This window comes from Xenopus laevis, chromosome 9_10S (genome assembly GCF_017654675.1).
Source record: "Xenopus laevis strain J_2021 chromosome 9_10S, Xenopus_laevis_v10.1, whole genome shotgun sequence".
NCBI lineage: Eukaryota > Metazoa > Chordata > Amphibia > Anura > Pipidae > Xenopus > Xenopus laevis.
This window is the reverse complement of record NC_054388.1, coordinates 52,257,430-52,372,794: the sequence shown is the minus strand read 5'-3', so window position 1 is coordinate 52,372,794 and position 115,365 is coordinate 52,257,430. Positions and strand designations below refer to the sequence as shown.

General features: G+C 41.6%; 5 protein-coding genes and 1 long non-coding RNA gene across 8 annotated transcripts; 3 read left to right on the top strand and 3 right to left on the bottom strand.

The window, feature by feature from the left end:
* Positions 1-19,278: 19,278 nt before the first annotated feature.
* On the bottom strand, positions 19,279-25,108 carry LOC108702912. Its single transcript, XR_001933394.2, has 4 exons — positions 24,909-25,108; positions 22,553-22,757; positions 20,578-20,721; positions 19,279-19,572 (listed from the first exon to the last, which is right to left on the bottom strand). It is a non-coding gene; the product is annotated as an uncharacterized LOC108702912 (long non-coding RNA).
* A 106-nt stretch (positions 25,109-25,214) lies between these two features.
* aamp.S (angio associated migratory cell protein S homeolog) lies at positions 25,215-33,394 on the top strand (the record flags this gene model as incomplete). Its single annotated transcript, NM_001093192.1, is given in 12 exon segments — positions 25,215-25,442; positions 26,375-26,550; positions 27,650-27,805; positions 28,013-28,132; positions 28,718-28,857; positions 29,307-29,451; positions 29,673-29,756; positions 29,864-29,979; positions 30,063-30,166; positions 31,788-31,878; positions 32,065-32,219; positions 32,495-33,394. Coding segments are annotated over 11 exon segments (1,332 nt in total). The 3' UTR covers positions 32,571-33,394.
* Positions 33,395-45,943: 12,549 nt separating this feature from the next.
* Positions 45,944-54,345, top strand: gpbar1.S (G protein-coupled bile acid receptor 1 S homeolog). Its single transcript, NM_001094449.1, has 2 exons — positions 45,944-46,091; positions 52,657-54,345. Exon 2 carries the CDS (start codon positions 52,749-52,751, stop codon positions 53,748-53,750), a length of 1,002 nt encoding a protein of 333 aa, NP_001087918.2. The 5' UTR covers positions 45,944-46,091; positions 52,657-52,748; the 3' UTR covers positions 53,751-54,345.
* Positions 54,346-72,401: 18,056 nt separating this feature from the next.
* Positions 72,402-83,434, bottom strand: krt8.2.S (keratin 8 S homeolog). Of its 3 annotated transcripts, XM_041579233.1 has the most exons (10): positions 83,224-83,434; positions 82,716-82,929; positions 76,662-76,870; positions 76,255-76,315; positions 75,903-75,998; positions 75,481-75,645; positions 74,823-74,948; positions 74,162-74,382; positions 73,936-73,985; positions 72,402-73,579 (listed from the first exon to the last, which is right to left on the bottom strand). In XM_041579233.1, the coding sequence occupies exons 2-10, from the start codon at positions 82,887-82,889 to the stop codon at positions 73,440-73,442; spliced, it is 1,242 nt and encodes a 413-aa protein (XP_041435167.1). In that variant the 5' UTR covers positions 82,890-82,929; positions 83,224-83,434; the 3' UTR covers positions 72,402-73,439. The 3 variants fall into 3 exon arrangements, with proteins under 3 accessions (XP_041435167.1, XP_018094179.1, XP_018094181.1); XM_018238690.2 differs by lacking the exon at positions 83,224-83,434 and having other exon boundaries at positions 82,716-83,193; XM_018238692.2 differs by lacking the exons at positions 74,823-74,948; positions 83,224-83,434 and having other exon boundaries at positions 82,716-83,195.
* A 36-nt stretch (positions 83,435-83,470) lies between these two features.
* krt18.3.S (keratin 18, gene 3 S homeolog) lies at positions 83,471-94,710 on the top strand. The gene is made up of 8 exons (XM_018238693.2): positions 83,471-84,043; positions 88,637-88,719; positions 89,822-89,978; positions 92,004-92,168; positions 92,375-92,500; positions 92,915-93,135; positions 93,670-93,727; positions 94,531-94,710. Exons 1-7 carry the CDS (start codon positions 83,681-83,683, stop codon positions 93,710-93,712), a joined length of 1,158 nt encoding a protein of 385 aa, XP_018094182.1. The 5' UTR covers positions 83,471-83,680; the 3' UTR covers positions 93,713-93,727; positions 94,531-94,710.
* A 2,772-nt stretch (positions 94,711-97,482) lies between these two features.
* arpc2.S (actin related protein 2/3 complex subunit 2 S homeolog) lies at positions 97,483-114,861 on the bottom strand. Its single transcript, NM_001091573.1, is given in 10 exon segments — positions 97,483-97,864; positions 100,349-100,449; positions 100,982-101,082; positions 101,162-101,288; positions 102,031-102,124; positions 102,262-102,448; positions 104,087-104,132; positions 108,415-108,527; positions 110,284-110,318; positions 114,695-114,861. Coding segments are annotated over 10 exon segments (903 nt in total). The 5' UTR covers positions 114,769-114,861; the 3' UTR covers positions 97,483-97,839.
* Between the last annotated feature and the right edge of the window lie 504 nt (positions 114,862-115,365).

Sequence of the window (115,365 nt, the reverse complement as noted above, 5' to 3'; positions counted from 1 at the left end):
AGGGGTCATCTGACAAACTGTCTGCGGCCCTAGACCAAAAAAAGAACAATCTTGCTTTCATCAGTCCACAAAATTTTGCACCATTTCTCTTTAGGCCAGTCAACGTGTTAGTTGACAACTTCAGCACCTTTTTTTTTTTTATCAACAATGGTACTTTTCAGGGGCTTCATGTCAAAAACTTGGCTTTACATAGGTATCGTCTAAATTGACACAAGGAGATAACTTTAGATCTTCTTTGTTGTTTTGATGTTGTAAAGGATAATGTAGGGGGCGCTGTGGAGGCAGCAGGAGGAAAGTGAGTTTTTTAGGCAAGAACTGGCTAACCCACGAGACACAGACAGGAACAGGGTGACGAGGGCGATGAGTCCAACTGGAACAGGTGCAGAGCAGAATAGGACAGAGAGGGTGAAGATCAGGACTGGACTAGACAGGAAGAAGAGGGTGAAGGTCAGGACAGGAACAGACTGGATGGAACAGAACAGTGCGGGCATAGATTGGATCAAACTGGAGATAGAGTGCAGAAGGAGAGGATGGGAGCAGAAAGGCAGGAAAGCGAGAGGACTGGATATGACAGGTTAGGTACAAAGCAGAACAGAAAGCAGGAATCAGGAAAAGGCAAGGTAGGTTCAAGATCAAGGCAGGGAAAGGTACTAGGTAGGGTGAGGTTTGGAGTGAGGAGCAGAGCAAGATTCAGAATAGCAAGGGAAGCTGGGCAGGGCAAGGTCAAGGCAAGGTTAAAGCAAGGAAAGATCAAGGTTTAAAGCAGAACTGGAAGGGGAAGGTAAGGCAGATCAAGGCAAGACAAAGTTCAGAGCCAGGCAGGACAAGACAGGGAAGAGTTAAGAAAAGGAAAGGAGGCTAGAGCAGGAACCCTCAGCTAGGGACAATGCCACACTGCTAGTTTTGGAGGCCAATGCTCAGGCAAGGAGTGTTTTGAGGGCTGGCCTTAAATAGGGCAGGCAGCCCTGATTGGCTGACTGCAATAATATATGAGCATCCCAAATAGTCTGCTGACCTGGCCCAGTGGTTAAGGCATCGAGCCAGAAACCCAAAGATCCCAGCAGTGCCTGACAGTATCCCCCCCCTCACAAGGTGACTTCCAGGCACCACAGGGACCAATATTTTCATACACCTGGGGAGCTGGCAATACTATGGAGTGAACCACCTTTGTGGGTGCCCAGGGTTCTGGCTGTGATACAGGAAAACCACCCTTGCTGGAACCCAAGTGTAAGGAAATGCTATGGTCAAAGCCACCCTGGTGGGTGCCCTGGGTTTCTGCAGTGGTATAGGCAACTCCACCCTCATGGGTGCCCTCCACTCCTGGGGGCACAGGACACAGCAAAAGCCCCACTACTGGGGGCACAGGACACTGCAAAAATCCCCCCTCCTGGGGGAACTGGACTCGGCAGAAGCCCCACTCCTGGGGGCACTGGATTTGGCAAAAGCCCCTTTCCTGAGGGCACTGGACTTGACAGAATCCCCTCTCCTGGGGGCAGCAGGTGCTGGGAAGCCAGCAAAAGAGGCAGCTGCTGGGAAGCCGACACGGGTACAGGGGCAGCTGCTGGGAAGCCCTTCTGGAGCTGTGGTCAGTGGAGGCTGCTGGGGAACCCCCTCTGGAGCTGTGAGCAGCGGATGCTGCAGGGAAAGTCTATTTTGAGCTGTAGGCAGCAAAGGTTGTGGGAAAGGCCCCTCTGAAGATTTAGGCAGCAGCTGCTGCTGAGGAACCAGTTGCTGAGGGGTAACAGGCCTGGGAACTAAGGCAAATAGCTGAGGACCAGCCGGCCCAGGAACTGGAACAAATTCATCTAGAAATGCCAGCATTAACTGAGCAGTATTGTGGATTAAATGGGATCTACTGCACAGTAAGTTCTCTGCCCAGGACTAGAGCACCTGGGCATATTAAGTGACATATTAAAGAATCTTATCAAACTGCAATATATATTTAAGTAAATATTACCCTTTTACACCTTTTGCCTTCACCCACCATTTCGTGATGGTCTGTGTGCTGTCTCAGAGATCACCTGACCAGAAATACTGCAGCTCTAACTGTAACTGTAAAAGGAAGAAGTGTGGAAGCAAAAGACATAACTCTGTTTATTGGCTCATGTGACCTAACATGTACGGTTTGTTTGTGTGCACAGTAAATCCTAGGATTCCAGGGGACGGATGCAGACACATCGTCTGCATCCGACAATCATGTCGCATCAGAATTGAACAATGCAATGTGATCTTTTATTCTGTTTCATCATGGGTGACCAACACCCAGCAAAATATATATATATATATATATATATATATATATATATATATATATATATATATATATATATATATATATATATATATATATATATATATATATATATATATATATATATATATATATATATATAGTGGTGTGAAAAACTATTTGCCCCCTTCCTGATTTCTTATTCTTTTGCATGTTTGTCACACTTAGTTTCTGCTCATCAAAAACCGTTAACTATTAGTCAAAGATAACATAATTGAACACAAAATGCAGTTTTTAAATGAAGGTTTACGTTATTAAGGGAGAAAAAAAACTCCAAATCTACATGGGCCTGTGTGAAAAAGTGATTGCCCCCCTTGTTAAAAAATAACTTAACTGTGGTTTATCACACCTGAGTTCAATTTCAAAGGTTATAAAGCCATTTCTAAAGCTTTGGGACTCCAGCGAACCACAGTGAGAGCCATTATCCACAAATGGCAAAAACATGGAACAGTGGTGAACCTTCCCAGGAGTGGCCGGCCGACCAAAATTACCCCAAGAGACAGCTCATCCGAGAGGCCACAAAAGACCCCAGGACAACATCTAAAGAACTGCAGGCCTCACTTGCCTCAATTAAGGTCAGTGTTCACGACTCCACCATAAGAAAGAGACTGGGCAAAAACGGCCTGCATGGCAGATTTCCAAGGCGCAAACCACTTTTAAGCAAAAAGAACATTAAGGCTCGTCTCAATTTTGCTAAAAAACATCTCAATGATTGCCAAGACTTTTGGGAAAATACCTTGTGGACCGACGAGACAAAAGTTGAACTTTTTGGAAGGTGCGCGTCCCGTTACATCTGGCGTAAAAGTAACACAGCATTTCAGAAAAAGAACATCATACCAACAGTAAAATATGGTGGTGGTAGTGTGATGGTCTGGGGTTGTTTTGCTGCTTCAGGACCTGGAAGACTTGCTGTGATAGATGGAACCATGAATTCTACTGTCTACCAAAAAATCCTGAAGGAGAATGTCCGGCCATCTGTTCGTCAACTCAAGCTGAAGTGATCTTGGGTGCTGCAGCAGGACAATGACCCAAAACACACCAGCAAATCCACCTCTGAATGGCTGAAGAAAAACAAAATGAAGACTTTGGAGTGGCCTAGTCAAAGTCCTGACCTGAATCCTATTGAGATGTTGTGGCATGACCTTAAAAAGGCGGTTCATGCTAGAAAACCCTCAAATAAAGCTGAATTACAACAATTCTGCAAAGATGAGTGGGCCAAAATTCCTCCAGAGCGCTGTAAAAGACTCGTTGCAAGTTATCGCAAACGCTTGATTGCAGTTATTGCTGCTAAGAGTGGCCCAACCAGTTATTAGGTTCAGGGGGCAATTACTTTTTCACACAGGTTTGGATTTCTTTTCTCCCTTTTCTCCCTAAATAATAAAAACCCTCATTTAAAAACTGCATTTTGTGTTTACTTGTGTTATCTTTGACTAATAGTAAAATGTGTTTGATGATCAGAAACATTTTGTGTGACAAACATGCAAAAGAATAAGAAATCAGGAATATATATATATATATTCATATCTAATTTAATTTTCAGTTCGGATCAATGAGAGATACTCCTAAAGGCTTATTACTAAGTAAGAAAGAAAGGGAGAGAAGGAAGCAAGGCAGAGAACCCTGAGGATTCTATTCAATGCTCTGGAGAAAAAGGTGAACACTAAGGATTTTGATGGCCTTAGTAGGCCTAACAATTGCCCCTTGATCCTTGTATGACTGGTACAAGATCTGATCTCTAGACTTAAGAATATTACATTTAGGAAATGATACAGTGCAACTCATGAGACCTCCTATGTTATGCCACATTCAGATAAAATAATCATGTATCTAAACCCCCAGTTTTGGCAAAAAACTATGATGTTAGAGTGCAGGTCCCGTCCTAGAACTCTCATTCTGGAATTTCAAAGTCCTGGGGTATAAACATTATGCAGAGCAACCCATAGATAGGGTAGTGGAAAACAAAGCTCTACCCATGGCCCCACTTTCAGCTGATAAAATCTGCTCCGCATTTGAAATCTGTATGAGCCACAAAGGATTTTACAGAAGGTAAGACAAGCTTCATATACAGTATTGCTTCCCTGCAACACAATATAAATCATTGCACCACTGGTATAGGGAAATCAAAGCAAATTGTAAATTAAAAGTGAAAGATCAAAGAGAAATATAGAATTGCACTAGTTTTTTTGCACTTTGCTGCTGTAATAAAAAAGTCCTAAAGCAGTAGTTCCAAAACCATGGAGCTGGCCACTAAGGCTGTAAAACAGAAACCCAGCTTGGATCTTGGTTGCTGGAGAGCAGATTTGGCTGAATACTGAACAGAATCTGAACCATTGGTGGCACCATAAATTTCCAACGTGAGGCCAGAAAATGATGTGCATGTGCTGCCTGCTAGATCTAAGAACAGCACTGTGACACATTCAGTTACATTGAGTGGGAGAAACAACAGCCTCCATCTCTTGCTCCATTTTTTTTAGCCTTCTACTAAATCCGTTCCGCAGTTTCACAGGTTTCACATAAAGGTTTAACTTGAGAGACGTGGTTTTTTTTTTTTCAACTTCATCTACAATGTTAATAAGGGCATATGCAGAGTGCGATTTTTGTATTTGAGGAGGATAATTAAAGGCATTTTCTTTATAGAAAGACAGTCCTTTATAGTATATCTGCATCAGTTTACTGTATAATACCTCAGAACACATGGCAGGATACATGTAGCTACAATTTCATGTCATACATAATATCTCCTACATGCATGAGACGATAAATGAATATACCATCCACAAGTAATATACAGGTATATAGGTTTTTTATATAAATACCTGTGTATTTTTTTTTTTTTCAGCAAAACAAACATGACTGGGTTAGGGGCAACGTATAGGCTAAAAAGTTGCTGTAATGTTGTTCCTTGACCTTATTATTTTTCAAGAGGAAATATCTTTTTATTCCAATGACAGTACATTATTGAGACATAAATGAAGCCTGATTTTGCTAGCCTTTGAAGAACAAAAATGTGTCCCCTGATCTCCCTGCGCTTGGTACAGGAGCATAACTACAGAGGTAGCAACGTTTGTGGCTACACGGGGGCCCAGGAAGCACTAGTTCACCTTCAAACACTTTTTTCAGTTCAGTTGGTTCACCAGAAATAAAGACTTTTTCCAACTACTTTCTATTTTCTGTGTGTGTCTGTTTTTCAAATATTGTGTAAAGTGTAAGTGTAAAGTTTCATTTTTCACCTTCTAAAGCACCTCTGCAACTAGGGTTGCCACCTTTATTAACTGGTGGAGACCGGGCAGGGGGCGGGCCGTGACATGGAGGGGTGGGGATGTGACAGGGGTGGGGCTATGATGCAGCTGTCGGCGATTGGCAGATTGCTGTGTCAATCATAAGGAATCCTGCGCGGTTTTCCTTATTTGGAAAACCAGGCAGGAAGTTTTGACCCGGCAGCCCTTCAAAATACCGGGCTGCCCAGGTCAAAACCAGACAGTTGGCAACCCTAACTGGAACTCTCATTCTGGAATTGTCACAATCTGTGTGTTTTTTTTTTTAAATGTATTAAACCCCTGGCCACCAATGTATTATTTTAATATTCTTATGCCCATGCCACCAATGTTTATTTAAAATATTCTATGGGGCCCCTGACCACCTTTTTTAAACTTGTGGGGGGGGGAACAGGCCACCAGTGACATTTTTTTAACTTGTAGGGGGGACCCTGGCCATCAATGTGTTTTTAGCACCCATGTTTGTGTGGCTTTTTACTGTGTTGTGGTTGACACACAGGGGCTCATTTATAAACGTGCAGAGCCGAATGATTTGACAGTGAAAACATTTGCCCTGCGATTGGTTATATTTATAAAGCTAGATACGAGTGGTGTACTTAACGTGCAAACAGAATTGCGTTTTTTTTCCCCGCAAATGTCAATGACAGCTTTTTAAATATGGCAAAAAATGCAAATTGCGAATACTCTGCGTTGGGTTACGTCACAACTTTGTTGGCAGAGAAAATATTCGCGAAACAGTTTTGCAAATTGTGAATTTAAGTTGCTGTCAACGCTATTTTGGCTCATAAAAACCTGCAAACACCCGTCTCATTTGCGAAAATCTATTCACAATGCGATTTTGTAAAAATCGGAAAGACGGGCACAGCAGTTTAGTTTAGCGTTCAGGAAAAAGCATGGGCAATACAGCCATTTGCGAATAAATATGTGCTGCGTGAACTTTTTAAATGACCCCCACAGAATCTCTGTGTACTTATATATATTTGCTCAGAAGACAAGCATTGCAAATCATTTTTTTTGCACACAAAAAAAGCAAAAATGTGTTTCTTGTATATTATATTGTATTGTGAAAAATATATTACATTGTATTATTTTATTTTTAAAGTATTTCGAGTCCTAGTTCTAGTTATATCAGTGGAACTGCTCAAGTCCCCCAGGAATTCCCCCTAAACTGAAAGCAGAAAATGTTCAAAAAATGTTCAAAAAATGTTGCTATTAATTAATGCAAAAATTGTATGACACTGAAAGACTAATTATAAAAGCAAACACGCAAAATAGGAAACACAAGTCAAGTTGCAAAATCATTTCGTACATTCAGGGTATTTCCTTTGCCATCTGACGCAAATAATTTGGGTCAAGTAATTTTCAGCTGGTTTTCACTTTCATTTTTTGATTTCCTGCAGAGGTGAGTGTAGTACATTTAATGCTGTGCAGAGAGACGGGCGCAGAGCTTTGCTGTGGGGCCCTTTGCAGCCTCCAATACAATGAATTATCTAGAAGACACATCTCCTTGTCCAATAAGTGGAGAAGAGAACTGACTGGCCTATGGAGCAAAGCAGAGAGCCTTGGATATTCTAATTGATGCTCTTAGGAAAAGGGACAGTGTTTTGGTGGAGACTGCAGGGGAATATGCTAGTTCTGTGGGCCCATCTCTCACCCCTCACCTGGTTCACACACCCATAATATATATATTCACTGTACCTTTCCCTGTGCATAATCTTGCTTTTATACTCCCTTAAATCAGCACAATAATATACTGTATATATATATATATATATATATAATTCAAAGCAACAGTAAGCAGTGCCTTTCTGTTCTCTGCCCTGGTGGTTCTGACCTGATTGACAGACTTGAGAAGAAGAAGCATATAAGTCATTGTGGGAAGTGGAGTCTTGGCTGGAGCTGACATCTGCTACATTCTTGACAGAGACCTAACCATCAGTGCAAAAAGTGGCAGACACATATTGGTTTCAGTTGCAATTACATTTACACATTACAAACCAGTCCAACCTCCTGCACACTATTGTCTTTTATAACAGAGGCAGCCTAGGTATACAGTACAGTGATCATCAACCAGTAGCTCATGGGCAACATGTCACCAACCCCTTGGATGTTGCTCTCAATGGCCACAAAGTAGGAACTTATTTTTTTAATTCCTGGTTTAAAGAGACACATTTTGGAGGCATAAAGACCATGTCTACTGCAAAATAGAGCCTCTTGTAGGCTGCCAGTCCACATAGGGGCTACCAAATAGCCAATCACGGCCCTCATTTGGCATACCTGAGGACTTTTTTCATGCTTGTGTTGCTCCCCAACTCTTTTTACATTTGGCTCACGGGTAAAAAAGGTTGGGGACCCCTGATACAGTACAATACAGTATTAATAACCTTCCAAAGGAACTTCCTTTATATTTGGCTCTGACAAAGGTACACTAACAGGGTACCCTTATTGGCTCAGACAAAGAGTCCTGACATGGGCCGCAAACTGCCCTGTATACTCAATGTGAGGCCTTTCCAGTGACCAGGGACAAACTGATGTTTCCACCCATTTAAATAATGCTCTTTTTTTATGCAAGACTGAATTTTATAATACAACTGCCTAGTGTTACACAGCTTGTTATCCATACAAATAGTTAATTAAGGATACCCACAACATACTACCAGTGTGTGTTTGACTTGCATTTAGCTTAATCATAACCTTGCACTTATCAAGAGTGAAACTCATTTGCCAGTTTCTCACACAAGATTTATTACACTTAAAATCATGCTGGCACAAAATCACAATATTGTAATGTGCAATGTATTCATGTATCATATCCCTTATTACCCCTCCAAAAGCTTTCCTACCACTGATGTCAGACTAACAGGCTACACATTATCTCTCTTTCATAATCTCTCAGAACCATATCAGACCAAGAAGAATCCTGGTCAAGAAAGAAATGGTTTTCTTCTTCAGAGGAAAACAGAAGCTAAATATTTGTTTCTCCCCTACTCAGGATTAACTACAGATGTATAACCCAAAAGAGGTGCCTTTATTCAAACGCAAAAAAGATCTTTCACAACTATTAGTTGAGGTCTGACGAAGTCAGAGCAACAAACAAAATTTTAAGGAAAAGAAAAAAGAAACCCCACCAATAGTTATGATTCTAAAGTTGACAGAAAAATTCTAATAGGTGGTGCATCCTACTTTTTTTTTAATTATTGTTCTTACAATTTTTTAGTAAAGTTAAATAAGTAGGTTGCAGCACCTATTAGAATTTTTCTGTCAACTTTAGAATCATAACTATTGGCGGGGTTTCTTTTTTTCTTTTCCTAATAACTACAGATGTATACCATGTATTCATTTAGGATGGGAGATTTTTTTCGCCTTGTTTCACCGCGGAAATGACGCCCATAAACTTGTATGGTGTCTTGCTTCAAAAAAAAAGACACGCGTCAAAAAATGTTTGACACCCATCGCCGGTGACAAATTTTTGGAGCGACTAAACGGGTCAAATTTGACCATCCCTATTGTTTCTTTTTAAAGACATATTCACGTCATATAAGATATCATATTCACCTCATGTAATTGTCAGTTTTAGGTCATTGTTACTGACTAAGGAAGAGAGAAAAGTAGCAGAGGAAGCAAAGCAGAGAACCCTGAGAATTCTGTTTGATGCTCTAGAGAAAAAACGACAGCTAGTCGTTATTAGCTATTAGTGGAGACACCTGAGGATTTTGTTGGCCTTCAAAGACTGAAAATGTGTCCTCTGATCCCCCTAAAATTGGTGCAAGATCTGATCATTAATCTTCTCAGCGTCACATTTAGGAAGAGATACAATTTAAATCATGAGACCTTCTACGTTCTGCCACATTCAGATGAAATCATCATGTATCTGAAGCCTGAATTTTGGCAACAAAATGAGATGTTGGAGTGCGGGTGCCGTCCTGGAACCCTCATTCTGGAACTGTCACAATTTCTGGGGTATAAACGATACTTGAAGGAACCCGCAAATGAGGGACAAGAAAACGAAACTCAACAACAGCCACATAAATTCCCACTTACAGCTTTTAACATCTGCTGGGTGTTTGAAACATGGATGAGCCACAGAGGATCCTACTTGGGATCTTATCCCTGCTGCGGGGAGGAATCGATGGATTCTGTGTGTGCACTTTCTCACCTGGCCATCTTTTTGAATGGTTTAATTGTACAACCGCTAACAACTGATAGGACATAAGAATAACCTTGTTAATAGTCTAGTTGCAGTAGTTAAAGCTGAACTTCATGAGCTGATTATGTAAATAAAAACCTGTTTCAGATATTCCATTTTTTCATACTGATTCCTAAAAACTCATATAGTCTGGTACTCAAACACCTTCTGCATACTTAGTAGCATACTTCCCAACATTTGGAAATAAAAAGTAAGACAAAAAAAGTTGTGGCCACACCCCCAAATGACCATGTTAATTTTACAAAATTTGGCAGGTTATGAAAGTTTGAACGTATTTCTGTGTTTTTTTTTTTCAGTTACTACAGTTTTGCTAATAAAGGTGAATTGCCCTTTAAGCTGTGAGTCTAACTTTTCCCAAGGGACCTGTTATCTTATATTATTACAATTAATGATTTGCTTATCTTGAAATTGTTACCAAAGTATCTTATCTGCTGATGTGGTTGTTCTGGGCTTTCTGCCAAAAGCCAATTAATTTAGAAACATTGTTTCTATTTCTGGCTGTTCAGTGCAGAGAAAAACAGGACTTTCCAGTACAAACAAGGGACTGCGGGTTGAGCTGTCAAAAGAGGGACTGTCCCTCTAAAAACGGGACAGTTGGGAGGTATAAAGTAGTCTTACATACTAATAAAGATTTACTCACAAACAACCATAGTAAGATACAGAAGTAGAACAGGGAGGCTGGGATAGAAAGCAGGTCAGCGCTATAGAAGCAGGAAGCCCAGTTACAATAAATAAGGCTAGGACTGTTTAAATGGACACACCCTGAAGTCTTGCAGGCAGAGGCAAGTTTATAACTAAATAGGCAAGAAAAATAGCTAATTTATACTTGGCTCAATAAACCATGGATATTACAGAAGTTATTGGCTCCATTCCCTCTATGAAAACTTGCACTACATCGCAATCATGCAGTCTATACACTCTGAGCCTAAACTGGTGCACTGTACATCCACATTAACAATGCTTTGAGAAAAATGCAGCCTTGTGGATAAAGCAACACACACTCAAAAGAAAACACAAGTCATGTTCAAAATTATTTGACAAATTCTCAATGATCACAACTGTCTGCAAAATTAGTTAATTTTCAGGTGACTTCCCCTTTAATGCATTTTAACGTAAAGTGGTTTCCATTTCATGCAAAGGTTAGTCCAGTGAGAAGCACTGTGCAGGAACGGGTACAAAGCTTTGCTGTGGGGCCCTCTACAGTCTCCAATACAGAGTAAAATGAACTATCTTGAAGACACATCTCTGTGCCCTCTAAGTGAGGTGGAGATCAGACTGGCCTATGGAGCGAAGCAGAGAGCATTGGATATTCTAAATAAAGCTCTGAAGAAAAAGGACAGTGTTTTGGTGGAAACTGCAGGAGAATTTGCTAATTTTTGTGGGACCATAGGCGGATTTTCATTAAGGCTTGTGGGAGGCGAAGCCTTCCCAAACCTGTTTGCCTAAAGAAAAATTAAAAGACAAAAAATAAAAATCCTCTGACTGATGTGTCTATTTGAGCTTGTCTGATCTGTTTTTTATGAGAGGTTTGTTTTTGTAAGTAATTGTTAGTTGAAGTTCCTAAACCTGACTGTTTTCCAACCTGACCGTCCCATCTCAGCCTGTCAGTTAAAGGGATACTGCCATGGGAAAACATGTTTTTTTCAAAATGCATTAATAGTGCTGCTTCAACAGACTTCTGCATTGATATCGGTTTTTCAAAAGAGCAAACAGATTTTTTATATTTAATTTTAAAATCTGATATGGGGCTAGACATACTGTCCGTTTCCCAAGTGCCCCCAGTCATGTGACTTGTGCTGTGAGACACTCTTTACTGCTGCACTGGAAGTTGGAATGATATCACCCCTCCCTGCCCTCTCCATCAACCCATCAGCAGAACAATGGGAAGGTAACTAAATAACAGCTCCCTGTTAGATCTAAGAACAGCACTCAATAGTAAAAACCCATGGCCCACTGAGACATCTTCAGTTACATTGAGTAGAAGAAACAATAGCCTGTCTGAAAGCAGTTCCACAGTGCATCACTGGCGCTTTCTGAAAGCAAATGACCAGACAAAATGACCTGAGATGGCTGCCAATGTTACAACTAAAAAAAATACACTTGTTGGGTAAAAATTTAATTTTACATGGTAGAGTAAATTATTTGCAGTGTAAACAGTGTAGTTTAGAAATAAAAACTACACTTCCTTATGTTTATGGGTAACTCACCGAAGGAATAGGATGCCTAAGGAGGTTTAGCTAGGCCAGCCAGATTCCATCCAAGGCCTTACTTGTCCATTCCCCTCCGCAACCGCATTGCCCCATATGCTATATAACATCTGTTATGTCGAGAAACATGTTGTATATTTTATACATAAAATGTCAATTTTACACTGTGATTTACCCTTTGACAGAATTTACAATAAAAAATAAGTTACAAAAAAAGAAATAAAAACTACACCATACAATCATGACCGAATCCATTTAAAGGGGGGGGGGCAAGCCTAATAATAAAATGCTGGTTATATAATTTAAAGCAACTTTCTTTCCACAGTAATTAAAAGCAGTCCCCTTCTGTTCACTGGCTCCAACTAAGGTTTGTGAACCCTGCAAAATCTGAGACCCCCACCCAGTTTGAGTTTCCAATGGCACCTGAAGTTGCCCACGGCACCATTGGGCACAAAAGTATTATTCATAGAATTACTAAGCTAGAAATCCTTGCATCTCCTGGTCTCTCTTCCATTCTGCAAGATATTACAGGACATGGGGCTTTGCTCTCCTTTCCATCAGCCTTAAAGGCCAAGTTCAGTTGGGATGAAGTCTGGGCTGTTTGCACTGGACCTGACTAGAATTCAACCGCTGAATAAGTGCTGTCATTGCCTAGAACTTGTCCAAGTACAGAGCTCCGATTCATTGTACTTGTTGTTTCTGTGTGCATTGTTCTGCAAGTCTGTACCTCTAGCTATGATGGTAATGAGCAAGCCAGCCTGTCCTGCATTAGTTTAGAAAACCTTTCTAATATAGTTAGTTAGTCAAAAATGTAATGTATAAAGTCTGGAGTCACTGGATGTCTAACATAACAGAACACTACTTCCTGCTTTTCAGCTCTCTAACTCTGAGTTAGTCAGCGACTTGAAGGGGGGGCACATGGGACATAACTGTTCAGCAGAGCTGGGCCAGGCCGGACAGGCTTCCTAGGCAACCTGGAAGGTCCCGGCACCAGCTGGGTGCGCGCATGTGCAAAATCGTTGGTAGAAGGGAAAACGTGCAAATAGTCAGGGAGAGAGGGGACCAGACATGAAGTAGATGACAGAGAAATTTTCGAGAAATTTTATATTTTGCTCTGTACAAGAATCATCAGAACTGCTGCATCGGTGCATCGATTATTTCTTCTGCACATTGGAAAACTGGTTGGATTATGTAGAATAGGGAATAGGTAGATCCCTCGTCTGCTCCAAAGGGAGATGCGGGGTGGGAGATTGTGGGTGTGAAGGATCTGCAAGAGGCATCTGGATAAGATAAAGGCTTCTGACTAACACACACCTATCATCTAACCAACAGAAATCACTAGTTTTTGAAGGCTTTAGCTGGCCATAAAAAAACCCTCCACACCATACTGACAACATATTGGTTTGTGTCTGGGGCCCTCCAGATGGCCTAATTTTTGTTTAAAAGTTGGACAGTAATCAATTCCGCAGGTCCTATAGGATGAGGAGCTTATAAATGAGTTGATTCCTTGCTCAGCACATGGGTGCCAACCTCACCAAATTGCTGTATGGCCTCAAAAGTGATTCTAAAGCTCATTATAAGAATCAGAGGTCAAGGAAAGAGTATGAGAGGAACCATTCAGCAAAAACATACTTGGAAGCATGTATATATAAATATTGTAGTAAATTATCTCTGTATGGGCTATGAGCAAACTTAGGGGGCTGTCTCTATGTACAGGCTATAAACTAACTTAGGCAGCTGTACCTGCTGAGTTGTGTTTAGTACAGATAAATACTTCTGCTGTCATAGTTTTGTCGTATCTCTCTGTACATATTTGTATATTTGCTTATAAGCTTTGCAGCACCTACAAGAAAACCATCCCATTTACATGTAACTTTAAAACCACTAACATTTTTAAATTAATATAATTGGAAATTGTTCAGAATTAAATTTTCTTTCATTAGGCAAAACACTGTTTTGGATAGAGTTCTCCTAAATTTATACACTTTGTAGTTTATGAAAGAATTTATGATTTTCTTCTGCGGCTCCAGTAGGGATTTTAAGTTTGAGTCAAGCAGGGGGTTTATTTGTGTAATGGGAATCTAATTATCTACTTTGCATGGACCAAATATGAAGGGAGCTTCCATCTCCCTGTTTGCTCTGTTAAGCTCAAGAAATTACAAAGCAAGAAACTATTTAGCAAAAAAATCTGATGGTATTGCTAAAATATGGGTAACAAGTAGGGATGTAGCGAACGTCGGAAAAAAAGTTCGCGAACATATTCGCGAACTTGCGCAAAAATGCGAGCGGTTCGCGAACCCCATAGACTTCAATGGGAAGGCGAACTTTAACATCTAAAAAAAAAATTTCTGGCCAGAAAAATGATTTTAAAGTTGTTTAAAGGGTGCAACGACCTGGACAGTGGCATGCCAGAGGGGGATCAAGGGCAAAAATGTATCTGAAAAATCTGCCTGTGTGTGCTTGGAAGAGATAGTGTAGGGGGAGAGCTGTTAGTGATTTCAGGGACAGATGATAGTAAGTTTGCTGGCTAGTAATCTGCTTGATACTGCTCTGTATTGGAGGGACAGAAGTCTGCAGGGATTTGAGGGACATTTTAGCTTAGGTAGCTTTGCTGGCTAGTAATCTACTGTTCTCTTTAAACAACTGCCATACGTTGACCTTGTAGGCATTGTTTGCCCAGTTTTTTTGGACGCAGCCACTGAAGCACAGTTGCCAGAAAAAATATGCCATATAAATGCTGAAAATAGTAATTTTTCGCCATACGTTGACCTTGTAGACATTGTTTGCCCAGTTTTTTGGTTGCAGCCACTGAAGCACAGTTGCCAGAAAAAATATGCCATATAAATGCTGAAAATAGTCATTTTTTGCCATACGTTGACCTTGTAGGCATTGTTTGCCCAGTTTTTTTGGTCGCAGCCACTGAAGCACAGTTGCCAGAAAAAATATGCCATATAAATGCTGAAAATAGTCATTTTTTGCCATATACGTTGAGTCAACGTATGGCAAAAAATGACTATTTTCAGCATTTATATGGCATATTTTTTCTGGCCTCTGTGCTTCAGTGGCTGCGGCCAAAAAACTGGGCAAACAATGCCTACAAGGTCAACGTATACACTACTACAGCGGTGGATACGGATTACGTAAAATATATTATGGCTGCTTGAAAAAAGTCACTCCGGTGTTTTTTCTGGAGACGGTAATATTATGGATATTTAGACAGAATGTGAACAAGGTCACACAGCTAGATGGCAGTTGGTTGAATAACACACTGGGCAAAAAATGCCTACAGGGCAAATAATGCCTAAAAGGTCAACTTATACACTACTACAGCGGTAGTAAAATAAAAAAAAGTAAAATAAAAAAAAAATGAATATTAAAAAAAAAAATTAAAGTTGGTGCTGCTGAACTACTAGGAGCAGCAGATTAGCACACCAGTCCCACTCCCCAACACTGCTAGACTAATAGCACTGGGCTCTTATAGTAGTAGTAGTAGTAGTAGTAAAACAACAAAAAAATAAATAAAAGCAGTCCTTACAAGGACTACTGTTATTGCAGCAGTCAGCAGATGAGATCAGAAGCAGGACAGCTGCCCACAGCAGCTACATACAGAGCACTGCAGTAGAAGGTAGATTACTAGCCAGCAAAGCTACCTAAGCTTAAATGTCCCTCAAACCCCTGCAGACTTCTGTCCCTCCAATAACAGAGCAGTATCAAAACGATTACTAGCCAGCAAACTTTCAACTGTCCCTGAAATCACTAACAGGCAGCAGCTCTCTCCCTACACTATCTCTTCAGCACACACAGGCAGAGTGAAAAAACGCTGCAGGGCTTCGGTTTTTATAGGGAAGGGGAGTGGTCCAGGGGAGAGCTTCCTGATTGGCTGCCATGTACCTGCTGGTCTGGGGTGAGAGGGCAAAAAAAGTGCCAACAATGGCGAACCCAAAATGGCGAACGTCGCGCGACGTTCGCGAACTTCCGGCGAGCGCGAACACCCGATGTTCGCGCGAACAAGTTCGCCGGCGAACAGTTCGCGACATCTCTAGTAACAAGGCATAAGAGCAGAGTAACCTGTAACAACTCATCAACTTTAACGATTGACCTCCAGCTGGGCTAATTATGGGACCATGTAATTGGCAGGTATGTTACGCTGGAGAAATACTGAACCTGTTAATTAAATCCACCCCCTCTCCATGGTGATAACGAACCCGCGTAGTAATGTAAGGCACACAAAGGAACTACGGTAACTGCTATTAAGAGTGAAGAGTTGGGTGCAACATGTTGCGTTTCATCTACGTTCAGCACTTGGATGCGTCTGTGTCAGTACAGGCCCATAAGAAAGTCTGCATTTTGTCCTGTGGAGGAAAGCAGGAAAATAAAGCACAGGAGAACACAAGGCGAAACACCCATGTGTTATGGCCCTTAAAGCTAAAAAGACTGAACTTTTAGTTATAGAATATGAATCTCTACTTCATATTAAAAGTTGATTTGAAGGTAAGCAACCACTTTAAAGGGTATGTTCACCTTCGAGCGATAATCTGAGACAATTTGCAATTGGTTTTTATTTTTTATTATTTGTGTTTTTGAATTATTTTGGGTTTTTATTCAGCAGCTCTCCAGTTTGCAATGTTTACCAATCGGATGGCTAGAGTCCAAATTACCTAGGAACCATGCATTGCTCTGAATAAGAGATTCGAATATGAATAGGAGAGAAACCGAATAGAAAGATTAATAGTAAAAAGTAGCAACAACAATACATTTGTAGCCTTAAAGAGCATATGGTTTTAGATGGGGTCATTGACCCCCTTTTGAAGGCTGGAAAGAGTCAAAAGAAAAAGGCAAAATAATTTAAAAAAAATATACAAAATAAATAATGAAGACTAATTGAAAAGTTGCCTATTCCATAACATATTAAAAGTTAACTTAAATGTGAACCACCAATTTAAAGAATTCTGGGTGGTTTTTATTTTTTACAATGTCTTGAGGGTGGTCATTCTATGAAAATAAGCTTCTCTACTTTCTATTAAGAGGAAAGATAAAGACAGTGCTGCGTTGAAATGGGAGAGCCCCCTGATGGCCAAAGATAGGGAATGCAGTGTGGCACATAGCTTGTTGCAACTGGTAATTGTAATCAGATTTATTCAGGGTCGGACTGGGAGGCATGGGGCCCACCGGGGCTACTGCCCCAGGGCCCCCTCCAGCCGCCACTGCCGCTCCGGAGTGCTGCAGGCGGCTAGTGCGCATGCGCGCAGCGCCGCGTTTGTGCGCATGCGCGCGGCGCCGCGTTTGTGCGCATGCGCAGCCCTTCTAGTCTACCGCGACCCCAAACAAAGTGGGGTCGCGCCGCCCCACTAAGTAGCGGAACTGGGCCGGCGGGGCCCACAAGAGCCCGGGGCCCACCGGGGTTTTTCCCGGTGTCCCGCCGGCCCAGTCCGACACTGGATTTATTATTGAAATATTGGTCACATTAAGTATTTAGTATATTAACAGGGGAACTCCGGCTTCCAAACCAAAATAAAGATTGCCCACATAACACAGAAACCCCTAATATACCCATCACAGTTACCTGTTTCTTCAAAAAGTATGAATGAATGCAATTTTCTGTGCTGAAATCCAGTTGTTTAACAGTTCTTCTCTTTCTGGATTATTTGAAATCCCTGCAGGGAAGGAGAGACTAAACACTGATATTACAGATTTTAATAACTTCTCCACAGCTTACAGACGACATGCAGGAACTACACAACCCACAATGCATTGCACTGTGATGTTCCTTTCCTTATTGAAATCACGCATGCAGGGAATTGTGGGGTTTGGAGGATGCAGGCTGAGGACAGCTGGCTGTTGATACAAAGTAACAGTAGTCAGTCAGCTCAGCAAAGTAGTCAGACAGATCAGCAGGAGAGCAGGTGGCTAGGCCTAGTGAACTGTTCCAAACAATTAAAAATCATGAAAAGTCTGCATATTTTTTAATTGATGTATATTGAAAAGTTGCTTGAAATTATATTCACTTTAATGAGGATAGCGCTGTAGAAGCACATAGCATAGGGAAGCACAAATAAGCCCATTAAAATTTGCAGATCTGTGTGTATAATATAATATAAAAGGCAGAGACAGGCAAATGATAAATAGAAGAGATTTCTTTAAGCAGCAGAGGCCACGAGCCCAACAGCCTCCATCCTCCCAGTGATACACCGTTCAGTCCCTGGAAGCCAAGCAGTTCACTTTCCAGCTGTGGGCACACATATAACATTAGCTACAGTAAACCTTCTGATTATAGCAGCAGCACCGTCTCCCAACTTGACTACTTGCCAACAGTCTTCCCACTGCAGATTATATATATATATATACACTGACTCTTTGCTATATTTGTATCCTCAGCTTCAGAGAATTGTTCCTGGGAGATACTTCAATCCTGAGTGAGGAAGAGATGGAACTGGCAGATGAAGCAAAGCAAAGAACACAGAGGATTCTATTTGATGCTCTGGAAAAAAAGACAGTGTCTTAAAGAAGGAAGGTGGGGATTTTAGTGTCCTTCTGAGGCAGAAGAATTGCCCGCTGATTCTGTCACGCTTGGTGCAAGAACTGATCACTAAACTACAGAACGTTGCATTTAGGAAAAGAGAGTATGTGGCTAATGAGACCTATGTTCTGCCAGATTCAGATAAACTCTCATTTTGGCAGTGTCAGAAATTCTTGGGTATAAGCATTATGCAGAGAGCCCCACAGATAAATGACATGTTCCACTATAGTATCTTCTTGGCGTTTGGGAAACATGGATGATACATAGAGGATCCTGCTCGGAATCTTATTCCTGCTGTGGGGAGGAGTCCAAGGATTCTGTGTGTGCACTTTCAGACCTGAGCATTTGGTTGAATGATAAAGCCCAGCTATAACTATGTTAATATGAAATATTTAAAGCGGGCGTTGGGGGTATTCTGATACAGTGACCACAATAAGAAACATTAACCCAGAAACACATTGAAGAATGTTTGCAAATTACACCATAAGGAAAGCTAAAAGCTCAATAAATGCACTTTATCTTTATAAAGCAAGGGACAAGGGACATAGCAGCACAGAGTGTTTTTCCCCCAACTAATATTCTGGTTTAGTGCTATAGGACCAACCTTCTCCGGGTATAGAAAGCTTGCCTGAGCTTGGGTGGAGGGCTCCAATGCACAAAGGATGATCAGGATTTACACACATTACAGGACATATAAGGTATATATAAGGTAGAGGAGTTGTGTGTGTGTGTATGTGTGTATGTGGCTCTACTGTATTTAAAAAAAAATAAATAAACAAAAGTTAAAAAAAATCCTTTACTTTACTAAGTGCAACAAGTTTATGAAACAACAAGGAATAATATATCATAATAAAAGCTGGGAATCATGTAATCTCCTAAATTGTGTCTCTTCTCCCACCCCCCGCACCAAACAGTGCTATGGCATCTATGTTGTCCTGTTGAATCTCGGTCTCTCATACTCCCCAAGATTGGCTTCTTTCATTCTTTGCCAGACTTTAAGCTGGTCCAAACGCTTTTTATCCACTTCCCTCTTTGCCAGCAGGAAGAGCAGTATGCCAGATGGAAAGCCAATGGCCCTGTGTCATGGAATAAAAAGATGACATGTTAGCAGGTTCTGAACCAAAGCTGGATTGGCTATAACAGTACAGCAATCAGGGCACTTGTCACCAAAAACACACAACCAGGAACTGTTACCAAACACAGAAGCGCTGAGGTGAAAAGTTTGGTAGGGACCTGGAACCCACTAGGGAGTGGTCTTTACATCCCTGCAGACTCTAGATGTGGGCATATTTGATGTGCATATTGGATATGTGCGTTTAATTCAACTTTTTGTAACACAATAAAAATTGGTTTTATCTATGATGTTCCCCCCCTCTCCCTTTCTTTTAATATATACATGGTGAGGTTATAAGAAGACAAGTTAATGTGGGCCTGTAATAAAGGAGAAGCCTGAAATACCTCTGTCTGTGAGTAAACTGTGAGACTTAAAATGATACTGATTCTAAAAAGTTTATAAAATATGAATCTTCATTACAAGTTACCTATAGGTCATGTTGACCGGCAGTTCTGCTTTTGTAAGTAACTGTTACTTGAAGTTCCTAAACCTGACTGTTTTGCCAACCTGACTGTCCCTTCTTAACCCATCAATTAGAGTTTCTAATGCTAACGGACTCCTGCTGCACAAATATGGCAGCCCCCTTATAAAGGAACATGGGGGTAAGAAAGGTAATGTAAAAGCATTAAGCAAATACTTTTATGGCAAAATGATAAACAGCATTCAAAGACAATATTATGATAGATATAAAAAAAAAGGTTATTTTCTGGTGTCCATATCCCTTTAAGTGGAGGTGTTTGGTGTTGATGGGCACAAACAGATATTTGTTTGCAAGTGTGCTTAATATTGGGATATTAAGTAATATAAAAGACCACTTATTATATTAATTAAATATGTTTATTTTTAAATTATAATCAAATTGAATTGCTCACTACAGCATTTTGTTACAATTTTGTGAAAATTAGATGAATGAATGCACTTGCACTACTGGTATTTCTGTGAAAGGTGTAATTGCTTAACAACTCACATATATATGTAGGAAAGATTACAGAAGTGGCTCACGATGTTCCTATAAGGGTGTAAAGGAGACGCGTCTAGCGATCTGGCTGCTGCACACAAAACACTTTAGCCTGATGATCCCCCTGACGCCGTCACCACAATAGTAGCATCTCTGTAAAAAAAAAAGAAAAGTGTCATGGATCCAATATATTAACAACTATAAGCAACAGTCCTGCCCTGCTTTATGGCTGAGATTCTAGCTATCTGTATAAACAGAGAATGCTGTCCCAGAACAGATCCTACCAGATACCCATTTATGGCTGAGATTCTAGCTATCTGTATAATAGAGCATTCTATCACAGTGGCACAGATCCTATCTGATATCCATTGAAAACAGCAGTCCTGTCCTGCTTTATGGCTGAGATTCTAGCTATTTGTATAAACAGAAAATTCTGTCTCAGTGGAAAAGATCCTATCAGATACCCATTGTATGCAGCAGTTCTGTCCTGCTTTATGGCAGCTGAGATTCTAGCTATCTGTATAACAGAACTATAAGCAACAGTCCTGCCCTGCTTTATGGCTTTATTTTATGACAACTAAACTAGTTCTTGAACTATAACTATCTGCACAGACTTGATTCTCCAAGCTTTAAGCGCTGGTTTATCTTCGATTTGATGTATGCATTTGATAGGACAGCTAAAGTTAACCCCAAAGATGAATTTTAGGATTATCGGGTTACCTCCCTGTACAAATGCACTTATAGAGATTGGTTCTAGATCAGTAATCCCCAACTAGTGGCTTGTGAGTAAAGGTGGCCATACATGGATAGATCTGCTCGTTTGGCGATGTCGCCAAACGAGCGGATCTCCCTCCGATATGCCCACCTTGAGGTGGGCAATATCGGGCAGATCCGATCGTGGGCCCTAGGGCCCAACGATCGGATCCTAGCATTTGGCAAACGGGCGGTCGGATCGCGGGACCGCATCAACGAACAGATGCGACCGCGATCCGACGGGATTTTCTGTCCCATCCGATCGAGATCTGGCCGACTTTCGGCCAGATCTCGATCGGGGAAGCCCGTCGGGGACCCCCATACACGGGCCAATAAGCTGCCGACACAGTCTGTCGGCAGCTTTTATCGGCCCGTGTATGGCCACCTTAACATGTTGCTCTTCAGTCCCTTAGATGTAGCTCCCAGTGGTCTTAAAATCTGTTTAATTTTTAATTCCTGGCTTGGAGGCAATTGTGGTTGCATAAAAACCAAGTATATAGCCAAATAGAGCCTCCTGTAGGCTTCCAATCCACATAGGGTTACCAACCGTTAATCACATATTTGACACCCCAGAGACTTTTTTATGTTTTTCAACTCTTTTTACATTGAATGTGGCTCACGGTTAAAAAAGGGTTGGGGACCCCTGATCCAGATTACAGCACCCACAAGAATGTAAACACTTATGAGGCTTCTGAATGTTGATTCTTATGGGTTTTGTTGGGTCCTTTACTTAGCAGGTCTGACAAAATGCTACTCTTCAGGTGGCACCTGCATTGTGTGCTGGCAGACAGGGACGTTATATAATCAATAAGGTACATTATAAGTGCCATTTCACTATGAACCTTATTGTGAATTATCTGTTAATGCCTGGATGGGCAGAAATTAGTTGGGCTCAGGGATGATGTTTAGTCTCTGTAAGATCAATAGACTGGCATAAATGCAGGTCATCAGGATTCTGAATGGAGAAGCCATTAATGTTTCTTTTTCTCAATATTGGGGTAAAAGGAGGACCAAGTAATGGCTATATAATTTTTAAGGGGGGCCTTAAAAAACTATAATTGCATTGAGCAATAGATCAACCAAGGGCAAGATAGACAATGAGATCTGTAAATCCCCCACCAAAAAGGTGTCAAAAGTCCCACATTCCTTTGTCAAGGTCTTTTAAATGATTTTATACAAACAATAAAGTACAGTATGGGACCGGTTTTCTACATTTGCATGCTCTTCTTACCATGCCAGACCAACTTTCTTCAGGGGATTTTTGGCTTTGCGCTGGGGGATGTACTCCGGTATCCTAGAGGCCTGTTCAGGTTTGGCGCACAGTCGTGAGTGGGTGTGCAGCTGCTTTGCATTGTGTGGTATGGAGAACTGGAAAGCAGAGAATTGTGACTTCACTGAAGCAGAGAACTGTGACTTCGCTGAGCTAACCAAGACACCTGGAAATAAAAGGAAAGAAAGCCTTTAACTAAACTATGACCAGTCATTAAGGAAAAATAGGATTTGTTTGTTTTTTCTTAGACAGTATAGTATAAGGCTATAGCTTATTATAATCCAAAAAAAACTTTACTACTCAACTGCTGCAGTCTAAATAGGCCTGTGAAAAGGGCCAAGTGCTGGAATATAGCCCCCAACTCCAAAGGGCACTCAATTCAAAAATTCAAAGATATATTTCCAGTCAATTCTCAAAGTTAAAAAATCACTTTTTATTCATCATAAATATTAAAAAAGTAGGCATACAGACCAATCGATACTCCGCCCATACCTGGCCGGTATTTTAAAGGCCTGGCCGGTAAAAATGATGCTTGAGCCCAATGTTACTAATAGGGAAAAAAGATAAATATATGGAAGGCCGGTATTTTTTTTCCAGAAAAGGTGGCAAACCTACCGTATATACTCGAGTATAAGCCGAGTTTTTCAGCACCCAAAATGTGCTGAAAAAGTCTACCTCGGCTTATACTGGAGTCATTACCAAAACCGCATCAATTTGTGCCCATGAAAGTTCCTCCTGTGGCCCACACAGCTGCCTAGTTCCTGGCTGTATGCATTAGCTCAGCCGGAAGCTATTTTCGAAGCATTACCGTAATTATTGTTATTGCAGGGGCGTCCAGCACCTGCTGTATATTGGCATGCGATCCAGGGGGCTTTAGGACCTGGGGCGGCAGAGCCTTCATGGAAGAAAAGATCACATGGCCCCTTCCGCATATTCCGGTGCAGATGCAGGTTGATTGTGCCGGTTTTCAGATGCTGTAAATTAACATGCGATCCAGTCTCTCTCGCTGTCTCCCTCCCCCCTGGCTGCTCTTAAGCAAATGGAGAATACAACACTACTTTCTGTGAGTAGAGGCAGCTCCCACACAAGTCAATCTCAGCTTGTTTCACTGCTCTCTCCCCTACACATAACGGGCACAACTTCATGTGGCCCCTATACTGAAGAGAGACATCAATGCTACATATACGGTATATATACATATATAATAAAGCAATAGAAGGATCAGTTGGGATGTTTTTCATTTATTTGAATGGTCACGAATAAACATCATTTCCCTTTAAAGGTAATGGCCTATTGGGAGATTTGTAGCCCCAGTCACACATTGAGGAGAGGGAGTTGGAAAAAATGCTGTTTATCGGTCACCATTCAAGTAAATGAAAAACATCCCAACTGATCCTTCTATTGCTTTATATTATATATATATATATATATATATATATATATATATATATATATATATATATATATATATATATATATACTATATATGTGTTAGTGTGGATTCAATCTTGCCCTAATTTAGCAACCATAATATAAATCTCTCTCTCTCGTCCTAGCAATGACGCTAAGCACTACTGGTTCAGAAACTACCCATTAACACTCAGGGGTTGCTATATATTATTAAGGAAAATTTTGCACACCTCTCTTACCAGCACCCTAGGCTTATACTCGAGTCAACAAGGTTTCCCAGTTTATGTAGGTAAAATTAGGTACCTCGGCTTATACTCGGGTCGGCTTATACTCGAGTATATACGGTAAGTACAATATGAGGGTATATCTTGTCAGCTAGGGTTGTCACCTGGCCGGTAAAAATGATGGTTGATCCCAATGTTATTAATAGGGAAAAAAAGGAATATATAGGAAGGCCGGTATTTTTTTTCCAGAAAATGTGGCAACCCTATTGTCAGCCCAGAACATTCCTTGATTTATACATATAGGAAGGATCTTCCTCCTGTATTGCAAATACACAGAATCACAGGGGAGAGAGGACTATAGCTTGCCATACTACTAAGAAATTGGAGATAAACACAGTCACTTTCTCCATAGTACAGTTGGGCCAGGCATAAAAGGTGGCTGAAAACCAGCTGAACTGCAACTCTCAACATCCTATATATTGCTGGATACAAAACACTGTGTATATCAAATAATCATTTAAGGATAAAATGCTCTTTATAACATTATTTCTCGTCACTGTGATGCTGTGTTTCAATACCCTCTCTGCCTGACACTAAAGTAAGCTCTGATTGGCTATTTCTGGAACCTAATGGTAGACAGTGGCCCTCCAGTCAAAATACAATTTTGAAACCCAGAAACATACCCAACACGCTCCCTCTTCTTACTGACACCAACATCATTTGCACGGGAGCCGCCATATTTGCTGTTTGTAACCAGCCGCGCTTCACGACTACTTCCTGTTATGCGCAAGGCATTCTGGGTATAGTAGTTCCCGTTTGGCGTGTCAGAGGATTATTGACAGGACTTTACACAAACATTTTTGTGTTGATCTGCCCACAAATAAAGCGCTCAGGAAAACTTCAATTTCCGGCATGAAGTATGAGCGCCTGCGCAGTAAGTCTTGTTTATGGTCTCTTTGCTGAGCGGTCACACATCCATACTGGGATACGCTGAGCAGTGGATTGGCCTAGAACCGACTTGCTCGCTTCCTATTGGCTGCGCGCATACTTCTGTCCAGCAGCTGATGGTGCGGGTTTGGTTGTGCGGCAGAGCAGTGCTGAGGAGGGGTTCCCACGTGTGTGTGTGTGACTTGGCCTGCAGGAGGGATCGCCTGCCCCTGTGGTATCGGTACCTGGAGGAGAAGGACAAGGAATTTGGAACCGTGTGCAGCGTAGAGGTACATTATAGTGTATGGGCGTGTATGTGGGCCCTGGGGCTGGCAGCAGTGTAGTATGGATCTCTGACAGGAAAGGGGAAGTATGGGAGGACAGCAGCTTATATCCTTATGTCCTGCACCTGGTTTCCATGTAGGTTACTGATGTTCTTCTGTGACTACGTCTTGCTGGGCTCCAGGAGAGCTGATCAATCACCTTACTAAGCCCCTGAGTGCCCACAATAATCCTTCAACCACCACGGGGCCCCTACGACTATAACATCTAGTCCCATAACAGAGTTGAGTAGTCTGACTGTAGCCTTTGCACCCCCCCCCCAATTAAATGGGATACAAACCACAAAAATAAACATTCAAAGAAAAGGCAATATCATTCCAAGTAACTTTTCGAGAACAGATTTATATAAGGTTATTCTTTAATGGTCTATTAATGACCTGACTTATGCTATATTGCTTCAGAAGTCACAACCAGCAGTGCAAATATAATAAACTGGTTTGCTTTCAGTAGCAATTACGTTTACAGATATATCGGTGAAATTGTGTGATGAATGCATACTGGCAAGTTTAACCCCATATTTAAGATATATTTTTATATTCTCCAGTGTTCTCTCCCACGCAGAGACCCACTACTTGTGCTATTAACTAAATCGTTGACCCTTTAAGAATGCTGTCTCAGCTGCTGAGAGATTTCTATTATGTTGGCAGTGGGAAGGCTATACCTGTATCACAGTGAACACAAAGGGAACTGTAAAGGGAAAGATTTATTGTAAGTAAAGGGAAACTGATCCTGAAGCTCATATTCCAGTGAGCAGTGATTTCCATGCCATTGTCTGTGTGCAAGGGCATGAGGGGCCGGTTATCAGTGCAGACACTGGAGTGAGTGCCTGGGATTTATAACGTTATGGTATGATTCTAATTTCACCTTTCTAATTTCACAGCACAACCCTGTGTCCCACTCCTCAAAAGAATATGGAAGGAGCAGGAGCCGGGGATGGTGGAGGTTCTGGGCCCCCCAACCCTGAGCCAGAAGGAGCACAGGCACAAGCTGTAGAGCTTCATGAGGATGAGGAGATCATCGAGGTGCTAGAGCTGAATGATGCAGAACCAGATCCAGGTATCTCTCATCGATTTCCCCCAACACATGCAGATCTAGATAACTATGCAGAGCTCCAGCCATGCCGTCAATGTTTGGCACAAACAACAAAGTTGTGATGCAAGCCCTGTACCCTGGGACTTTATACAATGCCATGTAAAGTATTGGACACCATTAATGCATGCAAAAGGAGTCATTGTTATCTTTTCTGTGTGGGCTATAGTATGCTCTTATATTGGGTGGGTGGGGTTATACTGATAACTAGGAAATTACTCTCACAAGTAGACTGGACATTCTAAGAACCCACAAGTCAGTTCCCGTCTCTGACAACACAGCAAGGCATAATCTGGTATACTACATGGCCAAAAGTAGTTGGGCAAATGCCTGTCCAGCATCTCATTCCCAAACCAAGGGAATTTATTTGAAGTTGCCCCTCCCATTGTTGCTATAACTGCCCCTACTCTTCTGGGAAAATTCTCACTAGATGGAACATTGTTGCTAGGATTTGTTTCATTCAGTCACAACAGCGTGAGGTTCGGCACTGATGTTGGGCCCACAGTCAGGGTTCCAATCTAATTGAATTGTTTACTCCCATACCAGGAAACCCATTTTGTATGGACCTGGCTATGTGCATGGGAGCATTCATGTCCTGAAACAGATAAAATGAGGAATCCTCCACAAACGTCTTCCATCCTGCCTCAACATATATACATATATATATATGTATATATATGTATATATATTTATATATGTGTATATATATGTATATATATGTATATATGTATGTGTATATATATGTATATATATGTATATGTATATATATGTATATGTATATATATGTATATATGTATATATATGTATATATGTATATATATGTATATATGTATATATGTATATATATGTATATGTATATGTGTATGTATATATATATATATATATATATATATATATATATATATATATATATATATATATATATATATATATATATATATATATATGTATATATATATATGTATGTAGTGTGTCTGTGTAGGGTACATGTCTGAGCCTTCCTTTACTAACCGTTTCATAGAAAGGTATATGAGGTAATGCCCTGCACACTGTCTCTCTTTCCCAGATGATCTTGCCAGCGACATGGAGGATGTGGATTTTGCAGATGATCCTGAAGATGGGGATATGGCTGATAATGAAGAGTGGGAGACAGAGGATGAGGGAGTAGAAGAAGGAACAGACCCTCATGACGACAGTGAGCTGACATTCTCAAAACATACAGGTAATATGTGGCAACATCTTCTCTAAAGTGCAAACGGTGCACCATTACTCAAAAACAATGTGTGTCATTGGCAATACTAAGCTAGCCAAGTGCGAGCACTTTGTATCACTTAGTTGTCTGTTTCATATCACTGGTCCTGTAGGCTTTCTCTCTAACATGTTTGTCAGGAGCACCGGTTGTTGATAGACTTTGTTACATTTGTTTCAGCCTCTGTGTTCTGTGTCAGCCTTGACACCAAGGAGAGCGCTCTAGCAGTGACAGGGGGAGAGGATGACAAGGCTTATGTGTGGCGCCTTAGTGATGGAGAGACTCTGTTTGAGTGCACAGGTAAATGTAATGCTACTGACTAGAATGTACGTTTGATTTTTTTTTTTTTGTTACTTGTGTATTAAAGAATGGGGTGGGCAACTGGCCTCTACGGTGGATGTGTTTAGTAATCTGATATCAAAACAACTGAGCATGCATTTCCCATTTTCTTTTCAGCTTTTATTTTTTGCAGTTTTTCTAAAATTGAAGTTCAATGTGCCTGTCTCTAGTGTTTCAATCTTCCAGCTAATAATCCAGGTGCAGATTCCTAACTGTTACAATTTGCTACATTAGTTGATGCTTTTCTCAGCAGTATCTTTGGAATATTAGCAACTATTGTATCAATTTCATCAGCTATCTTTAATGAAGCTCAGGGTTTCAGCTCAGCAGGAACAAAGATAACAAATGTTTTCAAATGTTTTCACTTCAATATTACAAAAATTGCCACAAATTGAAAATAGAAATTAGTAGGAAAAAGTTTTTATAAATGGTGAAGACTCTGAAAACAATTGAACTGAAAATAAAAAGTGTGAAGGTGAACAACCCCTTTAAAAGCAGTTGGTTGTAACATCCAGATTTGGCATTTTACTCCGTTTTCTTTCTTAGGTCACAAGGATTCTGTTACTTGTGCCATTTTCAGCCACGACTCCACGATGGTGGCCACAGGAGACATGAGTGGTCTGATCAAGGTGTGGAAGGTGGAAGGGGCACATGAGATCTGGTCTGTCGAGGTGGGAGATTTAGAGGTAAGGAAATGGAATGGGTCCTTATACCTTGCCTTGTATTTGGATTGGATAAGATGGGGCATAACCAATGGTGCGCACACCCCAATCTGCTCGCACCCTCCTGCTCACCTTCCAACCCACTTGCACCCACCCCCTCCGTGCATATACCTCCCCTGTCCTCGCACCACCCTTGCCTGTCCCCTTCTGCTGCTACTGCAGTTCCACCAGCCAGAGTTCCCAGTTAAAATGTGGGCAGCATGCCACCCCCAGATCCTCGCTGTCCAAGGCCCAGGCCTTTGTGACCTGCCCATAAATCCAGGCTTGGGCATAGCTTAATTTATCATATCTTTAACCTGAAACACACAGCAGCTGCCTCAGAGATTTGCAGAAGTTTACAACCTAACAGATACATTCAATCTGACTCCTATTTGGGCCTTTTATGGCTCAATCTGCCCTTTTCTCCCGCGTAGTGGCTGGAATGGCACCCTTGTGCCCATGTGTTGCTGGCTGGCACAGCTGATGGAAATACCTGGATGTGGAAAATACCCAGTGGCGAGTGTAAGACCTTCCAGGGCCCCAGCTGCCCAGCTACTTGTGGGCAGTTCATGCCTGATGGTAAGAGCCATAATAAATTTTTGTGTCTATAACTTATGACTGTCTATTGTTTGTCTGCCAAAAGGAAAAGGTATGGATTTTAGCGTTTGTTTGCTTTATTACATTGAATTCTGCCTTGTACCCATATGTACACATTTTTTCAACAGACCCATAAAATTAAATCTTTTATATTTTAACAGCAGTTAAATATTTTGTCCTTTTCTTTGTTTATATGTGTTTAGGAAGGAAAGCTGTAGTGGGCTATGAAGATGGAAGTGTGCGGATATGGGACCTGAAACAAGGAAGTGCCCTTCATGTCCTCAAAGGTGAGTATGTCATGATGTCTTACATGGTGGTGCACAAACACCAGGAGAAGCAGCCATATATCCTATTTGATTTCAATGTATAAAACATAAATATTTCTGTGTTGCAGGCACAGACGGACACACCGGTCCTCTCACATGTGTGGCTTCTAATAATGATGGCAGCCTCGTACTAACTGGTTCAGTAGACTGTGACACAAAGTTGGTGAACACTGCAACTGGCAAGGTGATTGCAACCTACCCAATGCTTCAGCCTGAGGTCCAGCTGAGATGGCACCTTATTAGTCACTTTGGAATCTTTCTCTACAGGTTGTTGGAGTTTTCAAGACAGAAAGCAATGTGTCCAAGGCCACAAGACGGGAAGATGGAGAAGCAGAGTCCAACTCAGTGGAGTCTTTAGGCTTCTGCAATGTGTAAGTGTTTTGTTATTGGGCTGTGTTAGTTTCTGTGTTTATAGCAAACGTTTAAGGTTTGGTTAAGTAATTATGGCCTTCTATGTTTGTGCAATAATTTGAAGAAGCACGGTGCTCCAGAATAAAATGTAAATGACTCACGAAATGTGAATGTGGCCCCGGTGCACCAGACCCAGCAACAGATATGAAGAAGAAGCTGGGCCAACTGGCACTCCACAGCACCAGAGAAAATTAGTTGAAAAAATTATTTTTATTGTACAAAGTTAAAAAGTTAAAAATTCGCATCTCCATCCGCCCTACGCATTTCGCACCCACTTGGGGCACTTAGTCATGGGCTCACATGTTTGTGGTCTGTTCCCACATGGCACCATATCATCTAACCAGGTGATGGGGACATTCATGGATACATAATATTTTGTTGATAATAGTTGCATATGGGAATAAAAATTGCCAACTGTTGTGGGCACTCATTACTTTGTGAACTTATCACCTATCCTACTCAAAGAGGTTCGATCTGCTTACCCTTATGCTTTCTTTCTGATTGGTGTGAGCAAAGATGGTCTGGGTGGCCCTTCACCTTGATCTCATATGGAGGAAATGTGGTTTTATAGAGATTTCACCTCTAGAGGGAGCATGTGTTGAATAAATATGCCTAGGTGAATCATTATACCTTTCATTTTTAATGTTTCCATTGTACTTTGTCTACTATCTATGTATATCTATATGATCTATATACACAAACAAGTGGGGACTGGCCTAGTAAATAGGGCCCTGAATGGCTTTCTCTGAACATGACTTGTGCATAAAATAACGAGAAATACCATTTATTCCCGCAAAGGTATTCCAACTAATTATCTGAGGAACTATCATGTGTTACATTGTTTCAAGTGTCCAAACCAGAGAAAGAGATAAACATTACTTTCATTTGGAGTTACATTTTAAAGTAACTTAAAAATCACTGAGCATTTGTTCACCTTCCAAAAATGTATTTTTTCAGTTCAGTTGATTTCACGTTCACCAGAAATCCACATTTTTTTCAGTTGCTTTCCAGGTTTTATTTTTTACAGTTTTTCTAAAATTGAAATTCAAAATGTAATGTCTCTGGTGTGAAGGCTCGGTAATCCTGGTGCAGATTCTGAACTGTAGCAATTTGCTGCATTAATTGATATATTTTTCAGCACCTATGTATCAATTCTAACAGCTGCCTTTAATGAAACTCAGGAATTGTGCTCAACGGGGCCAAAGATAACAAATGTATCAACTATTGTATTATTTTAGAAAAGTTACAGAGTCAATGACCCCCCGCCACCACAAGTATTGCATCAGAAAGACATAAGAAGGCGGCAACTGAAAGTTTAATCTCCAATAAAGTGTCACAAATAGAGAGTAAATGAATAATTAAATCGTTATTTCTGCTGAAGTATCTGAAAACAACTTAATTGAAAAATGTGTTTGAAGAACAGCCCCTTTAACTTATTGGAAAGTTGCTAAAATGGGGGGGGGGGGGTTTGAGGTGGATGCCCCTCCACATTTTTTTTTTAAATCCGATAAAGCCCTTACCTTTAATATTTCTGAATTTGTATGATTCAAGACTTTCCATATAACATTTGCTTGCCTTTAGCCTTCCCCTGGCTGCGGTTGGTTATCTAGATGGCACATTGGCTATATATGACCTCTCCTCTCAAAGCCTGAGACACCGGTGCCAGCATGAGGTAGGTACCATGTCCATTACAATGTCGCTTTGTATTCCACAGTATATATTTAGGGTAAGGTATAGATTTTTGTGTGCCTAGAACATTAATTTTCTGTATATTTGCATTTATACACATTGCAGGGAGGTGCCATATTGTTCCCCTTAGACAGTACACTATTTTACGTATCTATTTCTGTCCATACAGTCGGGAATTGTCCAGCTCCTATGGGAACAGAACTCGCCTGTGGTGTACACCTGTAGCTTGGATGGAGCTGTCAGATTATGGGACTCGCGTTCTGGCAAAATGATTAGTGAATATTGTGGGCACACAGCTGAAATTCTCGACTTTGCTCTGAACAAGTAAGTAGACAAGTGTGGACTGCTGCATACAATGGGTATCTGATAGGATTTTTTCCACTGAGACAGAATTCTCTGTTTATAAAAATAGCTAGAATCTCAGCCATAAAGCAGGACAGGACTGCTGTTTTCAATGGATATCAGATAGGATCTGTGCCACTGTGATAGAATGCTCTGTTATACAGATAGCTAGAATCTCAGCCATAAAGCAGGGCAGGACTGTTGCTTATAGTTGTTAATATATTGCATCCATGACACTTTTTTTTTTTTTTCTGCAGAGATGCTACTATTGTGGTGACGGCGTCAGGGGATCATCAGGCTAAAGTGTTTTGTGTGCAGCAGCCAGATCGCTAGACGCGTCTCCTTTACACCCTTATAGGAACATCGTGAGCCGCTGCTGTAATCTTTCCTACATATATATGTGAGGATGTGTGTGCAAATATTTCTTTACGTGTATATACACACCTCCAGAAGCCACAGCATCCCTTCTATCACTCTTTTATATGGTGTAACAAGCAGAACTGCACGGAAACACAATCTTTTTAATTTTTAGTTCCGTTACACGCGAACCTCATTGATCTCCAAGAAAAAGAATATTTTATTTGCCCAGAAAGCTGTGGGAAGTGATGGTGCAGTTCTGTGCAAACTGACGCATGTGATGAATTTGTGGCATCAAAAGCTAATGCTGAAGTGGCTGCCCAGATAACCATTAATATATTTTATGGCCATAGACAATGGTGATATGCCAGCAAAGTCGGTAAGCAGGTGCATGCAGCATGCTGATTGGTTACTTAATGTAAATATTTGCAGCCATGCTGGAGACAGCCACCATTGGGTTGGAATGTGGAGGGCAGATTGTATGTTTAAGGCTTGTTTACATTGCAGCCAATCAGCATCCTAAGGCATATGTATACATGGAGAGTATATTTGCAAAATAATGCAGTGGGTTAAAACCGCTTGAATAAACGCTCATATGTAGGGCACAGTTATTTATGCATTTGAAAAGTGCTCAAAACTCATCTCAAATGCATTTATGTAGGTTGCAGTTAATGAATGACAGAAAATCAGCACAGTGTCTTGTCTCTCATGGGTGGGAACCTGGAAAGAGATGGGGGGTCGCTATCAGGCAACTTGCCCTAACTATTAATATTATAATAAAGGAAAATATTTTACCTGTACCAGCTGTTTCTCTATCCTCGGGGGGGGGGAGGATTTATAATTGGTGTAAAATACTAACGTGCACAATTAGTTCATTCTGATTAATGGGAAGATTAGAAAAGAAAAGGAGGAGATAAAAATACGGGGGGAGTTCTCTGGAGTTCTGCTGCAGCTAAAGATTACTTATTAATGGAACAAACACTTTCACTTGCGCTGTGATTTGTTGACTGTTTGTTGGGCAATTAGTAGACCAGTAGGTGGAGGACATTAGCCTAATATACATGAAGACCTGCGATGGCCGTGCAAGTGAATTGATTGGTCCCATGTCCTCCTAGCTATTTATAGCTCCAGGAAACATAAAGCTCTGAATTACCCCATTGCTGTAATTGTTAAAGGAAAAGGAACCCCACCAGGAAGCCAATCTCGTCCTGGTTTCTAATACACATGCTTCTGGTTGGTGATCAACAGTGAGGTGCATGACACCAGATGTGATGCAGGCCACAAACCTGGTTCTCTCTATGACCAAACATGGAAGATGAGGGCACCCTCTGGGCAAGGTGCTTAATTTGCTTGGGGTGGGATTATTTTTCATTTATGGCAACTTCTCCAAATTCCTATTATTCAATCTCCTATTTATTAATACAACTGTTCTCATATTTGTGCTCACATTTGTTCAAAAAGAACATCTCTCTCGGTTGATATCCTGCTCATGGATTGCTGTGTTATAGTTGCAGTGCTAATAATCTTTAGTGCCTTTTTAAGTTAATTTCCTTCTGCAAATGCCTCTACTTGCTGATGAATTGGAACAACTGGACCTGTTGCCATGGTTTTGGATCTGTGTACAAAGCCGTATTCTCCGCCATCTGTAAAAGATGAATTACTATGTAGATTTATCTCACTGGAACAGTATAAGTATTAGTGAAGATGTATTAAATGCAAAGCTTTTGTAAACCAAGTCTTGGAAGTTCTCTTTCTTTCTTTTTTTCTTTTTTTTATAAGTCTAAAAAAGCAGGACCATTTTGGATGGATTAGTCCTCTGCGTTGTTTTGCTCAGGTCCCCCGGGTGATTGGACCCATGCCTGATTCAGCCATTCACGCTGAGCCAAATTAGATTAATTGAAATTACTTGATCATGTGAGGCAAGCATATAAGGAAATCTGTTTTAGGCCCCTATGAACATCCCCAGAAGGATTGTTCTCGCCCCGTTTTGAGATTTGTATCCCCTTGGGGCACCAGAGCTTGACTGCAGTTGCCAGAGGATTTAACATTTCCATCATCTCTGGTCTTGGGTCACACTGGGGGCAATGCCTTTGCTACTTATATATGGAGGAAAACCCCTGTAACTACAATTTTAAACATTGATATTGGGCCCCAGAGCAAGATGTTTAGGGACTGTGCATCCCCCAAACCCAGAAGTCAAGCAATCCAGAGTCACACAGAACTGATGCAAACAAGGAACACCTTGCACGTTTATTGCGGTATAGCAGTGCAACGTTTCGGGTCTGGCCCCTTTATCAAGCAAATAAAGGGGCCAGACCCCGAAACGTTGCACTGCTATACCGCAATAAACGTGCAAGGTGTTCCTTGCTTGCATCAGTTCTGTGTGACTCTGGATTGCTTGACTTCTAGATTGGATTTGGGGTTGCCGAACCTCTACCAGTGTGCACCAGACAGCACTGAATTATCTCACACAAGGGTGTGTGAGAGCCAGATTTCTGTTGGACATCCCCCAAACCCAGAAGATGATCTCTTTTGTATGCTTACACTGAAAATACACACTGGCATTAGTAGGTACCATCATTTATCAGCAGAAATCCAAGATTTTTATTTTTACATCCTGGGGTAGACACCTTCTAGGTCAAATCCAGTGGACCCATACTCAACTCATGGTCCCGCCACCAGATCCAAACTGCAATAGCTTTATAATAACCAAAGTCTGACATAAACCTGAAAATGAAAGTCAATATAAACAGGAAGTGGCATCATTATTACCTATCATAAGTACCTGGGTCCATAATTACCTAAAGGGTCGATATAACTAGGGATGGGCGAATTTGACCCGTTTCGCCAAAAATTCGTCGCCGAACCCATTAAAATTTGTTTTTTGACGCACGCCGCCTTGCGGCGAAAAAATTTGCCCATCCCTAAATATAACCCTATATTATCCTGCTGAATTGTGCTTAGTTAAGGGAATACCTGTACTGCCATAGTTTTATCTCTCTATACAGGTTATGAGCAGGCTGTTTCTGCTGAACTGTGCCTACAGGGTTTGTTCACCTTTAAATTAACTTTAGTATGATGTAGAGACTGGTATTCTGAAAGAATTTGCAATTGTTTTTTTTCATTTTTGCTATTTGTGGTTTTTGAGTTATTTAGCTTTTTATTTAGCAGCTCTCCAGTTTTCAGCCTTTTTGCTAGGTTCCCAATTACCCTAGCAACCATGCATTGATTTGAATGAGAGACTGGAATATGAATTGGAGAGGCCCCAGAAAGATGAGTAATAAAAAGTAGCTATAACCATACATTTGTAGCCTTACAGAGCATTTGTTTTTCAGATGGGATCATTGACCCCCATTTGATGCTGGAAAGGCCCAGAAGAAGAAGGCAAATAATTAAAATACTATGTTAAATAAATAATAAAGACCAATTGAAAAGTTGCTTAGAATTTGCCATTCTATAACATACTAAAAAGTTAACTAACAGGTGAACCACCCCTTTAATACAGGGCAATTCCTATGCTGCCATAGTTCCATAGGATATCTGTGTACAGGCTAGGGATGCACTGAATCCAGGATTTGGTTCAGGATTTGGCCTTTTTCAGCAGGATTCGGATTCAGCCGAATTCTTGTGTCTTGCTGAACCGAATCCGAATTCTAATTTGCATATGTAAATTAGGGGCAGGTAGGGAAATCACGTGACTTTTAGTCACAAAAGAAGAATTTTTTCCACATTTTCCTTTACTGACCCTAATTTGCATATGCAAATTAGGATTCGGTTCAGTATTAGGCCGAATCGTTCACCAAGGATAGTGGATATGGTGCATCCCTAGTACAGGCTATGAGCAAACATTGGGGGCTATTCCTGCTGAATTGTACTAACTACAGAAGCTAAGCTGCCATAGCTTTACAGGCTGACTCAGTTTGCTCTGATGAAATAGATGCATAGACACAAGCAAGCCCTAGAAGTCATGTCAGACTGGACCCAAATTACATTATCAATGCCGACATAACCTCATTTAACCTGGGAATGCATCTCATAATGATATTTAAAGGATTCAGGCAGTGGGTTTTCAAAGCAAATTACATTTACTCTTGTTTTTCTATTGACGTTGATCTTCCTGCAGCTTTAGCGCCAGCACAGACCCTAGCAACCTTGCACTCAGGCCCGGACTGGCAATCTGTGGGTTCTGGCAAATGCCAGAAGGGCTGCTGTATGGTTCCATAGAAAGTTACCATATAGGGGGCTGTTTGGGCTGGTAGGGGGCTTTTTGGGCCACTGTGTAGTTGGAATGGGCCTATTTTGACTCCCAGTCCAGGCCTGCTTGCACTGATCTGAATAGAAGAGACAAAGAAAGTGCAATTAATGGAAAAGGAAGGTACAAATTAAGAAGCTTTTTCAGCAAGGTCTATATAAATAAACAAGTAAACGCTCAAGAAAAGAAATGCTGCTCTGAGTCCTCTGTCCTCTGAGAAACACTGCATTTCTTTCCTTCTATTGTGTATACATCGGCTTATGTATCAGACTTCCTGTTTTCAGCTTAAACCTCCAGGGCTAGGACTTGAGCATGCTCAGTTTGCTCCTCTCTCCCTCTCCCTTTCCTCCCCTCTCTGCTGTAATCTGAGCCCAGAGCTATGAGTGAGCAGGGAGAGACTCAGGCAGGAAGTGATGTCCCACCAAGCTAATACTGCAGCTGCTATCCTAAACAAACAGAGAGAGCTTCTAGAGCTGTTTACTCAGGTATGGCAAAGCATTCCGCAGAATAAATATAGTGTTATAGCTTGCACTATTGTGGCTAATATAGTGGAAAAATACAAGATTCCTCTGCACTCAACCCATTATCAATATATTTAAGACAGAGACATTTTGTGCATACTGCTACTGAAAAATGCCTTACCCTTTAAACAAAACAGGGATTGTTTGTCCATATATTGCAATATATTTAAGCTGGCCAACTACGTCAAAGTCATCCCATATCTGGCCAGTCCTATGCTCAATTTTCATCTGATTCATTAAGAATTCTATGGTTTAATTATACATTTTATAAAAGGGACGAATACGTTTTACCTGCAACTTACTAGCTGCTTTCAAAGTAAAACTCCCAAGCTTGGCTGCCCTTTTATTAGACACCAGTTGGATCACCTGACTATAGTTGGAGAGGGTGGGAGCTACAACATGGAGCTGGTCACTGCTCTTGTAGAACTATAACAAATATAGTCAGGTGATTATAAAATGTATAATTAAACCATAGAATTCTTAATGAATCAGATGAAAATTGAGCATAGGACTGGCCAGATATGGGATGACTTTGACGTAGTTGGCCAGCTTAAATATATTGCAATATATGGACAAACAATCCCTGTTTTGTTTAAAGGGTAAGGCATTTTTCAGTAGCAGTATGCACAAAATGTCTCTGTCTTAAATATATTGATAATGGGTTGAGTGCAGAGGAATCTTGTATTTGTCTATATGTATTTTGTGGTCACACCCTCATTGCACCCCCGCCTAATGATTTTAAAAACTAGTGGTGAGCACAACTTTCCCTTGTTTAATATAGTGGAAAACAACTGCTTTATTAGCTTTGCTTCTCCTTTAAGAGGAAATTAATTTCACAGTCTGGCAATTTTTCTATTAAATCCTTGGATTTCCAGGTTGTACAATTAGGCAAGGAATTATATGCTAATCATATGCTAATTAAATACTTGTATTACCTGCTTCCATGGTGTACAAAGTACATTTGTAAGTAAATTTCCCTTTTTTTCTCATTAACAAATACAATGCACAATGACTGATAGTGCTGTAAAAAATGATTGCGCCCATACCATACATGTGGCACACAACAGCTGCCATGGCTTAGTTTATAAATGAGCCTTAAAGTGTGGGTTCCAGCTGGATGCACCAGTCTGCTTTTGTTAATATAGAAAACAATATTTGTTGCATTTCTACATCAAGTTAAATCTGACTGCAGCAAAAGTTGCATCACCTGGGTGGGCAGCCCCACACACTAGAGTCCTGCAGCGGGTCGGGTACCCACAGGTTGCCCGCAAACACCTGCGGTACCCTACGGGTTGCGGGTAGAAGTTTTGGATGCGGGTATAGATGTGGGTCGGCGGTTTTGCGGGTCGCGGTTCGGGCCGCGGGTCTTCTCCATATAGATTTTTACTCCTTTTTTCTGATCACGCAGACTTCCGATGATGTCACTTCCGGTTTACAATGACAGCACTTCCTGATTCTTGATGGTCAGCGGGTCGCGGTTGCGAATAAGCTACTTGCGAGTCGGGTAGCAGGTCGAATTGAATATGTCTGCTTTTGTGAGTAATTGTTACTTTAAGTTCCTAAACCTGACTTTTTTGCCAACCTGACCCTTCTTAAAGTGTCAGAGTTTCTAATGCGAACGGACTTCTGCTGCACAAATATGGCAGCCCCCTCATAGAGGAACATGGGGATCAGATAGGTAATGTAAAATCATCAGTAATACTTTTATTGCAAAATTATAAATAGCATTCAAAGACAATGTCATGATAGATGTAAAAAAGGTTTAAATTCAGGTGTCACAATCTCTTTAAAGGAGAAATAAAAAACCCCTACCCCCTACCCCATATAGACCCCCCCTCCCTCCTCCCCTCCAGCCTAGCTGCCCCCCCCTGGCAAATGCCCCAAACTTTTTACTTACCCCTCTGTGCAGATTCAGGGATCAGAGTTAAGGGCAGCCATCTTCTGGGTCTTCGTGTCTTCTTCTGGTGCTTAGGGGGTGTGGGTGTTCACCCCAGCCATGCCCCTTCCCCAGCAGCGCCATCACCACTTGTTTAGTACACTGCTGCTTCCTACCATACCCCACAACTCGTGCCTCACCTGCCCGCAGTACCACAGCAGCCTCATCCTGGATGAGAGGGGACTGCAGGGATTTGCAAAAAATCAGGTACTGGAAGGGATGATCGAGTGCTACCAAGAGATCAAGGTGGCAGCCCTATGGTGTTAGCTGTGTGAGAAGAGTTCCAAGGAGACCATGGTCATGTGCAAGTAGTAGGATGTCTTCTACTGTGAGCCCTGCCGCTTTGCTGCTCTGGGGCCATGTGGAAAAGGCACAAGGTGAGTAGGGGAGCAAGGGAGGTGGGCTCTGTGCTTTACTCCAACCATATACTGTGTATTATTGTGCTGAAACACCAGGCACCTGTCTCTACTACTCACTACCTGGCCATCACATTATTAGTACCTCCTGCCACCATCACTCCCGCTGTTGGTGAAGGGCTGTGTGTTCCACTGTGTAATGCATGGCCATCTTGGATTTTTTTTTAACCAACCTATGGAGCAGGCAGGCAGAGATAGAGCATCAAGCAGCTGTCAGAGCATGAACAGTTATGCTGCACAGAGACACATAAGAGTGTGACAGTGGGAAATTAGAGGTTATTCAGGTCAGTGCCAGTAATGGGCTGCTCCATAAATCCCACACATCATCCCAGTGTGAGAGCAAAATAAGGGCAAAGTGCTGCATTTCCCCTGACCTTCATCTCCATATTACCCTCTGGGATTTGTGCTACCAGCACCCTATGTTACTGTGCCCAGTTTGTGCCCACACATTGCACCAGTGTCAGACTGGGACACTAAGGGCCCACCAAAAACCCTAATACCAGGGGCCCACCAAAAAACTTTAGACTGAGGGCCCACCCTCTACTATTTTCTTCCTCTAGTCACTCAGACTCTATTCTCCTAGTCTCTTTTCTTTACATACTATAACCTATTACCGTATATACTCGCGTATAAGCCGAGTTTTTCAGCACCCAAAATGTGCTGAAAAACTCAACCTCGGCTTATACGCGGGTCATACCGTAGATACGCTCCTTCCGCGGCCCCAACACACCTCCCTCTCCCATAGCGCAGGACTGTCTGTGACTGACTGTCACGATCGCCGCCCGGAGCAGGTCCAGGAGCTCCGGGCGGCGCGTCCTTCCCTGCCGGCGTTCGCTCCCAAAATGGCGGCGCCCATGGCCGCCACGTGGGTAGCGGCCGGCGCCGCTACCCACGTGGCGGCCATGGGCGCCACCATTTTGGGAGCGAACGCCGGCAGGGAAGGACGCGCCGCCCGGAGCTCCTGGACCTGCTCCGGGCGGCGATCGTGACAGGGAAGGAAATAGGGAAAGCATTGTGGATGGCGGCGTCCCTACAGAAGCGGTGCCTACGGGTCACAGGGGGTCGCACTGCTGGGCTGGAAGTCAAAGCTCTGCGGGACAAGAGTTCGATGCTCAACGCTCTCCTTCGATCTTCGCTCTCCAGTTGCTCCCTCTGTCTCTGCAGGGCTCGCAGGGTGCTGGGTGTAAAGGGGAACATTTCTCCAGCCATTTTATGAGGGATTTTGATGTTTTCACCCCGTCGGATCAGCAGTGGCATCACTATGCGTCTGTGCTAGAGAACTGTGTCCTATTTATAACCTGGCCCACACTGATCCTTCTCAGGGTAAGCATATTTTTGCAGTGTCATGTTCCTGCTGATGGAATTATGGGGAGGCTCTTTTAAATCGTTTTAGATAGATTTCTATGCCATAAAACATGATTACACATTTACACATTCACATTTTGAAATCTGACATGGGGCCCCTAGGCTTATACATGAGTCAATACATTTTTCCAGTTTTCTTAGGTAAATTAGGTACCTCGGCTTATACACGGGTCGGCTTATACACGAGTATATACGGTACTCCATCTATTTAGTCTCTTTGTTCTGCCATGAAATGGGCCAAATTAGCAGCATGAGGGCCCACTGGCACCTGGGCCCACTGGGAGATATCCTGGTATCCAGTCCAACACTGAATCTCACATCGTTCTAATGATTCAGTTCAGCCAGGAATTGGACTGGGCCAAATCCAAATCCTGCTGAAAATGACCAAATCCTGAAAGGAATCCTGAATTGATGCCTCCCTACTTTATAGTTAAAGGTTTGTAGGTTCAATATCTCCCAAGATTTCAAAACTGTATTTTTTACTATGACCATTTTGTGGCGACACCTCCTAAAAACCATCTTCATTTTACAACATTTGGCAGGTTATGATTTCTGGGGGTTTTAGCTGCATGTTTTATGTGTTGTTCTGCTATTGAAGGTGAAATTGCCCTATGTGTCTCTGTTCTCCCAAGAGACCTGCTTGTCTTATGAGTTACAATTGTATCTCAATGCAGCGGCTAAGTATTCTGGGCTCCCCTGTGAAAAGCCTCTTATTTAATTAAGTTTCAGAAACTCTTTTTAGTTAAAGTATGAACTGCGTCTGAGTCTGAACTCACACGCAGTCACACACAAACAGCCCCAATATGCCAAAATGTAAAAGCTTTCAGCACCACATTTAAGGGATACAAGCATCCAACTCTTGATACTCTGACACTTACTAGAGGCTAACCCCACTATGCTTTTCTAGTGTAGGGCTTGGTTAGTTGAATCAGCTCCCAATTCTCTACACTTGAGAGTCCTGGTGCCTTGAATAGCCACTTCCCAATTCCACAACCTGATACTTTAGCTGCTGTACCCATGGCACTTTTTCACAAAATGGGCTTCAACAGCTCTCTCCACTTTATTTGTACTTATAGCAGATTTGTGTTCCCTTATGCGTTCCCTTACTGGGCGACTCATCTGACCCACATACATTAACCCACATGGGCATTTTATTACATAAATGGCAAAAGTTGTTGCACAAGTATAATATCCCCGAATTTTTATGGGGGTGCCCATTCGAGGATGGTAGATTACATCCCCTTTCTGGCAATTGGAGCAGCAGCTGCAACTCAAACATGGGAAGGTTCCACATTTAACAGGACCCATGCTGTGGAAAAGTGCCACGGGGCACAGCAGCTAAAGTATCAGGTTGTGGATAATGTACCTAGCATGAGACGTGGGGGTGACCAGACCAAAGGGCTTCTTAAAAAAGAGGCCATGTGGATTAGGAGACTAGAATCCCTCACTCCCCAGGGATTAAATAAGGAATACAATTTGTAAGATATTTCTTAAATCTTGTGTCTTACAGATACCTTAGAATTTTGGCTAGCTTTTGGTTGTTCAGCCTTCTAAAAGTTAATGGAATTTAACCATGTCAAATTATAACAAACCTGTTGAAGATTGTAAGAAATGTGTAATGATTTTGCCAGTAGATGGCGCAATATGTTTCTCTATAAAAAGCTGTATTGTTTAGTGTTTGGTAAGCCTGCCTCGAGCAGCCACCGCCGTCCTCAGCTGGAGATCCGCCTCGAGCAGCCACCACCGTCCTCAGCTTCTCAAACGGCCACCACCATCCTCAGCTGGATCCCTACCTCGAGCAGTAACCTCCGTCCTCAGCCGGCCTCGAGCAGCCACTACCGTCCTAAGCTCGCTTCATGCGGCTACCAATGTCAACAGGTGAAGTTCCGCCTCAAGCAGCCACCACCGTTCTCAGCTGGCCTCTAGCGGCCACTGCCGTCCAAAGCTGGATCCCCACCTCGAGCAGTCACCGCAGTCCTCAGCTGGATTCCTGCATCGAGCAGTCACCACCATCCTCAGCTGGCTTCAAACTTCCACAGCAGTCCTCAGCTAGAGATCAGACTTGAGCAGTCACCTCAGTCCTCAGCCGGCCTCGAGCAGCCACCACTGTCCTCAGCTGGATCTCTGCCTCGAGCAGTCAACACCGTCCTCAGCCGGCCTCAAGCGGCCACTGCCATCCTCAGCTGGATCCCCACCTCGAGCAGTCACCGCCCCTCAGCTGGATCCCTGCCTTTGAGCAGTCACCACCATCCTCAGCCGGCCTCGAGCTGCCACTGCAGTCCTCAGCTAGAGCTCAGACTTGAGCAGTCACCTCAGTCCTCGGCAGGCCTTGAGCAGCCACTGCCATCCTCAGCTGGATCCCTGCCTCGAGCAGTCACCAGTGTCCTCTGCTGGCCTCGAGCTGCCGCTGCAGTCCTCAGCTAGAGATCAGACTTGAGCAGTCACCTCAGTCTTCAGCCGGCCTCGAGCGACCACCGCCACCCTCAGCTGCAGATCCGCCTCAAGCAGCCACCACCATCATCAGCTGAATCTTCGCCTCGAGCAGTCTCCATCCTCCTCAGCCGGCCTCGAGCAGCAACTTCCATCCTCAGCTGGATCCCTGCCTCGAGCAGTCACCTCAGTCCATGGCCGGCCTCGAGCAGCCACTGCCATCCTCGGCTGAATCCCCTCCTCGAACAGCCACCACCCTCCTCAGCCAGCCTCGAGCACCCACCACCGTCCTCAACTTTTTTTGACGCGCGTCTATGGGCGTAATTTTTTCAGCGAAAGGAGGCGAAAAAATTCGCCCATCCCTAGTCACCACTGTCCTCAGCCGGCGTCGAGCAGCAACTTCCATCCTCAACTATATCCCTGCCTCGAGCAGTCACCACCGTCCTAAGCCAGCCACGAGCAGCCACTGCTGTCCTCAGCTGGATCCCCACCTCGAGCAGTCACCTCAGTCCTCAGCCAGCCTCGAGCGGTCACCGACGTCCTCAGCTGGTGATCTGCCTCAAACAGCAACCACTGTCCTCAGCCCGCCTTGTGCGGCTACCACCGTTCTCGGCTTGAGATCCACCTGGAGCAGCCACCACCATCCTCTGCCAGCTTTGAGAGACCACCACCATCCTCAGCTGGATCCCCGCCTCGCGCAGTCACCACCATCCTGGAAGCGCGGGTGTGTGCGGGTTGTAGCAGGGCAGGTTAGGGTCGGGTGCGAGTCAGGGCCTGCACATCACTACGGCCTTCCTATGTATTTAACTTTTTTCCCTATTAATTACATTGGGATCAGCCATCATTTATACCGGCCAGGCCGGATAAAAATAAACAATTCCGTAGGTTACAATGGTATTGGGACATAGGGTGGCATGCTATTTAAATTGAGGGTTTTCCACCAAATATTGTATATATAAATTCTGGGGCGTTACTGCAGTTATCCCTGCTACATTGGTCAGTTTCAACACTCTACTGGGTTTTCTTCAGTGTTGATACAATGGCTGCTGTTTATCTGCAGCACTTTATTCACCTTGTTCTAGAGTCCTGCAGCGGATCGGGTATCCGCAGGTTACCCGCAAAAACCTGCGGTACCCTGCGGGTTGCGGGTAGAAGTTCTGGATGCGGGTATAGATGTGGGTCGTGGGTCGGACTGCGATTTTTACTCCTTTTTTCTGATCACGCTGACTTTCGATGATGTCACTTCCAGTTTACAATGACAACACTTTTTGTTTTTCTCCTTTTTTCTGATCACGCCTACTTCCGATGATGTCACTTCTGGTTTTTAAATGACAGCACTTCCTGATTCTTGATGGTCAGCGGGTCGCGGGTCCGGTTTGCGGATAAGGTACTTGCGGGTCGGGTAGCGGGTCGAATTGGGTAAGAATGCGGGTTGCGGGTCCGGGTTGCGGATTGCAGGTTGCGGGTATGGGTTCCAAAAAATGGACCCGCGCAGGGCTCTTTTTATCCCTACAATTTTTGGTTTCCAGCTATTTTTTTTTTTTTTAAAGTAGATCTCAGCACAGAATATGAACTGATGTAAATGTGCTGCATTTTGCATTTTTCATAAAAGATCTATTTTAAGTGATTTCTGAGATATTTGTAGTTTCAGACTGATAAAATCAGGCTTTCTGTCAGTAACCCTAACAGGCAGTTTCAGAAATCACTAATAACAGAAATACAGAAAATGAAGGCAAATCGCAAAAGTGCTTAAAGGGGAAGGAAACCTAGTCGGCGCAAACCCCCCACCCCCCCTCCCGTTTGTTGCCCACCCTCTGCGCAGGTCCAGTCCAGGGAATTCACCAACGACATCTTCTTCCAGGCGATCTTCTTCCTGCGCAGTAGATCTGTACCGGCGAAATGATCCTACTGCGCATGCGCTAAAACGCCGTTCACAGCTGGAAGAAGATCGTGTGGAAGAAGATTTCATCGGAGAACTCCCTGGACTGGACCTGCGCAGAAGGGTAAGTAACAAGTTAGGCGCATTTGCCCAGCGGGACAGGTAGGCCAGGGGGGAGGAGGGAGGGTGGGCAACAAACGGGAAGGGGGGTGGGGGCTTTGCGCCGACTAGATTTCCTTCCCCTTTAAAGAAGCCGTTTAAGTACGAGCAAGTCAATTCATTGCTTTGGTTTTAGATCCCCCTTAAACAGAAAATCCGAAAACAATTAGAGATTAATTTAATGAAGTAAGAAACCAAAAAGAGACTTGCTTCTTCTCACTGCTTTGATTACTTGGTATGTATACATGGTTCTCTGTGTGTATATGTTTATATACTGCATATGTGGTGTGTCTGTTTGTAGATATATAAGTGTGTACCCTGGAAAGAGAGGGAGGGACCGGGTGACAGTGAGAGATAGGGCTGATCACTGAAGCACTTCCCCTTGCTGTAACTGAAACTGTAGAAGTCACATCACTAAGTGCATCGGCTGTTCTGACTTCACACGGGGAAGAATGTGCCTTGAGAAGCAGTGACTGCAAGGAGCTCAGTAGGCAGGAGCTGATGGGAATCTGAAGATTGGAGGATACAAGAGTCTGCAGGTAACTGACTTCTTTACCTTTAAGTATTGGGATAAACCCATCAATGCACAGAGTTCTACTAGGGTTAAAACCCAGCCAAACTGCTTTGTCCTTTGGCAATCCTGTGTGGCGAATTGAGAATCAGACTGAACACTGTGGTGAGTGTATTAAAGGGAAACTGCAGCTGAAAACTTCCCAATAAACATGTATTGGAACAGGTTATCCAAAATGCTTGATACCTGGGGTTTTCCAGATAACAGATCTTTCTGTAATTTGGATCTTCATATCTTGAGTCTAGTAGAAAATCATGTTAACATTAAATTGACCCAAGATGGTTTTGCTTCCAATAAGGATTAATTAATCTTAATTTGAATCAAGTACAAGGTAATGTTTTATTATCACAGATATAAAAAGAAATATTTTTTTTAAAATTTGGGTTATTTGATTATAACGGAGCGTATGAGAGACATCCATTCCGTAGTTTGGAACTTTCTGGATAACGGTTTTCCAAATAACAGATCCCATACCTGTTCTGTACATTCATTTAAAAATATATATTTTTTTAATTGTTTACGTTTTCCAGTTCTTTGAGCTAGCTTTTGTAACATTGTTTGTGGAATCAGAACCAGCAGTTCAAAGAATATTAACAGACAGACTGTGTAATGAATGTTTATTTGAGAAGTTGCTTTCATTAGACAAAATCATTTTTTGGGTGAAAAGCACCAAACAAAAGTGCCAGTTAGCTTATGCGTAGTACCTAGGCATTAGGACACCATTTGAAATGTGAGAATCTGAGCCTTGAGTTCAGCAAATGATATTAATAATTGCAGTTGCTGTTTTGTAGAGAGTTTAATGAAATGCAACAGCATAAATCATTCTGCCTATTTGCATGTATGATTGTATTTATTTACAGTGATAGGAGCTGCCATGCTGGTTCCCCCTGATAGAGGAATACATTTATGATGTATCAATCTGCTTACTTTATAGGTCTGCTGGAATATTTTGTCCTGTCAGTTACTTTCACTCCCAGCAGCAGCAGTTCCTAGTAATGGACAGAATATCTCAGTACTGTGTATTTTTCCCCTGGGAAGAAAACTAAGCTACATATTATTGTCAGGATGCAGTACCAGCGACCCTAACTGTTATTACGTCTTATGATAAGGACAGTTCTTCTAAATACATATTGCATGTAAATGTTTAGGTAGACCAAGGGTTTTTGTGATTATATTTGGGCATGAATACAGGATTCTACAATACCCTGGGCCTCACACATGAGAGACCCCACAGAGCAGCAGCCAGAAAGTTGTATGGCAGTTTCAGCAGTGTAAGATGAAGACCAAAGGGCAAGATGAAGATAATAGGACAAGATGGAGACAGTAAGACACTATGGCGACAACAGGACAAGATGGTGGCAGTGACAAGATGGAAATTGAAGAGAAAGATGGTGACAGTAGGGTAAGATGGAGACAAGATAGAGGCAGTAAGACAAGATGGTGACCGTAGGACAAGATGGAGACAAGATAGAGGCAGTAAGACAAGATGGTGGCCGTAGGGCAAGATGGAGACAAGATAGAGGCAGTAAGAAAGATGGTGACTGTAGGGCAAGATGGAGACAAGATAGAGGCAGTAAGACAAGATGGCGACAGTAGGGCAAGATGGAGACAAGATAGAGGCAGTAAGACAAGATGGCGACAGTAGGGCAAGATGGAGACAAGATAGAGGAAGTAAGACAAGATGGTAACAGAAGGGCAAGATGGAGACAAGATAGAGGCAGTAAGACAAGATGGTGACAATAGGGTAATATGAACACTATTGAATAAAATGGAGACAGTAGGATAAGATAGAGACAGTAGGATAGGATAGATACAGCAGGGCAAGATGGAGATAGTAAGACAAGATAGTGGGGTGAAATGGAGATTGTAAAATAAGATGGTGATAGTAGGAAAGGTGGAAAACACTAAACTATCTCATACCATTGCTTTTATTACTGGCTATTACACTGTGCCGTCTACGAGAATAAACTTGGCTAAAAGTGCGCCAACCGTGAATAACAAATGGATACACCTCATCCCTAGAAAACATTCAGTGGCAACTCCCCCATGTAGCACAAGCTTTTAGTGTTTTATTGGGAGACCAGCATGTTCTGTGCACTTGGACATTCACCACTTTATGGGTCATATTCACACTCTGTACACATGGACACGCATACCAGTCCCACGCATTTTCCTAAAATGCCTTATACTGTATATATAACCAAGGAGATTTCCACTTGATACTATTAACAGAGAGATAAACCCTATATACATGCACTGTTTAGCTTGTATTATGTCCCTGTTTCTTCTCTGCACGTTTACATTCATTAGGAGGTGTCATATTGTATATATGGGAGGGAGTGTGTACAAATATTGTTCAGGTAACATGTAGATAACTGCAACAACAGCAAAATGTTTAGTTCCTCAATTAGAGGAGGCTGAGAAACCTTGCGATTCAGGCTAAAAAGTGAATCATTAGGGAGACCAAAAAATTGTGTGGAACCCAGTTATTGGTATTATTTACCCTTTCCTTCCTAGTTCTAAACAATATTCTGTTTTTAATTAAAGGAACAGCAATCCTTACAGAATATATACAGGATAAGATCCAAAGTTTGGGGCTGACTCTGAAGCTATTCAGTTTAAAGGACAAGCAATAATAAAACATACAGAGAATAAAAGTCAGCATTTAGGCTGTGGTCTAGGCATTGGCTCAGATTTTCTCTGCCTGCATATTGTAGGCAGGGGGAGAGATACAGATCCACTCTCTTTGGCAGCTCCATATAACTGCACTGACAGACACAGCTGCGCCCTGAGTGAACGTGAAAAAAAAGCAGACATTTTAAATGTAAATATTATAGGCCTCATATGTGAAGCTGAATGGAGTGTGCAAAGTGCAAAAACATTTATTTGCACAGCCTATGGATCCTTTACTGGCTGTGTTAGCGCAGTATCCAATAGAGGTGGTCCAAGGAAGGCACATAGGAGTCAATGTATGGAATAGCAGAATGTGCTGCCCATATCAGCTGTGCCCCCTGGCACTGCCCAGAACTCAGCAGCAGGCAGGGAAGCAAACATGCTCCTCGAATGTGCCCTTTCACAGCACTTGAGCACCCCTGGGTCAAGAACGACCCCTTTGTAGTTGAAATTTCTTCCATTAATTTTGCAACATTCATATCATTTCCTTTATAGTTGTGTCAGATTGATAGCAGCTAATTGGTGCAGGATTGGGCAGAGAACAGACAAATAGGGCACCAGTAAACCTTGCTGTATTTGTTGGGTTTATCCTCATGAATAATGAAGCGTTCCCTTGTATTAAGATGATATCTGCAAGCCACAATGCTTATTTCCTTTTTGGGTAACGGCTCGACTGAATTATGAGTTCTGTTACACAGACCTACTGGTATTTTTAGACTTACCACCAAAAATCATTTTTAAGATAGTGTTGCTGCCTCCTCCCTTTAACTCTGGGCATTTTTTAAACCCAGCAGTGCTAATTAAGCAGCAATTAAATAGCATCACTTCCCAAACACTGTTGTGGTTTATTTATTGCAAATGAAAGCAGTATGTCTGTTGCCGTTTATATTCTCTGGCTGCTTATGACTCTTGAAACGATGTAACAGCTGAGAACATACAGGCAACATTTTCAGTAGCAATGACATTTGCATCTTCCTAGTATCCCTGTGGGCCAGTTTGATGCTGCATATTAAAGCTACTTTGTATCAATGGGGGTACTATATAAGGTTTATTTGGACTGTGTGACCCATATTTGCATGGCCACTGCTGGAGCCTCCCTGCTGCTGCGCCCTAGGCATGTGCCTCTTTTGCCTACACGTAGTTTAAATCTCATGTGGGGAATGCAGTGAAGCGCCACTCCTGTAAGTAAGTCTGCAAACATCAAGCTAAGGAAGAAATAATAGGCTGTGTTGTGTATCTTCTTATTGAACTCAATCCCAACAATAATGAAGAGGTTGGAAAAGAAGATGAAGACAGTTAACCCAAGTATAAGCAATATACACATATTCAGGATAAACATATAAAAGAGATTACTCAATTAAACATAGCTTAATTAAGTCATTTTACAGGCACCGGAGCCAGGTCCTTGATACTTACTGTTCATTTTAGAAGTTGGTTGCACTAATCAGATATTTCATATGCTCTGCGCCATTGTGCCTCTATCAGGGCCAACCTAGGCACATGGCTACAAGGCCTGGTACAGTGACACACTTTCTTGCACTAGTTGCTCCTACACGGTGCTCATCACAGATTGTGACATCACTCCCTACATCATGTATATTGCACCCACATCCACCTATTAATGAGAGGCTGGGGTGATCACTGATAGTAAAGCCTGTGTGGGGCTTGGGGTGTGAACTGTAACTGTGTCTGTCATAAAAAGCTTCGGGGCCAAAGTGTGCCATGAATTGCTAGGGGCCAGGAACGAGGAGATGGAGAGGCAAGCACTATTTATTCACCCACCTGCCAGCCTGCAGTACCCCGTCTAGTGGGCCCCATCAAAATAATCCAAATTGAGCCCCTCAGTTGAAAAGATTGCCTGTGGCTAGTACAATATACTGGAACTGACGTCACTAAGCGACATTGTATCTAATATAAGTAATTCAAAATAAAACATTGTGACTCCTGTCTCCTGTGTTCCTGGATTGCACTTTCCACTTACTGCCTGTTTGCTGACTTTAATGATATAATTGAATCCTGCTTTATAGAAAAGTGGCTATAAAAAGCCAATTCTCTCTGCGGATGTTTACGCAACTTGGCATCAGCGCCCCCGACAAGACGAGGGAATTTGGTAGGATTTTTATAGCCACAATCCCATCCCTGACCATAAAGCCTTGGTTGCTATAGATTCCTATGAGCTGTGCACGTGCAGGAAAAGATTCATACAATATACTTTTAAAGGGGCCATTATGCCTTAAAGTGATACTGACACTAAAAATGTTCTTTTCAAAATATTAATCTGCATTAAAAGTAACATATAGGTCACGTTCATAGTTTTTGCTGATAGTTCTGCTTTTGTAAGCAATTATTACATGAAGTTCCTAAACCTGACTTTTGCCAACCTGACTGTCCCATCTCATTCTGTCAGTTACAGTTTCTAATGCTAAAGGGCTACTGCTGCACAAATATGGCAGCCCCCTAGTAGAAGAACATGGGAGTAAGAAAGGTTTAAAGCATCAGGCAAATACTTTTATGACAACATTATAAATAGCATTCAAAGATAATGTTATAATTGATAAGGTTATTTTCTGGTATCTGGTGTCAGTATCACTTTAAGTAAGTCTGCTGAAAATTGGTAGAGTATAACTACAAACAAAGAGCACACAGCTTGTCATACAGAATAGGGGCACAGGTTACAGAATGTGGGGGACATGCAGTGCAATATTGTCTTCACTGGATCCTAGTTGGAGCAAATAGCACATATAAGAGGTCACATCCAATGATACAGAAAAGAAAATCTCATTATTACTAAAATATTTTTCTCTTTTTCTTGACTTTTCCATGCACCCATCCGGTGACCTTACAGTGCCCCAATTCTGCCTCTCCTTATTACAGATTTGCACCTGCTCAGGCCTATAAATATGGAGGCTTTCCGGGTTAGGGTCTAGTGTAGGTCCTTTGTGTTGAGCTGTGGGTTATGGATTTAATAAGGTGAAAAAGTGGGATACGTGCCTACAGTGGGGAAGAGATATTGCAATCATTCATCACACCTGTCATCCAGAATGCTCAGGATCTGGGGTTTTCCGGAAAATGAATCTTTCCGTAAATTACCCTAGCAACCAAGCATTGATTTGAATAAGAGACTGGAATATGAATAGAAAGATGAGTAATAAAAAGTAGTAATAACAATACATTTGTAGCCTTACAGAGCATTTGTTTTTTAGATGGAGTCAGTGACCCCTGTTTGAAAGCTGGAAAGAGTAAAAAAAAAAGGGGCAAATAATTTAAAGTTAACTTAAAGTTATCGCCTTTAAGAAATGAGATTCCATTTTTAATGGGAATTTACCAGATGTTTCCTGTTGAAAGAGTCTACAGGAGAGCTTGGTGTAAGCGCATTTAACTTTTTTTCTCCCTGATTCCATCTGTAGCCCTCAAATGATGTTTTGTTTCCCGTTTAGTCAAAGTCATTCAACTTAATGAGTCCTGATGGGTCCTTTTTTACAAAAGTGAAGTGAAACTAAAAAGTGAAACAATTTCCTGAATTAGAATTTTGATTGTATTTTAGTAACACCACAACTTCCCGTGAATGACAGAATGTAGTAAAAAGGCACCACAAAATATGACAGTTGAGCAGGGCAATATTTTCCAAAGTGTACACTGCAGAATGCAGTCGGCATATAACCCAGCACAACCAGCATGGGGCCCTCACACATAAGGCTCTGTATATGTATGAAAACAGATCATCTTCATCAATGTTGGGGTTTGTGGGTCCCTGAAAATATTTTTCTGTGGCCCATTAACTCTTAGCCATATAATTGTGATGCAGAACTGTTTTAGAATATGCTCAATATGTTGACACAAACTTTTTTTTTTTCTAACAGAGTTCCCATGAAAAGTTGAAGTTTTACCCTATTACATTTGTGAAGAGAATGGTTGCATTGCCCCCACCAAGGACATATTTGATTCTCTAAATATGGAATTTCATCTCAAAAATTCCTCTGCTGATGACTTAGAGGCACAGCGACAACTTATTGTCCTCCTCTCCAGTCCCCTTTCTGTCTTTATCATCTTTTCCAACCTCTTCATTATTGTTGGGATTGTGTTCAATAAGAAGATACACAACACAGCCAATTATTTCTTCCTTAGCTTGCTGTTTGCAGATTTACTTACAGGAGTGGCGCTTCCCTGCATACCCCACATGAGATTTGACAAGAAGTTTGGGTATCATGTCTGCATGATCTCCTATATCTCTCCCAATTTCTTTTTCTTGTCCTTCTTGGCCAACCTTCTAATGGTTCATTATGAGAAATACCTGTGCATTATATATCCCTTGAGGTACCACAGCATTTGGGTGCACCGTTGTGTCCCACTAGCCCTGGTTATAGCGTGGACCTTGCCATTGTTTTTTGCCTGCTTGCCTATGATGGGTTGGAACAACTGGAAGATTGATTCCAATTGCTCTTATAAATATGTCTTCACAAATGCATACATCTACATGGAAACCTATGGCGTAGTCATCCCCTCAATCTTGGCAATTGCCTTTATCACAGTCAAGGTACTATCTGTGGCCAGGAAGCAACTAAAGGACATCAAGAAGCTTCACCGCTCAGTTCAGAGCAAGGCAGCCATCGAGTTGGAGCACCAGATGGACCTGAGATATGCCCGCTGCATTGCTATAGTGTCTTTGACTTTTTTGGTCTGCTGGGTACCCTATATTGCAGTCCTCCAGGTCTCGGTCCTGGCCATTGCTCATTATGAATTCAGCTGGTGGATTATCCTCACCCTAACATGCGTGGGCAGTGGTAGTGCTGCCATCATTCCAATTATTTTGGGTCTCTGCCACCGGGAGTACACAGAACTGTGGAGGAACCTGTTTAGCAGATACTGCTGCAAGCGCAGAGAGACCCTTTCCAACCTCCATGACATGACTAGCAAGGAAGAGAAGTTGCAGGATGGTTTGACTGATGTGAAATAATAACTAAACCTTAAAATAACTGTTTGGTTCTGAAGCATCTCTACTGACTGAGGATGGAGGTAGCCAGAAAAGAAAATAGATCACGTTGGATTCATAATAGCAGAACCATACCGCCCAACATCCCAGTACCATTAGGTACAACTAGGGCAGTCATCCTTTATGGGAGCCCATACAATATTGAGGGAGAAAGTCCATTGTGCTCTCCATCTTTCCAGGTTTATAAGTGCTGTCCATCCTGCAGCCCTCCATTAAAAGACTGTTAGGGTTGATGGAAGTTGTGATGGTTGTAGAACAAGTGGAGTGAAACAGGTTGGGTAGTAAGTAGGGCCATGCCCCAGCCAAGGACAGTCCTAAATTATTCCCTTCATTATGAACCAGACACACAGTTGCAATTAACTTTCGAGCTCCTGAAAGACTTCTCTTTATCTGTTCATTACTCAACCTCCATTATGAGGGGGATTGTTATCATGACGAGGATTAAGCGGTGCAGCTCTAATGTTACATTATAGGACAGTTTCTGCAAGTCCAAGCTACTAAGTGTTGTGTGGAAGTGCTAACTAATTGGAAATTCCTATTTATTAAAGGACCAAGGGAAGTTTGCATGTGGTTATTATTTTAAACAACTCAGTTCTCATGAAAGTAGCATTTATAGATAACAAATTGCCTTTTTTAAGGTTAATTGGGACAATATTTTAATGTATAATATGGGAACATTGAAAACAGGTAGGGCCACAAAAATATGATGTAAATATGGGGGAAATTAAGTGAATATATACAGTATATATTGACTGTAAATATCTGAATGATGTGATGTACATATAAATGTGACCATTGGTTTTCAGCCTCTATATTAATAGAGGCTGGATTAATACTGATTAGATTCTGATTAGTGATGGGCGAACCTGACCCGTTTCACTTCTGTAATTGTACAACAATGGTACGGAGCACACGGGGGCCGGACAAATTAAAACTTAAAAGGTTTTATTGAAAATCCATTAAAATCGAAACATGTGACATGGGTATAACATTACCCCCAACACTTAACGCGTTTTGTGGCGACTTGCCACTTCCTCAGAAGCATGGGGAACACACCCCTCCCCCAACACCGTTAGTAAAGCCTCCTTAACCCCACCTACTAAAACCATTTAACCCACTGAGGGAAGCATTTACCCTACACAAGGTAACATTAAGGCTCCAATTAGAAGCACCTGGAATCACAGATCCCCTCTGATGGCCAGGTATAAGCAACTCTGTGGAAAGGGAAAAGGGAGAGGAAAAGGGAAAACAAATAGAAAAAATATATACATAACAAATATAAATGAGTTAAACCCACATACATTCATTCTTAATAACATTCATCAAAACCAAAGTATGAAATATGTGAAATCAAATGCTACTTATTACAATAGATATCTCCCTGACCTGCTCATATAATAAAGTGGGTTTGCTTCAGAATTTTTTTAGCTATACGTCCAAACGGCCTACACTGAATTATAACCAATAATAATACATAAAAATTCTAAAAGTTTCATTAGTATACCTGTAGGCACAAATACCATAAAAAGGAAATGCACTAAGTGCAGAAACAAGTTAATTCCCACTCTCTGTTAAGGCCCCCATGATTCTCTATGGTTTTCAGTTGGTATATCCAATAGGCCTCCAGTCTTCGCAATTTGCGATCCAAGTCCCCCTTTCTAACATCTCTAGGGGGTTTATTTATAATTTGAAAGGTCAAACATTCTGCGCTCTGGTGTTTCTCACATGTTTAGCTATAGCCGATTTGGAATCTGCACGTTCAAATGCTGACATATGCTCCAAAAAGCGAGTACTCACCATTCTGATAGTTTTGCCCACATATTGGGCCCCACAGCTGCAAGTTGCCAGGTAAATAACCCCTTATGACATGCAGTTGAAATATTGTTTAATGTTATATACAGTCCCTGTTACTGAACTCTGAAATGTTTTAGAGACCTTCAACAATGAACATGACTTACACCTGGTGCGTCGTAATGCAAAGCATGGGGTTGGCAGCCACCATGTTTGACAGCATAACTTACAGTGTCCATGCTCCTTGGTGGTGATCAACAATTTAGAAGCATCTTGCCAGGACCAGGTCAGCTTCCAAAGCACATGCTCCCATTTGGCAATTAGCAGCACTGAATGTGACCCCACTGAGCTGCTCTTCATTTTCCAATGGGATACAGAGTAAGGGGGACCTGTGCAGGGGACTAAATGTAGATGGGTAGCAGGGATTTGTTTCCCTTTAAACACTGACTACAGCTTAGGTGCATGTTTATATCATAACAGTAATGAAAAACTTTGTAGATGAAAGAATGTGTGTACCATAAATGTTGCACTAATTCCAGGATGCATGTGGAATACTTGTTTGGTTGTATTATCATGCCAGGCTTGGCCACACCACATGTATTGCACCTGCCATGATATTTATTTATAAGCACTGTCCTGGATTTCCTTTTATATTCTATTTATGGAGTTTGGATAATAATAAAATGTCTGTTTTGAATCTGAACCAATCATGGGAAATTAAATAATGTGTTTCCTGTTTGCAAACATAAAAAACCCTGTGTATTGCAAGGTTGGCTGCTAGCCTGGCTGACCCTAGCTACCAGTTTTTAGGCGGAGATCCCTTTATTTGCACAATAGAGGATAAATAGGAGAGAGTCTGGATATTATTTCCTTTATGGGGTCCTTCTGGGCTGGGGGTACTGGACAAAGTCCCTTTCTCAATATAACCTCTCCCCTGTATAAACTTCTGTATAGCCAACATAATGGCAGGTGAGTGACAGACAGATAACAACACAATAGGTGCAGACAAGAGACAAAAAGAGCTCACACCAGTGCTATCAGTCATTCATTTCATGAGTAAATCTCATAAGGCATTTCTTATTCTCAGTGAGGTGCCACGACTTCTAAGTCTGTGTATAGGGGTAGAAGGATCCCAAACATAATGCAATTATTTCAAATAGAACCCTATGACACTCTTGTGCAGTTAGAGACGCTGAATCCAGGGAAGCTCAAAATTATGCATTTTTTAAAAAAAATGTTTTTGCTTATTTTTGTTTTTTGGCCAAATCTTTTTCTGGAGAATTCTTATCTTTAGAGCCAAAGGAAAATGTGCTCTGTTTATACTCAGAACCATCCATTTATCTCCCCTTAATAATTATATAAAAATAAGAAAGCTTTCAGGAATGTATTGTTATGGTTAAAGGGCCAGATTGCCTTTCTATTAAAAAAAAATAGATGTACTATAATACATGTATGGGACCTGTTATCCAGAGTGCTGTGGAACAGTGACGTAACTATAGAGGAAGCAGACACTGTGATCGTGGGGGGGGGGGCAGGGGCCCTGTCCGTAGGCTGCTGCCTTTATAAATATATATAACCTCCCCTTTTCAGCCACACTATACATGTATACCTGTGAGGGGGAGGAGGACTTGTGTGAGCGGAAGAGTTTGCTGGGGGGAATGGGGGTGTGTGTGTGTGAAACGTTGGCTGGTAGGGATTGCTTTGCACGGCCCCCTCTGAAGAGTTTTTTTGCTGAGGATATGCAACTGTTTAGGACCTGGGGTTTTCTGGATAAAGGATCTTTCCATAATTTGGATCTCAATGTCTTAAGTCTACTCTGATAAGGATTTTATTATATATTAATTGGGATCAAGTACAAGGTACTGTTTTATTATTACAGAGAAAATGGAAAATAATGTAATTATTTGCTTAAAATGGAGTCTATAGGAGATGGCCTTTCCATAATTCTGAGCTTTCTGGATAAGGGGTTTCCAGATAACTGATCCCAAACCTGTAGTAGCAACATATTCCACAGCCCTTTGCAAAGATTACTGATCATTAATTTCCATCAGTCCCTGCCCCTAGGGTCCTTCTAAATTCTTGGAGTGTGGGTAAAAACTGAGCGCCCAAGAAAACCACACAGAGATTGGTAGAACATATACATTTACCTTGGCCCATGAAAGCAAGTGCAAGAACACTAAGGGGTGTACTGGCTGTGCTCTGCACCTTGCAATGGATTAGAAAACTGGCACTGGTTGCGGTTTGCAGCACAGAACGGTACATCTGCTATAGGACAAGTGTAGTGATTTGCAGGTCAGCCCATCTGAACCCGATCCTGCAATGCTCATATACCCTTATACACACTTATACAGTGTCGGACTGGCCCACCGGGATACCAGGAAAAGTCCCGGTGGGCTCAGGTATCAGTGGATCCCCATGCTGCTAAACATTTGGCCTATTTCATGGTCATTACCTATTTCTTTGAGAAAAACAGACTAAACAGATGGAATAATGGATTATAGTATGTAAAGAAAAGAGACTAGGAGAATAAAGGTTGAGTGAGGAAATCAAGAATAATAGTACTGAGAGTGGCCCCTGGTTTAAGGTTTTTGGGTGGGCCCCTGGTCTAAGGTTTTTGGGTGGGCCCCTGGTGTCCCAGTCCGACACTGTACTTATATATCCTCGCCAAACCCCAATTGCTGATGCCCCTTGCACAGGGCTGGGCACAAGTATATACATGAAAACTGGCATATGTGCAGAAGGCACCAGTGTATTCCCATCACTTTCCTGAAGATCAGTGGTTCCCAATCCCATACTATAGAATTGGTCTCATTGTGGGGTGGGGTTCAATCAGTTGCATGGGGGGATTTTCCAGGCTTTATGTTTGATTGCCAAAAGAGGACTGAAAAAAAATGTATTTTTATCACAGGCCCTACTTCTCTGACTTATTCATGGTGATTATGTTTCTTGTTGATAAACAGCACCATGCCTTTCAGCAACACTGTCAATTCCGTTATCACTTCCCCTCTTTCTGTGGTATCTGCCACTCGGGGTGTTTGGTTCCTTATACTGAATTAACTCACTGTGAGGTCTGAAATTTACTTTAATCCAGAGAAGACTTTCAGTAATCAAATGCAAATAAGTGGGTCCCTTTTATAGTTCTTAGGCGACTGAAATCATTTAATAAGTAATATTCTAGTCAATTTTACTCCCCCCCGCCCTTTTCCTGGTACTACCATACACCTTGAGTTAAGACCCCCCTCCCAGGAAGCTGCCATCAGAGGGGTAGATTCACTAAAGAACGAAGCTGCTAATGCCAGCAACAATTCGCCAGCGTTACTATCCGCAGGGACATCGCCTATTCACTAACAGGCGCTAGGGAAAGAGATCGTCGTGGGGGCAAAGCTGATACGGTCGAATATTTGCCCTTTAGTGAATATACCCCAGAGTGTTCTAGCCCCACCCACTGCTTGAGTGACAGACTCCTAGTGCTCCTGCCGTCAGGGCCCAGGGTCTGCGTCCTCTATAGTTATGCCTTTAAAGAAACAGTAGCATCAAAAACTGAAAGTGTATCAAAGTAATTGAAATATAATGTACTGTTGTGCTGCACTGGTAAAACTAGTGTGTTTGCTTCACAAAGACTACTATAGTATAGTATATATAAACAAGCTGCTGTGTAGCCATGGGTGCAGCTGTTCAAGTTGGAAAAAGGAAGAAAAGGCACAGGTAACACAGCAAATAACAGATAAAACACCATTGCATTGGACAAGGCATATCTGGTGTGCGCTATGTAACCTGCGCCATTTCTCCTTTTTTTCCAGCTTGAATGGCAGCCCCATGGCTACACAGCAGCTTATTTATATAATCTATAGATGTCTTTCTGAAGCAAACACATAACTTTAAGAGTGCATGGCTGCCAGCGCCGATTCTGTCGAAGGAGCCGCCTGAGGCACCTCCTGCAATGCGCCCCCCTTGCCGGCTTACCTGTTGGAAGGGGAGGCAGGAATACTAGTGCTGAGAGCGCAATTACGCTCTCTCGCAATAGAACGGTCGAATTTCAGGTATAATAAATGGAAATTCGGCTCTTAAAGGTACAGGGAGCGGCTTTTTGGTGCCCCTGGAAACCCCTCTGGCGCTGTTGCCTGTTTTCTCAGCTCGCCTCATTGGCGGAGCGCCCCTGATGGCTGCCAACAGTATATTATATGTTAATCACTTTAAAAACATTTTTTGGTGTTACTGTTCCTTTAAGGGATACAACTTTAGACCTATCAGTATTTGCATCAACTCACATGAATCCCCAGGGCAGGGGTGTTAAAGTGAAGTTGGAGAACAATGCCTCTCAATGTAATTGATGTTGTAGATAAAGGTATTACAGGCTGATATGAGGTCAAAGGGATGCTTTGTTGCTTTCTTCCTGTCTATATACAATATATTCATAAAGTGAGAGGTTAGCAGCAGTGGCAGATCTTGCTTCCAAATGAACCCATGGTGCCAAAGCTGCAGTCACTGCCTCATTATATCTATCACCCAGAGCTTCTCCCCTATAATCTAAGCCAGTGCTGTCTATCTTCTGTGGTAGAGAGGGACGGAATTTTTCTGGCCTACATAGTGGAGGGCCGATAATGCAAGCCAGTGTTGACCACTTCCTGTTTTTAAACCACACCCACTTTAAACCACACCCATGTTACCATAAGACCACATTAATGGTGGTAGCACACCACTCATCACTCATATGTGAAACAAGTTTAGTAAGTCATATTAAGACATACCCTTAATTCCATATGCCTCCTCCTTCCCTGTGGATAATGCAGCAGCCCCCAGCACATGATTAAACTCTTTAGTGGCCCCTAACAAACCCCCAGAACTAATACCAGTTTTATGTTCCACAGGCAGAGCATGGCACACACAGGCAGAGTATGGCACACCCAAAGACCATAGGGCAGGCAGACTATGGCACACCCAAAGAGAATAGGTTTAGGTAGAATAGAGCAGGAGTCAATATGTACTACATACAGTGACACAGTGCTGGTGCTCCATTAGCATTTTGTATAAGGGTGAACAATGTGGGCAGTTTCAGTCTGGGTCTCAGGTGTGAACAGTACAGGGTTTTAATGATGTTAACAATACAAGTGTTACAAGTGTGAACAATGCAGGGGATTACAGTCTCAAATTGAGGTTTAAACAATGCAGGGGCCAGTTAATCTCGGTAGTGATACCATTTAAATCTTACACATGGTAAACAGACACAGCAGGTAGACTTTCATGTGGGGGCGGGACACAAAGTGGGGGGTCGCGGGCCGCCAGTTGGACGGCCCTGATCTAAAATAACAGAAATGTTATAGTTCCTAGTGCATGAGAATGCTACTTTGGAATGTCATTGACTTTATATATAGGACAAAACCATGAACCAGTCTGAGTAGAAGAAGGTGGCACTTTAACTAGCTCCAAAGAGGAACCTATCTCTGCATGATGCATCCCATTTCTACCAATACACCAGCCTCAACATCCCATTCCTACCAATACATCAGCCTTTGCATCCCATTTCCTCCAACACATCAACCTCTGTGTCTCATTCGCTCCAACACATCAGCCTCTGCATCCCATGCCCACCAACACATCAGCATTTGCAATTTTCTTCAAAGCTTGCAGCCATTACTGTATGTCCATCTCTGTCTTTTCTCTTCCCACTATATAATTCAGCCTCTAGATCCCACCATTACATATTAACTCCAGCATCCTCTGCATTGACGTATTTGTTCTGTCTCCTGTATTGTACAGAGACCTACAAAGCTCCAGTCCTCACTCCAATCACACCTTTCAAATCAAATGGGTGCAAGATGGTCAAGTTAAATGGAAAGTGGCATATACAGGGCTGCCATCAAGGGGGGGGGGGGTACTGCAGTCAGGGGACCCATGGTAGAAAGGGTCCCCAAGATGGAAAAGTATGGTTCATGGGTTGCAAAAAAGCGGTGTACTTGTGTACAATGGAAGGGGTTTAGTTGGACCATGAGTGGAGTTGTCATAAATGGGAAGTGATCAGGGCAGATCAGGAGCATGACCATGCACATTAGGGTTTTTTTTCTCATTTGGGCCCTATTTTACTTTTTAGCAGGGTCCACCACACCAGAATCCAAGGTGACAATTTGGCTAATATTTAAGGCCCCCTGGTGGGTGGAGGCCTTTGCTAACTTAGTAGTATGGGGCCTCATAACTGATAGAGGGTCATATGTCAAAAATACAATTCCACTGTAAGGAATGTAAGGAAGCTTGAACTAGTAAGTGGGCTAGTCAATAGAATACAGTGCATCCCCCCCATGTGCAGGGGAGGAAATGGGGTCCACTTAAACCTCATCTGATGTGCACCCACAACTGAAAAAGTCTAAAAAAATACTGTTTGAAGCAGGGCTTTCCAGACAGTATCTCCATAGCCTTTTTCTCTGACATAGCTGTTATAATAATACAGCCCCAAACATGTGAAATAGCAGATAATTGTTAATTCCCCTTTCTTAAACAGAAAATTGTTATGTTCCCCTGTCTTTTTGTGTTGTAGAAGGTTTGTCTGTCAGTGTTACATCATGCCAGTGGGGTTGACCAGTGGCCTGGCTGGGAAAAAAAATAAAGTGAATTAGCAAGATTAAAATATAAGAAGGCTGGAATTATTTTGCAGAAAAGATGGCAGTCTTACCTGCATTAGAGTGTAAACACTTTATTGTGTCTGACATGTGAGTGTGCAGATGGGGGGGCACTTGCTCTCAGCCCATAAATATCATGTTGGCAAACACATGGCTCCCAGTAAAGTGCTTCTCACCGTGACAGCCGCACAGATTAATGTGTTTGACGAGGGGCTCTCTTGTTCACGCACTTCAACTCTCATGTTCAGGATTTGCTTCTTGTCAATGCCCACAGAATTCCTGGAACAAGCTCAGATCTCTGGTTACCATTTCTTTTTTTATTATGAGACCAAATAATCAGAGAGGAGCTGAAAATGGCATCGCTATCCTCACATATTTGTATTTTATGCCTTTTTGACCAAAAATCCAGTTTTCATACCTTAAAACTGCTATTGGGACGTCTAGTCAGTTTCTTATAACAGTCTCCTAATTAATTATCTAATGTAGTAATGTAGCTAATGGGTGACTCTGTGACACAATTCTCTGTTATAAAGATAGCTAGAATCTCGGCCATAAAGCAGGGCAGGATTGTTGCTTACAATGGGGATGAGATGGGAACTGTGCCACTGTGACAGAATTCTGGTTAAACAGAGCTTACATATATAGGACAGGGATCTCTGAGTATCATTAATGTATTAGAAGGGATATTGCACCCCTGACTGTAAATTATAAGGATATTATAAGTCACTGAGGCTCTGTGACCATATAAAGGCACAAGGTTGCAGGCTGAGTTAGTTATACAGGTAAGGAAAGTCCAAGATGATTTGTGATGTCTGTATATTTTACAATACAGGGTACATTACTTCATATGACATAACTAAACACAGACTATAAGAATATAAATTGCATTATATGCTTTATTAGAATTATGTTTCTAATAAACCTAAAACAAATTATCTTTCTTGTCCATGCGTGTGCCCCTCCCTTCTTTTTCTGTGCCAGTAAGACATGAACATTTACATCCTACTCTATATTATTCTGACATATTGTTTATAAATTGTCCCTTCCTGGTATTTTTTTCCCTCCCTGGGGTGTGAAGGGATCTTAGCACAGAATTGGCTCTGCAAGGGCACCGTCTGTTCTCTGTATCCCAGACAAAGGCCAGGATTTGAGGACATTGCCTTTACTTGTGTGTTGGTGCTTTAATACCAGTGTCAGTGCCAGACTCAGCTTTAAAATGAAAATATTTATGTTTATCCAAAGAAGGACCAGTGGTGTTACTAGAATGTATTGGGCCCCAAAGCAAGATCATTGTAGCAGTCTGTCCCCTCTGCCTCTGGTTCCTCTATAGCAGGGGTCCCCAAACTTTTTTTATCCATAAGCCACCTTCAAGTGTAAAATAATGTCGGAGAGCAACATAAGCATGCAAAAAGTTCCTGGGGTTTCCAAATAAGGGTATTGTTAGCTTCTACAGTATGTGAACTTGTAACCAACAGGAAGCTCTGTTTGGCAATACACATATTTTTATAAAACTAAACCTTGCCCTAAAACCAATAATTCAAAAATAAGCACCTGCTTGGATGCCAGTAGGAGCAACATCCAAGGGGTGGGAGCCACTGGTTGGGGATCACTGCTCTATAGCTACAGCCCAGTGAATAGCATTGGGTGGAAAGGGACCAACATTTTTCTTTTGCTGGAGGGAATCAACATTTTCCTTTTGCCGTAGGGAATGCATTTCTTTCAGACAATTTTCTCCCTCAATTAATAATCAGATTTACTCCAATACTAGAAACATTGGGTACCTATCGCCAGTGTTAGAAATCTTCACAACTTCCATGTGTATAATACACAATGAAATGTTTTTTATAACCAATAACGTGTTCAAACAGAAGGTCAGACTGCTATTTGTGTCTCTCTTGGTTGTACATTTTTTTTACTGTGTCTCTCAACTTCCCCTTTTTCTGCTTTGCAATAAAGCACAAACACGTCACCCCCCCTGAAATAAAGTGGAGTTTGGCAGCAGTGGCCATAGGGTTATAAACCCTCCACAATTGTCAACTCTGTGTTGAACTACTGCTCACGGAGAGGCTGTTTGAGCGAGGGAGATGACATATTGTTTCCCTTACACTGTACAGTATGGGGATAAAGCTTATTGTGTGCCCGAACATTCCTACTCTGTATAATTGTATTTATGCATATGGGTAAGAGGTACCGTATTGTTAGACAGTACAGTATGATGGTATAACGTATTGTGTGTCCACAGCATTCCTTCTCTATATATTTTGGAGGATGCTGGGAGAACATCCCTGTCTCGGAGGAAGATTTCACGGTGCAGGAAGCTGGAGCTAATGGACATTTACTTAGCACGGGGATGAAATGGGGGGGAACCAGCCCTTATCTACTGTAAACATCTCTGCTTGTTTGTCTGTATGAGAAATTGCTCTCCATCAGATAACGAAGAGCCAAAGGTCTTTCTTGCTGCAAAAAAGGTAGAAAGTGGAAGAAAAGCTTCATTTACTGCCAGATGGAATGGGTACTGGGATGGTCTCCTCACAGATGAGAACCTTGCCTCAGGCGGCATTACATCACAAGTTACTAGGGGTGACAAAAAGCTGCTCCTGATAGTTTTACGAGCAGAATTTCCTGTTTTAAAATCAGAAAATTGTCTCAGTTGCGCCTCCTCTAGGACCCACTCCAATGCAAGATAAGGTATGAACCAGGGGTTGGGGGCAGCTTCACAGGAGTCTTCTCAGGGCAGCTGAGGGGCCAGAATCTCCCCTATCTCCTTACCTCCTAGGAGCCCTGTTAGGTCTGCCTTTAAAGGGATAGTATTCTCTATTTATCATTTTCTTTCTCTATAAACATTCACCAAACATTTAGAGCCCAGGGAACCTTTACTCTCTTTCATTAAACCAACTACTTGTCTCTCCCCCCTTCCTGTGTCAGATAATCTGCACCCACTAAATGAGGTTACACAGTCAGACAGGGGGGGGCAATGGCATGGTGGCACTGTGAGTAGGGTACATAGACAGTTCTAACCTTTGTCCTGTTACAAAAATAATACATATGGAAAAACTTTTGATCAACTCACCACCCAATAACGTTTGAATGTTTTTATCAGTCACCCATGGGGGTACCATACTCCATGCAAAAATATATCAATATTCCTAAATATGCCATAGGCCCCCATACTATGACATAAGAACAGATTACCCCTGGGAACATTATAGAAGCTATGGTTCTTGTGTCATATTCATTGAAATCAACATTTCTCATCTCAAAGCAACAAAAGCAGATGTGATTTCATGGATATTTTCAATATTTCAACAAAATTGTTATTTGTGTATTTGTATTATAAGGGATCTCTCCTCGTAAAATCAGATAGTCAATGGGAATATGAGGTTGGAGATGGGAAGATAAAATCCTTCCTGTAAATGCGGTGCCCAATCCCATTCTCACGGCTTTGCTCATATCCTGCTTTCCTGACAATACACATCTGCTTTCCCCTAGCAGCTTCTGTCAATTGTTCTGTGGCTTGTTTTGAGCTGTCATGAGTCTTTCATGGTGCTGTGTGGGGATAGGAACATTGCAACACATAGCACATAGCTGTATCCTCTGTCATAACAAACAATAAATACACTTCTGGCATAAAAAAAAACAATAAATACACTTCTAATGACTTCTAATATCCTTAAATGTGTGTACATTATCCCTTATAATACATAACTGATACTCAGAATTCCCTGTATAACTCAGCCTGCAGCCGTGGGCCTTTATATGGTCAGTGACTTCTAATCAAGGTCGGACTGGGCCGGTGGGACAAAAAGAGAAAACCTGGTGGGCCTGCCCCTGACCTCCTTCCCCGGCCCTGGTCATGGCATAAAAAATAGGTTCGCTGCAGTGGGGGGCTGAAGGGGTTTCCGGCAGGGTCAGGTAGCCCGGAGGGAGGCCCCTGAGACAGCAGCACCGGTGGGCCCCCCAGTCCGACCCTGCTTCTAATATCCTTATAATTTACAGCAGGGGTTACATTAACCCCTTATAATACATCAGCTATACTCAGAGGTCCCTGTATAACTCAGCCTGCAGCCTTCTGTTGGTCAGCCTGTAGATATTCCTATCAGTGTTTGCATGGTTATTCCTTGTGACACACATCAGTAAATCCAGATGCTTCTGGATGCACAGCCTAAGCCCTACTCCTGGTTAACATTAGTCCTTTGGTAATATAATTATGTTGTACTGGTCCTACAATATATTAGAACCTGTAAACACCCTATAGTAAATAATATGCATTTTGGACCTACCTCTGTGCTGTTATAGCCGTGCAATTAGAGGTTTAAAGGGGTTGTTCACCTTTGAGATAACTTTTAGTATAATGTAGAGAGTGATGATATTCTGAGATAATTTGCAATTGGTTTTAATTTTTTATTATTGAAAGCTGTTGAGTTATTTAGCTTTTTATTCAACAGCTCTTCAATATGCATTTTAAGCAATCTGTTAACTAGGGCCCAAATTACCCTAGCAGCAACCATGCATTGATTTAAATAAGAGACTGGAATATGAAAAGGAGAGAGTCTGAATAGAAGGATCAGCAACAAAAAGTAGCAATAACAATACATTTGTAGCTTTACAGATCATTTGTTTTTCTAGATGGGGACAGCAACGCCCATTTGAAAGCTGCAAAGAATCAGAAGGAAAAGACAAATAATTATAAAACTATAAAAAATAAATAATGAAAAGTCGCTTAGAATTGGTCGTTCTATAACCACCCTTTAAGTGTTAGACTTGCTGTAATGCTTCAGCTTAATTATGGTCCAATACATAGTAACATAGTAATTTAAGTTGAGAAAAGACATGCAGCCATCAACTTCAACCTTTAAAATATATATATATATATATATATATATATATATATATATATATATATATATATATATATATATATATATATATATATATATATATATATATATATATATATATATATATATATATATATATATATATATATATATATATATATAACCTGCCTAACTACTATTTGATCCAGAGGAAGTCAAAAATTTAAACCCTTCTGATGCCTCTCCAGTTTGCCTCATGGGGGGGGACTCCAAGATGGCAATATTACTAGTCCCTGGATCAACTTGTACTATGAGCTATTTTCCATAAATCTAGCTAGAAGGTCATCCAACCCCTTCTTAAAGCTATCTAATGTATCAGCCTCTACTACTGTTTCAGGGAGAGAATTCCACATCTTCACAGCTCTCACCTTAGCTGACCTTGTGTCAGTTGGGAGGACCTACTGGTAAATAAAGCATTAGAGAGATTATTATATGATCCCCAGATACCAGTGCTATAAAGTGGAAGAATGACTCCCTCCTCCCCTTGAATCAATGCCCCTTTTAATACAGCTCAAGACCTTATTTGCCCTTGATGCTGCTGACTGGCATTGCTTGCTACAGCCAAGTTTATTATCTATAAGGACTCCAAGGTGCTTTCCCATTATGGATTTGCCTAGTGCAATCCCATAAAGTGTATAAGTGGCTTGGATATTTTTACATCCCAGGTGCATGACTTTATCAACATTGACTCTAATCTGCCACTTAGCTGCCCAGATTGCCAGTTTGTCAAGATCCTGTTGCAAGGATGCCACATCCTGGATGGAATTAATTGGGCTGGATAGTTTTGTGTCATCTGCAAACACTGATACATTACTTACAACACCCTTCCCTAAGTCATTAAAGAACAAGTTAAATAAAAGTGGACCCAATACTGAGCCCTGGGGGACCCCACTAAGAACCTTATTCCAAGTAGAGAATGTACCATTAACAACCACCCTCTGTACCCGATCCTGTAGCCAGTTTCCTATCCATGTGCAAATGACTTTAGTAAAGGACAGTAACACCAAACAATGAAAATGTCAAACTTATGAAACTATAACTTAACAGTGCTGCACTGGTAAATCCAGTGCGTTTACTTCAGAAACTTTACAATTGTTTATATATACAAGCTGCTGTGTAGCCATGGGGGCAGCCATTCAAATCTGAAAAGGAAAAAAGGCACAGGATACACAACAGATAACAGATAATCTCTGAACTATACAATGGGATTCATCAGAACTTAACTGTTATTTACTATGTATCCTATGCTTGAATGACTGCCCCATAGCTACACAGCAGATTGTTTATATAAACTATACTTGTGTTTCTGAAGCAAACACACCAGTTTACCAGTGCAGGGCAACACTGCATTATATTGTGATTTCTTTAAAACGCTTTGAATTGTTGGTGTTACTGTTCCTTTAAGCCCAACAGCCCATAGTTGTGAAAGCAATTTGTTGACCCCTACATCTTAGCAACAACTCCCTACATCTTCTGTGGGATCCACTGTTTGATATATATTTTATATATATCTACATATATATATCTATATATATCTATATCTACAAATATATATATATATATATATATATATATATATATATATATATATATATATATATATATATATATATAAGCAAAAAGAAGACCAGCAACACTGAGATCTCTTGTGATATACTCAAATCTGTATTGTGAAATCACATGAAAGCCGACGTGACGTTTCGGTCCACACAGGGACCTTTCTCAAGGCAACCATGTTTAACCCCAAATTCATTTAAATACCCATAAAACCAAAGGTGAAAGAACAGGGAGTGACATCAGCATCGTAAAAAGCCTCATAAGAGGTGTGTGTAAAGTGTCAAAATTTCAATAAACGTGACCATGAATCCCACAGTATAAATCATGTGATAAATATTTGTAATAAAAAATATTAAAAACAATTTATGTGTACAATTTATTTATTACAAAAAATGCTACTCTGTCTCAAATCTTATCTACTGTGCAATGTGTGACAATTATGTTGCGAAAGAGTAGTACTATTATATCTCAAACTTTCATATACTGTGCAATGTGTAGTATATAATAAAAATCTTGAAAACAGGCAAATTGCCATTAAAGATATATCCAATACAGTAAACAAACCGTAATCCTCAGGCTGTAGAGTAAACTCATATTAATGACTAAAGTACATCTACTGATCAGCCCTTCAGGATATACTGATAAAAACACCTAAACCACAGCTAGGCATCAATATTTTAGGCCACATACCATATATTACAGATTAATACAAAACGAAGAAAGAGTTACTATATGGATACCATTATCTGTTCGTAATCCTTTTAAATCTTATACGACTCATATGGGACAGATGTGCTTACAAAAAACAATTCAAAGCTAGAGAACTATTCAAGCCCTTTGGGGCAACGCAATTAAGTTCATAAGTCCAGCACATCTGTCCCATATGAGTCGTATAAGATTTAAAAGGATTACGAACAGATAATGGTATCCATATAGTAACTCTTTCTTCGTTTTGTATTAATCTGTAATATATGGTATGTGGCCTAAAATATTGATGCCTAGCTGTGGTTTAGGTGTTCTTATCAGTATATCCTGAAGGGCTGATCAGTAGTTGTTTCCTGCTTTTCTTATTCATGGTGCAATAGATGTACTTTAGTCATTAATATGAGTTTACTCTACAGCCTGAGGATTACGGTTTGTTTACTGTATTAGATATATCTTTAATGGCAATTTGTCTGTTTTTAAGATTTTTATTATATACTACAAATTGCACAGTATATGAAAGTTTGAGATATAATAGTACTACTCTTTCGCAACATAATTGTCACACATTGCACAGTAGATAAGATTTGAGACAGAGTAGCATTCTTTTGCAACAAATAAAACACACACATAAATTGGTTGCACTACTCTTTCGCAACATATATGTTACACACTGCACAGCAGATAAGATTTGAGACAGAGTAGCATTTTCTGTCATAAATAAATTGTACACATAAATTGTTTTTAATATTTTTTATTACAAATATTTATCACATGATTTATACTGTGGGATTCATGGTCACTTTTATTGAAATTTTGACACTTTACACACACCTCTTATTATGATGCTGATGTCACTTCCTGTTCTTTCTCCTTTGGTTTTATGGGTATTTAAATGCATTTGGGGTTAAACATGGTTGCCTTGAGTGCTGCCCTTACCAAGTAATTATATATATATATATATATATATATATATATATATATATATATATATATATATATATATATATATATATATATATAATAGACTCAAGACAGGCAGACGGCACTTCTGGAAAAGGTTTATTGGGGTTGCTGCTGTGAATCCTAACGCGTTTCGGGAATAAATCCCTTAATCATAGATATATATATATATCTCTCACAGGGTTTAACTCTTTATTTATTTTTGGAGATTATATCCTATAATATTTATATTGCTCTCAGTGGAGCCCCTTTTTTTGAAGCTTTATAAATAAAATCTGAATATTTATAGCTTTGCCTTTGTGATTTCATCCGTTACCAGTGCTCATAATGCTCAATGCTGTTGGTACGGGGTAGGAGGTGGGGTATATTGTGAATCTTATTAATGATCTTGATCATCAACCACATGTAAAGTGGGAAAGAGATTTAAAGGGCCCCATAAGGCACAGTGCTACATATACACATATATATATCTTTAACATATTAGAACAGTACATATTTCAGTGCTACACTATGGGGTTGTCACCCTTTCGGTGTGTATTCCAGCTGCCCCAGGGGCAGACATAGTGGCAAGAATACAAATTGATATTACTGCCTCCAAATTACTGTCATCATGCCAGCACATGCCTAATACCATTAATACACATACAGTTGACTGATTACATATGTGCATTAGGCACTGGGATATGTGATTTGCCATTATGAAGGACACATCACACCCTGGATTTGGAGTTTAACAAGGGGTTAACAATAGACTGAGGATCAGACAAGGATGGATGCGGCACTTAAATTAGTTTGCTTGGAATCCATCACTGCCCCCTGTCTGCCGGTGATTCTTGCTTTATAAGGTAATGAAGCTGTGGCCCCACTGGCCTATTAGTCTCTTAAGAAATCTGGTCTTGGTGCTTTACAATAACCCCCACCCCCAGGGGGGTTTATATTAGTTTGTACTGATAAATAATGAAATCCTTCATCTCTTTGTAAATCATGTCCAGCTGACATCTTGCAGGGGCCCAAACACAGCTGAGCCCACCAGCCCAGTTCAATAGCCCCCACCCGCATGTGGCTAGATCTGCCATCTTGGAAATGTTTTACTTGGCGAGAGCAGAGTCGTGATATCTGGGATTATTTATATGCTCCCAGGGATGAAAGGCTCATGCAGAACGAGTTTGGGTTGAGAGGTAAAGGAGTGGGATATGGAAAATACAATTGGCGAAGAATTACACACTGATATGCCATATCTGTTGCACAGCCTGTTACATCCCAGCATGACCGGCCCCCTTGCAACTTCCTGGCATCCCACTCTGCCATGCCGTAACTTCACATGCCCAGTAATAACCCAGCAATAATGAGAGGCATCAGTATTTCCGATGTTTCCCTTAAGTCACAGGGACGCCCCTCAAGTACGTATTGTTCTCTGGATTGCAGGAAGAGTGAGCATGCTGCTATTTCCTACAAGGCGGACATGTGGCATGATAGGGGATTCATGGAGGCTGCTCCATGGCAGCAATACTTTGTAACACACTTGTTTATTACATTGATCCATTGCACCATAAAGGAACAACAGTTATATTGCCTTTTGTACTCTAATTGTTTCATTTTAAACTACTATGCAACACATTTGGGTTGGAGTTTACTTTGCAATAGTATGTTTGTTTTGGATTGTTCTTACCAACAGAAGCCAAAGAACATGCCTTTTAATATTATGGACCCAAAAGTTCTATGGTCTGGAAGTAAAAGTGCTTAAAATTAATTTTGGGTAATACCTGAGAATATTGGCATGAGTACAGGGGCTCTGCACCAATGAGGCGAATTAAGAAACTCAACATCAGGCAGCAGCCTCCCCGTTTTTCAACCTGGAAATTTGTCTCTTCTAGTGCAGAGAGTGCAACTAGTGATGTGGAAGGGAAACCACTTCAGGCGGCAATATGGCTAGGGATCTCTCGTGCATGAGTAGCATGATAAACCTCCCCCTGAGTAAAAGAATCCACTTTCCATTCCATATCCTTTCATTGGGAAATGGAATAAGGCAGAAACTGGAAGCACAGAGAATCAGTGCAGGTTCTATCCCTATTTGAATAAATGTCTCCTATTTTCTTAAAAAATAAACAAAGAAATTCACATTTCTATATATTTAATGCAGATTCTGCACGACAAGCGGGAATAAGTCAAAATGGCTTGTACCTTTCCATAGAGCAGAGCCAGACCTTATTAGTAGCATTATCAAATATTGCAGTGTCAACATATTTTGTAGTGCTGTATAATAGAACGGTGCATGTATAAAACATAACGCCCCCCACCCCTGGATTGAGTTAAGCTGAAAACTAGGGATGCACTGAATCCAGGATTCGGTTCGAGATTCGGCCAGGATTCGGCCTTTTTCAGCAGGATTCTGATTCGGCCGAATACTTCTGCCCTGCCGAACCGAATCCAAATCCTAATTTGCATATGCAAATAAGGGGTGGGAGGGAAATTGCATGACTTTTTGTCACAAAACAAGGAAGTAAAAAAATGTTTTCCCCTTCCCACCCTTAATCTGCATATGCAAATTAGGATTAGGTTGCAGTATTCGGCTGAATCTTTTGCGACGGATTCGGGGGGTTGGCCGAATTGAAAATAGTGGATTTGGTGCATCCCTACTGAAAACAGTTTAAAACAGTTTCACATTTCGTACTCTTCCAGCACTAGAGGGAGCTCCTGATCCATTGAAAGGCTTATACTGTCATCCAGCTCTATTAGAAAACAATGCTATGCAAATTTATGAGACCTGGATGGCAGTATGAGCTGTTCAGTGGATCAGAAGCTTCCTTTAGTGCTGGAAGCTGTTTTTGCCTGGTTTCAACTAAAATCAATGCAGTGCAAAATGCATTTGATCACTCAACAGAATCATGCCTAGCCCCCCAACTGGACATTGGGAAGAGAGGAGAGCAGCCCAGGGCTGGGAGCAGTTTTGTTTTTAGTGAAGCTAATGGAAATGATCTATTGACAAATCTCAGGTTTACGTATCCTTTGCATCAGTCCAAAGGATGAGATACTCTGACCAACTTGGCAAAATCTTTAAATAAAAAAACTAAATATCCATAAAGAAGTAACGGTGTTTGTGCTCCAGAGATCATGACCACACACTGCACGGTAGAAGAGAGGGGGGTGGGTGCTCACTGGGCAGAATACTTGGATCCCTCGGTCACTTGCTTGCCATCAGCTGTTTCAATAGTCTTGACAAGAACCACTTTCTTTGGATTGGGTGCTGCCTGGACTGGCGGGGTGGATTTGACCTCAAAGTTTAGGGTACTGGCTGCAGAGGGAATGATGGTAAAGATGAAAAAATAAGTATAAAAAAGGATTAAAACAATCTAGTTATCAATCTTATGGGGATATCCGACATTCATTGGATTAGATAATTCTACTAACACAAGGCAGGAGGTAACAGACAGAGACTTCAAGGAAGGGGCAGTATGGGGGAATTAGCTAATTGAACTGTTCTGGTCACACCGCTGATCCCTTCTCCTAACCCATTGAAAATGGTTTATACTTTCTGGAAACCCCACTCCTTTGTAGCCTGTAGACTGTCTTGCCTAAATGGAGGTGCTTGGAAGGTATTACAGATGCCTAGTATAGGTACCCTGTTGGGAATAGATTTCTGGAACTCACCCAGTTTGTCTATGGCATTGGCTTGAAGATTTGGTTTTTGGTCTTGCATCCTAAATAAAAAGAATTAATGCAATGGTAATATTGGATAATACCATATAATTACATATTCCACGTATTTATAAAAGCCAGTGTGTAAGTCAGCAGATGCCTGAAAAAGTTCCCCACAGCCACCAAAACACCCTCTCTTATCTCTATACCCAAACATATGCAACCCCTGCCACCTCACCTGGTCTCCTCCCCCTCCAGCAGTTTCCTGTAAGTGGCAATCTCAATGTCCAAGGCCAGCTTGATGTTCATCAATTCCTGGCATTCGCGCACCTTAAGGGCCATGTCCTGTTTTTCTCGTTTTAAGGCAACCTCAAGGTCTTGGATATGAGATTTAGCATTACGGACAGCATCCTCTCCATGTTCCTCTGCCATAGATATGGCACTTTCCAGGTTGGCACGCTGAAAGGGGAGGTAAGTGCAAGACTGAGTAAGACACATGTTCATTTTTAAACTAATTTTAGTCATACCTTTAAGAGTAATTGGTCAAGGCATACAGCAGACAAAGGTTTAGCTGTGCCATCGACCAACAAGACCATAACGAGGCCAAGCAGTTGTTTTCTCTGCGCTTTCTCTTCCTTTGTTGCCCAACTTCCCATTGTCAGGCAGGGGCAGAACTTGCGCTTGATGGAAAGGTTGATTGGGCCCTCCCAGCATTGGGCCATAGCAGTCTGGTGGAACAATAGCTCCCTCTAGTGACCATGTAGATATTAGAGGAAACCTGAATTCCCTAATGTGGGGTATGAGGGGTTCCCAGGTGGGACTAATGCTAATGAGCCAAACCTGGTTCCAAGATGACTAATGGACTTACCACTGGAAATCTTTATGGATGCAGAGCATACCTCGTTTTTTATAGCCTCGTTGTCACTGCTGGCTCTCTGAATCATCCGGTTCAAGTCATTTAGGTCATTCCTCAGAGCCTTAAGCTCTTCATTGTTTCGTTTTGCCTGATTCTCCATGTCATCGATCTGACAGGAACAAATCATGTAACAACAAACATTGCTGTGTCCAGGGACTTAAAAGTAGGTGAAGCACTCACAATGGGCTCAGACATCCAACAGACCAAGTCTGCTAACCCTAATGCACTGGATAGTTCTGTCTTACAGACCCAAACATAACACCTGTTCCAGCCATTATCACTCTGTTCAGACTCAAAACATGCCGTTGTAACCACCAGGTAATGATCAAAATAGAATTATGGTGGAAGGAATGATGAGGTCATTGCATGACCACTGCCTAGTGACATAATAAAACAATGTAGACTCAAAGTAACTACAGTAATATCTGATGGTGTTTAAACAAGGATGCTCTAATGTCCACTGGCCTTTCTCAGATTCTAAAACTCCTCACTTAGACATGTGTCCAGGATTAGGTTTAGATGTGGTTCTGAATATAGTGGAACCTTGGGAGAGGACAGCCCATTTATAAACAACCAAAAATCTTGGCCACAAAATCTTCCTTGGCTTTCCAAAGTTAGTATAAGGATGGTACCAAACCCACCTTGCAGTTATACCAGTATTCAGCCTCCTGTTGGCTTTTCTGGGTCATTGCTTGGTACTGAGCCTTCACTTCATCCATGATTTGCTTCATCTCAAAATCACGACTGTTGTCCATCGATACGGTGACCTTGGCATTGTTTACCTGATGTTCCAGCTCCTTCAACTCCTAAACACAGGATCCTCTTTATTATGAATGGTCTCCTTATTTACACTATACTTGCTTGTCTCTGAGATACGTATTAAACATATAATAATATTTAATGCATTGTTAGAAGTAGGAGGCAACTGCTTCAAAGGCTACAAAGCAAATGATGAAGGACTGCAAGCTCATTAATAAACTGTTCCATAGTACTCTTTACACTAGGACCTTGCCTTCACTGCTCATGTAATATATAGTCTATTTCGCCCCCAAACATGGAATACCTCATTGTACAGCTGCTTAAGGTACTGAATTTCATCAGTCAGGGTCTCCAGTTTGGATTCATTGTCCACCCTATGGAGATAAGCGTCATCCAGGTCCTATTAATAAAAATGTACAATATAGGTCAAGGGACTGCTCTTCCTCTTTTGTTGTGATGTTGCCATTTACAGAGGCTTCATTATTGATATTGGCCTTTGTCTGAACATTGGGTAGGTCTCATCTTAGCAGAGGAAAGTGAGGGATGGATATCAGTAAGTAGTGCAGACAACTAATTTTCTCTTCAACAGCGACTTTCTAAAAGGCTAATGTTCCTTATTTTGATTGATATTTTTCTTCATGTGGCCAAAAACTCACCTTCTTGGTCAGTACAAAGTCGTTCTCTATCTGGTTCCGTCGGTTAATGTCATCCTCATACCTACAAGCATAAATGGTGAAAGTAGATACACAGGCTTCTCTTGTGCTTTTAGGGAACAACAGATTGAAGCCCCACTCTCAAATATGTGTTTTTCAGGTTTAGAATGTGAGAGATTTTATTACACTCTTCCTCTTGGTGCAAGGATAAATCATGTACTGAGCTCTCTGTTGCAAGAATAAGAAACAGCACATTTTACTGGAAGAAAGGGGACACTAAGGGAATCCCACTGCTGCACCCCAAGACAGCCCCCCCTGCAACACTACATATTCTAGGGTGGGTGAGTTAATGTTAGAGAGTCATCATAAGGACAAGAAACAAGGGAGAGGTGCATTGTGGAAATGTGAACCTGTTCTTCAGTTCCTCCACCAGTCCCTGCATGTTGTGCAGCTCCAACTGCAGCTTCTCCTTCTCATGCAGGAGTCCGTCAATCTGCTGTTTTAACCGGTTTGCTGATACTTGTGTGATTTGATCAATATTGGATTTGTATGCGTCTTTTTCCTTTAGAAGGGCGAGCTGGGTCTCCAGAATCTTGTTCTGCTTTTCGAGATCCTGTACCTTTAAATATACAAACACGTATTGGGTTATGCAATAAAAGACACAAATTTTGCCCAGAACCAGTAATCTATAGCAGAATTTACTAGTCACTAGCGATGGGCGAATTTCTCTTGTTTAGCCTCCCTGAAAAATTTGCGAATTTCCCGCAACATTCGCGAAACGGCAAAAGATTAGTGGAAAATCGTGAAATTAGAAAGTTCATGAAAAAATCTTGAAATTCAAAAGTTTTCACTTAAATCAAGCAATTCGAAAGTATTCAATAAAAAATCGAACAATTCGAAAGTTTTCACTAAAAAATCAAGCACTTCGAGCGTTTTCACGAAAAAATCTAGCACTTCAAACGTTTTCACGGAAAAATAGAGCAATTCGAGCGTTTTTACTAAAAAAATCGTGAAAATTGGAAACTCGGAAATTCGCAGCAAATTCCTGCCAGGCGAATTTATTCGCCCATCATTACTAGTCACCAGTAACGTAACTACAGGCTGCAGGCAATGCACCCCCCTCCTGAAGAAATCTTTTCATTGGATTCGGGTTCGCTCTAACTGCCTGCGAGCCTGAGGGGGTGCAGACCTTGGTATGGTCGCACCCCTGTAGTTCCATCACTGCTAGTCACCTGTTTAAATGCAAGCATCTTAACGGTTGCCATGGGTTACTGCTCCTGGGCAAAATAAGTGTTGTAAAACAGACAGGGGAATGGCAGGCATGGGGAGGGATGTTGGGGGTGAAAACATATTGGATATGTCATTGCTTTATAATGTATATTTCTGAAAGGGCCAGTGAGGTTCCAGTGAGACCTACATGTTCTACAGCAGTAGCAAAAACATTTCTGATCCCCACTGCTGTAGAGTATGTAACTAAACTTCTCTTTCTAGTAAATCACAGTGGGGCTTATTTATTAACACTGGGGAAATGTGTAACTGGGCAGTAACCCATAGCAACCAATACATTTTGAGGCAGCTGAAGGATGACCAATAGAAGCAAACATCTGATTGGATGCCATGGGTTACTGCCCAGCTGCAAATTTGCCCCGGGTTTATAAATAACCTGCAATTAATAATGCTTTTCAGAATTCTCAGTTGGTATTGATCAAGGTGCAGGGCAAAGTGTTACTGTTTCCCTTTTATTGGGAAAGGACCAGGTACAGACATTTGGCCTGGGCAGGTGATAGGGAAATCAGGGATCCCGGCAATGCAAACATAATTGTCTACAAGCAGGGAAAATCATGATATTAAATGGCTCTTTAATTAAATAAATGGCTTGACTGAAGATAAGTATTTTGAGATGTAATGATAAACCAATGCCTTGTTCTGCTGACATTTTCTCAATGTCACTCTAACAGACCCTGCTCACAATAAGCACAGGAGAATTAAGACTTTGCCCACTAGGTGGTGATATGTTACCATTACAGAGGTGTCTGTCTTTGGTGATTTTTTGGGGCCCATTCACTAAGTTCGAGTGAAGGAATAGAAGAAAAAATACTTAGAATTTCAAAGTGTTTTTTTTGGCTATTTCGACCATTGAATGGGCTACTTCGACCTTCGAGTACGACTTCGAATTGAACGATTCAAACTAAAAATTGTTCGACTATTCGACCATTCGATAGTCAAAGTACTGTCTCTTCGACCCCCTAGTTCGCCACCTAAAAGCTACCGAAGTCAATGTTAGCCTATGGGGAAGGTCCCCATTGGCTTGGCTATCTTTTTTTCGTCGAAGGATAATCCTTTGATCGTTCGAACGATTATTCCTTCGATCGGTCCACCGAACGAATTGCGCAAAATCCTTCGACTTCGATATTCGAAGTCGAAGGATTTTAATTCGCCAGTCGAATATCGAGGGTTAATTACCCCTCGATATTCGACCCTTAATACATCTGCCCCTATAAGAACTTTTAAAATTTTGTATAAAATTAAAATATAATTCTATATAAATTACTTCCCAATAGACATTCAGTCTTCTGTATTGTTTTACAGTTATTGGCAGGGAACCAGTATACATCTACATGTAGTGCTATTTGGCGATTTAGGAAGTTAAAAGTATTTCCTTCAACATTTAAATAGGACAGGAGGAGAGTGAAGAAAACCCCATAGTGCAAAAGAACACGCTTGTGTTGTGTGAGTACTTGTGTCTGTGTGTTCTCATGTGAAAACAGGAAGTCACTATCCTGGGTAGGAAGGCAAATTTGGAAAACATCTTTTCAGCACAAATTCAGTTACATCCCCTCCTTACTGCTTCTCCTTTTGCTTTACATAGAAATTTGTGGGTCAGTAACCAAATTATTATGTAGGGCATTCAAACAATGAATTGGTTGGAGAGGTGCATTATAGGGCCACTATACTATATGTTTCTGCTGAATTGTGCTTAGTACAGGGGAATAATAATGCTGGCATAGTTTTATGGTATCTCTCTGTACAGGCTATGAGTTAACTTTGGGGGCTGTTCTTACTTAATAGTGCTTAGTACCAGGGAATACCTATGCTGGCATAGACTTATGGTATCCCTCTAAATCCAACTAAACTCCCCAAGTTGAACTGACCGGAGAGACTTCCCGGAGACCATCTTGTGTCTTGACTGACCAATACTTCCTAGAGAATGTGTCGGTCATTCAAGACCCAAAACGTGTTAGTTGTTTGCACAATAATTGTCACAATAGCTGGATGTTGCGCCTAAAAGAGTTGCGAGCTCAGTGTATTTGCGGTAGAGAAGACGGGTAACCGGGCCATACAGTTTGGGGAGCTCCGCCGGACTTATCCCATTTTTCTTTATGTGTCATATGATTATGATATCTCTCTGTACAGACTATGTGCAAATTTAGAGGCTGTTCTTGCCGAATTGAGCTTAACACAGGGCATAGTAGCTCACCTAATAGATAACAGTAATTTAGACTGAGTGTACAAGCTGAGCCAGAACATCAGTGTAACAAAACAATGCTAATTGTAAATGAAGGTGGAACACCCTTTGAAGTGCTTCTTTATAATCTTGACTACTAAATGGTCTCAGGTTAGACAGGTTCTAATTCTCACCTGTGTCCTCCTTTTCTATCCCTGCTATTCCAGTAGATAACCTACAGGTCTGGTCTGGCCAATCAAATTGAATCTAATAGCTGTATCATCTGTGAGACTGGATTCACTTGTATTTTTAGTCCTTGATTCTAGGATCTGTTAAGGAAACATCAACTATAAGACTGTGCCCCCCCCCCCCCAGTTCTGTAAAGAACCAGGTAGGGCTGTTATCCCTAATTCATTATATCAGCAGTTAAAAACTGCTAATAACTTGGCAACTAGAAGAACAACATAACCAATGTAAATGGCAAATATGCTCAAAAGAGCACAGGGCAGATCTGTTTACAGAAGTTCTCATTCTCCAACCATGAAAGAAGATCCTTGGATCAGTGCCGGGCCGGCCTGGGCAATGCCTGCTGGGCGCCAAGGCAACCCAGCCCGACACTTTGCGCCCGACACCGTGCACAAACGAGGATGCACGTGCCCAACCGTAGCAGCACCCACTCAGTGTTAGGGGTAAGCTGCTTTTAAGGTACGTGCCTGGCACCCCCAAGCTTTGCGCCCTAAGGCACTTGCCTCTTTTGCCCACCCCTAGTTCCAGCCCTGCTTGGGATATGATTCACATTGCTAGTCACAATTATTTCTTCATAAGGTCAAAATAGCCACAAAGGGTGGCCAACTTCTGGGCTTCTATTACTGCTAACAGGTTAATGGGAAAGAGTCAGGTATTTCCTCAATAGGACTTACAGGTGTATGTGGGGAGGGTCCAATGTCTAGACATGCATGGAGATATACATGTTTATTGAAGGATCAGCACTGTTTGTAGTGAAATATATGTGCTTTTTTTATTTCACATGATAATATAGCATCTTAATTCAACATTTCGGTCCCACTTGGGGATTGTTGAGTAAGTAGATGAAATTGCAGGCTGTAGAAAGGCAGAACAACTGCTTAGAATATGTCAGTCTTAAACATACCAACATTTAGTTTAAAGGTGAATGTCCCCTTGAAATACTTTAGTAGCCATAAAAATAAGCCTTAAAACACACTGGCTGTAATTTAAAGATCTTCGTCTTAACCATTTGATCACAAATGGCAAATACAACTGTATTGATAATGTATTACTTGCTTATAACTAACCACTCATTCCTTTCTTCTGTTCATTCTGCCTGTTTGTCTATGTCAGATATAATAGGAAAAAGTTTCAGAGAGCAAATAGGAGAGAGAACAGCAGTCATGCCAGCCTTGCACGGCTGCTAGTAATGTAAATATCAGTAAATACTGGAAGCGCCACCTGCTCTGTCCTCAGAGTGAAATTAGAGAAGGGTATTTGGTGTTTATTCCTTGATTATTCATGTCTTTAGGAGAAATCTACAGTGATGGATGTCACAATCTGCAATGTGCCATACTGTCTGGTGATCTACCAATTGGCTTTCTGCATATGGGAAGTCTATCAGATAAACATCACAATTTGCAATTACAGTGAGCGACTTATGGATCTACAGTAGCAGGGAATTCACTCTACAAAATAGAACGTAGATTGACGTCACAACAGACACTGAGTGATTGATTGATGTTCAGTGACAGTTTTCATAAAGTGAGTTTTTCGTGAGACTTCAGAACAAGGATAAAACACGTGGGGTAGGGGTTAAATCCATGCATCTTACAACTCCCAGGATCCTCAGAAAGCGAGTAGGGGCTGTAACTAAGCAACAGCTGTTTAAAATTTATATCAATATCAAAAATGTTGTGTAGTGAGAGCATAAGAAATGGGGATTAGACATGAGGGCGTTACCCATGGACCTTAATGTATGGGGGCAATCAGTCTTTCCAGCACCAACTCTCCTATGAGAGATCATGTGTAGTGATAATTGACATGTTTCTGCAGGTATGGATTCACAGAGGTTGACAATTTATTTTGTGAAACCGTGGCAATATTTTGCTGGGAAAAAAAGTAGATTTACTACAATAAGCAAGAGAAAAAAATACAGATTTGAGTGAAAACAAAGTGGCAAAAAGTGCCCATTGACTTCAAGGCAATTCTTGAATTTTTTGACAAAGCTAAATAGGAGAAATCTTCACTAATCATGTGATGCTATGATGTCATGGCAAATGAGCCATGATGTCATCATTAAAAATGGCCCTTTAGTGACAACAGCTACTGGGTCTGCTGGGACGGGGCAGATGAATGTCTTGTTCTGACCTGCCCCTCCATGTTTGGCAGATTTATTTGCATTGACACAACTGTAAGCTCTGTGGCTCAAGGAATGACATTAACTGCTGTGGATATTTTCATGGTAAACAGGGAGCAGAAGAATCTCAACTTTAGTCCCCACATACACAGCCAATAGGCCCAGCCCCTAAACAGGACTTCTATTAATTTATTAATCCAGCCGCCCTTTTGGTACATACTGTAGAATTAATTCTACTAATTCTGCCACCCTCCCTTTTATACATACAGTATAAATGGCTAATAGCCCCTGAGGAGACATAAAGACTCATAATCATGCATAGGAGTCTTTAAGGCAGTGCTGGCTTTAGTGTAACTAGGATAGTGTGTATAGTAAGGCAAGATGGGGGTAAGGATACGGGGTGGGAGGATATGATGGAACCAGTTACAATTATCCCTGCTGACCCTGCACCCCCCTCCCCCAAAAGAAAATGCTGGGAATTGTGGTTGGAGCGCAGGTAGATAATTAGGCTGTGTATAAATTATGGGGCACCAGGGAAATTAAGGGCAGCTCAGTGGAATTTTAATTTAGAAATGAAAATGGTACTGCCTACATTAATGTTTGTATTATATTGGGAACCTCTATAAGTAGAACATGCCCCCCCACCCCTGTTACCTTATCTATGAAGTTAACAAACTGGTTGTTGAGTCCCTTGATCTGCTCCTTCTCTTGGTTCCTCAGCTGCTGCATTTGGGGGTCCACCTCCATGTTGGGAAGTGAGGAGAGCAGGAAAGTGCTGGAGCTTGGGGTGATACGGGACAGGTTGAGCCCACTGCTAGACCTTTGCATTACTGGCTGGAAGCCGGTGCTGATTCGGTACACAGAAGGCCTGCCAGATAAGGACCCATGAGACCGACTGCTGAAACTCCTTGGACTCCCATAGCGGTTATTGTACAAACTCATGGTTGTGTGAGTCAGGAGGCAGTGGAACCACCTGGGGTTGGTGTTCGGGGCAGGAGCAGACCTGATGTGTCAGTAACAAGGAGCTGACAGTAAACATGAAATTCCTCCTGTTACACCTGCTGGCACATCATTAGAATAAGCCTTCCCCCGTCCTACCTAAGGATGGGCCAACTCATCTGGTTCCACCGCCCCCTCTCACACCCAGTTTAAAGATAAATACCTTTACTCCTGCTGTTACACTGCCTTTCTGTCTGCTCTTTTGTACCTTTGTACTGTGCTACAATCTGCACCAGCTCTTCTCCCAGCATCAACATTTTTGTTTTGATTTCTGCCTTAAAGCGAATCCCTGGATTAACCTGCAGTAGATCACCTGTGTGTGGGGGTGGAGTGACTGGTGGTGCCTGCCCTCTTCCTGGTTATGCAGGTAAAAGACTCATGAATAATGGGACTAGAGGGCTGGTGCCTATAACTTGCAGCAGTATGTAGCCCTTATTCAAGCACAGGTTGAGCATTTTCCTACATAGCTTGTCATTGCTCAACTTTATCGTGGACTGGCTCTGTCACTTGTCACCTGTCTTTCTGCTTCCCTCAGGAGCTGACTTCTGTTCTGTTCACCTTCTCACCTGAGCCCCTTTATTTTAACTTCCTGTCACTCCATTACATTCTGAACTGCTTTCATGGCTTTCTATGGATCCAATGACCCCCCAAGCCGGCGTGGTAGCTTCTCCAGTTTGTCTGGATCCCTGACCCCTTCCCGACTCCCCTCCCTGCGTGGGATTGATCCACTTGTCCTGCGGGCTGGGATGGACAACTTGCTGCCCTCTGCTCGCTCTGGCATAGACTCTCTGCTCAACAATAATAACCAAGAGGTGATGCAGGGGCTGAACGAGCGGTTAGCTGGGTACCTTCAGAGAGTCCGCTGCTTGGAAGAGGAGAACCGAAAGCTGCAGGATGAGATTGACAAGATCAATGCCAGGAAGAGCCAAGCCACCCGAGACTGGGATGCCTACCAAGACCCTTTACACCAGCTGCGCAAACAGGTGTGTTCAAAATCCTAATCCATAATAATTCAGTGCTTCCTATTTATTGTACCATTGCTTAATGACATTAAATCCCCTCTTGACATTCTCTTTTTATGCCACCCTCTTGGTTGGCTTGGCCTTGTGCTCCAAGCAGTTGGACAGAGGGAGCAATTTACTACATTCTCATTGCTATAATGGTACCTCTCCCAAACATTGTATCTGTCCACTTACCCCCAGCCTTTTCCATCCCCATTTCACTCCTCTCTTCCTTATATTTATCCTTCTAAGATCTTCCTCTGCCCCCTTTCTGCATCAACAGTATATCCAGCTGTTAGCTCTACTGCTATTGTTGGATGACAATCCTTATCTTCCCCTAGACAGCTGCAGGGTTGCAGGATGGGCATTGCTGTAATGCTTAAAGGAGAATTCAACCCTAAAATTCAAAACCCCTACCCTACATTGAACCCCCTCCCTCCTCCTCCCAGCCTAAGTGTTACCCCAGGCAAATGCCCCTAACTTTTAACTTACCCCTCGGTGCAGATTCAGGCATCGGAGTTCACTGACAACATCTTCAGCCGATTTAGTAATCTTTGGAATGAGACTGGCCCAATGGAAATTTTCATGAGTTTCGGCACATGTGTAGTTGTCGTGAAACAGAAATTTGCTCCAACTGCGCATGCGCTGTCATGCCGGTCTCATTCAGAAGATTTCTGAAAAGAAGAAGATGGCGCCAGTGAACTCTGATGCCTGAATCGGCACCAAGCAGGCCCGGACTGACCATTTGTCTTTTCGGGCAAATGCCCGTGGGGCCGCTCTCTATTTTTTTTTAGTGGGCCGCTCGCTCCTGAGCTCTAATCTTAATTAGTAACTTACTTTCTACATCCGGCGGGCTCTAGGACCGCACCTCTATTCTCTCTCCTGCTGTGGCTGAACCCTCCCACTCCTCTCAGTTCCCGTGCTGCTGCTGCTGTGTGTGTCCCTGCATGGTCAGCATGGACTGGAGTTTGCAGTGGAGTAACTAATGTGAGGGCTCCAGTCCTGAAGGGCCCCGCTGCCCACTTTGCCTCCCTGCTGCCACCGGTATCATTCTTTGTTCTTTTGTTTTATGTTAGGATAAAGTGTATTTTTTTTTGTTTTATTCAGTTCACAGTTGGTTGGTTTAAGAGGAGAGATAGGAAAGGTAAAATTAGTTTTGGAATTGAGAGAGAATGAGAAGTCAGGGAAAGGGTTCCCTTGAGTATTAAAAGAAGGGAGTAGTAAGTGGCCCAGGAGCCAGATGCATCAATCACCAATACACTAAGCTTCTACACATATACAATTCAGGGTGGGGTTGTATATAAAGTAAAGTTTTTCCTCATGGGATAAATCTGAAAAAAGGGATCACAATATGAAGCGTATCATTTTATGAATGCTAGCTCAGTTATGAAGCATACAACTTCACAGCACTGCTAAAGATTTGAACACAAAGCAAGATAATAATCTGAAAGTATACCTTTAATTTAATGACATTATATAATAGTGTCAATGTGCAACTAATGAAGTGTCCCCATCCGGCTCTGTTATGATCTGCTTGGGGACAGGCTGAGCCTCACATCAGCCCAGAGGGAACTGGAGAAGCCATTGCCAGAGGGAGACTCATGTATGGCAATTGTAGTACACAGACTTTAAATACTGACCCTGAATTTCTAGTGTTACACACAGTGTTGGACTGGGACACCAGGGGCCCACCCAAAAACCTTTACACCAGGGGCCACTCTCAGTATTATTTCTCCTCACTCAACCTCTATTCTCCTATTCTGTTTTCTTTAAATACTATAACCTATTATTCCTCTATAATGACCAGGAAATAGGCCAAATGTTTAGAAGCAGGAGGGGCCACTGATACCTGGGCCCACCTGGAGTTTTCCTGGTATATATATATATATATATATATATATAATACACAAAAGCCATGAATATCCTGTAAATTATATCCTTATAAACGGTGAGTTCTGATGTCATCAGTTATAAACGGTGAGTTCTGATGTCATTTCTGTCACATGACTCATTGAAATTTGTGTATTATAATAAATAAAGTACCCCCAGTTGTAAAATATGAGGATATTAGAAGTTACCTCGGAGTTCCATGATCTGTATAAAAACACTCGGCCTTCGGCCTCGTGTTTTTATATGGTCATGAAACTCCTCGGTAACTTATAATATCCCTATATTTTACAAAAGGGGGTACTTTATTCACTATATATATATATATATATATATATATACCCAAACAGTCCGCACACTCTCAGTCTTTAAATTCCACTTAGGGTGCTGCACTTTGTTGTGTGTACTGTTTTTTACTATATACAAATGGATTATTAAGAAGTGGACTGCACACATCTTTCTGGATGAATATATATATATATATATATATATATATATATATTTTTTTTTTAAAGGGAATACTTTTTTTCCAAAACACACAGTTACAGTTAATAGTGCTATGCCAGCAGACTTCTGCACTTAAATCCATTTATCAAAAGAGCAAACAGATTTTTTTTATGTTTAATTTGAAATGTTACATAGGGCTAGACATATTGTCATTTTCCCAGCTGCCCCCAGTCATATTTTCCTGGTGGGCCAGTCCAACACTGTTTAGCCACTTTAGACAGGAATGTTGTGTTTGTGTTTGTTGCTGGAGTGAATATTGCAGTGTTGAACAGATAACCAAGGAACAGGAACCAGATGAGAAGAGAAGGCAGGAAGCTAATTGGGTAATCCTTTGGTCATGAAGCTGTGGCCCTGCTATGCAAGGGAGCTGAAAAGTGCACTGGGAGAGGTTTGTTGACATATTGAATATTATGCGTAACTGAGAGCACTGCCTCTGGGCTGCTGAGCAGTGTTAATAGGGTCAATTAAATCTGCAGGTGGTGTTTCCACTGAGGTGTCACTCTGCATACAGCTTCCTATGGGAAGTTACGGAAGGATCAAGCTTCTTTCCTTAAGTCCAGTTCTTGATCCCCTGCTGCTAAATAATGGGTCCTATTTGCCTTCTCAGGCCACAAGATGCCCACTCTAACCTCAGCAGATGCACCTACTGTATTCCAAACCAGTCAGACAAAGCTCCCAGTTTAGGAGTAGAAGATTCTTGAATGGCTGACAGTAGAGAAATTAATCATTTCTTTTGCAGCAGTAGTCACTACATTGTACTGGCAATAAACACTGTCACAGTGCATGTTTCTGCAATCCATTCAGCAGACTGGTGCCAATTGCTGAAAGTTAAAAGCAAAATGTGAAATTGCTCAGAAGAGGTGTTTATATCAGATTTCTGCTTGACTTTACATTCCCTGTAAATAAAGCTGTATTGAAATATAGGCTGGGAACACATGGTAAGTGGGTGATTTGGGCGTTTTTGGTCCCCTTTTCCATCTTAATCTACTAAAAATCATGGGCATTAAAGCATCTAAAATGCTCTGTGTGCTATTGCCCCAAAACATGAACTTCTGGCTTTGAACTGGAAGATCCAGCCGTAGTTGCTGTGCATGCTGCAGTGCACACTGCTCAGTGCAAGGGCATCTGGGAAAAAAAACATTAAAGACTTTGCTGTTGAGCCATTGGGCCTGGGGAGTAGGATGACTCAGCTATTGCTCTTGATCACATTCCTCAGCAGGTTTGAAGAGATAAGCAACAGTCTTTTGCCCATATGATGAGACAGGGGAACTGGTTTTTCTTCCCTTGAGTTGGGGCGTTCAGTGAATTTTACAGAATCCTACTGAGAAATGTTGCATCCTGCTCCATGGAACCCCAGCACCTTGTATTGTTTTTAAACCCCTGGGGCAAGAGAACCATGTGATACTGTGGTTATTTTATCTCAACTACTCTTATTCATTATAATGTGAGAAATGCACAGATATAAAGGGGAAGTACACCTTTATGCAACTAATTGCTTTTGAACAGAAAATTACAGGTAAAGTCTTTTTACATGCTTTTTGGTGGGTTCCTCCAGTTTCCTCCCAGACCCCAAAACATACAGGCGGTTTAACTGGTTTCTGATAAAACTGACCCTAGTGCATGTGTCTGTGAGAGGGACCTTAGATTGTAAGCTCCACTAGAGCCGGGACTGATATATAGTCTCTATACAGTGCTGCACAACATGTTGGCACTATATAAATAAAAAATAATAATGTACAGCTCAGCTCTGTTTGTGTGTTCTATTCTGGGCATGACATTGTCATTTCCCTTATTTGCTTTTCTCAGTGTCAACTTCACGGTGCCTCTGTACAAAACCGGAGGAGCTGGAATTAAATGCCCACAGTTTACATACAACTAGATTTTCTGCAAACTCTCCACAGCCCCAAGAGCAAATAATGTTTATTCTCTGGAAGACTCAGATGCTGCCACGGGTTTTAGGCAATTCAGCGTTGTGATGTCCTGCCTGGCAGCCAATTATAATATCTAAATACTTGGATGGGTATGTGGACTGGGTCTGCCCCCACTGTTGTTACTCCCCTGATACAAAACAGAAAATTCTGTGTATTGGAAATAATATTTATAATAATTTGGTTACAGAAAGATTCTGCTTCATAATGGAGCTGCCATGCTGATTATCCTGTGCCCCTGTATTTCTTGCAGGTAGAAGTCTTGAATATGGACAATGCCAAACTCCTCCTGCAGATTGATAATGCCAGACTGGCCGCAGATGACTTTAAAGTGAAGTAAGTTGGTTTGGTACCAATCTATCCTGGGCAGGTGGATTGTGGCCAATGTAGGCCGGAGCCAATCATTATCATCCTCATGAGCCTTTAAGTCTACGCTTCCAGCAGAGCTCTGTGGTCCCATGCAAATGATTCTGCTGCAGCTGATTGGTGCATAAATAGCTGACATGTAAGGGACTTTCTAGGCAGTGCCCTCAGTGATACCCACAGACTTTGCATGTTTTATAGTGAGATGGAAATATCTCATGGATAATGCATGTAAGGAGGGCTGCTCACTATTAAGGTGACAGTACCCTTGTGCAATTATCCCTCCTTTACCATCACAGAGTCACACACAGTTAGGTTTGAACGAACAAACTTAATTAACTGAGACACACGAGAGACACTTGATCATGGCATACATTTCACACATTGCAATTTTCTAGTGGTCTGGTATATCCTACACCTGTATTCCTCCACTCTCCAATAGTTGTCCGATGCCTCCAGGGTGATACCCCCCCACTCTTCCCGATTAGGCCTTTTTCACACAAATTCTGTCTGGAAGCACCTGGTGCTCTTCCTACCTAGCCTTATGCTTTTACTGTTTCCCTAACTAACGGAGTGTCCATTGAAATTTAATTTCCATTCCTCCTCGTAGGGGCCACAACTACCCATGCTACATACCCTTACTAACTGGTGCACCTAGTGTTCTCTCACTTAAAGTCTTTCCTATACTGACTTCTTTCCCTATGGGTCTCGCTTACCTGCCGGTTGATGTTGTTCCGGCGACGCCCTCCTGCCAAGTCCCTAAATTTTATACCTCTTGTCCCATAGTGCCCTCTGGTGGCTGGGGTAAAAAACTACAACTAAAAATTATATTAAATTATATTAAAGATCTCTGCTGGTGATTCCCACAAATTACAACTACCACACTATTTTACTCACACTTTTAAACATACACTAAAATTCACATACATATTTTTCATACACCTAAACACACATCCTGCATTCAACACACATTGCTCTTATACGCACACCATGCTTTTGGCACAGACCTTATGCAAAGTGTTCAGCAGGGGGGTATGTTAAGTATGCTAAGCTGTGCCTGGTTTTCTGCTGGCAGGATAGAGACTGAACAGAGTATTGCTGATGGGGTGCAGAATGACACCCAAGGTTTGCGCAAGATGACAGACGACACCAACTTCCTGCGTATGAAGCTGGAGGGAGAGTTGGAAATGCTAAAAGAAGAGCTGGCGCACCTTAAAAAGAACCACAAGGAGGTGAGACGGGAATGTATAGGGATGAGGTTAGATAGTAGCTCAGGCGCACAGTCCTTCTCCTTTTCTAGTGGCTTGAAAAGGGAGAAGGAACAGTTTGGACCAGTTTTGTGGTGGTAAAATGTTAAAGCGGACATGTCACTTAAACATAAAAAGCTGTATAATGAAAGTCTTTTGCAAATAAAAAATGGAACCCAAATTCTTTTTTCGTATTAAAACATCCATACCTGTTATAAAGGTATTTAAATATCTGAGCTGTCAATCAAATATTACCTGCCCCTCCTCCATGCCTGAGGCATATATGCGTGGCAGTCATTTACTTTCACATTCCATTCAGCAATTCCTAGATGTCACTGCCCTCCTCACATTCCCCACAGTATGCCCCTGCTCTCCAATAGTGGCCCGATACATACTAGATTATACCCCTCACTCTTCCCTAGTTTGGCCCTTTCTCATGGATTCTGGCCAGACACCTCTTGTTCTCTCACTAGCTACCCCTATACTGACCCCTATACTGACGCTGGTTCCCTGGCTAACGGGGTGTCTGTTGGAATCTAATTCCAATTACTCCTTGTAGGGGCCACAACTGCCCATACTACACACCCTCACTAGCTCATGCACCTAGTGTTCACTTACTTAAAATACTTCCTATACCTACTTTTCCTGTCCTAACACTGCCAGATCCTCACTCACCCCTTACCGGTTGATGTTGACTTAGCAACAATCTCCTGACAAGTGCCCCATCTCTTATACCTCCTGTGGCCAGGGTGAAACTACACTTAGAAAATTATATTAAAGGGCTCTATTGCCCCCTAGTGGTGATTCATATAAAGTACATTCCCATAACATTAGATGCCTCCATCTTACATACACAGTTTTAGCATACATATTACCTCTTTCACCTCTTCACCTTACACACTAACCTTCACTAATCCTCTCCCTTTATCTGACTAAGCCAATTTGATCTCCTTGCAATAAATAAAGCTATGATTCTCTTGACTTGCTATGGGCTGCTCTCTTTCCCATGGCTAGATGGTAAGACAAGGTTCCAAATTAAATGGCTGACCAGTGGCATCCCATCTAGGGGGTATAGTATAATCCAGTTTACTGGGGCAAAAACTCTCTATTTTAACTCTTCTGTGACTACTTAGCTAGAGGTATTATAGAAAAAGAATGGGTTCATGTTGAAGGCTCATGACTTCCCAGGTGGCCTCCTAGTAACGAGAAGTTACAGCTATCCAATCTATTAATGACAAAACTTTGCAAACTCTGACTCTGGGCAGCAGGGGTATTATGTTTGATTCTCAACAAGTCACAACTGACCTCCTGTATAGCCTCCAGCAATCGTAGTGGTCTCCTAGAAACCAGCAGCTGCAGACAGGATCTCAGCTGGTCAATCCCCTGTTTAAAAGAATCACCCTCAGATAGATACCGCAGATCCCATCTGAGGTATCTATCTGAGGGTGATTCTTTTAAACAGGGGATTGACCAGCTGAGATCCTGTCTGCAGCTGCTGGTTTATGTGAAATCTCCATATTAGTGTCTTTCTGATGAAATCAGTTTAATTATCCTCCCCATCACCAGAGGCAGAGAACACATTTGGGGACAGTCCAATACATTCATTATTATCTCTATATACCTGTGCAGAAGTCACATGCTCAGCACCCAGCAGGGAAGATATAAATTCATATTTAAGCCAAAACACCTGCTCCCATGAGCGACAGGAATCAGCAGATTTGGATGATTTTAAGATGCATTATATCCTTTATGGGGACAGTGAACTTGTCGGTGTATGGGCTTATTTGCTACATTGTCAACAGAAAAACATAGAGCAGTGCTTCCTAGACAGTGAACTCCTCCCAGGGGATGCTAGTAGTGATGTGATTAGTAAATCAATACCCATTGTAAGCAGCAGTCCTGGCCTGCTTTATGGCTGAGATTCTAGCTATCTCTATAACATCATTCTGATAAATTGGACAGTGATCTGAAGTTGCAGCTGGGTCCATGTTCTGCTTTTTTATTATGAAGGAGGTGGCATCCCTGCAAGCGCTGATTGGAAATAACAATGTGAAGGTGGAGGTAGAGGGACCAAAAAAGTCTGACCTGAATGAGAGTGTTGCCCAGATCCGCAGTCAGTATGAGAAGCTGGCTGAGCAGAATCGAGCAGATGCTGAGGCAGCTTATAAGAAAAAGGCAAGTATCAGGGGATGCTTAAAAGGGTTAATTAGAGGGGCGTTTTTAAAACAAAAATATATAAAATAATGACAAGCTACCAGAGAACCCTGTCCTTTACAGCCTCTTTAGGCAGAATGTAAGTTGTAGCATCTGCAGGTTTCTTGGTGTAACTGAATCTAGATGTACCTGCCATCGGGTCATTTTCCTTATCTCTTCTATTGCAGCTTAATACCATGTCCCAGGAAGAAAATACTAACAACAAAGCACTGGACCAAGCCAAGAACGAGGTGGCTGATCTGCGGCGGCAGCTTCAAGGCCTGGAAATAGAGCGTCAGACTCTCGAAAAAACAGTAAGATTTTGCACCAAACCACTGGTCACTTTTGCAATTTTCATTTAATTTTTGCATCAGCCACCAAGCAGGAGCTGCTGCCACCCATGATGCCCTTCTGTGGGCAGACATATCTTGGTATACACCAGAAAATTCACAACTGGTTTGTGGCACTTGCGGGGTATAAATTTCCTGGTGCCCAGGGCATTACGGCTGGTAGCACCACAGTCTATAGCAGTATTGTTCCCCCCTTCCGTACAGTGTGATGTGTTGGTGTAAAGCCTATCTAACAAGCTGCACAGACTCACTTTCTGCCTGTCTGAAACTGAAAGGTCTATGGTGAGAATGAGAGAGCTGATTGTCCTAGGCTAGGGCCCATCAGCTGGCTCACTTTTGTAACAAATCTTATTAGTTTCTTTCTTGTCTCCACATCAGGTGGACTCCTTGCAAAACGCCCTGAGGGACACAGAGAACCATTACGGTTCCAACTTGATGGACCTAAACCAACACATCTCCAGACTGCAGGAGGAACTGTCAGCCTGTCGATTGGACATAGAGCGCCAAGTGCGAGACTATGAGGCCCTGTTGAACCTGAAGTCCAAACTGGAGAATGAAATTCATGAGTATCGTACTCTGCTGGATGGATTCCTAGACAAGTAAGACTCAGGCCTGATGTCCACCACAAGCCCAATGTCATACCCCATAGAATAGGAAGGCATGGCAGCGAGAACAGGGGACCTTGGGAATATTTTAAGTGAAACGAATGGGTTGTAATGCTCTCTGCTTTCACTTGGAGGATCAGTGAAATGAACCCTGGTGTTAGTACTGTATGTTCCCTTTGCATTTTGGGTGAACAAACAGAATAGGTAAAGAATATTTTTCCAAAATGTCTCTCTTTTAGTGAGGGTGGACACTAAGGGGTACATTTACTTAGCTCAAGTGAATGATTAGAATAAAAAAAACTTTTTTTTGGCTACTTCGACCTTCGACTATGACTTCGAATCGAACGTTTCGAACTAAAAATCATTAGACTATTCGACCATTCGATAGTCAAAGTACTGTCCCATTAAAAAAACTTCGACCATCTACTTCGCCACCTAAAACCCTCGATATTCGACCAATAGTAAATGTGCCCCTAAGTTAATTTTTACCTTTCACACAAGGAAAATATTTCAATTTTTTTGTTGCAGAGAGGAGCAGCCTGACCCGTCAATGGAAAACGGAACAAAGTGAAGAACCAGTTAATAAGTAAGTGATACCACAATGGGTACAGCAACGAAGTATCTAAACCCCTAGAAGCATTTCTTGCCATGATTTGTATGTAGGTAATTTAGAGGAGTAACAATATGCTATTGGCTGGCCTTTTGGGCTCTGACTTCTACAATATTGGTACAGGTATAGGACTTGTTATTCTGAAGGCATGGGACCTGGGCTTTTCCAGATAAGGGATCTCTCCATAACTTAAGTCTACTAAAAAAATGATTTAAAATATAATTAAACCCAATTAGATTGTTTAGTTTCCAATAAGGATTCATTTAATTTTAGCTGAGATCAAGTACAAAGTACTGTTTTATTATTGCACATGAAAATAATCTTTAAAAACTGGAATTATTTGAAATACAGTCTCTGGTCAGATGGCCTTTCCGTATTTTGGAGCTTTCTGGAGAACTGATCCCATACCTGTATATTGTTATATATAAATGTTATATTTATTTTATATATTATAAATATCGTTATATATTTTACTTTATAAAACTGGTGTATGGAAGGCGTCTTGGAGCCAGCTCATTGCAGTTCATAGCCCATTAGTCTGGCATTGTATATAAAAATGTGGCACAAGTTTACAGGTGCCATTGATGCGAGTGTTATGAGACGTGGGTATAATGATGGGTAAGTGGTGGGACCTGTAACAAGCAGTTAATATAAGATGCTGCTCATATCTAGATGGGGTTTACCTTCACCCTAATATATTATAGAGGCACATTAACACAGAATGATGGGTAATTTGTAAATTTCTTACATTTAAATAATGTTCCCTTTAATCCATCCAGGCACAGTTGAAGTCAGAAGGGAAGTGAAAAGGGAAAGTTGTCCCCTCATTGTGGTACACATAAAAAATGTTGATGTTTTCATTCCCCTTGTCCCACCAATCAATGTGATTTGTTTTAAAGCAACACACCGCACTCTGTCCTGCAGAATCTTCCAGCACTTAATAAAGCTCTATGTCTAAACAAGGTGTTATATTTTATGTTTATTAAGGTAGATGTAGATCTTTCCTCTATGCTGGGTAGTCATAGGAATCCATAGCTCCCCAGAGGCACCCAATCCACCTGCATGTGTCCAAATTGTGCACTTCTTATCGCCCAACCCCAGTCTACTGCAGTCTTGATAGGACTCCTGCTTGTTCCGGTCCAAAGGTGATCCTTTTTCTGTACACATTATTCACTGCTGTATTACGTAACAGACAGTGATACTATGTAAGCAGGTTTGAGTACATATGGACAGCTAAAGGTGAATAAATGTTCCATGAACAGAACCGTGATTATAGGGGGAGGGACAATAGGGGGCCCCTTTACTAACAATCAAATAGCGATTTTTTTTCCATGAATCTCAAAAAACTTGTGGTTTTGCTACGTTTCTAAAAAGCTCTAAAAATTTGAGATCCATTAAAAAAAAACCATTAAAACCTCTAAGGCAATCTTTTAATAAAAAAAAAAACATCTAAGGCAAAACTTTGGTAAGTAAAGTTGTTGAGGTGCTATGGAAGTCAATGAAAGCTGTGCTGATCAGTGGAGTAACTAGATATTTCAGCCCTCAAAATGTCTAGAGATTGACCTGTTTGACCAATATTTATTGAAATTGTATATGAATTAGGTCCTCATGGGGCCCCTATACTGCCTGGGCCCCCCTGCAACCGCTGGGTCTGCTTCCTCTGTAGTTACGCCCCTGGTGCTGATCCTATTGGACCGCTTTAAATCAGTTTGAAAGTTTAGAGGTTTTCAGATTTTTTCTAGGCTAGGAACTGTCCTAAAAACTTTTATATTTGGACCTAAACCCACTAAAATCCAGCATTTAATAAATAAGGCTCTAAGCGAAGTGAAAAGGACATTGGTGCAAAAGATTCATCACTCAGCTGAACAGCAGAGATTGGGGATATTATATTCACTTTGAGTGTATTCAAATACGTAATTTGCTTAAGTGTAATTTGCTTTTATGGACGCCAGACTAATTTGTCTGGGTTTCATGTAAACCAGTTCCTTATTAAAAAAAAAAATCCTAATTCATCAGGAACAGCTCCTACACTCATGGCCTGAGAGATACCATAAAATGATGGCAGCATATAGTAGGTATTCCCCTGTACTAAGCAGGAAAATATTGTGGTATAAACAGTTGTTTATTAAAGTATATACAGTTGTTCATAATCCAGTGAGCATCACAGAGCGCTCCTCTTCCGGCTTCTTCTTTCTTCTTGTGGCTGCGCATGCGCATTGGGTTCGAGCCAAAAGCACAGTAGGATACATAGCAGATAAAACACCATTGTATTGGACAGAGCTTATCTGTTATGTGCTATGTAGCCTGTGGCTTTTCTCCTTTTATTCCTGCAGCTTTGAATGGCTGCCCCCATGGCTACACAGCAGCTTGTTTATATAAACTATAGTCGAGTTTCTGAAGCAAATAAACAGCTTTACCAGTGCAGGCCAACACTACATTATATTGTCATTCCTTTAAAACACTTTCATTTTTTGGTGTTACTGTTCCTAATGTCTTTTTCCATAGACAAGGCATTTTATCACTACTAAAGGTCAAAATATAAACCACACCCTTTGGTAATTCTAAGCCAAAGCTAAACTATATAAACCTAAAACAACTTATTTGTGAATTGAACCTGGCACATAACTGTATAATAGTTGATAAATACACTTCAAAATCAACTAAAGTATTAGAAACAGAATTTCTTCTGCCAGATTCACATTCATATAAGCTCTTAAAGGGGACGTAAAGTCTAAAATAGAATAAGGCTAGAAATGCTGTATTTTGTACTAAACATAAATTTACTGCACCACAAGCCTAATCAAACAAATGATTTATGCTTTCAAAATTGTTTAACTTTGTTAAATGTATTTGCAAGACCAAGACCATGCACATGCTCATTGTGGACTGGGCTTCAGTAGGGAGGCTAAGCTTAGGGATGAGTTATCAAAACAGCACAAGTCAAATAATATCTGCCAGAAGTGGATACAGCAAGACTGATTAATAATCAGAAACACAGACTCCTGTGTTGTCATGTAATCTAATGTGGATTTTATCGTTTTTGTAACTCTGCAGAACCAGCGGCTACATCAAAATAATCCTCCAAATAGAATCCCAGTTTATATGTTAAATCTGGCTCCATGATCTTTGTCCCTGCAGCTGGAGTTGGAAACCATAAAGGTAAAAATAAAATCCAAAACTCGACAAGTCAATGACTGCTCAACAGGGAAATAAACAAAGCTGCTTGAGTTCTGCATGGCTGGGAAATAAGGCGAGGGCTCCCGCTGCTGTTCATAAGTATGTTGTTTCCCTGCAGAGCAGTTAGGGACAGTCTGACAATTCCTATCCACAGCAGTAAATGAAGGGAAAATTTCACTGCATACAGTCAATACACTTTTTATAGCTGCTGATTGGTTCCTATCATACAGTGTAGTATGCAGAGTGCCACCAGTTCCCCTGCACAGCCTGGTATAGGAGGCAGCAGCAAGTTTAACAGATGGGCAGTACTACTAGGGTTTTTGCTTACATTTTCAATAAATCAACCCAAAACTCTACATTTTAAGCCCATTCCTTCTATATTTAAAAGAGTATAATGCACTATAAAATCACTGAAGTGCTCAGAAGTGGTATATTTTAATTACCCTTTTCACAAACCCTTTAAGCGGATAAACTGCTCATCCTGAAACAGGACCTGCCTATAGTATCACTGCAATATGAACCTGGATAACCATATGAAATAACCAGAGCCAGGATTAGGCTAGAAAGATTTATTATCAACAATCCCAAAATACATGATCATAACGGTTCAGTTCATCCACGTGACGCACGCATCAGGATTCTGCATGTTCAGTAACAAAACATGGAGATTCAGAAGCAAAACATGAAAGAGGTGGGGCTAAACAGTGGCGATGACAAAGAGGTTTTTTTTTATTTTTACCTTTTTTGTTTCTGTCATGGCAAAAAGCGCAGATTCAAATAACTGGAATTTACAGAGTTGCACCTCAAATGCACAACATATTGTATCCATTCCATATAATTCTGTGCCAGGGGACAAGAGAACTGAATCAGACACCAATTCACTAGTCTGCCCATGGCGGGACTGCAGATGATCAGCGAGCGGCAAATGTTTTTCCCCTGCAAGGAAAACAAACAGGAACATTTAGTTCAGAGGAGCTCAGTGTATTAAGGCCATATTTGGGGTTCATTAAACCCTTGCTGTGCAATTTAGAATGGGCAAATTTATAGCAGACAGGGATATAAAAAGGGTGGTGCACATAGGGGTGACTATCCTGTCACAGCACTTAAGAAGTGTAAGGGGACAGCAAATCAAGATGGCAGATTTAACAATCTAAATTATTTATTGTATTATCTGTTCTTCATATTAGTACTACCCAAACAGAGATCTTTCCTCCTCCTACTACACCCTGTACCCACCAACAGCAAAAAGGATGCATATTATAAGGACAATGGTAAGTTTTGACCATTTAAAGGCACAAGGCTGCAGGCTGAGTTATACAGGGAAAATGGAGTGTTACCCATATATTATAATCGATTATGCACACCCTACTGTCAATTATAAAGATATTAGAAGTCACTGAGAAGATCTGTGACCATATAAAGGCACAAGGCAGCAGGTTACAGTGGACTCCGATTATCACTCATGTATTATAAGGGATTAGATACTCCCTACTGTAAATAATAAGGATATTAGAAGAAACAGAGAGGTTCTGTGATCATATAAAGACACAAGGCTGCAGGCTGAGTTATACAGGGAACTCTGGGTATCACTCATGGATTATAAGGGATAATGTACCCCTGCTGTAAATTATAAGCATATTAGAAGTCACGGAGAGGTTTTTTGACCATATAAAGGCAAAGTTTTGCAGTGTTTTTTAAATGTAAACATTTAAAAAAAAAAAAAGTAAGATTAAATAGGAATGTGTTACCTTCAGACCTGTAACTGTTTTACTACTGCATCTCTTTCTGTGGGTGAAAATGCTTGTATGGGAGCCAAAGTCCAGATTTTTTACAGGCGGTTTTCTTATCTGCTCCATATTGTATGAGCTCTCTTGCATACACTATTCCCCACCCCTTCATTCATGAAGCCAATGTTTTCAGCTCAGATTAGATACTATAACTCTGACTGGATTGCCCCTGAGCAACATCTCACATCAAGACAACGGGGGAAATCTACTGAACCTGCCTCCCATAAAACACCTCCTCTGTTACGGACACATTTTTGTCCTCATTATTTGGAAGACAGGGACCACTGAATTCGTTTTCATGGAATGTACGGTGAAACAACACACTGTAGGCTACCTAATTACTATCCCTATCAGGCTGACAGCTGATTAATACAAGTAACTGGGTGGATATATAACTATTTGCAGGAAACCTATTTTGTGAAAGGCAAATAACACAAATTTTGGGTGCCGACTATGCCTCAGAGGTGTGGCAAATCTGAAGAGGAAAATGACCCCTTTTGTCAAAGAAACAGTGATCAGGGACCCCAGGAAATGCTTCATAATTGTCAAAAGGATATTAAAGAACAAACACACCACATAAGTATCAGTGTATGCAACTAGTGATAGTCAAAGATCCTCTTACACAATTGAAGACAGTAAATTCAGTGGCACAATTATTGGGGGTGCAGTGATCGCACATAAAGTTGCCACCTTTTCTGGAAAAAAATTCCGGCCTTCCCATATATTTACCTTTTTCTCCTATTAATAACATTGGGATCAGCGATCATTTTTACCGGCCGGGCCGGTAAAATACTGGCCAGGTGGCAACCCTAATTGCACCTGGGCCTGCACTACCTTAGGGCCCACCAGAGGCACAATGATTGTTTCTGCAAGTGTGTTTCATGGATAAGAGAAATGCATGGGGGGGGGCAAAGATTGCATGATTGTAGCTTTATTCGTGCCTCAAGCTAAGCGACGTTTCAAGCTTTTCCAGCCCCTTATCCAGCTCGAAACGTTGCTTAGCTTGAGGCACGAATAGAGCTACAATTTTTTTCACCATAATCGGAGTGCTGCTGAAATAATTTATTGTACACTAATAAGACCTGGGCAGACAGAGTCACAGACGGCACCCAACGCTACAAAAAGCGGTGCGAGTGTGTGTGTAGCACTACTTTGTGTTTGTTGGTTAACAAAAATGGCACATACCTCGCTAAATGTGATTATTAGGGAAAAACTGTACAAAATTCTACACAAATAGTATATAATTCTGGCAAAAGAATATTAGTTAAAGGGAAAGGGACCTACAGGTATGTTAACACACAGCTACCCCAGGAAGAGGCAATAGTGAAAGATCAGGGCAAGACTGGGGAGAATTCCCAAAAAGAAGTAGGAAGACTTGGAACTAGAAAAAGACGGAGATTTCCAGAATATTAAACGGATACAAGTGAAAAGCTACAGTGGGGAAGGAGGTCAGGCCAGATTTCTTAAAGCCTTAAAATCTTAAAGAAAGTTTTGAAGTGCAACTGCTCCTTATATTAGGCAATTAGTCTGCATTTATAGTTCATGTGATGTGAGCAATCACTTGGGGAAAGCAGAAGGGACAGTAACTGGTACCACTTAGTGCTACCCCAAAAGCAATTTTTCCCACACTCACGTTATAGTTTTCATTTCTTTCTTCTCTGCGTCTGGGCGGGCGCGATTCAGAACCTTAAGGAAGTCGGATGTTTTCGCCCTCATGCGAGTGTGGATGTATGCCTGGGGAAGAGCGATACAGCACATGAGTTGTAGAGATTGTATACAATTACAGTATGTACTTAAAAGTTTATCAGTCATGGGTGTCTCATTTAAGCTTACTTGTCTCTCACTCTCATAGCTTAAAGAGCACCAAAACGTTACATTTGCAGATGGCTAGAAATATGCCCCATTGTTTATTACAGACCCATAGCCAGGGCCGCCGTTAGAAATCATGGGGCCCTATACAATAAAAATTTTGGGCCCCCCTGGGCCCTGCCCATCCCGGCCCCCAAGCCCCACCCCAGATCCCATCCACTCCACATCACAGTTAAATGACCGCACAAATATCAGCGTTAAAAAAGGTAACCCCCCCACACACACAAGTTATAAAAATGACTGATGGTGGCCCTGCCCATAGCAAATAGTCTGCTCCACAGCAAACAATAAGAACTGTATCAAGCCAGCTTCATGTAGCAGCCACAAATCTATGTGTGAAACAGACCTTAAGTGAAGTCCCTTCAAATTCCAGGAGAAGGGCAGATCCCACACTTACCTTGGAACACTTGATGTGATAGTGCAAGTAATCCCGGAATGTGTGGATAAGATTGATGGTGTTGTCTCGTGCATTGGCACTGGTGTGACGAGGAAAGAGCACTATGGAGGGAATAACACAGGAACAGGTAAGGACATGAAAGAATGAGCCATTTTGTCCTGCTCTTGGCAGCAAACCTACCAAAGGTGATATATCCAATGTTGTCCCCCACCGCTGCATCTGTGTCTTTGAGCTCAAGGGGTGGCTCCCGGTGGCTGAAGAGGACCTGAGGAGCTGTGTGACTGGCACGCCGCCCTTCCTTAAACTCCTGCATAGAAAGGAATCAGTGAGACTGGCAACCACTGTAGAGGGCCTGCACACACTAACAATAAAGCAATATGTGGACCAATAAGATCTCTGATCACAGCAGGGTGAAAACGTTTTAAAATACCTGCAGAGATCAAGCACTGTTCACCCCAACCTGAACAGTGGGAAGGAACAACCCAGGAATAACAAGAGAACTTGAGTCTTGAATTTGGCTAAGTAGAAGTTAAAGGAGAAGGAAAGTCGTTAACCACTCGGGGGTGCCAAATGTTAGGTATCCCCAAGTGAATGTATTTGCTTACCTGAAAACCTGGGCCGGTGTTCCTATCAGCAGAAAACTGCATCGGCCCGGGGTTATACCAGTGAGCACCACAGAGTGATTCTCTTCCGGCTTCTTCTGTCTTCAAATTTCCCGGGGCAGACGCATGTGCAGTAGAATGAAAAAGCCAAATTTTTAGTTAAAGTTCGGCTTTTCACTCTAATGCGCATGCGCAGCTGAGAGAAGCCACAAGAAGCCAGAAAAGAAGCGCTCCGTGGTGCTCACTGGAATAACCACGAGCCAGCGCAGTTTTCTGCTGATAGGAGCACCGGCCCAGAGTTTCAGGTAAGTAAATAGATTCACTTGGGGGTGCATAACATTTGGCACCCCCAAGTAGTTAACGACTTTCCTTCCCCTTTAAATGTTATTACAGCACCATCACCTATAAAGCGCAAAACAATAGCATTTATATAATCAACACACTGACCTGCATGAAAACCTTCCCAATAACCACATCATCGTCATCTTTAAAGACTGTACTGAACACAACTGTCACCCGGTCCTTCTTCGCTTCTACGTACCTGTGAGATAAAAAGGGCAGGAGTTGGTGATACTGACATTACTATTACACATTTAACGGTGTCTCTGTCTTTTCCATTGGTCTTCAAAAGGAATGCTCAAATAAAAATGTGAATTGTGGACAACCCATTGCACTTACATGGTTTCATCTTCCCTATAGTGGATTACAGCTCTCTTCTCTCCTTCTTTTCCCTCCTCCTGGAACTTGAAGTATTTCTCAAACACGGAGGCGAAGCAGTTGCGCTTCAGCATGCCGGCCTGGTGGATGACGGAATCCTTGTTGGAAGGCAGAGCCTCCAGGTCATAAAGCAAAGAAACGTTATAACCTGCAGAGAGAAAAGGCTGATTCATAAATGCATGGTAAGAACGACAATTACAGAATTGTATCAGTCTGTACAGTAAATAGTGGGGTCTGTTTGCTTTAGGGCTGCCCAAGAATAGAATCCCTAGTGGGATTAACATTTGTATCTGTAAATCTGCCAAAATGTATGACTTCTCCACTACATTCAATGATCACATTCCCAGTGACTTCTTATTGAGTTCATCCTTACATCGTAATGTATGAGATATACCCTCGCAAGAGACAACCATAGGTGCTACATTTGCCTACCACTGACCTGTTTGTACATGAATTTAGGACAATGACAAACAGGGTGATATCAATAACGTATGTCGGCGTGCTATGGAGGAGTGAAAGAAAGTTGCCTGTCGGATATGCTGAGGTGCTGCGAGTAACGCTAATTCTCCCCTTTCTGCAAACCCGATTGGCTAACGCAATACTGAGGCTTCTAGATGAATGCGGATCCGGAGGAGCGATGATGTATAACCCTTAATACTGCACATTTCACTATGGGGAAATATCCCCTTTAAGGAAACAAGACGCGGATTTAAGTTTGACCCATATCACAATGGGGCTATGCGGCAAGCTTGAATGAATGCGACCACACTCAGTAGGGGATTTATAGCATGTGGATTCGGCAATGTGATTAGCATCCCACTGACTTTGGATCTAAATCACGGACACACAATTATCGCCCAAGGCAAAATTAACTTTGCAATACTGCAGCTCCCAACCTTGGGCTTGTGGCCATTAGTCAAGGAAGTTTTTGAAATAACGACTTAAATCAGCACTGGGCACTTTATAACCTCTCCTTTCTATTTTTATTTTTAACAGAAACTTTTCTACAATCAATTTTTTGATACTGGACTGTTTTCATGATTCATCAAAATGAATTTCTTTTTATTGGATGGTCTAATGAACTATTTACATCTAACGCGGTCTAATCAATTCATTATATGAAATGCTATAATTAATGATTCACTGTGCATGGAAGCAATTGAATTAGCGTGAAGCGTATTTATTAACTTAAAATGTGGTTCAATAAATGAATTAATTTTATACATAAAATACTAGAATTAATTTCTGAATATGCATATCTTAAATTAAAATCATTTGCAGCATATGGATTAACTTAAAATAATACATCAATTGTTATTAATAATGAATTGACTTTGGGTTTGGTAAAGGTGATTAACAGAAATTAATTGGTTGAATAAAATGTAATGACATTTTTTTTTAAAATTATCTACTGAGAGCAAATTGAGACTTTTTTCATTTATAAAAAAAAGAGTATTAGAGTGGCATGAATTTCTTAAATAACTTGCACAACAGTTTTATTCATGCTGCATTTATATAAAGATGTACTGGATCCACTATTTGAGGATTCAGCTGAATCTTTTGTGAAAGATTTGTCCAAATTCCGAACCCAATCCCAATTTGCAGATGTAAATTAGGGAAATGTGGAGGAAAGAAGCATACACGTAGCACAATGCTAACATTTTTTTTACATCCTTGTTTGTGTGATGAAAAGTCACGTGATTTGGATTCAGTTCGGCCAGGCACTTGCATTCGGCAAATTTAAGGAATTCGAAGAATACAATAGTTTAAGGGGGGCCACACTTACCGGACTCGGGGGCCACAAGAAAATTCCCATAAACATTCTTCAAAACCTGTAAAGAGATGAAGAGAAAAAAAATTATAAACCTTAGCCAGAGCATTTGGAAACATCACTTTATTCAAGATTTCAGCTAAACCACAAAGTAATCGTATCCACAGCTGCTATTTTGTTATAGGGAAACTATCCATAAACATTTACACTAAATTGTCATTAAAGATTGTCATGTTTGCTCAGGATCTGGGCATGTACATCAGTGACAAGATACATCAGCAGACGAGAAACTGAAAAGAGGACATGCATGGCTACAGCCTGTTCAGCCCAGTGGCTTATTGGAGGATCAGTCAATATATGGCTACTATGACTCTTTTCCTGATGGAATATTTTAAGTTATTTTTTGTTCATTTACAACCCACAGCAGCATATGGTTCAGTGGCTACTACTTCTGCCTTGCAGCACTGGGTTCCTGAGTTCAGTTCTAGCCAGGGCACTATCTGAAAGGATTTTTTTCATGTTCTCTCTGTGTCTGGGTTGCTTTTTTCTCAGCATTCTTTTCACACACTTCAGGATATGCAATAATATATTGGAGCTGCTTGAGGCTGATGTAAACAGTTCCCCCTGCCCCCAACTCATGATAACACACTAGTGATTTTAATATTCACTCTGATGCAACATGGCGGGCAAAACACTCAATATTACATGCACTGTAGTTGCTATGAACCAGAAGACTGCTCCAACTGCACATGCACCAATAAGGCACTCACATCCCAGAGACATCCGAAGAGCCGTATGATGGCACCCACGAGCTCCGCTGCGCTTAATTTACTCTTAAAGGAGAGTATAGGATTAGGGGCATTTATAGATGTTATCACCTATGTGGGGGGAGAGCAGGGAGGGGCGACTATGTAGGGTACTGGGTAGGGGTTTCTATTTGTGGGGGGGGGGTTGAGTTCTCCTTTAAGGCAAGCCAACCCACCAACCATCTAAAAATATAGCCTTTTAATCCGAATAAGGTTAAGATTAGAATACAGATTATGCACACCATACTCAAAAGAACTCTCTACCTCTTTAAGACACAATCTCCACTCAGTTATAAATCAGTTTTCCCTCATTTTTAATCTGGATATTTCCAGGTCACTAGATGTAGGACCATGTCACAAAAACAGCTCAGCTAGACAGGGACTCCAGTAGATCTCTGCACACGTGTGTGTATAGAAGTGCCCATGCCAGAGAAGGCCGTTATCGTGTGAGCAGTGGAGCTGGGTTGGGGTAATGTAAGGTTCCAGAGAACATTCCTGCGGTGTTGGTGTTTATGCTGAGCAGAATGGGATGATAATGTGATGCAGGCAAGCACAGTAACTCAGGATGTCTGACACACTTCCTGCTCTCACACCACATTGCTGTGTAAGCAGCCGGCAATAGAGAAGCCTCTTTGTTTTCTTCCATAAAAGGCCCTACACCCCCCCCCCACCAACACATCCACTAATAAAACGCAGAGGAAACACCCTCAGTGCAATACACCTCAGTCTTATACAAACCTAAGCAGAAGTAAATGTAACACAGTTAGGCCCTAGCCTTTAGCAAAGCAACAAACAAGTCTGAAGTGTAGTTATAACATCCCCTCCTGTGTATGCGATTCTTATAATCCTACATATAACGGTGGTGAAGCGCCAACTCTGCTGCACAGCAGATAAGAGCGTGGACATACTGGTTACCCATAAAAATCGAATATACGTCACCAGAATGAGACAATAACCAGTATGGGCATATTTAGGGTTGGCACCATTTAACTAAATTTTCTCCGGCCAGTGGTGGGCGCGGGAACAAAAGGGGTGGGCCGTAATGACAAAGGGGGCGGATCATGGCATCAAAGGGGGTGGAGCCACGGCACGATGGACTGAAGGCAGCAAAAAGAGTATGTTTTGATCAGATTGGGGGCCGGCCAAGGGCCTTTTTTAGTGGTATTACAAATTTGCCAGCAGTTACATTGCCGATAAATTTGTAATACTGGCCCTGGCCTTGGCAGGTGTTTTACTAGTCTGGCCAGTAAAAATGATGGCCGACCCCAATGTTATTAATAGGGAAAAAAAGATAGATATATAGGAAGGCCGGTATTTTTTTCTAGAAAAGGTGGCAACGCTATGTACAACTGTTACGATTTCAGAATGCCAGCTTTTGAACAAAGGATCAGGCCATTGGTAGGAACTTATCTATCCAGATGGAGGCAGGTATGGCCCGTGGGCAATTTGTTGCACCTCAGGTGATGTTGATCTTAAAGGGTTGTTCACCTTCCAAACACTTTTCTCAGTTCAGCTGTTTTCAGATAGTTCCCCAGAAATAAAGACTTTTTTCAATTGTTTTATTTTTTAACGTTTTTCCAAAATCTTAGTTTAAAGTTGAATGTTCTGGTGGGAGTTTCACTCTCGCAGCTCAATAATTCAGGTGCGGATTTTAAACGGTTACAATTTTGCAACATTTAGTTGATACATTTCTCAGCAGCATCTCTGGAGTATTAGTAACTATTGTATCAAATCTAACAGCTGCCTGTAATGAAACCCAGAGATTCGGCTCAGCAGCGACAAAGATAAGAAATGTATCAACTAAAGGTATCAATTTAGAACAGTTTACAGGGTCGGCGACCCCCCCCCCGAGCTGCTTTAGAAGGTGAAAGGACACTTTACACTTCAATATTAGAAAAACTGGGACACATAGAAAATAAAAAGTAATTGGAAAAAGTAATTATTTCTGGTTATCTATCGGAAAACATCTAGGTGTTTTAAGGTGAACAACCCCTTTAAGCACTCTTAACCATCTTTACTCTCAGGGAGATGCAGAGAGTTGTTTGAAGTTTGAACTATACCCTCAAAATGAATACTTAAGCAACAGATAGTTTACATCATATTAAAGCGGTGCTTTTTCAGTATGTAAATAAATGGCCATTGGTCCTCATTATTTAGTTTCTATAGTTTTTTAATTACAGTTATGGGATCTGCTATCCGGAAATCCATTATCCAGAAAGCCCCGAATTATGAAAGGCTGTCTCTAATAGGCTTCATTTTATCCAAAATAATCCAAATTTTTAAAAACAATTTTCTTTTTTCTCAATAATAATAATAATAATAATAATAATAATAATAATAATAATAATAATAAAACAGTACCTTGTACTTGTTCTAAACTAATATATAATGAATCCTTATTGGAAGAAGAACCTGTCTAATAGGTTTATTTAATGTTTACATGATTTTCTAGTAGACTTAGGGTCAGGGCACACAGGCAGATTCGGGGAGATTAATCGCCTGGTGACAAATCTCCTCTTCTTCAGGGCGACTAATCTCCCCGAACTGCCTCCCCGCCAGCTAAAATGTAAATTGCCGGCGGGATGGCACTCGGATCAATTCATTTTCCAAAGTAGTCTGAAGTTTCCACGTGAGGCATCTTCAGAAAATGAATCGATCCGAGTGCCACCCCCCCTGCGATTTACATTTTAGCCAGTGGGAAGGCAGTTTGGGGTGATTAGTCACCCCGAAGAAGAGGAGATTTGTCACCGGGCTATTCATCTCCCCAAATCTGCCTGTGTGCCCTGACCCTAAAGGTATTGAGATATAAATTAGGGAAAGATCTGTTATCTGGAAAACCTCAGTTGGAGAGCATATTAACCGGCCATTATATATAAATTTTCAGCCCTCCCAGTTACACCCCCGCCACTGTCAAAACTAGGTACCTTTAGACTCCATTCCCAGGATATGTACGTATAACTTTATTTGTAAAGTGCAGTAAGGACCCACAAAGCAGTACAATATATAAAACTACACACAGGGAGGATAAGTAACATTGTAAATACAATATATACACAAAGTACACAGAGCTTATATAAGGACACAGAGCTTAAATGCCATGTGGTAAGAGAGACGGTAGGTAGAAGGTTCCTGCCCTGTAGAGCTTATAACCTAAGTGAGTAGAAAACATACAGGCACAATTTGGAGGGGAAAAGTGCACAAGGTAAGGCATTGTCTCTTAAATGCCAGGACAAGCTTAAAGTTCAAGTGCTCGAAAAGGGAGAATCTTAATTTTTTTCTTGAAGAGACTGAGAGAAAGAGCTCCTTACTGAGTAATTCAGGGATGGAATCCCAAAGGTAAGGTGGAGCAAGAAAGGTTTAAGATGAGAGGTGGCAGCAGATGTGGATGGTGTGAAAAGACGGAGTAGCTGAGAGTTGTGTAGGAGACAGCCAGGAAGTACACTGAGACAAGTGAAGAAATGTAGTGAGGAGCAGAGTTCCAAAAAATGTAACAGGTTTCCTACCTCAGGTACTAGGCATATGGATAGATTTGCTCACCTCATCAGCTCCATGCTCCTGTAGCTCTTTGTAGAATTTGAGGGAAATACTGATCATGACTTTTGCTTTGTCTCCATTTGGGTTGGACACATGATACAGGACACCATCAAAATCTGTAAAACAAGGTAAATTAAGGTTACTTAAGCAAGTACTATCAAAACCATGGCCCTAAAACCAGCAGTGCAAAAATGATAGTGATTTAAATTTTAGCCGGCGGGAAGACAGTTCAGGGAGATTAGTCGCCACGTAGAAGAGGGGATTTGTCACCAGACGACTAATCTCCTCGAATCTGCCTGTGTGCCCTGACCCTAAAGCAGTGGTCTCCAGCCAGTGTCTTATGAGGAACATGTTGCTCACCATACCCTTTTGATGTTGTTTCCAGTGTACTCAAAGTAGGTGCTTATAAATCTTTGGCTTGGAGAAAAGTTTTGGAAGCATAGAGTGGGGATTCCTGCCTTAACAGAACAGTAATATCAAAACATGAAAGTTATACGGACACTAAAAATTCTCTTTTCAAACTATTAATCTACCGTACATTAAAAGTTACCTATACGTCATGTTGACCTTTTTTGCTGACTGTTCTGCTTTTGTAAGTATTTGTTACTTGAAGTTCCTAAACCTGACTGTTTTGCCAACCTGACTCTCCCTTCTCAACCTGTCAAGAGTTTCTAATGCAAACCGACTACTGCTGCACAAATATGGCAGCCCCCTCATAAAGAAAAGAAATGGGAAAAAGAAAGGTAATGTAAAAGCGTCAGGCAAATACTTTTATGGCAACATTATAAATAGCATTCAAAGATAATGTTATGATGGATATGAAAAAGGTTATTTTCTGAGTATCTCTTTAAATGCAACAAAAGTAGTAACAGTACATATTTTAATTACTTTAAAACATGTTCTGTTCCTTTAACAGAGTGATGTAGTATATATATGTTCTAAAAGATTGACATCTCTTAATGCTAGGTAGGTGGGAGCTGTCATATGGTCACTGCACAGTACGGTATGAGGGCAGAACATAGCTTCTCTCTCATACTGGGAGTTGGCATTGAAGGGGAAATTATCTCCTTTGGCTGATATGTACAGTCAGTTAATGATAGAGCAAAAGGCAAGTGCTCTCATGTGGCACACAGATGTGCTTCAGCTAGCTGGGCAAAGGCTGGTATTTGGAAATCAACATACTGCCACTGTATAAAGAATCCTAATTGTCTACAAAAAATGTAAACAATTGGGAGATGGTGCGCATTGGGAGTCAGGGACCCCGGGAACCATTTAAAGGAGAAGGAAAGCTCCAAGACAGTTTATTGCCAGCAGATTAGCCACAATAGTGCAAACTAGAACGCTATATTTATTCTGCAGAATGATTTACCATACCTGAGTAAACCGCTCTAGACACTGTCTCTGTTTGTTTAGGATAGAAGCTGCCATATAACCTTGGTGTCACATCACTTCTTGCCTGAGTCTCTCCCTGCTCACTTACAGCTCTGAGCTCAGATTACAGCACGGATGGAAGGAGGGAGGGGGAGAGGAGTATACTGAGCATGCTCAAGCCCTGCCCTGGAGGTTTAAACTGAAAACAGGAAGTCTGATACAGAAGCCCATGTGTACACAATAGAAGGAAAGAAATGCAGTGTTTCTGTTGACAGAGGACTCAGAGCAGCATTACTTTGAGGGTTTACTGGTGTATTTATATAGACCTTTCTGATAAAGCTTACTTAATTTTAGCCTTTCCTTCTCCTTTAACAGGGACCTGCACCAGTGTCACTGGCTACATAATACTAAGTTCAAATAGTAATGCCATATTGACACATTCCAAGAACCCAGATACACATTAGATCAGTAGAAAATAATGGAGTTCAGAAATGGATTTACCTGCAAAAGTCACTTCCACCACCTCCGGCTTGTTCCTGTAGAACAAACAAACAGACATGAGATTAATAAACCCACAGGCAGGACAAAGCATAGGGAATCAGTGCAATTATGTTTAAATGTATTGTCACAAGAAAACAAGTTTATTAGAAAACACATAATTTAAGAGCACTCCTCCAGCATTGGAATCTGCTTTTGAAAAGAGCAAACACATTATTTTATATTTAATTTTGAAACAGGACATGAGGCTGCCCTTTTTTCGTTCCCAATTGTGCACATCCATGTTATTTGTGCTCTGATAAATTTCAGTCACTTTTTACTGCTGCACTGCAAGCTGTGATTAAAAAAAAAAAAGTAGAATGCTCTAATGTGCATTTTTGGGATGAGAACAGACTGTACTTGTGGGGTCATGCAGCATTAGTTAACAATAGGAAGTACCAGCTTAAATACCCTGTACCATAACTTCCCCATGTGCCATTAGCCTGCATTAGCATGTAAAGTAAATGATATATAAGTATGGGACCGGTTATCAAGAATGCTTGGGACCTAGGGTTTTCCGGATAAGGGATCTTTCCGTAATTTGGATCTCCATACCTTAAGTTCACTAGAAAATCATGTAAACATTAAACCCAATAGGCTAATTTTGCGTCCAATAAGTATTAATTAAATTTTAGCTGGGATCAAGTACAAGGTACTGTTTTATTATTACAGAGAACATTTTGAATTATTTAATTATAATGGAGTCTACGGGAGACAACCTTTCCTCAATTCAGAGCTTTTATGATAACGGATTTCTGGATAACAGATCCTGTATCTGTATTGTTTTCAGTATACACTATATATAATGGTACAGTGACTTCCAAGAACAATGATCTGAGATCCTACAGTCTAAAGAGACAGGGCGAATTGTAGTGGCAAATACATTACATAGTGAGCGGAAATGGCTCCTGATATGAGAGACTCCCTTAGCCTTCCAAAAAGTAGGTTAAACAGAATGGTGAAAAGGGTTTCAACAATGTGTAGATCAAAATGAATTCAGAAAGTTAGTATTGTTAAAAATACTTTCATGTGACATATTTGCAACTAGCACCCAATCAGGAGAAATATAAGAAAAACCAAGTCTTGTTAGTAACTCGGGAGACAGCACTGAATCAGAGAAAACAAACGATATAATTAATTACAGGTATGGGAACCATTATCCGGAAACCTGTTATCCAGAAAGTTCCGAATTACCGAAAGGCCTTCTCCCATAGACTCCATTATAATAAACGAATTCAAATTTTTAAAAACTAATTTCTTTTTTTCTATAGTAATAAAAAAGTAGCTTGTACTTGATCTAAACAAAGATATAATTAAATGCTTATTGGAAGCAAAACCAGCCTATTGGGTTTATTTAATGTTTACATGATTTTCTAGAAGTCTTAAGGTGTGAAGATCCAAAATACAGAAAGGCCCGTTATCCGGAAAGCACCAGGTCCCGAGCATTCTGGATAATAGGTCTCATGCCTGTATTTGCAATGTACACAGTGTAGTTTAGAAATAAACAAAAAAACACCATCACTGACTGTTCTAAGCCTTTGCTAAAAATTATCTTTACACTAACGTTTCTGCAAGTGTTTTTAGTAAAAAATGTTTGCTTTTGTAAAGACAAGATTTCTGGTGATTTTAATAGAGTAAGCTCTAATACATCTTCTAGGCAAAAGGACCCCCCTATAAGATACATTGGATCAATCATCTGACACCCAACTCCTGAATAAAGACAGGATGAGGAGAAAGATTCTAAGAGGGGGATAGTGAAGATAAACTTGATTATTTCAGAAACGGTACAGAATTGTTAATTGATTGTATTTAGAAAGTTTCTGGTTTCAGTATGCTGAAGCTAATATTACATTTTAATTGCAATAGTTCCCCTTTAAATGCCATTACTTCTGGGTTACGCAGCTGGTTGGAGGTGCAGTAAAAATTATTGGAGATCAGGTATTGGGTCTGTGCTGATAAAGCAAATCTCTAAACCCTAACACATAAACCGAGATTTTACTACCTCATTTGACCATCAAATGTCCAATCCAAACAAGTATTAGGCAAAAAGGTCAAAATCATTCCCTGGTTTCTAAGAGGGCAATGATCGGATCAGGAGGAAAGGGGAGTGTCTTCATTTTGGGCCCATGCACAGGCAACTGCCTGTGTATAGATGCTGTATGTCTATGGAGAATCACTCATAATTAGGACATTATAGGCTGCAATGACAGAAATATTTGTAACTGACATAAGTAATCAGCAAGCCTCCAGTCTGGTACACCCCTCCCCAAACAAAGGCAATTTACTGGTTAGCAGTATAGCTGGGCTTGTCCCAGCATGCACTGCAACTCTAACAATTCTTTATTGATAGGACCTGCTAGTACAGGCGCGGAGATGCACCCAAGATGAGGAAGTTTATCCCCGCCCCCCCTTTTATGGCAAGTCGTGTAAATGTCCAGAATTCTGTGGGCGGGGCCACGCTGATAGCAGATATACATAGCGCGAGAGAGAGCGCGAAGGGGGAATGAATCATATCTCAGCTCTGTATTCTCACATCTCTGACCTCAGTGCAGACTGTGGAGTGTGATGTTACCACATCCTACAGCCTCGTACCTGCAGTTGGGGTGGAGGAGGGCACTTGGATGTGACTGCACAGGAGCTGGCCTGCAGCAAGAATGCATAAAGTTTCATTTTAACAGGCACCCCCGCCCATCCTCGCCCCGAGGGGCCACTTTAAATAATTCCACAGCAGAGAGAGGGGAACTCCTCAAGTCAGAAAAAAAATGATATATGTTTGAATGTAAACGTATCAATATTCTGCAACTTTTTAGCACTGATATCTATAGCAGAGTTGCTCAGTCTGCACCTGGCCCAGGCCTTTGGGCGATATATAATATTAAAGGGGTTGTTCACCTTGGAGATAACTTTAAGTATGATGTAGAGAGGGATATGCTGAGACAACTTGCAGTTGGTTTTCATTTTTTATTTTTTGTGGTCTTTGAGTTATTTAGCTTTTTATTCAGCAGCTCTTCACTTTACATTTTAGGCAATCTGCAATTTGAATAAAAGACTGGAATATGAATAGGAGCGAACCTTACTAGAAAGATGAGAAATAGATATTAGCAATAACAATACATTTGTACTCTTACAGAGCATTTGCTTTTTAGATGGGTCAGCGATGCCCACTTGAAAGCTGGAAAGAGTGAGACGAAAAAGGCAAATAATTATAAAACTATAAAAAATAAATAATGAAAACCAATTGAAAAGTTTCTTAGAATTGGCCATTCACATAACATAACATAGCAGCTGGAGGGCCACATATAGTAATAGTTCTATAGGTGGGGGACTAATAAACCCACCCTCACTTATACGCAAGCTGTGCGCACTAAATGGGAGGTCATTTTCATAGACTTACTGAAAACAGAGTGTGTGTGTGTGTTTAATTGCAGTAGTGAAAAGCACAATGTACAACCCCTGCAGCCCTTTTCTACCCCCTGCCCTCCTAAATACCACAATGTCACCTTCCTTGCACCCCATAATTCCTTATTACCCCAGACCTCCTTCCTATTCTTTATCCTCTAGAACAGCAAGCAATCGCCCCTCTTTCAACCAAGATCCATCCCCTGTGCCCCTATCCTCACACTATAAACCTGCCCCCCCAAACCCCACATTGTTCCCAAGAACCACTTCCCTATTACACTAACCTGGTCTCCTTATTCACCCTGCCCCAAGCATATTTTCCTGAAGCCAATAAATATTAAATGTTGCCCCCTTACACCCCAGCCTAAAATATACCCCACATTTATACCCCCAGCCAGGGGCATAACTAGAGAGGAAGCAGACCCTGCGGCTGCAGGGGGGGGGTGTAGGAGCCCCATGAGGCCCTAATTCATATAAAATCTCAATAAGTAATGATAAAACTAGTCAACCTGTAGACATTTTGGGGGCCTGAAAAATAATTTTCTGTGGGGCCCAGTAATATCTAGTTACACCACTGCCCCCAGCCTTATACCACTGCACCTCCTGTCCTGCTTTCCTTTAGCAGATCCCATTGTATCCTGTTGCCCCCTGCCAACCCCTCTTATCCCCATTACCGGTATGTACCCCTAGCTTTAATCCTCTCCCACTGGATAACTAGAGGTCAGTGGCTCGTGTTTATATAAGGGCCCCTAAACACTAGGAATCAGGTATAGACATCATTATAAACTTCTTGTCTATCAATTTGTGCTCCCAATGCCTGGATCCTCTGTTCTACCCACAACCTGACCCCAAATAACCCCACCTCCCCATTTACTGTCCCAAACCCCCTGTATCCTAACCCACCCTTACCTTAACCCGCTTACCCACACCCTAAACCTCTCCCCAAACCCCGGCTCCTCCGCCCTCCTGCACTCACCCGGCCGCCGCATTCTCAAACTTAAGAGTGAGGATCTCCTCAATAATCCGGTTATTAACCTCCAGAAGGATCATGGCGGCTCCAGGCGGGGGACAGCAGGAAAGAATCGGATAGGTATCTCAGTGTCAGTGTGTGACAGGCCGCCGCTCCCTGCCCAGAAACACTTCCCTATTCCCTTATAGAAATATGGCGACACCCACAGCAGTTTCCTCCGTACACAAACATGGCAACCTCATTTGCACAAGCAAGTCCGCCCACTCCTCCCCAGGATGCGCTTCATTCCGTACACTAATATGGCCGTTACTATTCTGCTCGTAAAGGGAGTAATTTATGACGGCCCACTAGTCCGTACAGCAACATGGCCGCCCTCTGCGTCGATTAATCACACTGGGACTGAAATTACACTAACTAACGGCCGGGCCATCTCACTCTTGCAGATACAGCGTTATGACTGCGCTGTGCTGGCAATGGGTCGGAGTTATGGCATAAAAGCAGCAAAATTTACAGGTCTAGTTGACCAATTCGAAAGTGGTATTTAATGATCAGCTGCTTAAAGGAGTTATTCACTTTCCAAACACTTTTTTTCAGTTTAGTTGTTTTGAGATTGTTCACTATAAACAAAGACTTTTTTCAATTGCTTTTCATTTTTTATTTGTTTTACAGATTTTTCA

Coding starts and splice junctions, on each gene's coding strand:
- gpbar1.S (NM_001094449.1), top strand. CDS start 52,749: ATGGAATTTCATCTCAAAAATTCCTCTGCTGATGACTTAGAGGCACAG.
- krt8.2.S (XM_018238690.2), bottom strand. CDS start 83,003: ATGAGTTTGTACAATAACCGCTATGGGAGTCCAAGGAGTTTCAGCAGT. Junction 75,999..76,254: donor ACTTTGTACTGACCAAGAAG/GTGAGTTTTTGG, acceptor TTTTATTAATAG/GACCTGGATGACGCTTATCT. Junction 74,383..74,822: donor ACGAGGCTATAAAAAACGAG/GTATGCTCTGCA, acceptor CTCCCCTTTCAG/CGTGCCAACCTGGAAAGTGC.
- krt18.3.S (XM_018238693.2), top strand. CDS start 83,681: ATGGCTTTCTATGGATCCAATGACCCCCCAAGCCGGCGTGGTAGCTTC. Junction 84,044..88,636: donor TACACCAGCTGCGCAAACAG/GTGTGTTCAAAA, acceptor TATTTCTTGCAG/GTAGAAGTCTTGAATATGGA. Junction 89,979..92,003: donor TTAAAAAGAACCACAAGGAG/GTGAGACGGGAA, acceptor TTTATTATGAAG/GAGGTGGCATCCCTGCAAGC.